The 113,999-nt window shown below is 39.8% G+C and overlaps 2 protein-coding genes across 3 annotated transcripts; both read left to right on the top strand.

Annotated features, from left to right (window-relative positions):
• Positions 1 to 19,204: 19,204 nt before the first annotated feature.
• pde4a (phosphodiesterase 4A, cAMP-specific) lies at positions 19,205 to 97,332 on the top strand. Of its 2 annotated transcripts, none has more exons than XM_041777648.1 (15): positions 19,205 to 20,357; positions 70,275 to 70,460; positions 70,843 to 70,879; positions 71,014 to 71,084; positions 71,849 to 71,898; positions 72,694 to 72,806; positions 77,998 to 78,091; positions 78,224 to 78,387; positions 78,559 to 78,657; positions 79,360 to 79,524; positions 79,648 to 79,747; positions 80,002 to 80,156; positions 80,245 to 80,367; positions 92,980 to 93,162; positions 93,373 to 97,332. In XM_041777648.1, exons 1-15 carry the CDS (start codon positions 20,062 to 20,064, stop codon positions 93,880 to 93,882), a joined length of 2,346 nt encoding a protein of 781 aa, XP_041633582.1. In that variant the 5' UTR covers positions 19,205 to 20,061; the 3' UTR covers positions 93,883 to 97,332. The 2 variants fall into 2 exon arrangements, with proteins under 2 accessions (XP_041633582.1, XP_041633583.1); XM_041777649.1 differs by lacking the exon at positions 19,205 to 20,357 and adding an exon at positions 67,188 to 68,160.
• A 1,436-nt stretch (positions 97,333 to 98,768) lies between these two features.
• prkcsh (protein kinase C substrate 80K-H) lies at positions 98,769 to 109,171 on the top strand. Its single transcript, XM_041816721.1, has 18 exons — positions 98,769 to 98,909; positions 99,168 to 99,295; positions 99,394 to 99,510; positions 99,673 to 99,768; positions 101,360 to 101,417; positions 101,556 to 101,673; positions 102,066 to 102,195; positions 102,432 to 102,516; positions 105,570 to 105,648; positions 105,773 to 105,856; positions 105,931 to 106,098; positions 106,186 to 106,279; positions 106,618 to 106,687; positions 106,814 to 106,903; positions 107,006 to 107,080; positions 107,176 to 107,275; positions 107,400 to 107,556; positions 108,967 to 109,171. The coding sequence occupies exons 2-17, from the start codon at positions 99,208 to 99,210 to the stop codon at positions 107,541 to 107,543; spliced, it is 1,596 nt and encodes a 531-aa protein (XP_041672655.1). The 5' UTR covers positions 98,769 to 98,909; positions 99,168 to 99,207; the 3' UTR covers positions 107,544 to 107,556; positions 108,967 to 109,171.
• The last annotated feature ends 4,828 nt before the right edge of the window (positions 109,172 to 113,999 follow it).

Here is a 113,999-nt window from a genome sequence, read left to right as displayed (position 1 = left end):
TATTGTTTGCTTTTTAAACTAGAGTGTAAAGGAGAGCCCTGGCTACACTCCTTCCTTGTAACTCCTACCTGTCCGACATAGGTTTTTCTGATATTGCTTCATCCAAGACAAAATACAGATCAATGATCAACATAAAAAAAAAATGAACTGAGAGTGTCGGTCTCAGGGAATTGTTCATCTTTGGACAGTCAGATTTTTAAAGCTCTGTTTAAACTGTTGGTTGTTGTTATTCCTACAAATTTGAGGTTTTAGGTAAATTCTTAAAGAAATCGGAGCTTGTTCACAAAAATCGTGACTGACATCCTGTTTGTCATATATTAACATACAATTAAATGCCAGTGTGTACGGTGAGGGGTAGGGGGGCCTGAAAATATTTTCATCTCTTCCAAAAGGTGTCCTGGCAAAAAAAAAAAAAAAAAAAGATTTGGGACCCACTACTCTACAGTGATATCAGCAAAAGATGAAGAGAATCTGGAAAAATCCCTGCATATAAGGGGCAAGCCTGAGAACAGACTATGAATTCTTGTGACCTTAAAACCCCTAAGGTGGTCCTGCATTAAAAACTGGCATCATTCTGTTGTGGGCATATGGGCTTGGACCACTTCAGACAACAGTTTTCAGTTTAGACTCCACCAAGCAAAGTGAAATCCATACATCAACAACATCCAGGTGCCCTGCCAACTTCTCTGGGTCTAAACTGCTTTGAAAAAAAGTGACCCAAAGGGGAAAAGTGTGCATTTTCAACCTATTTTTGAAAATCATGGCCATTGAGTCCTCCACCCAGGCTGTTATCAACACAAAGCTGAAAAACATGTTATAGTGTTGGGGTGTCATTAGTGCCCATGGCACTGGTAACTTGCACATCTGTGGAAGCACCATTTACTCTGAGAGACAGATGTTTTGGAGCAAAACGTGCCTCAATCCAGATGATGAGTGTGGATACCAGACTGGCCTAACCTGACACGCCAGATGGATTTATGTCACGCATCCATCTGGAAAACCTCCCATAGACAGCGTTTTGGAAACGGCAGAGCCTTTGAAAAAAAACTCAGAGGGTGATTGGATGAACATTCTGTCTGTCACATCTTTACGGGCCAATCAGAGCAACAAAACACTACCGAAGAGTATACTCTAGAGACAACTGCATAACATGAACCATGGTGACTGTAGACATGTCAGTACACGACCTTTATCGTTTTTGAAAGAAAACAACTCAATGCTGTTCTTTGTTCTTCTTTTAATGAAGAAATGTTGTAAAATTCTGATAAAACTGACACTATAACAGCATCCACGCTAATATCTTCCACCATAACATCATGACTCCGCCGCGCCTAAAAGTACTGCCTCTTGCTCCTGATTGGTGCTGTCACTTTCTTACAGGGCCCAGTCTCTTCAGATGGGAGCTTTGTAAGATGGATTTGCCAGTGAGAAACACAGAAATGGGTGAATCCATCTGCTTTGCAAGGTTTAGACCTGCCTGCATGCTGTCTAAACCTGTCTACTATTGAAGATGCAATGCACATTCCAAAGTGAAGAATTGGATAACGGGAAACCTGCACTTTTAAGCAATTTAAGGTGTACATCAAAACAAAATTGGGAAAGTGTGTCTTCAGTCCAGGGGTGCTTACAGAGTACTGTTAGTAGAAAAAACAGTTCTGTGGTCATCATACTCCAAACAATGAAGTACATGAGTCTGAACATTGCATATTTTGTCTTCATGCTGTATTTAATCCAATATAAGGTCATTTGGATTTGCAAATCACAGTTTTTATTCACATTTAAACAACATCCCAATACAATTAGGGCTTATGTTTTGTTATAAAAGGTGCTGGTTGGTCCTTTTGAGCTTTAGTTTAAATAGTTATTCCTGTAAGTTAACTTTAACTGTGCATCTTATTTTATCATAATATAATTCACTGCAGATCTAATGCATTGCAGGAGAACTGAGGGAACAGCCTTGCGGTCATTTTGACACTTGATTCCCATCTCCAGTTACCATTAGAGCTGGCAGTCATCATTAGCTGAAGTTTTTAAAGCCCTGAAATCTACTTATCCCATCATTTGAGGTCTCACTGGTCCTCAGCTTGTCCCTAAAGTGAAACCATGCCTTCCTGATGCAGCATTACATCCTTTCCCATCTAACTCCTCCTCCACGTCTGCACAAACACACATGTCAGCAAGTTCTGATTGGTTTTGAGCAAAAACACTTCGGTGAAAATGAGTTGAAAAGTGTTTGCTTGCTCTGCTGCTTGTGAGCACGCTCCCCGAGTCTCTCCTGAATGATCGTGTTGTTCAGTGTGGAGGATTTCTGCAGCTCCAGACTCCAGCATTAATCAGAGTGTGAGTGTTTTTACGCTGATGCACACACAGTGTGGACAGAAGGACAGTCCACCCCCACAGCTGCACCTCCACACAGAGATAAAAGACAATCAGAAGTTATTTTAGGAAGCCTTCATGTTTATAACCTGATACCCTAAGAAGCAGTGTTTCACACATTTACTCAGACACGTGTGAACATGCCTGTATCTCAAACCCACATTCTAGCATGTTCCATTAAATTCTCATTGTCTTCTGAGTACACACAAGCTTGGGCACACTCATGCCAGGACACACGGGCCCAATGGCTGCCAGACTATTGCTCACTGTCAGGAAAGAGCAGTGGATTACTATTTCATGGCAGAAAGTGGATCTGTTTCCCAGCATCCCTGATGCCCGATGTGTTGCCTCAGTGTGGGCCAGAGGCAGCCTGTCTGGCCTCGGCTGCTCTTTCTGCTTGGCATGCACACTTTGATGCCTTCAGTGATTGGCTGTTAGCTGTAATCCAGCTCATTTTGAGCTATGCATTTCTTCAGCTTCTACACACTCCATCAAACCAACTCTCAAATCTAAACGTCCAGAAAGCAGCACATATTTTCATTTTCCACGCCCGGCACGGCTCTCTGATCCACACACAGTGAGTAAGTACAACTGCATGGCATTTCAATTATTCCTCACAATATGAATGTATAACGTACAGAGCCATTTGGCGAGGTTGGCCAGAATAAATCAGATGCTCATGAAATGAAGTGTGCAGCTGACTGAGGAGAGAGGAACAATTTTTTCCCCCCACACCACAAAGGAGCACTCTGGTCCGCCTGGTGGCCAGTGCTCATTTCATCTTCTACCACTTTCCCTCCATCCATTACTTTTCTATTCAGGGAACATTAAAATAAATTAAAATACATAATAAATCATGAATGCATGAGGATCTGTTAGTGTCATTTTCTCTGTCATTAAGGCCTACTTTAGACAGAAAAAGAACATATTAACATTCATTTCCCTTCCAGTGTCATTTTGTGTTCAATTATTGGTGCTGGTGTAAATTGCATGGATCTTACTGGAAGAATTAAAATACTGTGCATAAGTAATAGAATAAAATTTGCTTCCACAGTAAAAAAGACCCATGTTACATTCTTAGGTCTACTTTCTTGTTTTTCGGTCAAGGTTTTAGGCAGATAAGGCTGTGTTGACGAAAGCCGGGGTAATTAATAAAAGTGTGTGTGGGCATACTTTCCTTTGGATTTGGTCAAGGGTTTTTAAGATGATATGAAAGCAGAAATTCTTTTGTTGGTGTGCAAGAAGTAAGAAAATAACTGCTGCTGGAGAATATGAGTATTTAGTCACAGTCTACTGATGCTGCTATATCAAATGTTTAATTGTGTTGAAAATCTTTTAAAGAGGAATTCCATGTAGGACAATTGAACTCAACTGAAGAGTCATATTTTCAATCTAAAGGTTTTTTGTTTCCATAGAATCAATACTCCAATCTTTGCTTTGTACACAGCTCAGAGTTGCTTTTGAAGGGTGTTTCTGTTCTCACTCTGGACTCAAATTAGCTTTTTTAATAAAACCCAATTGTTTCATTGGCTTCAAATGGAAAAATACTGTTATTTCCACATATTCTTTCTGCATCCAGTATCAGAAGGATTCTTCATTTCTATCCTTTTCATTTTCTAAGGCTGTGTACTACAACTGACAATTTTCTCTCAAGGAGAAAGCACTGAATGTGCTTTAGTACAGCTGCCCTGAGAGAAAATAATCATTTGAAGTTGAATTTGGTGGCAGATTTATTGTGTGTGGTAGCAGACCAAGTAAAAAAGGAAAGAGAATAACATAAGAACTCATATGAAGATTTTCTGTATATTAACCATAGATAAAACTTGGACGAGTGCTCCAAAAAATGTGTCCAAAACAAGGGATATGAGCAATTTGATCCAATTTTCAAGATCAATAAATAATATTGGGCATCAGACAGAATCATTAGACTTTTGGGAAACCAAAAACCAAAAAGGAATAAGACTTGAAGTGATGCTATATTCAAAGTTTGAGAAGTAGGACCAGATCTTTACCTTGCCTCTTCCTACAGTCACACAAACCCTGACCTTCTCCTCCACTTTCGTTCCTGCATCCCTCCTGTTTTTATCTATTTTCATCCTTCCTCCTTTCCCCTGGGCCCTAAGGGATCTACAGCAGACCCTCTTAAAAGCTTCCCTAAATTTATTTAACAAGATGTTGAACATAATCTAACTCTGAATTACCATTCAAATATGGTAAATGGACTAAACAGCAGTGGACTTGAGTTTGTTTAGGGCTTTTTCTAGTGATCTGACTATTGCAAAGCAGATGGAGACTGTCATCAAGCAAATTCCTCTTGAAGAGCTCCAATCCACAATATCTTTGCGGAACCAAAAGTTCTGACCAATCAGCATCATTTGAGGAGATTGAGAAAGTAGCTACGGGCGGGGATCAGTTGTACTGTGAGCTGTTGGCAATGGATGCCTCCAGTGTAGCGGTTAGCTCAGATGTAGCCATATAGCAGCAGTTTTATCAGAGCTGAAACTCATTTCTTGATCAAATAAATAGCAAAGACCCCACTGAAAGCTTTTATAAGGATGTTTTTACTCTTCTGCTGCCCTGTTGTGGCATGAGTTTGCAGTTATTTTGGGTGGGGTAAAGCAGTACTGTGAGCTGGTGTATACAATGGCTACCACCACGGTAGTGATCAGCTTGGATGTAGCTGCTGTGCATGTTTACTACCTTGTTTTGTCCTGTCATGAATGTAACAGATTGAAAGCTCATCCAATCACCTTCCAAGAGTTTTTTTTTACAGTCCTGCCCTTCCCAAAATCTTTGTATAGGAGGTTTGAATTTGAAATAAATCATGCAATGGATATGTAAGACAGTCTATCTGGCATGTGAGGTTAGTCTGACTGATCATAGTGCTTTAACACTGCAGGTCAAACTTATTCATTCACACCCACTGATTCCACATTCACACACTGATTTGTTGCACAAAAAGGCATAAGATCTTTCCAAACACCTGCAAAGGCAACAAAATAACACCAGAGGCTAAAGACTTCCTGGAGTCCAAGTGAGGCCTGAGGTAACTATATGATGCTGACACCTACCAAGCAGCCAAAGCTCGTTTTTTTTTTTTTTTTTTTAAACAGCAGTAACAGATAACCACAAAAGCTGTATTCAGAAAGTATTCAGAGCCCTTTCACTTTTTCCAATATTGTTTTGTTGCAGCCTGAGGCTACAATTGTTTAAAATCATTTTTTCACTCATTTTTCTACACATAATACCCCATAATGACAAAGTGAAAAAGTTTTAGAAATTTTGCTAGTTATTCAAAAGAATAAAACCAAAATATCACATTGACGTAACTGTTCACCTTTTGCAACAGCACTTGAAATGCAGCTCAGGTTCCTCCCATTTCTCATGATTTTTGCTGAGATGTTTCTACACCTTGTTTCTGTACCTTCTACACCTTGCGGTCAACCTGTGGTAAATGAATTTAATCGGACATGATTTGGAAAGGCACACACCTCTCTATAGAAGGCCTCACAGCTGACAATACAAACCAGAGAAAAAACACAAGGCATGAGGTCAAAGGAACTGCCAGCAGAGCTCTGAGACAGGATTGTTCCAAGGCACAGATCTGGGGAAGGCTAAAAAATATGAATCACTGAAGGTTCCAGAGAGCACAATGGCCTCCATAATTCTCAAATGGAAGATGTTTGGCACAACCAGAACTCTTTCAAGAGCTGTTCGAATGATGAAACTGAGCAACTGTGGTAGAAGGGCCTTAGTAAGAGAGATGACTGAGAACCTGATGGCCCTCTGATTGAGCTCCTGAAACCCTGTGTGGAGATGGAACAAAGTTCCAGAAGGACAACCATCACTGCAGCCCTCCACTGATCTGGGCTTTATGGCAGAGTGGCTTGACAGAAGCCTTGCTTCAGTGCAAAACACATGAAAGTCCACTTGGAGTTTGCAAAAAAGCACCTGAGGGACACTCAGACAGTGAGAAACAAGATTCTCTGGTCTGATAAAAACAAGATGGAAATGTTTGGCCTCAATTCTAAAAGGGCACCGCTCATCACCTGCAGTTTCCCAGACAGATCCCTGATGTGAACCCTGTTGTACATCTGTGGAGAGACCTGGAAATGGCTGTCCACCAACATCCAGACTAAGCTTGAGAGGATTTGCAAAGGAGGATAGCCAAAAATTCCCCAATCCAGGTGAGCAAAGATTAATGCGACATATTCAAAAAGACTCACGACTGTAATTGCTGCTTACAGTGCTTCAAAAGAACAGATTAATGGATTGGATACTTATATCTATGTGGGAATTAAGTTTTTTCTTTCAAATACATTTTTAAACTAGAAATGCACTCAGAGAGCGCAGACCTCTGCCATTAGCCCTATCCCCCAATAGTAAAGACTCCTGTAAAAAATTCCTGGCTCCAGACAGTGATCCGGATCACTCCCAAAATCTAGTCAGTTCTTCCTTATGCCAATCTGACATTTCCAGAAAATTTCATTCGTCCATAAGTTTTTGAGTTATGCTGCTAACAAACAAACTAACAAACGAACTAACAAACAAACCCTCCTGATCACATAACCTCCTTGGTGGAGGTAAAAATTCTAAAATTTAGTTTTCACTTTGTCATTATGGTTTAGAGGGCGGATTAATGAAATGAAAAAATGAAATTAAGCAATTGTAGCAACAGGCTGCAAGATAAAACTAAAACGTGAAGGGGGTCTGAGTACTGAATGCACTGTAAATAGGCTTGTGGTAGCACATATCATGGAGGAAATATTACCTGTGGTCTTGTTCTGGACACAATGTTCTATGAGGTGTTGTTTTTTGTAGGATTCTCACAACTTTGCTGTCAACTCTTTTGTATTAAGAGCAGAAAGAAGAGATTTTTTTTGTACACCCTCCTTATTATTAGAAGGATTTGAGATAACTGTAGTTTAATGTAGAATTATCAGGAGGCAGGGACTATCTTTTGTTGAATTTATTAACACAGATGAACATAATGCATGACAGACATACTCTACTGCAGATGAACTGCATGTGGAGTACATACACTTCCCTCCAAAAGTATTGAAACAGTGAGGCCAGTTCCTTTATTTTTGCTGTAGACTGAAAACATTTGTGTTTCACATTAAAAGATGAATTTGAGACGAGAGATCAACATTTCAGCTTCTATTTCCAGCATGCAACTGCAGGAGCTGAGAATCAAACCCCCAACCAACCCTACCTACTGAACCACAGTAGAGGTTTCTGTTTGTGCTCTACCAGCATTTCTCCTATATGCCTCTAAGCTGTCAACCATAGTAAATGTGCCAGATGTTTCACCATAAACACACTGGCTCTCACATTAAAAAAGCAGAAAGTAATAATCCTCATAATGTTTTCTTCTTGACATATTCCATCAATTTTTAATGCAACAGGCAAAAAAGCAAGTTAAATGTGTTTTATTTCATTCGGCTGAGAAAACACTGAAGCCTGCCCTGGCTTTTAAAAAAGCAGACAACATAATTAATGCTTTTCTGTTGTGCCTGGACTCCTACAATGTTTCTGTACGTGCTGGCGCCAAGCCTCTGCAACTCAGACCAAGTTTTAATGCTGCTGCTGCTTTTCTCTAAAGCCTGCCGTCCAAAAGGAGAAAAGAACTACACTCTCTAAGGTAGTGTGTAAATATCATAGGTTCGTAGGGTCAAGACAATTTTTTTTTTTTTTTGGCTATTACCAGTTTGAGTAGGTAGCTGAATTTATGATCACGCATCACTATCTACTAAAATAAGGACTAGGTTATTTTGACCAGAGTTGTGGTATATTTTGTTTGCAGTGCACCCTGGTTGTTTCATTTGTTTCCAACAATGTTTAGACACAGAAGTTAGAGTGATTTTAATTTTACATTTGACTCATTTCATCTAAACTTCAGTTTCGAATCAGTGACAATCCTTAACTACAGATAGTAAGTAAATAGGTAAGTGTGGATCTGTTAAGAAGACAAAAACATGACAAAAATGTCAAAATGGAATGAATCAGATGAACAGAATGGAATGTTCTGGTCAGACAAAATGATATGATTCAGATGTACAGAATCGGATGAGTTAGAAGGGATGGAATGTGTCAGTCACACAGAATGGAATGTGTCAGTCAGAAAGAGAGGAATATGTCGGTCACACAGTGGAATGCATCAGAGAGAGTGAAATGTGTCAGTCAGACAATGGAATGAGTCAGTCAGACAGAAGGTAATGTGTCAGTCACAAAGAATGGAATGTGAGAGAAAAAATGGAATTTAGTCCGTCAGAAAGAATAGAATGAGTCAGTCAGACAGAAGGTAATGTGTCAGTCACAAAGGATGGAATGTGACAGAAAAAAAAGGAATTTAGCCAGTCAGAAAGAATAGAATGGGTCAGTCAGACAGAATTGAATGTGTCAGTCAATAAGAATGGAATGAGTGAGTCAGACAGTGGAATGTGTAAGACAGAATGGAATATGTCATTCAGACAGAATGGAATGTGTCAGTCAGACAGAATGGAATGAGTCAGTCAGACAGAACTGAATGTGTCAGTCAGAAAGAGAGGAATGTGCCAGTCACATAGGTGAATGTGTAAGACAGAATGAAATAAGTCAGTCAGACAGATTGAGGTGAGTCTATCAGACAGAATGGATTGTATCAATTAGACACTGAAATATGTCAGTCAAACAGAATGGGATTAGTCAGTCAGATGGAATGGAATGTGTCAGCCATGCAGAGGAATGTGTCAACCATGCAGTGGAATGTGTCAGCCATGTAGAATGGAATGTGTCATCTAGACAGAATGGAATGTGTCAGTCAGACGGAATAGAATGTGACAGTCAGATAGTGGTATGTGTCAATCAGATGGAATGGAATGTGTCAGTCAGACAGAGAGGAATATGTCAGTCACACAGTGGAATGCATCAGAGAGAGTGGAACATGTTAGTCAGACAAGAGTGTGTCAGCCAGACAAGGGAATGAGTCAGCCAGACAGAATGGAATGTGTCAGTCAGACAGAATGGAATGAGACAAATAGAATGGAATGTGTCAGTCAGACAAAATGGAATAGGTCATTCAGAAAGAATGGAATTAGTCAGTCAGACAGAGGGGAATGTGTCAGTCAGACAGAATTGAATGTGCCAGTCACACATTGGAATGTGTAAGACAGAATGGAATACATCATTCAGACAGAATGGACTGTTTTAGCCTGACAGAATGGATTATATCAGCTAGGCGGTGAAATGTGTCAGTCAGATAGAATTAAATGAGTCAGTCAGACAGAATAGAATGAGTCAGTCAGACAGAATGGAATATGTCAGCCAGACAGAATTGAATGTGGCAGTCACACAGGTGAATGTGTAAAGCCTAATTTATGCTCCTGTGCCATGTTGACGGCGTACCTACACCGTCAACGCGACGCTGTCATTGACCATTCGAAGTTCTGTGTCGAAGGAATGCGTCGCTCTGTAAATCACTGCCATGTCGCTAGGGGGTGTGGCTGTGTGTGTGTGTGTGGTTTCACATCCAAATCCTTGTTTATCTTCCGGTCATGGTGACCAAGGTGTAGCTGGTGGGTTTGGAGTTGGAGCTCATCGATATCTACAGACACATTCTTTTGTTACAAAAGTTGAAGCTCAGGAGACAGGGAAGACGTTTGCGGAGGTGGTCTGTACAACCACTAATAGAGTCAAGGCTGAGAACAAGTGAACTTACCACACTGGGTGAAGAAATGACATTTTGAGCGGACCAATCACAGCCCTTGCTGTCCGTGTTGCTGTGACTTGTAGTTAACATTTTTTGGAGGTGTGTGTCAGGCTACAGCATAGGGGTTCACGTCGATGCAGAGGGCTACGTGTAGCTACGCCGTCAACGCAACGCAGAAGCAAAAATCAGGCTTAAGGCAGAATGCAATGTATCAGTCAGACAGAGTGAGATGAGTCAATCGGAGAGAATGGATTGTATCAATCAGACACTGTAAAATGTCAGTAAGACAGAATGGGATAAGTCAGCAAGACTTAATGGAATATGCAAGCCAGACAGACTGGAATATGTTAGCCAGACAGTGGAATGTGTCAGCCAGACAGAATGGAATATGTTAGCCAGACAGTGGAATGTGTCAGCCAGGCAGTGGAATATGTTAGCCAGACAGAATGAAATATGGCAGCAAGACAGAATGGAATGAGTCAGTCAGACAGAATGGAATATGTCAGCCAGACAGTGGAATGTGTCAGCCAGACAGAAGGGAATATGTCAGCCAGACAGTGGAATGTGTCAGCCAGACAGAAGGGAATATGTTAGCCAGACAATGGAATGTATCAGCCAGACAGAAGGGAATATGTCAGCCAGACAGTGGAATGTGTCAGCCAGACAGAAGGGAATATGTTAGCCAGACAATGGAATGTATCAGCCAGACAGAATGGAATATGTCAGCCAGCCAGAATGGAATACGCTAGCCAGACTGAATGGAATATGTCAGCCAGACCAAATGGAATGTGTCAGCCAGACAGAATGAAATGTCTCAGTCAGACGGAATGTGTCAGCCAGATGAGCAGCATTTAGCCAGACAGAATGGAATGAGTTAAATTGAGTGAAATGTGCCAGTTAGATGCTGAAATCAATCAAACAGACAGAATGGAATATGTTAGCCATACAGTGGAATGTGTCAGCCAGGCATTGGAATATGTCAGCCAGACAGTGGAATGTGTCAGCCAGGCAGTGGAATATGTTAGCCAGACAGTGGAATGTGTTGGCCAGACAGAAAGGAATGTGTCAGCCAGACAGTGGAACGTGTCAGCCAGACAGTGGAAAGATTCAGCCAGACAGTGGAATATGTCAGCCAGACAGAAAGGAATGTGTCAGCCAGACAGTGGAATGTGTCAGCCAGACAGAATGGACTGCGTCAGCCAGACAGTGGAATGTGTCAGCCAGACAGTGGAATGTGTCAGCCAGCTGGAATGGAATATTTCAGCCAGACAGAATGGAATGTGACAGTCTGATGGTGGAATGAGTCAGTCAGATAGAATGGAATGTGACAGTCATATAGTAGAATGTGTCGGCCAGATGAATCAAACAGACAGAATGGAATGAGTCAGGCAAACAGAATGGAATTATTTAGACAGACAGAATTGGATGAGTTAAACTGAGTGAAATGTGTCAGTTAGATGATGGAATCAATCAAACAGACAGAATGGAATGAGTCAGTCACACAGAATGGAAAGTGTCAGTCAGACAGAATGGAATGAGTCAGTCAGACATTGGAGTGTGTAGCCTGACAGAATGGAATGAGTTAGACAGCCACCTCTCACACTGATGATATCCTAGCTATTAACTGAACTTGCGATTTTTATTGCACTGAACATGGTGTAAAACTACATAATTATCAAAATGTCAGTAATTTAACTTCAAACATTTGCAACATACATTTTTCACTAAAAATGAAATCCCATGAGCCTTTGTTCTGACCTAACCACCCAAACCTTTTGGGTAATGTTTGGGGGACCTTTAATTTTTATTGACACAATTTTCCTATGACCTGACTCAATTTTTCCTGAGACTTGACAACTTTTAACTTAGATCTGACAGCTGAATCTAAGATGTCCTTAAATGGAAACCCAGTCCTCTTCTCTCTTCCTGCTTCTTCCCCAAACCTCAAGTCTCTTCCTCCTGCACCTTTCCAACTCCAGTGCAGCTTTGGCAAATGGCTGTCAACATGAGTCAAGGTTCCTTGCCTTTATAGGGAGGTGTTTCTTTGCCATTGTAATGATGCTAAATATTGCTAGTGCTGAGCTCAAGGTGATTGCATTGGTCTTATAATATATCAAAGATTTCAGTCTAGACCTGCCCCCTTTGTAAAGTGTCTGTAAATATAAAAATGAAGAAAGATAAAGAAGATCAAATCTGATACAGACTACAAACAATCTATGTCCATACTCAAGATACAAAAAGGGCTAAACTGCACTTTTCCTACAGGATGCTACAAGTACTATCACTTCACCACTGATACCATCCAGATTATAGAGCTTAATGGCAGCAGGGACAGTTGCCAATAACTGTAGCTACAGGTGCTGCTAGTGCTAAGTAGCAGTGCAACAGTTTAGACAGAGCTTTGGCCTGGAGGCTGGCCTGAACTGAATATAATAATAACAATGATATTGCTAAAAAAAAATATAGAGAATAAGTGTAACCAACTGATATTTATGATGTCAACTGCTGAGGGATCCTATGTTTCAATGTTTAGTAGGGTAATGGTGCACATCACTAATAATTCTAAATTTAAATAAAGTTAAGTAGAAATTATTATTTGGAAAGAAATTTTCTATAATTGAAATTAAGTTGTGTATACCTGTAAGTCAATGCCATGGCCCCAACAGGTAAAAAAGTTTGAAATGCTCCTGCTGGGAGGGTGATGTACTGAGGGGAAAAGCTAGACTGGTATACTTCTGTTGAAGGGCTTACAGAAATAAAATTCTCAACAGTTGTCAATGCAGGGAGGGGCCAATTGCAAAAAATGATGAATGGGGCCCAGAATTGATTTCAATGCCTCTGGAAAGCATAGAAACACTTTGCACTCACAGATTGTAATGCCAGTGTAATGCTCCTCCCTGATCCACCATCAGAGGTAGCAACAGGGGCTGAACAGGGGGAAGAGGGTGGCAAGGTGAGTTGGTAGACCGTAACAGCACTCTGTGTGTGAATGTCTGAGTGTGCATGTATATGGAGCTTCTGCTGTGTGTTTACACCCCATGTGCGTCCACACAACATACATGATTTTTGAATCACAGCCTGGGATGCCAGTAGTACTCAGCTGCAGATGTAACGCAAACATGAAACTTCATTAAAACACTGCTGTAGAATCATAATCTTTAAGGGGATTCAGAAACATTAGGAAATAAAGACTGAAGATTTTTAACTTTAACTTACTACACCTCTACTAGTGAATAAATTAGAATCGAACTACATAATCTAAGTAGGATTTTTCATACATTCTTCATTTAAAATTATTCTTATACCTCACACAATTGTGTCTGCTCTGACTAAAGGATCAGTCTGTTTAGATTGTGGATGTCAAGGCATACCACCACTAAGTCATTTTAGTCTACTGTGCATTCAGGACGCATCCAGACCCCCTTCACTTTTTTACAATTATGATATGTTGCAGTCTGATGCTACAGTTGGAAAAAAAAAATGTATTCACATAAATCTTCACCCAGTACTCGTGATGACGAAGAGAAAAGGATATTTTTTGGAAAAGTATTCAGACTCTTTGTAAATGGGCTTTGATGTGTTTTGACATGAGACTCCCATCTAGCCCCTTTGCCATAAACCAGATCGATGGAGGATGCCGTGATGGTTGTCCTTCTCTAACCTTGCCCAGTCTCCACACAGGATCTCTGGAGCTCAGTCAGAGTGACCATTGGGTTCTTGGACATCTCTCTTACTAAGGCCCTTCTACTCTGATTGAACATGAACTCTTGGAAGAGTCCTGGTTGTGCCAAACTCCTTTCACTTGAGAATTATGGAGGCCACTGTGCTCTTGGGAATCTTTAGTGCAGCAGAACTTTTTTGTAGCCTTCCCAAGATCTGTGCCTTGCAAAAAATCCTGTCTCTGAGCTCTGGAAGCACTTCTTTTGACCTCATGGCTCGGTTTTTGCTCTGATGCATTGTCAGCTGTGACCATGTAAGTGTGTGACTTTCTAAATCATATCAACTTAATTTACCAAAGGTGGACTCAATTAAAGGTGTAGCTTCTTAGAGTCTGAGTGTGAGGAGTATGCAATTTTACTGACTGTGCCCACTTTCTTGTTTTTCTTTTTCACCTTGTCATTGTACTCTAAAATCAGAGCTCACATCTATATCAAACAGCAAGAGCATCAAAAGGGTGCTATTTTTCCTCCTATGAAACTGAGAGAGCTGGACACAATCAAAGAATACAATAGTTACTTGATTTAATTGGAGGCAGAAAAGAAGGAACTGAAAAAAGCATGGGCACAACAGGAAATAACAGCGTGGATGTCATTCGATATCTTCAGTCACTAATTACAGCACAGATAAAAACCAGCTCAGTGAAGCTGGGCTGCTCACTGCAAACCAGGAAACATAGCTCTGGGTTTAGTCAATGTCTTTGCACTTGTTTATCCATAAAACAATAAGATATGTGAGGGTGTATATGATAGATAAGATAGCAGATTTATTCCCAGGACACGGCTTATGTTTGGACTTTTTTTAAGCATCATTGCTCAGAGGATTCTCCTGAAATGCCCCGCATTTCTTTCTGGTCACGTCCTTCTCATCTGTTGCAATCTATCAGTGCAGAGAAACTACCACCGGGGAGAAATGAGGGAAAGCTTTAAGAGGACCCCGAGGAAATAGTGGACTTTTAGTTAATTCTTAGTGGCACCACTGCTTCACCAACACAGTTTTACTTCTTCTGCTGTTTGCAGCACACACAGGGGGTGCAGCTGTGCATGCTGGTGGCCTCCAGCTAATAGGCTTGACCTGCCTGGGCTTGGCTGTGTGTGACACATTCAACAGTGAATGAAGGAGGATCTTGGCTGACCTCCATCAAGGATCTCTGGAGCCCCTCCTGTCAAAGTCATTACTGTCTATTGTGACATCTTTGTTGATCCAGCTTACATAATTTGACATGCTCCTTGGTGTCATAATTTCTTATGTAATCCCACAGGAGATCCAACACTTACAGTTTAACTTTTTCATCCAAAATTGTTTTAAAATCCCTTCAGCACCAAAATGTTCCAGTCAGCAATTTTTAGCTGTCAGACCAACCACTCAAACGATTGAGAGCATCCCTCCTGAGAACATTCAGACTGAGTTGGCAGGAAAAGAAGCAACAGCATTTCTTCAGTTTACATCCAAACATCCGTCTGTCTTTTTATCAGTGTCAGGGTCACCACTGGAAACGAGCAGAGCAGCCCAGATGTCCTGTCCCTGGAAATCTGAAGACGCTTAAAGACGGCAAAGGCTCAGGCCGTAATGAGACCAGCCAGTGCAGTACTTCCTGGTGGGCTGTATTAATAGGACATGTCTGGTAGAGATCTTTTCTCACAGCCTCACATAACCTTGGCAGCAGTATCTCAACTTAGGGAAAAACCAACTCTAAGAGCTGACACTTTTCATCCTAAATTGGGTCAATGATTTGGGGAAAGATCGCTCACATCATCACAAGCTTGTGTTCAGTTGCATTTGCAGACGCACCTAAATGTCACAGAGTAAAACAGCTTCTGGATCCCAGCTGCAGCCAGAACACAGTTGATTCAGGTGTTTAATGTCTATAAAAAGAACAAAAGGAACAGATTTCAGTTTGGAAACAAAAACAGCTACAAATATGAGTGGGGGGTTTAAAGCTATCAAAGCACTTACATTTAACTAAATGGAGGATTATTTGGAAAAAGAAAAACACATTAAAATCTTTGAAAGACTAAGAGATTTTAATGGTCCTTAATTCTTGCCCTTATTTGAATTTCAGCTTCCTTATTTAAGAGAACTCCGCTGATTCTTCCTTGCAGTTTCCATCATGTTCACCACTGCTCAAAGTTTAGTTTCTGTGCATCTCTTTTAGAAACATCTATTTTCACCATGTAGAGTTTGCAGTCCTGCTAGCTTATTAGTTAGTAGTTGAGCTCTCAGCCTATTGTGATGGTTGTGAAGTGCTGACCTGCAGCCTGTGAATCTTGCTGCCCACCTCTCCTGGCCACTTCTCATCTTTAAATGCACAGTATTCATAATTTTTGCTGAAAGGGGGCTCTCAATCAGGCCAACACTGCTTGGCTCCGCCTACTTAAAGCATGCAGGGATCATTTGCAGCATGAACACTTTGCCTTGTTTAATCATTTTTGCTGCAACTGTAATGCATGCCAGGACAGAGAGCTGAGGATATCAATAGTCATCCATATTTATTTTTATTCCAAGGTCACATTTAATCACGTGAGATTCTTTAAAACCACGTGTGTAGGGGACCTTCAACTTGTTGGCAGGTGTTGTTGCAAGTGGTCTGAGGTCTGGCTGAGTCATCTAGTGTACACGCTCAGAGGAATTAAAATGAAAAATTGTTTGAATTGTCTTTATGTCTGTGGTCTCTCATGTTTTTGAAATCATTTAAGATCTATACATTTTCTAGTGTGTGGCCAGCCTTATGAGGGAAAAAGCTGTTAAAGTGGTGCCACCCACAGACTGGACTCCTCTGTGACGTCTCTTTGGCTCATCTTTGGGTATTGTTAGCAAGACTGTGTGTCTAATGCTTACGTGCTAAAGAGAGTGGGATGGGAAGGGTCAGCTGGCTGATACGGAAATGGCAGCTGCATTTTTTAGGGCACCTGTCATGCTTTACTGGTCCTGATCCAGCCCATTGCATACTGGGTGCCAAGGACTCGGTGGGCTGGTCCAAATGCCGGGGGCAACCATGTGCTGTTGAGGGGGCAGCTGGGAGGCAATTGCAACTTTTATTCAGTAGAAGAATAATTTGGTCTGAATTTGAAGTCGTCATCATATCAGAATTTCACCTCCTGATCATTGTGGAAAAGAACGATAATTTTTTCAACATAGGAAGCTTGACAAAAAAACATATTCAGAAAAATTAATCTTAAACTTTGTTCGAACATAGGGAGGTGGAGAGAGAGTCTGTAACCATAAATCTATACAACTTGAGTGTCTACAAACATTCTGTCTTTTTACAAAATCCAAGAACCTCTCAAACTAAGGAAGCTTCAATCTGTCATTTTCTGACATGAACTGTGCTGCAGTAGTTACGCAGTGTGAAAAAGGCAGGCTGGTGGGTTTCCAAGTCTTCCTCTGTTTCTTCTTCATCTTTCTTCCATTTTCTGGTGGGTGGTAACCGGACACACCAGATTGCCTGTTTCATATCTCCACCCCACTCATATTCATCTAAGAAAGCTCCCACAAAAAGGGTTTGTGAAGGGCATGACTTTTCAAAAAAATTTATGAATGCTGATTGGATAAATGTTCTGTCTGTTACATTCATGACCGGCCAATCAGAGCGACAAGACGTAATGACGTATGTACGCGCTTCTCTTGAGCTGACAGGTTACCGCTGCTTCTACCGCTGAGCTTCTTGGTGAATAAAATTGTTGTCAAGGCAAACCCCACCAGTAACAATCGCAACCAATGCCAAAGTAATAACGGGAGAGGGGTGAAAACATCTTTTCTGTCACGAGAAGATGTAACCCTCGCAAAATTATGCCAAAGCAGGTCAGCAAAAGAGGAAAACATCTTTCACATCATGAAAAGCTTTGAGTGTTGTTTTTGTTCTTTATTTCATATGGAAACATTATCAAGCTCTAGTAAAACTGGCACCATGCTTAAGTTATGTCTGAATGAACCGTCGCACTGGAGGCAGCAAACAGCAAGCTTTGACTACAACTAAGCCACGCCCACAACTACTGCCTTGTTCTCCTTAATTGACAATGATTGGTCCAAACAGCGTTCGGTTCGGCACAAATGTTGTAGACTGGATTTTTCTAGATGGATATGCCTGATAACATAGATGGAGCCTGGCTAATCCATCTGCTTCGCATGGTTAGGTGGAAACCAACACAAAGAACAACCATCACCCCCATGCTACAGCTATTGTCAATACCAGTACATTGTTACAGCTCTAGTACGACTTCACTTCCCATCTCTCACTAGGCAGAAGGACTATCATAGATTATGACTGGGAGTTGATGACAGCCCACTCAGATTTCAGGAGGCTGGGGGGGCTTGCATTGCGGTCTCTGGCCAATCTCAGACATGCACCATTGACCAAAGAAGGCTACGAACTGCATGTTGAATCAGAGCCCAAATTGCTTTTAGCATTAATCCCACCTTTGACAAGCAAATAGCCAGTCATGGTTTAGGATTTCAGGGGGGGCCAAGGCTACCTCACAAAAGACTTAACACCACACAAGTGCTGCTGCTGCTGAACCAATCCTTGCAGGGTTATTGTTATCTTCTGTGACACATCACATTAACATGAAAAGGCACTGAGATAGCTGACAGTAACTTCATGTGCACTAATTACAGCAGATGAGATGTGTTGACGATGACAGGTGTGATCTTTTGAATTGTGCATAATAACAGCAGCATATTGATCTCAACCTCATTATCAAATTACACTTATTGAGAGTGACATTTCATTTCCCATCAATGAAAATGCAGACTTTTTGAAACATTTAAAACACTGAAGTAAACATTTGCAGAGGTCAGCATTTTGTCACCAAAGTCACACATCAGGTGCTTTCATCCAAAGTGTTTCACTGTACCATTAGCTGTGGTGGCCCTGATGGGAATAACGCCTTTTACCGTGCAATGTTCCTTCTCCCAGAGTAACCAGATAGTTTTTACTTCTGCACCTGGTCTAAAAATACAGGCAGCAGGAACACCTGGGGGAGGATAGAGGGGACCTGGAGTTGTCTCTGACAGATGAGCATATCTTCCTCAAGCTTGGGCCACTTAAAGTCAAAGTGGCAATTTTCAGCTGAGTCCAAACAGATAAACAGCAGCGTTTTAGATGCCATGCCTGATTTTATAACCCCTCCTCCCATCTGACATCATTTGAGCAATTTCTTGTGTTTGTTCTCTGTCAAAGAAATGCAGCAGTGGACCAGGCGTGGGGCAAAACATAATGGATGAGTGCATAAAAGGTTCAAAAACCCTCCAGTGCTGACAAATCACGGAGGAGAACAACAACCAGCCAACCAACATAGACTGGACTTGAGAGGGAGAGAGAGATAGAGAGAGAGAGAGGGAGAGAGAGAGAGAGAGAAAGAGAGAGAGGTGGTGAAGCCAATGTTTGTCGTCGAACTCCAGCAAATATGAGGATGGGAAGATAATGGTCCACACTGAGCAGGATGACTGAATTATGATTTTATGTCCTTTTATGATGCATTCTGGGAAAACAAAACCCGACGAGGAGACCCTGGACAGCAAAGAACAAAGGATCGCATGTGGTATTAGGACATGTCCAACATGTTCTCACAGCTCTCTGATTTACTGAGAAGGAATGCTTACTGAGTCTTTTCTAATAATTGACGTAAATCACTGGATCAAACATCTCCATGGAGGAATTACAGGAGACTTCTAATGTGTGTGCGCGCGCAGAGGGATGCCCTAGCTCCACATGAGCCGTGATAGATTGGAGTACTTTTATGGAAATTGCTTGGAAATTTCAGCTCAGCTGAAAGAAATCCGGGCAGCAATAATCCCACAGCACCACACACACACACACATAGAAGCCACCGCTGGCGATCTGTGTGTCTCTGCAATAAGTGGCTGATAAAAGCAATAAATTGTCTAAAATAAATACAGTCATCCGGCTGTGCGCTATGGGCGACGAGGCGTCAAACTTCAGGGGCAGCAGCAGGACCGGTGTTTCATCACCTAAAGCCAGGACTGGTGAGGATCAAGGCAGATAGGAGATTCTTGGCTAAACTAACCCTGATCTCGACAGCAGACAATGAGATTAAAGATCTGTGGATAACTTATTAGATGATCACTGTGACAGTTTTTGATGTTATTCAGAAAACAGGAGTCAGATCTGTGCTGTGCTGGACTTGGACACTTTGATTTGTTCGCTCGGAGATCAGAGAGGGACATGAGACGTTTTGTGCTTGAAATAAACGAATACAGCCATAGCATTTAATCAATAAGTTCACAGAGGGATCTTTATTTTTGATTATTTTTGCACTATGATGGAACCACCACCATGCTCAAAGAAAAGCCTGTCCCTATCGCTCCCGGTTCCCCGGGAAGGACAGGCGACTCTGAAGCCTCCGCAGCATCTTTGGAGGCAACCCCGAACCCCGATCAAAATTAAACACCGGGGCTACTCTGACACCGACCGGCATCACCACCGGCACATGGAGCGCTCCGACGCCGTGGATACGAGCGACCGACCAGGGCTGAAAAAGTCTCGGATGTCTTGGCCGTCCTCCTTTCACGGGACCACAAACACATCCATTGGAAACTGTGTCGGGAATAAACGGTAGGCTAGAGAGCCGTATACAATCCAAACATCCCAATAATAGCCCATGACAGCCCACAAGGCATATGCGTAAACGGGGAGGGAGGAGGGGGTGCATTTTAATGAGTGCGTAATAACGCAGTATGCCTGAAGGGTTAACTGAAATGAAGCGCTTTTCTGCCGGGAGGCGGGACGCGTGGGTTTTCGGTGCGTTATGCGTCTTTGGATAGACTGTGTCAGATGGGTATGAAGCGCAAACCAGTCCGCCCACTCGAAACGCAGGAGCAGCATCTGCAAATACCAGTAACATTTTACAGAGCGTCCACATGTTCACCATAGTTGATAAGAGACATGAGGCAGGGGTTTTAATGGCACCAAAGGTCTATTGGGTGCGTTCGAGCGTGCAGCAATGAAATATTGCCATCATGCGCACTCCTCTCCAGGCTTTTATCAGCTTGTTTGCAGAGGGAGGCTGGGGCCCACTGGGCTGAGCACCAAATGTTCAAACCCCTGTTTACTAGTTTTCACCCATCTTACAGGCAGCTGTGCTGACATCTGACCCCTAGGTGTGCTGGGAAAGTGTATGTCTGCTTGAAAATACACCCTCTGTGACAGTTCTAAAGTGTTTCAGGACTGTCACACAGATGGTCAGAGACAGCTTCTAACTGGCACCATGGCTGCTCTCCAATCAGACATGACAGTTAAAAAAAAACTGCTTTAGGAAGAGGGCACTGAAAACCAACACAGCCAAATATATGACGCTTAAACTCCACCAGCTAACAACTCTTACAGCACTTTAATTAAATTACAGCATGCATGTTAATCAAGCAGATTAGATTAAAGGCATTTCATTAAATAAGTCATGGAACGATACAATTTTGATACGATTACGTTGTCCTTACACAACAATGGCTCCATTTATCCTCTGAAGGAGACCCTGTGAATGCCACACCTGGCTGTTTTACTTTTAATCAAAACAGGAGATCTTATAAAGAACACCATGAAACTCAAAGAAAGGAGTCAGGTTGGCTGATGTTAAAAATGTCAAGGCAATAAATGCTTGTTCTTCAAGAGACTCCCTCTCCCCCTCTTGCACTCTGTCCTTTGTGTAACCCAGAACCCCCCTCATGTTCCTGAAAGCAAAAGAGTTAGTTTACATTCTGGTCGGCTTCCTTCTTCCTATTATGCCCCTCACCACCTTCCATTCACACATACAGCCCAAATGTGCTTCTTCCTCAAGAGCAGCACATTAAGCTGGGTGATTATTACACTATTAACATTGCTGAAAGTGTACCAGGTCTCGCGGGAACATGGTGGGATCAGTTTTTTTTTTCTTACTCCTGTTATTATTTGTTCTCTTTCTTAGATGTTTCAAAATGCCACAGACGGCCTTCCCGGCAGGCCCCTGGGAGAGGGGCCAACTCCAGCTGACTGGAGGAAGGGCTGATTTGTATTTGAGTCCTCCGGACACGCTCTGAGGCAGTCCAATCTTTAGTGCATTGGGACTGACTCTGCCTGCCCTTCTCCTTCTGTGGGCGGTAAACCATGAGAGGGCAGAGAGAGAGAGAAAGATAATTTGATTCAGACAAGCGCAGTTCTGAGAGCAAACCAAGCTGGCTCAAACTCATGCGTGTAACTGTTTGTGTGTTTGTGGCGTTTCCACTCGCACTGGTCAAGAAGGAAGGTCTTAGGAAGAATGGAGGAGAAATCTGTGTCATGTGTAACAGTGAGATGGGGTGTGCATGTTGTGTGGAGTGTTTGTGTGGAGGTATTTATGAGTGGGCTGGATACAGGTTATTGTCTGACCTGTAGCTCATATGTATTTCAGTAGGCTTTGCTTTATCGGTCTTCATATCAGCAGTGAGTGAGAGGAATTTCTGTTGAGTTGATATTGTTTCATTCTTGTGTTTCGCCTCATTTGTTACATCCTGAGGAAAGAAGTTTAGACCCTTCCCTGGATTTATCAATTAGCCCCATGTCTTTAACTTAAGGCTAACTAGCATTAGCTTTCTACAGAAATCAGACACACATATCCTCTCACTAGTTATCTAAAGGCTCTAACTCACATTCACTGACTGTTTTAGAACCCCAAGAAATGGTAAAGGACAGACATTAACTAGCACTCGGCATAGACCTTGACAATGTTCCAACCAGCAAAAACTGTGCCTGACACCACTTTGCTGATGTATTCTGAAATTGGTTGAGACTTCCCAGTGAATTTTTTATTTCTACGGAGCGTCATTGACAGGAAAAGACCAAAGTATCCTCTGAGACAGCTGGATAAACATAAAGCCAATCAGGACAATAACATATGACAACATGGTAGACTGCTAAGCTAGGTAGTCATCCCAGCATCCAAATGTGCTTTACTTGAATGCTTTCTGACATATGGATATCTATTTCTGAGACCAAGCGTGTTTGAGAGGAATGAATAAGAACATTTCAAAAACAACAACTAAACTTTGACAGTATTCAGGGGGTTGCAGAAATTGTCAAATTAAAAACAATATATTGTTATAATGGGTGCCTAGAACTTATATTTTTCTTTCCATTGTATCAAAACAGGTGTAATCATGTCAAAATTTAAAATCCAGGTATCATGACAACCCTTTCATGCAAATTCCAACATGTATGTTATTAATAGTTAACCTTCAGCACTTTCTTAAATGCTCACACATTAAATACATGAACTACCCCGATATGCACAGCCTTTTACCACATCACTGACAATATAATGGTGGACAATGCATCTCCACCTCTCTTGGTTGTACAAAATGAAGCCAAAATACTGCTGGGATAGAAAATTAAGCCCATGTGGAGGTACAAAAATACTGCAGTTTCCTGGGTTCCCACTTTAGGCTGGCTCCAAAAGTCCAAAAACTAAAATGTTAAAAACCATGTTAGGTCCAGTTTGACAGCAGAAATAAACATGTTTACAGCCATGCGCAAAAATAGATTTTGGTCTGAGTAGTTCATATCTTTATGGGCATTCGCCGTATAATAAAATATATTTTTATTGGGACTTCAAGCAGGAACACTGCATGTACAGTGCCTATAAATGTATTCATTGGATGTTTTACCCTTTTTTATTTTATAAATCAATCATGATCAATATAATTTGGCTTTTTTCGACCAAAAAAAATTGCAAATGTCAAAGTGAAAACAGATTTTTACTAAGTAATATCATCTAAAAAAAAGTTGTGGCAAATAAGGGACTGCATAAATATTCATTGCCTTTAAAGTGACTGACCTATTTCAACAGAGGTCCAGCCAATTGGTGCTAGTCATATCACAGTTAGTGAAATGGGAATCGCATGAGTGCAGTGAATGTGTCTGAAGTTATCGTAGTATAAAGACATCTGTATCTGGAAGGTCCAGTCATTTGTTAATCAGTATTCCTGGCTGCCATTACACCATGAAAACATGAGAACACTCCAAGCCACTCAGAAAAGGTCATTGAAAAGTATAAGTCAGGGGATGGATACAAAAAATACCAAATAAAGTTCCCTATAGTTCAGATAAATCAAAAAATGGAAGGAATATGGCACATGTGTAAATCTGCCTAGATCAGGCCGTCCCCACAAACTGAGTGACCGTGCCGTGCAAGAAGGAAACTAGTGAGAGAGGCCACCAAGGTTCAGGTTCTTCATCAAAGAGAAAACAAAGAGAAAGCCACTGTGGAGGAAACTTCTTTTAAATCTTGACAAAGAGTTTGCCACAAGGTATGTGTGGACTCTATGGTCAGGTAGAAGAAAGTTCTTTGGTCTGATGAGCCAAAACAGTGCTTTAGGCCATCAGACAAAATGCTATGTTTGTTGGACACCAAGCACTGCAAATCATCACAAACAACATCCCCATTTTGAAACACAGTGATGGCAGCATCACGCTGTGGGGATGCTTCTCAGCAGCCAGCCCTGGAAGGCTTGTAAAAGTGAAGGGGGAAATGAATGCAGCAAAATATAATAAAATCCTGGAGGACAGTCTTATTCAGTCTGCAAGAGAACTACAGCTTGGGAGAAGACTTATTCTCCAGCAAAAAAATGACCTGAAGCATACAGCTAAAGCTACACAGAAATGGTTTAAAGACAACAAGGTGAATGTTCTTGAGTGGGTGAGTCAAAGCCCAGACCTCAATCCAATAGAGAATTTGTGGCTGGACTTGAAAAGGGCTGTTCATACTGGATCCCTACACAATATGGCAGAGCTTGAGCAGTTTTGCAAATTGACTGAGACCAATCGACGCAGACTCATTGCAGTGGTTGTAGCCAAGGGTGCATCTACTAAATACTGACTTGAAGGGGTGACTATTTATGCAGTTACTTATTTTACATCATATATTTTTTATTTACTTGACATTACTTTGCAGAAATCTGTATCACTTTGACATTGAAGACTGTTTGTTGTCAAAAAAGCCAAATTGTATTGACCATCCAAGGGGTTTCATTCTTTATATAGGCACTGTATTTTCCAGAAAACTTAAGGTCTTGCTTGATTCTATTTATCTTTAACAAATGTGGTGACTAAACAACCACGACTGGTCTTCAGTATTCCATTCTGAGTTAGCTTAAAGCCTCATCTGCAGTCCCTCACTGCAGGTGATGCCTCTGAGACTTAGTCCATACTTTCTACACAGTCTATGACTGACTTATTGGTAATTTGGAGAAAGGGTCTGCAGAGAGGAGCTCAGCTGCAGTATTGATGTGACACTACTTCTACCAGCCAAAAAATAGATTAACCTACCACTAAAACATCAATGATCACACATCAGTACAGCCAACAGTGGCTTTATCAGTTTGATAGACTCTTGTGGGTGTAGGAAATTCAGTGATTCTTGTGTCAGGTGTTTATTTTGTGTAGCATTTGTGCAAAGATTGTCAACTCAGCATTATAGCATTTTGTGAAAATTTTATGGAATTAAGTTTCCACTTAAAAATTATACTTTTTTTAGACAAAGGTGGAGTTAAAATCAAATTGGAGTGACAATAACTAGATTCATATGAAAGAAAACAGGTTTGGAAGGATTTTAAATTTGTGTATTTAAAATTTAAAGTTTGCCCAAAGTCCAATCTGCCAACATGGAGAAGGCCCAGCTTGTAAGTTTAATTGCAGTCAGTCAGAAGGAGCTCTATATCTTGTGGCTTCACTTTGAGAAATGTGTCATCTTGTCTGTCTTCTTAAACGGTGTGCACTGAATTCAGTTAAGCCTATGGTTTTGGTTCCTTTTGTGATGAGTTGTGATGAGTCTAAGCCGGACCAAGTAGGCTGAAAATCTATCTGAAAAGGACAGAGCCTGATGTATCTGCCAGAGCAAATAAAACATTAGCTGGCTGATTCATGTGGCTCTCAGGCTAACAGTCAAAACTTAACTGCTGACATTTCTTAATATAGGCTATAGGAGTGAACTGAGGCTACTTCTTTGGATTTAAGGCTTTTTTATGATCATAGTAGCAATTATTTTGATTAAATTCAGTGGGGGGATATAAAATGACTTTTTTTTTGTTGGACAGCTGAAAAATGATTGGTCTTTGATTTGTTGGGTACTGTGATGAGCAGATGACCCTCAAAAAAGCAAAGCATTCAATCACTAAAGACTCAACCAAGACCTCATCTCAAGGTTGGAAAGATCAATCAGCTCAAAGCTGCTGGTAAGATTGTTTCAGAGCAGATTCAGGAGAGAAGCAGCGTTACTGTTACTGTAATTGATTCCCTTGCTTTTTGAAAATGAAGCTCTCCCAGTCTCCAGTCGAGGGATGGATAGCATACAAGAGGGATTCTGGGTGTTGTTTCTCATAATTGTTTGAAGAATCATTGTCTGTGACTATCTATTTTAGTCTCTATGTCTTATCCTACAAAATGGCAGTCTTAGTGGCAATCAGCTTCCCCCAAAGAGTGTCAGTCTGCCTCTTCTTCCCGCCCCTGGTGTCTTTTGTCAGAGGATGCTAATATGAGCATATCAGTCATCAGGTCCCATGCTCAATGCGCTCTGGGAAGTTCCAACACGAAAATGAATGACTGACACTGAACAAGTAACAGCTCTTCCTGCAACTCTGTTGCTATGGTTACTTGTTTTGTACATTTGTAGAATAGATTTCATTTACCAAAAAAAAAAAAAAAAAAAAAAAAAGGCAGAGCCCACAGGCACTTGATGGGCTTGACTTTATAATGTGTCAGTATGAAGCAGATCCCGGTGGATATGCATCATGACTTGTATGTTTATAAGGGGAAAAAGTGAATATTAATATAGCTCTGCTGAAGACATGCCGATAGTTTAATCACAGCCCTCTGCAACAATTTCAAACCAAAGCCTTCCTCCCTCCCTTTCTCACCTACTGCTTCATGCATTCTTTACACCTTTTTCCCCAAGCTGGGATCCAGGGCTGATTTGTAAGCTGCTGCTGCTCTTTTGCCTGCCTGACTGGCCGGCTGCCATAATAATTTAGCTCCTAATGAGGTACAGCTCCAGTTAATTACAACAACAGCTGTATTTTGTTGTTGATCATACATTTCTAAACTCTGGATGTAAAAAAAAAAAAATAATAATAATAATAACATCATGCAGAGCACATTGAGAAATTATCCTAACAAATGTGTTTTAATAGCATTAAGTAATAGACCTCTTATCTCATCTGTGTAGTGGAACCATCTGTTTAAGCTAGAGATTGCGCTCTTTTGTGAATACATTTCGCTTTCTCTCCACTCTCGGCACTAATTAGTATCTGGAGGCAGTTCATGTGCTGGAACAGTGCTCGCTGCTGGTTGGCTCTGGCAGATCGCAGAGACCCCAGGTAAAACCCCTGCGAGATTTTTTAGCAATGACACCAAATAGTTTGTGTGTTCATAGGGAATCCATACACCGCTAATCCAAGGTCCCTCTCTGTGTTTGTTCTCTTCTCATCACTTTGTCTCTTTGGGGGGCTTAGCAGACTCTAACGGGCTCCTGATGCTCTCACACCACTGGTAACCACATTTGGCTCAGTCAGTTTACTTTGTGAATCGACTGGAAAACTTGGCTCCTTTGCATCTTAATTAGTTTCACACTGAATCCTCTTAAAGTGGTGATACACCAGTCATTTGCTTTTTTGTTTTCTGAAAAGTGTGGATGGGCAGGGATCCCAGCTGGAGGAAACAAAATGAGATGTGGCTTCAAAAAATGAAAACTGCCCAACAGGTCCACCTGTTGCCCAAAACTATCTCCTAGGTTGGTGCAAATCGTCTTTTTACATTTCCACCATTAGGGCCTTTTAAAACCATGCTCATCCATGTTAAATCCCTTTTATGGGACTCTCAGTCACAGTTTATTATGCATCAGTTACACTGCCCCTTTCAAGATGTCCAGTGTGATTGCAACAGGCGTCATGCAGGCCATTTTCTATCTCCTCTTATCTAATTATATTGCTTGAATCCCTCTTTTGTCCATAAAAATTACAGTCTCTGATAACAGCATTTATCCCTTTTTAATCCTCTACCCTCTCAGGGGTTCATTTCACCCTGTTGTGAATGGGAAGCATTGATTCCATCTCCATTTCTGCTCTCTGTTTTGTCTCTCTATTGTGTTGCCCATCTCGCAGACCCCCTGTAGTTTCTGAGAATCTCTCTGATAGCCTTGTTCTTGCTTACAGCGGCATTAAGCACACAGTTTCTCCATCATAAATCTATCATATCATCCCACTCTCTCTCCTGTTCGCTGAGATCATCAGCTGCTTGCAGAATCTCTCCCCCCTCTAAGCCATATCTGATTCTCAAACCCTCACATCCCCAGTGATGGAACCGACTGCCCACCGCTGACTGTGTGCAGTGCCTCATCCTATATTCTTCCCCTTAAAGGTATCTTACAATGATGTAATTTCTCATCTTTCATGCTGTAGCCTTTTCTTGAAAGAAGCTCACAGACATGAAGGGCAGAGCAGACACAAACATCGTCATCACAAGGCTGGAAAAACTGCCACAGAAGAAGAGAGAGAGGAAGGAAGAAGTAGAGGTCTATAAGAAGGGAAAAAACTGTGAATTATTGTATTGCAAGATTGAATTACACAATTACAAGTATTCTGCATAAAATCAGAATAACTTTTTACTGGAGTTTGTTTTCCTTCAGACATAAAAGTGAAATGTTAAGCAGTAGTGAGAGTAATTTATTCTCCAAACCCATAGGAAAACTAAAAGCAAAACCTTTTAAGTGTGATCAAGTCACCCACTCTAAACCAAAAAAAGTCTTAACAGCTGAGTCTCAGGAGAATCTGAATGTCAAAATGTGCTGTGTATTCAATTTCCAAATAAGTGGTAGTCTTTCACCTCTCAGCAAACAGCTCTGCTTGACAGGAAACATTAATCTGATTCTTCTTCTCTGGGGGAAAAAACACATGAAGATGGATTATGTGTCCATTTTGTGCTCAAATAGGTGAGATGGACCTTGATGATTCACAATCTGTGAGTGATGTTATGGCACATATCAGCACCATTCAGAGTAAAAAGTGGCTAAAAGGTGCTTTAGGCTGCTGTCATAGGGCAGATGTGTCTGAATGACTGAGACTGACAAACCCTGCGTCAGCTGTGTGTCACAGCCCCACACACAGACACACTTATAGGCACTCAGTGGAGCAGAAAGAACACATAGCATACACCTGTCAGACTGAGGGACCTCTCAGACAAATGTGAGGTACATCAGGTGACAGAGTTCATATCAGGAGCTCACAACAATTCAGAGCTGTTGAAGAGAATGAACGAGTGCAGCGTGACACCACGATGAAGACTGTGCTTTTTCAAATGTCTGCTGATACCTACAACTCATGTGAAGTATCACTCCCACCTCCTGCCCTGGGACACTTCTCGGCCTAAAAGTATTGGCAGACTGTCAGCGTCACTGGATGCATATGAGAGAATCAGTTCTGACGTTAGAGTGGAGGAACAGATGGAGTTAACAGTGGCTTACCTTGTCACAGACTTCTTCACTGTAAACTCTGGATCATTCTCAGTGAATCCTGCATACACTTCATTGTTATTCCATTCACAATAAAACCTTCCTTGAGTTCTGCCAGTGTATCATTTTAGGATAAAAAAGTGTTGACAGCTGGAGTATGCTTCAGACAGAAATATAGTGGGGAGTATTTCTTGTTTTGCCCATTCTTGGTCTGACTCAGCTGTTGTGTGAGCTTGATTGGAGGAAAACTGCAAGCAACAGCAGATGAAATGTAATTGGCATCAAAAACAACAGCAGCATAAAGACTTGCCATTAAGTACTGTATGTCATAGCGGGCTTATTAGGAAGCACAAACCACAGCAGCAGGCCTGTAAAAATGCAGTGTCACTGAGCTGTTGGATGGGTGCCTGATGCAGGGACTGTCTTCACACTTTTAACCCAGGTTGAACCAGCCATGAGCGTAGCACAGGGGGGAAAGGATACTGATTACCCGGGCCCACAGTAGGGAGGGGCCCTTGAAAAATCTGCAATGCAAAGTGTTTTTATTTCTTTTTAATTTTTTCTTTGTGTCATTAGTGTCATTACCGAATCAACAGCAACTACATGAATTGGTCAGCAGACTAAAATTTATATAAAAAAGAGTAAAATGCAGCATTGGGGGTGCCCTGCTCCTCCCTTAAAAATGTCCAAATGAACAGCACTGCAAAGTAATGCAAGTCAATTTGATTTAATGATAGTAAAATTATTTCTAATAAAATGGGAGAAACTATGGTTCAAACATTCAAATGCAGAGAAATTTGTAAAAATGACACAACATTTGTTCCTTGATTAGCCAGTTAAGGGGGGCCCTGTGTAATATTCTTTCTGGGTGCCCAAATCCCTAGCTACACCCTTGGAACCAACAACACCTCAAAGTAGAAATACTGGAAATACACTGACTGTAAGCAGCGGCCCCCTAAACACTTGGTCACAGACCGGTACTGGTCTGTGGGTCATTTGGTACCAGGCAGCACAGAAATAATAAATTACTTAATTCATTTCCATTTTATTGAATATCAGACTCTGAAAGATGTTTTATTATAAAAAAATGACAGGATGCTCTACCCTAACGCCATCTGTCTGTGCCTTTTGACCTCTTTACACATTTCGAGATGCTTGTCTCAGCCACATGATACCCCAAAATTAAGCCCCCCAGCTCAGCTAAAACGAGCAAAAAACAAACGTTGTTAGAAAACTTTTAGCTCAGTGAGGAGAGAAGTAGAGCCTACAACTGTCAAGAAAAAGAAAGCTGCATTGGAAAGACAATACCAGGAGTCCTGCTTAGAATATGGGCTTATTGTGACGGGTGATTCTTAGCACCCACTGATTCAGCACTATGGTGAGTTTTGCTTTTTCTGCTCTTTGAGAGTTTTTAGCCGTTTGTAACATTTTATCTTGGCATATTTATCCCAAACACATGAACGGCAGATGATTTGTTGATTTCTGATACTTATCCAAATGTGATACTTTGCCTTTGTGTACAAAGGTAGATAGTTAGGGTGAGGGCTAGACTTTACTATTGTTTTGTGCTGTGGTAGAATGTGCAACAAAGCAGCAGAAGAGGTCAGAACACCGGTCCATGAAAATGTTGATTTTCATGGACCTGTCCATGGGGACAAAAAGGTTGGGGACAACTGGTATAGAGTAAGTAAGTACGAAACGAAGAAAATAAATGAATGAATGAATAGGTTTGAAGTTTTAATGTGAGTAAACTGAAAGGTATATTTTCCCATCATTTTTACTGTTATCTGTATGTTACTGGGTGCCGTACCACTGTACAATGGCTGTAGAGCATCTGAAAGCTGTTTTCTAACGAACCTTAAATTACAGCAGAAGAAGAAAGCAGAAGTGTCAGGTGAAACAAATGACGTAGACATTGTGCTATACTATATAGAATGAAGTATTTGGCCACGTTGTTAATTGTTGTTTTTCAGGCCTCCTTAACTCCAGTTAAAGGAAATCTTAATGCTTCTGCATACCAAGACATACTGGACAATGCTATGCTTCCAACTTTGTGGCAACAGTTTGACAAAGGCCTTTTTCTGACTGTGCCCTGGAGCAAAAAGCAAGGACTACAAAGACATGGTTTGATGAGTTCAGTGTGGAAGAACTTGACTGGCCAGCACAGAGCCCTGACCTCAGTCCCATCAAGCACCTTTGGGGTGAACTGGAACAGAGATTGTGAGCCAGGTCTTCTTGTCCAATCTTCAGTACCTGACCTCATAAATGCAGAATAAATGGGTTCAAATTCCCATGGGGAAGCCTTCCAAGAAAAGTGGAGGCTGCATGTATTTGAATACAAGGTCATTATAGTCCTCATTGGTGTAATGGTCTGGCAGCCAAATACTTTTGTCCATATAGTTAATCTGTTAGACCATTATTCGGCAGTTCCCATTATATGGAAGCATGAAGCTTACACAGTCGAGTCTACATCCTTGGCTATCTTAGAGAAAATTCAGTTTTCTTCAAATAACTCTGTGACTGTTGAATAGTAATATCCATTAAAATGCACACCCATATTTATAAGAAATTTATACCAGTATGCATTCTATTGCAAAGCTTAGGCAGGCCAGAAGTGGCATTTGAGGTTTCTCATCCATGACAGAAGGATGAGAGGAGCCGGGCAAGGATGAATACAGAACACAGAAACACAAAATAGCTCATTTCTGGTGACATTTGTACTACAGTGAAATATAGAAGTTGTACCAACAGTGCACATCTGCAGGTGTCATTAACAGAGCCTTCACTTAAACAACACGTTTTGGGGCTTTTTCCTTTATCCACTAAGACAGCTGATGAGAGAGAGAGAGGAAATGTGAGGAGAGAGAGTGGGGGATGACATGACAGCGTCAGGTCCAGGAGTCGTGAGCAGCAGCTAGTGTGACGAAAAGCTGTATAGCCTCTCTACAAGGGAAGCCTGCTCAATGAGCTAGAACACCCATGTTGATCTTTTTTGAGTCACATCTGAATATGAAAGCTCGAGTGTGGAATTTACACATTTGACACCTTCTGTGGACAATGTATGGATCTCATCTCTTTTCTGATTTCTTCCTGGACTTGTTTTGTGATTAAAAACTCTTTCCTTATTTGAAAAATCTAATATGATCACAAAATGAATGTATTAAGTTAAAGAAGGTTTGTTACATTTAATACATAACAGAATGCTGCGTTATTAAACACAAGGAGATTTTTAGAAAGAAAAATCACTAAGTGTAAATCTTGAAAAAATGAAGCAATAATCTCTGGTTGGGATGCTGTGAAAAATATCTTGTGCCAAACCACACTCCTCCTATCCTGACAAAGATTTATCTGGATCTTATCTGAGCTTTGATTTTGGCATCCAGTGAGTATGCAATACAGAATAAAAGTATAGTTAGCCAGCAAAACAGCAAGCTGCAATGTTGAAACTGGCAATAACTCGTAATTGAGAGGGAGAATTGAAGTCAAAGCACTCAGTCCCTGTATGCGGGATTAAACCAAAAGAACTCTTGTGTCTCATCAAGCCCCCCATTGAGATTTTACCTAAAATCCTGTACAGATCAGTGATGAAATTTTCAATGCTCTAAATACATACCACTAATCAGTTCAAGCAGGGAGACTTTAATTCTGGTAAACAGATATTTATTTGACACATTTTGTTGATTAGACTCCTTTGTGATGATGTCATGTTCTTGTTTGGATAGTGAGGTCAACAGCAGGAATAAGATACCGTCTTCCTCCAGAGTCTATACCCTGGTGGTGTCAGTGAGGGATGCAGAATCAGATGATGAGTAGACTTCTGAGAAGCTGGACTGGGACACCAATGAGGCAGCTGACTAAGGTATAGAGGATGAAATGAGCAGAAGACCTATGAGGATCTGGACTAGATGAAGATGAAGTGAATGGAGGTAGCTGAGGTGGAGGGGGGTAGAAGCGTCCACACAGCAGGCTGATTGCAGGTGCATGATGATTGGTAAAAAACAAGGTTGTGGCAGAGTCTGATTAGCTTTGTACTTAAGAGACTGAACCTCATAATCAGCTGATTAACAGAACAGAAAGAGAGAAAGAATGGAAGAGGGGGAATTTGTGATTAATGAATCAGTCTTCCTGCATGATCTTTCCCTGAGCTCCATTTAGATAAAATTCTCAGTTTTCTCATTTTTAAAGTTGCCTTTTCCAGCTTAGTTTGTTTGATACCAATCTTTTGTTTTTGTTTTTCTCAGATGTTAAACATAAGGCTGTTTCTTCAGTGTTCTGTTGATCTGACTCCTACCTTATGGGAGGGATGACAGGCAAACAACATAGCTAGATGGAAATGATCAGTCTATGGCTGCTGATCCTTTTAAAAATCATAAAGAGGCATCATTTTTTTCATTATAGGCAAATATCTCCTTGCTGTAGCTTTAAGTAACTCAAATAAATACATTTAAAAAATAAAACAGAGTATCATAGATGAGCTAACAGAAACTGAAATCAATGTAATCGCATGTGTAAATGCACCTCTGCATTCTGCCACTGCCTGTGTGTGTGCAGGAACTAACTAAAAGGCTTTTCTACTTTATGACAAAGCTGCTTTAAATAATTCATAAGATTCTGTTGTTTAGGAAATATAATCAGCCTGTAGAGTAGGATGTAATCCGTCACCTTCTTGGGTTGAAATGTTTTCATGTTACTGACATGATTCAGTTTTCTAAAATATGAAAGGCTTAGTGTTTTTTCAAGGTGAAAGAGATGAATGTGCTGTGCATTGACGTTTAAGCACACTACATTCTATTTTTGTTGTGCGTTGCTGTTGGTATGTTGATGCCAGTAGCATGTGTTAAAGAATCTCTTCAAGTCAGGGTAAGAAAATTCATTTTTACTGCAGGTGGAACAGAAAGATTCAGAAATGCCAGGAAAATGTGTATATAAATATAAAATAACAGACGCAATCTGTGCAGCTACAACGAGGTCTGCGGGAACACTTGAGAACTTTACATAATTCATGAAGCATCCAAAGATTTATATCCAACCGAGGTGTTGTGTACAGGCTGATGCACACCTCTGTTTCCTCTATTAGCAACAGATCTGCTGTTCTTACTGCTGACCTCTGCTGCATCAAATCTGTGAGCATAACCTGTCTTGTCAGACCACTGGGCCCATTTCTTGCAGGTCATGTTCATGTTCACACATTAAAAATCAACATTCAGGCTGTTGAGGGCAGAAAGGGGAATAAAGGATGGCTCGAGGGTCTTGGGTGGTATTTCTATTTGATGCTCTCCTTTTCAGGATCTTCATGTTTTTGAAGATTGGATGTTTTTTCATGCCTCTGTGCACACAGTATCCACGGCCCGGAGGCTTTCTGTTTCTGGGTTGTCCGTCCCATTGAACATGAAATCTCAGGAATGCCTTGGGGAACTTTCCTCAAATATGGCACGGATGTCTGCTCGGTCTGAGGGACAGACTGTTTGACTTTGCCGATCAAAGGTCAAGGTGACTGTGACCTAACTAAGCATGTTTTTATAGCCATGCATGGAGAATGCAGTAGTTTTTAATGTGAAAACCATACACAAACATCAAACAAGATAAAAATCATGACACATCTTTATAAAAATGTTTACCATGAAGATATTTCATGCTGTTGAATTTAGTAGGTGTTTCTTATTTGCATCTCTGTTTGAATCAGTCCTTACTGTCATCACATAAAACTTTATGTTCTTGCAAAAAAATACATTATCTAAGTATGTTAAGATGTATCTGACTGTTCTTTGCTTTACACAGTGAATTTACACACCACCGACATTCAGCAAAACAAGTGAGTTAAAATGTTACAGTCAAGTCACATCAATTTTATTTGTACATTCCAATATAACAAATAAAAATTACCCTCAGGGGTCTTTAGTGTATACAGAAAATGACATCCTCTATTCTTAGAGGCTCAGACAAGGAACAACAACAATTCAACCATTTCTACAAAGATAAATGAAATAAAGAGATCCCACTCCCAGGTCAGACACATATGCAATTAATTTCAGTGGTATGCTTCAGTTAGAAGAGGAGGGGCGTGGCCAGGGCCAGTTCTAGCCATTTTGGCGCCCTAGGCGAGATTCCAGTTTTGTGTCCCCGCCTTCCAGCACTTCATCTTCACCTCGGAGAAAGTTAATAAAGTTTACTCACTAGTATGAGCACATTTTTGTTTTGTTTTACTTTTGATAAGAAAAATTTGTCATATAAAGCGTTATGAAATGTAAGACATGATTTCAGATTCAACATTACATTATGAGTCGAAGTAATTACAATGTGCAAAAGTATGAGCACATCACTGGGCCTATTAAGATCTCAGTTGGGGGTCATGAGTTTTCTCCCCCAGGGTTTTTAAATAAAGAGCTCTATTTGATACTATTTTAGCACGCTGGGTACTTTATCATGATCAAATTAAGCACTGAAAATGTCTTTTTTCCTAATTATCATTTAACTTTGTGCATTTTTATCATTAGTAAAATGTAATGCATTATTATTATTATTATTATTATTATTATTATTATTATTATTATGTCTTTCTGTATTATTCACAGGAATTGACAATACTCATTGAAAGTCACAGTTACGTTGAACTGTTTAACCTCTATTTATTTTCTCTCTCTGTAATAGTCTGCCCCCTCTCTCTCTCTCCTTTATCCTGTGGTCTAGTCTAAATATTGTAACATATCTTTAGTTTAATTGTAGGTCATATTAATTTAAAAAAAAAGTTATTTTTTTGTTGAAGTATCAGTTTCACTACAAGAAAACTAATTTCTACTTTCATTGCCTACAGTAATCCAACATCTAGTATTTTAAAGTCCCTGTAAAGTGAAATCTAAACTTTGTGTTTTAACTCACTAGATAAGTTAGAATAAGATTGCTATAAACATGTAAAAACACTAAGATCTACGCAGGACTGAATTTTGTATTTCGACTGTTAGAAAGTTGTTCACCTCTTTCTTGGCTTGGTTTTATTTAAGCGGGGCAAATATATGAGCCCATGACATTGCTGGTCTTGATGGGGAAATAAACCAACCCCTAAAAACTACAATGCTATAAAATCACTGGGCAGTTCATCTCAGTACAGTCTGTTGTTAGCTGGTGTAACATTAACAGCCAACTTCATGCTGTGTTTTTGTTCATTGTGAAGTTAATTTCCTAAATCTATCAGCCATGGTGGCCTACAGGTCATTATAAAGTATCTTAACAGAGATTTGTACCAGAAAACAGTAAATCCCTGACTTCTGTCCCTCTGCTCATGCAGAGCCAGGCAGCTGTGCTTTGATCAGAAACATTTTTTAAAATTTGAGAGGATCATATTTCTCACGAGTGGGCATGGCTTCAGCTCATTCAACCAACATGCCCACAACCTAGATCAGATTCTACTGCCTCATTTTTCATGGTGTTGAGGTTTAATTTTCTAAATTTTTAGATGTATTCCATGACCGAAATTTGGTTGTGACACAAAAGTCTGTCATACAACAAACTTAAAATAAAGATTTTTTTTTATCACTTTACAGGAATGTTACAGTTACAGGGAAGATGTTAGAGAAAACTGACTTCATACCAGGGACATTATAGGACTTAATTGCATTTCTCAAATGTTGGACATGTGCCCTCTCAGGTCTCAGACTTTGAAAGGACATCCTACCCACTGGAAGGAAACACTGGAAGACATTTTATTATGTATTGTCTATTTAAAAGGCATCCTTGAAGATACTTTGTCAAATTTTGTCCACTTAAAGGGCACTAAACAGGGCACTTTGTCAAATTTGTCCACTCAGAGGGCACTTAAGAGGGCAATTTATTATTTTTTTATCTACATAGGACAGCAGAGAAGGCACTTTCGTGGTGATTTTTCAAACATTAACATCTGAATTCACCAGGAGAAGCAAATATGTCTGCATTATTATATACAGTCAAAGGTCTGGACTGACATGGATGTAACTTGACTGGTTGACTAAGGCTTTTAGCCCTTTTTCCCTTTAAACTTATGACAAGTTCATAGCACTAGCTTTAAGAAACATTATCTGTAACACACTCTGCCTGGACTGGATTCACAGAGAAGCTGAAGCAGACAGGGAGTTGTATTTTACATCAAATAAAGGCAGAGTAATTACCACCAATGAGGCCTCAGATGAGTTTTCTCTCGCAGAATGAATTAATACCTGTGTAATTTTTATTTTTCAGGGATTTACTCATGTGGATTGAGTTTTCTTAAAGAGATTTGAGTGTTCTTTCTGCTTGTAGCCTTTTCTTTCATGCTTCACCACCTTCATGGTAATGCCTTTTTTTAGAAACCTAAAAGGTTGCTGGTAAGCCACACAGCTGACAGTGTAAAGGTTGTAAAAGTTTCAGTCCTTTATCTTCCTGCGTTATTGCCACAGTTTTTTCTTAAAGCTCACAAAGAGTGGCTTCTAAATTCATCCTTCATCCATACCAGTGCAGCATTGTGGTTTAATCTCAGCAGTAGAAGAAGAAAAAGCAGCGGGCGCTTTCCAGCACATCATAGCTGCCTGCTTTAATCAAACAACAAACTCAGAGCCAATTTCTTTGCACCAAACAGGTGGGACAAGGGAAGCCGACACCAGGGAGAAGGTGTGAAGATAAGGCGAACAGAGAAGAGCAGAAGGTAAACGTGACAAACGAGGAAGCACGCATGTGTCAGGAGAAAAAGAAAGATGGCGGTTGTCTTCACAGATTTCTGGCAATTGTGTAATTTGTCACATCAAATTTGATGCGAGACCTGTCTGTGATTGGTTGTGTCCCTTGCCATTCGGGCCGTAGTTCCACAAGCCGGTGATGTTGTGCACATAGAGGCCAGCCCTCCTCCCTCTCAGGCTGCTATAAATAGGGGGAGAGAAGCCTGGGGCTCTCAATGTAATGAGATTAAACCCAACCAGCCTCAGCTCCCAGTGTTTTATTGAGCTTTATTTCAGTTCTTATTCAGTATTTTCAATATGTATAAGGAAGATATTGAGAGCGGCTGCTGCTGTGTGCTTCACTGAGTCCATGTAGGAACATTATGTGATCATAATGTGAAAGACTTGTGTGAGTATATGTGTAATGCCCTCGTTTTGCCCCCCGTAGGGCATGACACATCTCCTAAAGATGTTTTCAACATGATGGTAAAGCGTTTGTCACCACAGTTCAGTGCTGTCACGAAGCTCCAACCACTGGCTCAAAGTTGTCTTGGATTCCATCGCTTTGCTTGCTGACTTTTCCAGCAGTTTCCGAATTATAGATGTGAGGCCAGTCTGCTGCTGCTGCCAGTGGAAAAGTGAGAGTTAACCGCAGTGCACAGGGCTTGTGTGACACTATTGTTGAATCAGGACCTGAGAGAGGCAGACAGAGAGCAGTAGTAGCAAGGCTTTTGTGGCTCAACTTGTGCGTCTGAGCATGTGCTTGTTTTTTTTCCTGCGAGACGGAAAGTGTGTGGGGGAAATACAGAGTGGGAGACGTGCATTCTGTTTGGACATACTGCTGATTCTCACAGCCCATATTCCTAGACTGTGACGTTTTTAAACGGTCTGTTAGACTCTGACTGCCTTTCCAAGCACGCTGCTCAGGCATCATTTCCCGATCATTGCTTCTTCTCCCATCATTCTGCCATCAGCCAGGGCTCCCTAGGTTGCCTCGACTCTTGACTGATAAAAGTATGTTATTTATTTCCTACATTTTTTACCCTTTTGCCCTCATAGGCAACACGACATTAGAAAGCACCATCTGCACCCTTTAGTTTCATACGTGCCATGGTCAAGAATGGATGGCTACTGAAAAACAGACAACCACTAAGAATATATCACTGTTTTGGGGTTGAACTTTCGAACCATTATTTTGGGAAGTTTGTAAAGCAACTAGCCTACTGATGATGCCTTTTACAGGACTTGGTAGAAAACACACATGTGTGGTCTACACAGAAAGAGAGGAAAAATTCAAGCTGCTGGCGTGATGTGACAAGGGACAAATAAGTGGAGACAGGAAGGCTGCATTTGAATGGAGGGAACATTATTGCAGTCCAACATTGAAGTGCTTATGCTTGAAAAAGAGGGAGAATATGAGGGACGAGAGGGCACTGAATGACATACGAAGAAGAATGACACACAGATTGACTCACCAGACGAGCATGTCGACGAGCATTCACTGCCCTGCTGCAAGGCGACGGCCCTGAGGCAGCTTCAGGACAAATGAATCCACAGATAATCCAGCAGTTTCCTCGCTAATGATATCTAAATGTTATCTGCGATGATTACACTGATTTTCTTATTGTTCTCCTACTAACATGACTCTCCTGCTAAGAGTAATATAATTAGCTGCTAATTGTCCTTTTTATCACCATGGATGTAATTTACTCTATTTAACTTGAATGAAAGAGACATTATTAATCTTTTTTTTTTTAAAAACTCTGAAGAGGAGTAATGTGTTCCTCGTTCTTGTTTCTCAACTTTTTCTTTTGTTTTGTTTATTTTTATTATTAAATTATGTTTTTCAATTTATATGCAATCCCAGTGTATTTTGACCTGCAAAGCACTTTGGTTAAACTATTGTTTCTTTAAATGTGCTCTATCAATTAAGATGGATTGGGTTTGATTTTTAAGGTTAAATCATTATAGTATAAAACTAATTAAAATAAATATTGTAATAAGGGTAAATAAGAAATAAGTGATATTTCTATTTTTACATGTAAGAGGGTGTTTGGAATCTGGTTGTAGAGTTTGTTTAAGCTCTGAGACACTCGATGGCATCTGTACACAGCAAAAATTTAAACCTCAGCAAGTACAATCATCTAAAAAATTAAATACACATTTCTAGATTTTGAAAACACTGGGTGTGAAGCATCTCTTTCTGTTACATTTATAAACAATGCTATTTCATCACAGGGATTAATTCTATCGCAAGAAATAATCTGAAAACATGGAATTGTGAACATATGAATTTGGGGGTTGGAACTCAATACTCTATTTTGGAACCTTTTATGCAATCAAGATTTTGCACAGTCCTGTTCAGATGTTAGATTTAAAACATGGAAAAATGCTAGTATTTCTCAAACTCATGATCTCTTTGCAAGTGGACACCTAAAATCTTTCTCTCAACAATTCTTACTCAAACTAATTTCTTCTGATATCTACGATGACGTTATATCCAGTCCATACTAACATACACTCAAACTCATGCACTCATATTCCAGTAGATCAGCAGTTTCTGAAATACCCAGACCAGCCTGTCTGGCACCAACAACCAGGCCACGTTCAAAGACACTTAAATGACTTGTCCTAGTATTACATGTTTCTGGCAATCAGTGCAAAGTGAGCTAAAGACAATATTTGAGGTTGATGACCTGTTAAATCCTTATGCTTTTGTCACAGGATTGGATTTTGTGAATGACATACAAGCAAGGCTGCCCATATGGGGGGTTAGAGGGGAGAGCTTTCTGGGGTCGTACCAAACTGTGGGTCCATGGAGGACAGCAAAATCCTGGTCCATTGTAAAGTTAAGCTCTGATAAACATATTTTATTTTTGACCTGAATAATTAATAACCACTCTTGTTATAGCAACAAAAGAACCATTCTGCAGTATTATACAGCCTCTTTAAAACTGTGAACTTCTGTCCTTGAAAAATCAAATTTTTTTAAATGGTAATGCTAATAATGTGTTTGGGCACACTGATCTAAATGATAAGGAAAGTAATGTCAGACTTAGAGGTAAGCTATGATGTGCACAAACATCAGGATGCCAGAAGTTAAAGGAAGAATGAGACAACTTTAATGGAAAAGAATTGAATAATTGTAAAAAGAACAAAAAATGGACAAAAGTGGCAAAATTGATCGAAAAGTCGCAAAAATTGTTTAAAATTGGCAAATAAGGGACAAAAGTGGAAGAAATTAGTTAAAATGGCATAATGAAGTGTGAAACTAGGCAACAAATGGCAGAAAGAAGTGGCAAAAATGGGCCACATGAAGCAAAAAAGTGGCAAAAATTGTCAAATTTGGCAATGAAGCTGCAGAAATTGGTGGGAAAAGTGGTGAAATGGGTTAAAAAGTAGCACAAATAAATACTTTAATATCAGAACTCAATAATAGGTTGATGCACTTTTCAGCTCCAAAATGAGGGAAGTGTTAGGGCTCCTATTTAGCAATATGCCTGAAAGAAAAATGATAGAGTGTGTATTGGGATATTAAATGTTTCTGAAAATGAACCTACACGGACAATTTTTTATTTTCAGTCGGTGATGTCTACCAGGCCTGGCCACAGAATTGGGTGGGCCCCCAAAAGCCCATTGAAGGGCCCTCCCGAGTTTGGATTTAATGATGATACCAATGTGTTTGATCAGTCACACTGGTGCTACTGTCCTGGCTAAAGGTAACTGCATTTCAGTGCTGAAAAATGTGTCAAGCTATTAATGGGTTCTGATGTTATTAAACATTTATTCGTGCCACCTTTTAGCCATATACATTGCACCTATTTTTGCCACTTTAAAGCAAAGTTGACACTTCGAACCCATTTTTGCCAAATTTCAGCTGCTTTTCACCATTTTTAAACCCATTTTTTTGCCCCTACTTCTTCTGCATTACCCATTTTGCATCTTTATCCCATTTTTGCCACATTTAAATCATTTTTACCACTCTTCAACCACTTTCACTGCTAGTTTCTTTAAATCTTTTTCAGTTTTAGCCTTTATTTTGCAATTATTTAATTATTTCACCTCTGAATTTATTTAATTTCCTTCTACTTCATTCTCTGGTATCCTGACATCCGTGGGCATCATAGCTTTGCTATGAAGTCTGACATTTCATTCCTGATAGTTTAGTTCAATGTGCCCATCCACATTGTTAATATCACCAAAGACAAAGAATTCTGTTTTAAGAAAAGGGGGTACATTTTGAAAATGCTACTAGAATATAAATAAATAAAATTCCTTTTTTGTTGCTTTGGTAATAGTGGTTAATATTCAGGTTTAATTTAAAATATGGTTTTCCCAGACACACCCACACACCCACTTGGCCAGGCCCTATAAATTTTTCCACTTTATCCCCCCTTAAGGGTGACTTTGGTGTTGAGTGATATTCTTTTGTGTTGTTTTGATGTGTGTTTTCCTGTCTGGTGTTTTTATTATGTCTTTCATTCATTTGTGGCTTTTGGTTTTATGCTATCATGATTTAAACAAACAAAATACTAATTATACTTGAAGCCACATTCATCTCAGATGTCTACACTAAGATTTATATGAGCATATTTTAATTTTATAGCGATGTAATTGCTACTTTCACTTGGGTGTCTTTAAATAAGTATATCTTATAAGACATGTAATTCAATTGCTTGCCCCACTGGCAGATATGTTTCACTTACCTTGTTTTTATATATGAAATAAGATATTTTTTTCCAAACCTGTCAGGGGAATGTATCTTAAAATGAGCTTAATTTCATGTTTTGAACACAAATTAGGCAAAGTCACTCGCTTAGGTTTGAGTTTTTGCAGTCTAGCTCCTTGTTATGAGGTTTCAGTTTGAAAATTGATTGTTTTCACTGCCTCTTCAACTTCAGCTTTGACATAAAAAATGTATTTTCAACCTGAACAGATGCACTAGAGCATTCAAGATGCAGAACTTTTTTAAATCATCGGTGTCTTGAATGCTGCTGCCATGGCTGTGAATATGATGGACAGTCCACTAAAATGAAGAAGAGGGAAGCAATTCTCCTGTGCGCTCACTTTTATTCAGGCGCTCTATGAATGCATAAAACAGGACGATTCAGAGCATCGAGCTAAATGGACCATTACACTGTGTGTTCAAATCAACCTTGTACACTTTCTCACTCTGCTGCACCCTGCCCAGCGTTTGTTTTTGCACCACATTATAGCCGTAATTATCCATCATTCTAGGGTAATACACAGCCAACCGGCTTTGTGCCGGGCAATATGTATGACAAATCAGATGCCAAGACTGCTTATTAGTCGGCATTTCACTCCTTGATTGGATTAAATATGACAGAAAGTGAAATTACACAGAGGATGTGGAGCTTTTCAGTCCATGAAACCCACAATAATAGATAGATAGATAGATAGATAGATAGATAGATAGATAGATAGATAGATAGACTCTTACATTTGTCTAAAGGGGTAGATTGAGTGAATAACTACAGGGAAAGATGGAGAGAAAGATAGTGAGATAGTGAGGAGGAACAGAGCCACAGTGACACAAAGGTAGCTCTGGATGACTCACACTTCTCTCTCTCTCTTCATCTCACTCTAGTCTGGATTAAAATAAAAGAGGCCCAGCAGCCCCAGCCTGCAGAGGGGGAGTTAGGCGCTCCATCTCAGAGATAGGGTGGGCGCTAAAAATACCACTCCCAGTATGGGCTTGCTGGGGAGGGAGGTTAATGTATTTGGAGGTACAGTATAGACAGTACTATCGCTTCTTTCCATGGCTCTTCATCCTGCTTTGTTTCGCTTCTTCTTTTGTCATTATCTCCGCTCAACAGTGTGCACTAATTGGGTTTGTAAAAGTGTTCTTCCTCCGTCTAGGAATGCTGGTCAGTGCTATTAAAATTCACTTCATTAAGTGGAATTCACGAAGATACTGCTTTCATCTTTGACCCCCATTTCTTTATACTATTACTCCCTGCTCCTCTTGCATCTCCTTTCTTACAAAAGTCCATTAAACAAAAGAAAATCGATATCACCATATTGCTCCTGTGGCTGCAGAGCAGTTTTTCACCAGTGCAGAGGTCTCCCTCTTCCAGCTCCTAATATATCAGGATGCGAGTGGCAGGAAACTAAACAAAGCACCAATTGAACATGTCTCCCCATCTGTCATCTCTCAGGATGCATCTGTCTGTCAGCTGATCTATCTGTTTAGCCCAGTGTCAGTCTTCACTGCAGCAGAGGGGAGGAGAAACATAGTGGAGCTCCCGCAACGCAAACCTACAAGGTGTCTTCTGAGAGGAACAATGCTCATTAGACAAACAGTGCAAATGATTCTCCCTCTGATGTTTTAGGAAGCAGAACGGTGATTACAAAGAGGGATGGATGTGGAGAGTCACAATTCTTCAGTACTTACCTTTCACACTAAACAGCCCCAAGGGTCACAGGGGGGATTTACATATAAAATGTTGAGGGAGCTCCAAGGAGGCTGAAGGGTGATGAGAGAAGGGGAGGCAGGAGAAAGATTTTCTGCTCTTGTCAATCTTAGTTTCACTGATTTTTTTGCATGTAGACAGAGTCAGAAAAAAGAGAGTGAAAGACACTCTGACAGGCAAAGGGGCTGATGGATGAAAGACAAAAACAGAGAGAGGAAAGAAGATAACACGAGATGTGCTGATCCTGTTGCCCTCTGTTTCTGATGCTGCAAAAGTGCAGAAGAAAACAGTAAACACTGTGCAGAAATACAGTGATGGTGGAAAAGGTTTTTCATTTCTCTGGCTTTCCTCCAAGACGGAGACTGAAAGGTTAGTGTGGCCGTTTTCAGCTTTAAGGTTTGCTTTTTGGATAAAGTAGGACCCCGACTTAAGGCCACTTCAGTAATGGACAACCCTAAACATACAGACAAGGCAATCAATTGTGTGTCCAATTAGTGAAAGATTCTGACAGTCCAGGTCAGACTTCTAAGGTCAGCCCAGCCGAGTGTGCTCCTGGGTTCCCAGAGAAGACCGAAGGCAAAAAGGCCTGGAAACTGCCGAACAGGTCTGGATGAGCCTTACCAAGAAAGACAGCAAGAAATACTCTTCCAAATATCAGCTATTATTAGTCTGTACTTTGACTTTATGTACTTCTTATAGGGGGCTTTTATGCAGTGTTAATTTCAATGACTAAAACCTCTAAAAACAACCTTTTTCCATGTGAAGGACTGGGCGATCATGAGCTGAAAATAGCTGAAACTGCTTGTGAGATATAAAAGAATTCACAATCTTAAACTGATCTTGAATGATTTTCCTTGTTGTTGATGATTATAATCAACATAAATCATTATCAGATATACACTAAATGGACAAAAGTATTTGACCACCTGACCATTACACCAACAGGGACTGTAATGACGTTGTATTCAAATACATGTATTTAAATATGGAGTTGGCCCCCTTTAGTGCAGCTATGACAGCCTCCACTCTTCTTGGAAGGCTTTCCACAAAGTTTTGGAGTGTCTCCGTGGGAGTTTGTGTCCATTTATTCTGTAAAGCATTTATGAAGTCAGGCACTGATGTTGGACAAGAATGCCTGGCCAAACTCCTTTCCAGTTCATCCTAAAGGTGCTTGATGGGGTTGAGATAAGATAAGATATTCCTTTATTAGTCCCGCGAGGGGAAATTCCAAGGTCGGAGTTCTGTGCATGCCAGTCAAGTTCTCCCACACCTAACTCATTGAACCATGTCTTTATAGTCCTTGTTTTGTGTACTGGGGTACAGTCATGTTGGAATAGAAAAGGGCCTTCCCCAAACTGCCGCCACAAAGTTGGAAGCATAGCGTTGTCCAAAATGTCTTGGTATGCTGAACTATTAAGACAACCCTTCATGGAGATAAGGGACTAGACCAAATTCTGAAAAACAGCCCATACCATTATCCCTCCTTCACCAAACTTCACAGTTGACACAATGTAGTCAAGCAGGTAATGTTGTCCTGGCATTTCCCAAACCCAGACTCAGCCAAAGACAGAAGCATACACCATCCAATGCTTGGCACTGTACTTGGTGATGAGGCTTGCATGCAGTTGCTCGGCCGTGGAAACCCATTTCATGAAGCTTAGTTTCTGTGCTGAGATTAATGCCAGTGGAAGTTCGGATTCCTTAAGGTATTGAATCAGCAGTGTTGACAAATTTAACACATAATGCAGCTAGGGAGAGTAGCACCCTAGAATGTAATAATTCCTGATAATGTAATAACGCCTGATAATGTAATAAAATTTGCCCTTAACTCAATCAAAAATGTAATAAAACCCAATAATATAGTAACTTCACAGATAATGTAATAAAATATCCTGACTGATATTGTAATAACATTTTTACTGATAATGTAATACCTTTATTTTTCAAACCTGATAATGTAATACTTGACAGATAATGTAATAAATATTTTCAGTCAGAGTTCTGGACTTCTTTGAAGAGGGTGTGCATAAGCATTCATAACACCTACACATACATCACATGACACCTGACATAAACATAGGCCTATATATCCACTCATAAATGCTTATTATATCACTTTCAATGTCAAATCGGCATCTTACTCTATGTCAAGTGACATAGTGGTCAGCTGACATACTGTCATACTATATAGTATATTATGAGGTTTACCTGTATAAATAAAGGTTAAATAAAAATGTCAGAATTAAAATGACAGAACTTGATAACAACTGACATGGTCCTTTTTCAAACTCCTTTTTTGGGGTTTATACAGGGTTTCTGAAGTTGTATTTGTTTCTATGAAAGCATACCATTTTTTAGTGGTGAAAGTAATTGTCTTAAGGTCTTATGTCCATTTAAATCCTGTTTTATTGACATGACTTCATTTCTGCAAAGCTATCTGCTACCTTGCATATGTTACTTTTGAAACTGTTGGACTAACTGGTTATGTTATTAATTGTTTTTGGTGAGATGTCCAACCTCTAGAATTTATATTTGGTTTACAGTAAATTAAATAAACCACTGTTAACTAGTCTGATGCTTCCAAAGACATTCATACTACTAGTCTACGTATTTTAGCTCACTTAATACCCTCTTAATGTTCATGAGCAGTTCTGTTTCAATTTGGAAGCTACTCATCATAATGTTGTTTACCAGTATGTAGTATCGTAATAAACAGTTGTCACAGCGTTGACCACATAGAAGCTGAACTAAAGAGCTGACTATGCTTATGTATACCCTCTTCAAATAAAGTGTTACTGAAAGTTGTTTTGTAATGAATATATTTATTACATTATCTGTCAAGTATTACATTATCAGGTTTGAGAAAAAAAGGTATTACATTATCAGTAAAAATGTTATTACAATATCAGTCAGGATATTTAATTACATTATTGATGAAGTTATTACATTATTGGGTTTTATTACATTTTCATTGAGTTAAGTGCAAATTTTTATTACATTATCAAGTGTTATTACATTATCAGAAAATTATTACATTATAGGGTGCTACAGGGAGTTATTGTTGACTTTGTTGACTTAAAGTGGTTTTCCACTTTGTGGCTGAGTTGCTGTTGTTCCTAAACACTTTTGCTTTCTAATAACGTCACTAACAGCTGACTATGGAAGATGCAGCAGGGATGAAATTTCACCAAGTGTCTTATTGCAAAGGTGACATCCATCACGGTACCACACCTGAAGTCACTGATCTCTTCAGAGTGGCCCATTTTGTATCATAAATGTTTGCAGTTGGAGACTGCATGACTAGGTGCTTGATTTTTTTTACACCTGTGGCAAAAGGTCTGGTAAGACACCTGAATTCAATAAGTCGCATGTATGGCCGAATACTTTTTTCCATATAGTGTATGTAGTGTCATACGCTTCAGACATTTTTGGATACATATGAAGTGAGCACATTGATTGTCGGGCTCACCTCTGTAATCCAGTGACCTGTCTTTTGTGCCTATTTATATGCATGTATTGTTGATCTTCTTAGGAGGTCCTGTTTTGGGGGATTATTTGTGGAGATTTTTTCATGGATAGGATGATAAACTGGCATCATTCATTTCTCCATTTTTGATCTATTGTAGTGTTTCCGTTTTGCTGCTTTAGATTGTTATTTTACATTTCTGGGGACTTTGGGCCTCTTATCCAATACTATGAGTTGTAGATTGGTTTAGAAATGCCGGTAGTCTGTCATTATATTTACTCTTTCAGTCAAGAAGATGATGTTTATTGTTTATTAATTCGCCCGTTTAGATCTGATTTCATGGTGATTTGTTGGTTGCAGGTGTGTAGCCACTTCCTTGTCTGTTGCCATTTTTTTTATAGATTTATTTTTGGCCTTTATTCAATAGGACAGTGGATAGATTCAGAAACAGCAAAGAGACATGCAGGAAATATTGCCACGGGCCGGATTCGAACCCGGGTTGTCTGCATATATGGCGTGCACCTTTACCACTTGACCACCGGCGTGCCGTCTGTTGCCATTTTAAGTTAGAGGTAGCTGATTCACATTTATTTTGGTACCAGCACAAGACCAGAGACTCGACTGTAGACTGATAACCATGCATGTAATGAAATAGCTTCATTATGTATTCTGGTAGCCAGTTTGTCTATGTTTGAATGTAAACTAAATGTATAGTTTTAGTATGGCTAATGAAACAGACAATATTTTTCACCATTCTGACTGTAGAGGCAAGCCCCAGGTTATTCAAGCAAGGTGTCGAGGTATTAAATACATAATATTAGAACTAGCACAATAATACTTTCACATTTCACTGTGCTTTTGCATTTTTATGCTAAACACATTCATTGTGTGTTTAACAGCAGGCTATGCTACAAAGCTGCAACCAACAGAGTTGAGGTCCTGTGAAGCAAACACGGTACTGACAGAATGAGTCAGTCTACACCTGAGGAGAGGCTGTTGTGAGTTTTCAGGAGTACAAAGATGGACTGACAGTGATGTAGAGTGACAGGTGCCTCTGGTGGTTTTCGAAGAATACACAGTGTAAGACAATCCACACACTGGCTGATCCTGAACTCGGATGGGAGAAAAGAAAGGGCTATTAGCGCCACGTGTTGACTGTGAACAATCACTTCAGGTGGAAATTATTTTCATCGGTGCATTAACAGATTAAGAGGGCTGCTTTCACTACGTGGATGACCTGTTGCATCGAATAGAGGGTGATTTTTCTCACTAGTGTAGCCCATAAACTAAATCTCCTTCCTGTGGCATTTGCCAGGTGTGGGGTTTACACAAATACCTCTGGGTTCTTCCTGAAAGGCATACGATATGAACTCTCAGAAGCCTTCTGTGCTTGGCCGCCCAGAGAGGGGTTGGTGATCCTGTGGGCAGGATAATCTGCTGTAATCCTCGGCTCTGTGATCTGACCACAGCGTAGCAGAGATGGAGGGGTGTGAGAGCAGACAGTTGGGGGGCAAAAGCCTGGGACTGGACCCAGGGGAGGTCAAGGTCCATAAAATGTAACATAAAAAATAACATACCACTTTAGTATATTACAATATGGACATGTGTATTCTATCAGTAGATTTTATGCAAAAGTCTTGAATGAAAGGTAAACTTAGCTGGCATAAGAAGCTGTGCGGTAGTGGTACTCCTAGTGTTTGCTTTCCAGTTGCATCAGTCTGCTCAGTAATGTTGGATTTACTGCATGCACAGTAATGAGCCACATTCAGGCCAGTATTAATACCGACATAGACTTCACTGCAGCTGTTGTGACTTATAAATTGAGAGTTAGGGAGTTGTGTTTGGAGTTAATTTAAATTTTCATCAGGGTTAACATTGTTTTCATTTGTGATGCATGCAGGAAAAGACTCATAACAAGCCTCCACCATCTGAGAGTATTTACAAGGCATAGAGGGAGGATTTCTGCATAATTTTAGCAACACGACACAGTGCATGCTGCAAAGTATGTCAGTAAGATAACAATGCTTCAGAGCTCACGATATTTGATAGGTTTAGAGTTCATAAAGCCTCAAATCATAGCCAAAAGTGCTTAAATTGTTTAAAGAGTGACACATTTAATCTTATTACATTGGATGGTTGTTAAAGATGAATTGTTTTCATTAAAGAACAGATTTTACAGTGTTACTACCGTCCAAGCGGTCACTGTCACATTGGCAGCCTTTTCACATCCTTTTCCAAATATCTCCTCCTGCTCCAGAGTCCTGCTTTGAATTTCATCCTCCACCATGTATGTCACTGCATTATTCTCAGTCCAGCTCTGTGAAGCTCCAGTGGCCAGATGCTCTCTTGTTGCCCACGTGGCGTGGCGCCAGCCCTTTCTCTTCAGGGCTCCAGCTCCTTGTGCATCCTACTGTAAATGTCCACATTAAAATGGAAGCAGGCCCGAGCGTGCCTCTCTTTCCCTAGATCTTGTCATTGCATGAGAAGAGCAAAGGGCAAGGCGAAGCAAGTGGAGATGGCAAACTCACTCTGGACATGTCATTTGAGATGTGTCAGTTTCAGGCATGATGCCCTTTGGGCATGCCCCATCCTGAGACTGCCTCATGTAAAACTGTGATTGATGCTTGCTGATGACTCAAACACAGAGAACAAGAACAGCTGTGATTATATGGTCAACCTATAAAAGTAACACCCCCCTCCAATTTAAGTCCCCACTTTTCTTCCCTTCAACTCCCCTCACTGCCACCCCCACAGTGGTAGCAATCAGCCAGGTGCTAAATGCCTGGGTGAGGCGCAGCTCATGGGTGGGTGGGGGATGTAGTGGGGGGGGGGGGGGGGGGGGTGTTTAAATTGCACGTGGAAATAAGCATCTGTGCTTGCTTGGCAGAGGAGGAAGCGGGGGCAGGAAATAAGTGTCATTCTCCACTGAGCCTGAGAGTACGGACTGTGTGTGTGTGTCATGGGGAGAGAGAGGGTGATGGACTCAGGCAGGTTAATCATTAACTTACTGAACTGAGGAGAATGAACAAAAAGGGGTGGGGGGATGAATAGACTGAAGCTTTTTCTCTTGTTATTTTTGAAGTAGATTAAATGAATGAGGGTTGGTTCATCCCCTCAGAGAGGTCTGATTAACAGCAGCACACAGTGTGATGGAAGGAGAGAACTGACACCATGCAGACTGGGAAAACGCTGATATTGCAGCAGCTTTTCCCAGCTCGGGGCTTCGTGGTGATGATTGTTAGTGAATAATCGATGGTAAGAGAGGGTCAAAGCAGGGATGTATGTAAATCTCCTCTACAGTGTCATACAGACTTATAGGTTTAATTAAACTAATCGCTGTATTGACTTGGGGCTCCACAGCTCTTTGAAGCCAGCTGTACTAATGACATAATATCTAGCTCCTCTTTTTGTTAAAGAAATGTGTGAGAAAATAAAGAGCTGCAGCAGAAAAACCCAATTTTCCCAGCTTCTTCTTCACACAAGGACTTTGTGTGAGAAGATGCATAGTGTTTATTTAATAACTACACTATCACAACAGTAATAACTTTGTATATGAGTACTCTGCTGAAATACACTTCAGCATGATGTCACTGCACATAATGAGCTCCAGGTCAGTGACCACACCTGTCATGCAAAATGAATTGTTGTATATCCTAAGGTATGGTCCAGCATGCCAAGATGGCCTGCTGTTGTTTTTTATTTATTTCACAAGTATTCTGTTAAGGCAATGTCATTATAGATACTTACTCAGTAAAGACTAGTGATTATAATTTAAAGAGAAAAAGGCGGTAGAGCTTTTATTTCAAACATGCATGGCTGTAAAGAAAATGCCTGCTTTACAGACCACTTCTTTCAGACATCATCACTGTCAGGACTGAAATACATGCAAAACCTTTCAAAATAAAATGGATTAAAGTCCTGGTTACTGTTAAAGGGATATTTGGGTATTTTTTAAGTTAATACCTTGAGATAGCAGTGCCATAAGCCCACAGAGAATGTGAGCATTTTATTTTATTTTATTTACGTTATTACATGCATACCTTAAGTTCTATCTGAAGGAGAGCCAGTCCATATTGTCCTCCTCTTGAGACATCCATGCGTATTATCCAAAATCCAATCCATAATTGTGTCTTATTTTCCAAAAAAAGTAGTGTAGTAGTGAGAAGCTAGACTATACAGGGCTACAGAAGAGTATAGTTGCTGTGTAATTTAGCTAGTCAAAGGTAAAAATCGGTCAAAACACAATGCTGGTTGAGGTCAGTTTTTCTTTCTTCAGAAAGCTGAATAAGGTTGGTAAAACACTGGTAAAACACATCAGTAATGCAAGGAACTCTGGATGGGGAGTGATGTAGGCTGCAGGCATCTTTCTCAATCAGTCATGTCCTGAAGAAAGGTTGTGAAGTCCCCCTCATGACCACATTAGTTCTCATGCACATCGGCTCAGTTTCCACACATACACCACCAGATAACTTGGGATTTCTCCTGCTAACCAGTCTTCACTAAAGTTTCTCTCCTCTCTTTCTTCACACTGAGTCTCCATCCATTTAAGTTGTTCCTCTGTGTACTCCAGCTCACAAAAGTATCCTCTCATTATCCACAGAAAATAGCAAATCATCTTTACTTGAGTTTAAATCACACATTTAAGTGTTGCAAAGCTTGCATTGCAAAATAATGCCAAACACAGGCTTTCTAGGTGAAAAATAAAATGTTTCAAAAGTTTTCGATGTATCGTACAATGGAGCCAATATGATGCTGCATAGCCTATCGTCTCCAAGCGCATCCTGTATGAAAGGGAAACGCTCACTGAAATCTCTGGATGCTAATAGCACTACTATTGACAAGTACCTTGTACAACCTATCTTAAAAAATACTGAAATATCCCTTTAATGTATGGGTTGGGGTGAAGGTTAGGACACCAAAATTTCACCGAAAGTAAAAACCATATCTGCAAAACCTAACTACAAAACATTTTATATAGTGACTAAACAGTCTCATAAACATCCTATATGAAAACACTCATGCATCTTACATAGCTAAAGCTAAAAAACTACATTTGCTAAAGCTTCGTTTGCTAAAGCTAACACAGCAACATTTGCTTAGGTAGCTAAAGCTAACATATAAAAATAATGCAGCTACATTACCTATAAAGCTAATGTAGCTATGATGGCTTCAAAAGTATCATTTACTAGCTAGTGTAGCCGTGTAACAGGAAATACATTGTACCAGCAAATTACGTCACTTTGTCCTGACAGAGGCATCTCAATAGTAGCAGTCTGCTAGAGGGGTGTCTAATGGTCCATCTGGCAAGCCGTCAGAACATTATGCCTGCTCACCTCCATTGCCTACTGTCTCCCTTTTTTTTGAAGTTGTCTTGTCTTTTCTTGTTATAAGAGAAATGAAATTTATAAGACCAACTAACGATTCATTTAGATGTCATATATTCAGAGAGTAAAGGGGATTCTAAAGCGCTGGCTTGAGCTACTTGCAAAGCATTTTGGGAACCCATTGCAGTGTGATGCTGGAAGGCGTCGTCACTTTGAAACAGCTTCTCTCTCTCTAATGTGAAATTCATCCACAAAACTGAAACACTGGTTTACTGTATAGTACCATAGCCATATAGAGTTCAGTTTCTATTGAAATGGAACCTCAATTCAAAAAAGATAGTGGGCGACAGGGGTGGGTGGAGCATAATGCTCCATTGCCTCACTGGGTAGATGCTGGGATTGTCTGTTTGCATACACACATGCAGCTCAACATGAATATTGTATTAGTTGTGCTTTCTCAGCAATATTTTGATCTTAAAGCTGTCACTTAATCTCTAAAGCAGGGTCCACACTGCAAGATAATCAAGCTGGTTTTTGGCCCAATTCCCCCATCTGACCAGTGACAAGTGTGCAAAGGCCTCATTATCTCATGGCTGTTTAGATTAGCTTGCCACGTTTTGCTGTGGTGTGTTAAGGATGATCCAACCCTCCACGATCTGCTCAGAAGAAAATCTGTACCGGTCTAATTTAAAATGTTAAATATTAAGCATGTTAATATTTAGGATCAGAAATCATGTTGTGTGGGGGAAACATAGAAGACAGTTGAGCATGAAAGTTGGACCCAAATTGCTACTGCAAGGGATGGACCAGGTAATACAAATGATTATTTTCATTCTCATGTTTGACCATATGAGAGGTTTAAGTGGAGACAAGTGGTAAATGAATCCGTAAGTGTGTGCTGGCCTCATGTTTCATAGCACACACTATAAGAACAAAACGGTTAATCTGTCATTATTTGTCATATGTGAGGTCTGTCACATTTTCCAAACCGATTAATATTTTACAAATCTTTCCGTGGGTGCCAGGCTTAAGGTTATGACACCGTCATAAATGGTGCCATCAGAAACTTACCTTGAGACAGTTGTGACAAAGATGAGGAAATAGATGCTTGTCAGGTAAAGAAAAGGAGAGAAACTTCACCACTTTGGTGGCCTTAGAGAATCAGAGGATGCTTTCATTTCTAAAAGAGCAGCTTCACAAAATGGAAACTCGGGCACATTAAGGCAGCTAAGGCTGATGACAGGCAAATTGCAGCTCTTACAGACACACTGAAGAGAGGAAAGGACAATCTTACTGACATCTAGGTGGAAATTAAGAGATCACCTCTCCATCCACAGAGACAAGATGTCTTATTGATGCCTGTGGGGCAGCGACAAAGGACACCGTTTAAATTACTTATCAAAGAAAAGCTGGCATTAAAGAAGATTTGACAGGAAAGTGATTGTGGGATTTGCTTGACAAAGAGGATCATCTACATCTTTGAATCGACATGCGAGTAGAGAACTCCAGTCAGTACTTGAATATTGCAGCAGTGTTACCTGAAAAGAAGCAGTAAACAATGTTACTGATGGATGAGAAAGAAAGAAAGAAAAATAATCTTAGCTTGAAAAACGTTAGAGGGATCTCTTCATTTAGATGTAATGATGGGAAGAAGGACACATGGGGTGTGTTAGAGCCAAACTGATGGGCTCCAATCAGTAAATAAAGAGCCCACTAATAATCCAAGGGCAGCATCACCTCCACTGACAGATGGGACTTATCTTGCTTGAGTTGTCATAGACGGTCTAGCTCTGAGCAGGATCCAGTCCAGTCCAGTCAAATGAGTTGAATCTCACCTATGGTGCTTTCACACACACGCATGAAATCCTTAAAAAAACCCCTCATTTTCTGGGTGAGCTGCATGTATGAAGGCAAAGGGACACATTTTTTTCACCCTGACTATACACAGACTTTTCCTTCCTTGATAAGTCTTCCACACTTGAACTCTGAGGGAGCTGATATGAGATCAGAACAGGTAGGATTCAGAAAAATTCCTAAGGGCAAACAAGCTTGGGAATGACTTCCACATCAGTTGTAACCACCTTCATGAACATAATGAAGCAGATTCATACTCTTTCCTGATCACATGTATGCTGCTGTGAATACATACAATTAAATGTAGGCTGGTAGGCAAAAGCTTTCATGGTAGTATCAGATTTTTTTTGCTTTGTCTTCCATTTCCACACCATTATTTTTTGTCACTTCCTGCCTCCCAGATCCCACTCTCCTGTCTTGACAGTGGCAGTCTCCTGCTGTGAACTACAAGTGTGAACAGGCAAGTCAGGCAGATTTTAAGCACAGGCACTGGAAGAACAACAATTCATTTCAGATTTCATGTGTACAATTCTGGGTCAAAACATAAAGTAAGAAAAAAAATTCAGATTGAAATAAATTATGTGATATGTTAGGTTTCACACCCCTAATTTAAAGCAGAATATCCTAATAAAAAACTTGCAGGATTAGATTTATGCCAAAAAAAAAAAAAAATAATAAAATAAAAACTAAAAAACACAGACTGGACTGAATCTCTGTCACACTATGACAACAGTTCAGTACTAACATAGACAGGAACTTCCCACTTTTGACTGGAGATCAGACCAGCTGTCTCCTTTCTTGCCATGCTCACTCTTAGTAATGACAGGAAAACTCAATCTCTAAGGAAGGAAGAATAAATTCTCTATTTCCTCTGAGTTATAGAGAATTAAACCTGAGTTGTAAAGACGTTTCTAAAACTGGCATGAATGTTCTATGAGGACAGTGAAAATGCACCATCCTGATTTCCACAGGAAGTATTTAGAAGGGCAAGCAAGTCAGGGTTAATCTGACAGCGACTCTGTAATTTTGCCTCTACAAGTTTCTCCTGCCAGCAATTCAGGCATTATAGAGTGTGTTTATTCCTTGCTTCACATCCAAATACAGTCTTTGTTAGAAGAAAGCAACAAAATACTGAAGTATGTCTGCTGTGATTGCAAAGGATGCATGATTGCATAATTAAGACTCTCAGGTACTAGAGTGTGACATTTAAAACTGACAGTCCTATCACACTCACTTACCAGTGAAGTGAACACATTCCTACCTGTGAGGAGGCAAGGTGCTGGAAACATGTCAGCACAATAAGAGATGTTATCCAACCACTGAGGGAATTTGGTCTTTTGATATGCTGCAACTGCTTCAGGGCTCTGGCACTGTAGCAAGTAATCTTGGAAGAAGATAGTGAACCTCATCACTTCATCTTGATCTAAGGTGGAGTACTGTGGGTGGTTCATCACCTCAAAAAGACTCGCCAAGCATCATGAACACGTGCCACGTCGTTTTTATCAGTTACTCTTTCTCTTTCAGAGTCTATCATGGTGATTGAGTCTGATTTCATCATGGGACTCAGGATGACATCTTAATTCAAATGTTAACAGATGTATGCTGAGGTTTCACCCAACAGTACCTGTTTACACTTATCTTCTCTTCATTAGGAGGGCTTTTTATGTTGATGGTGGTGCCACAAGCACGAAGTAGATGGAACTTTTCAGCCTGCAAATGAAGCCGAAAAGCCTTTCGTGGTATTAGACAGAACAATTTGGTGTTAAGTAAAAGGTCGATGCTAAAGAGGAAGCCTATTTGGGATTGGGACCTTGTTTTCAAGCCCAATTTTACTCCATTCATCTTTGCTAAACTGATCAAACTCAGTGAGGTTACATGGGGATCAAGTGTGGACAGCCGTTTTCAAGTCAAGCCACAAATTTTCTCCTGGATTGAGGACTGGGCTTTGACTAGGCCACTCTAGAACATTCACCCTCCTCTCAAACCATTTCTGTGTAGCTTTTGCTGTATGCTTCAGGTCATTGTCTTGCTGGATAAGATCATCTCCCAAGGATTTTCCTTTATATTCCCAAATTAATTTTACCTTCTACCTTTACAAGCCTCCCAAGGCTGGCTACAGAGAAGCATCCCCACAGCATGATACCGCCACCACCATGCTTCACGGTAGGGATAGTGTGTCTGTGGTGGTGTGCAGTGTGTGACATAGCATCATTTCTAGTTGCCAAAAAGCAGCCTTTTGGCCTCATCAGACCAAAAAACTTTTTCCTACTTCCACATACCTTATGGTAAACTCTAGTTGAAATTTCATACGCTTTCTTTAACAGTAGCTTTCTCTTTGCCACTCTCTCATAAAGCTTTGACTGGTGAAGAATTTGAGCTACAGCAGAATCTCAGTTCATGGTCACTCAGTTTGTGTCGATGGCTTGATCTAGGCAGATTTACACATGTGCCATATTTCTTTCAGGTATTGATGATGTATTTAACTGATCTCCAGTGGACTTTCCTTGGTATTTTTTGTATCCATCCCCTCACTTAAACTTTTCAATGACCTTTTCTGAGTTGTTTGGATTGTTCTTATGTCTTCATGGTGTAACGGGCAGTAGTAGCTCAGTTTGCAGCAAGGCCATCACTCTGACATATCTACATTAGTGCATGTCCATGGGGATCCTGTTTGTGCATGTGTATTTGCATGTAATTCAGCCTATGTTTGTGTAGCATGTATAATAATGGAGTGTAAACTGTGAATTTCCCTTCATACCTTACATAACCTTACATATTTTTTATTTGTTTAACATTCTTTTGCAGAAATCTGTTTTCATTTTGACATTAAAGAGGTTTATTTGCACTTTTTTTCTGAAAAACCAAATCATATTGACCATGATTGATTTATAAATCAGTTTCTATCAGCACTGTAGAGATTTTTTTTAAACATGTTATATTTATTTTATTAACGTGAACAAATACATCAGTTAAACATGGTTAACCTTTATTTCAAACATATAATGCTTGATCTGAAAGACAAAATATTAAATTATGACTATAAATAACTTTAGTGAGAATATTTTCATAAGACATTATTTAAACCAATCAAATCTTTACACAAATTCAAATGTTTAACATTTGTTTGACAGGTATTTTTTCCTCCAGATTTCGTCTCTGATGACAGATCTCTCAAAACAAGTAAAAAATCAGATGTATCTTCTTGTACTGTATATTTAGTATACACTTATACTGACGCTACTAAATTTCATCATTAAATCAGTCTGTTTGGGTTTAATTATATGCTAAATAGGAATAATATGCAGGGGCTTCCATCTTAAAAGCACATGGCATTCACCAATTTAAGAACACAGGTAAAAACAATTCAGCAGTTTAAGAAATCATCATGAACCTTATGTTGATTTTCTCTAAGGAACATTCTGGAGAACAAATAATATAAAAGATCATCTAAAGATATCTGTGATTGAGGCCTTTTCCAGTTGCAATTTCAGGGACCAGGAAGTTCTCAGAGAGATGCATTTGTCTGAAATCCTCACACATGAAGCTACTTAAGCTATCAAAATCCTTCACTCAGACCAGCAATGATGGGTGTGTGGTAATATTGAAACACGTGGAGGAGGCACCAGAAACACAGTGGGAGAAAAGATGTGAGTCAGGGAAAAGGAGGCATGGTTAGCTCTCAACAAGAACAAAAAGACGACCATGAAAAAAACAGCTTTTAATCAAGAGTGAATGGACTCATGGTCATTCTTCAACACTTTAAAACTAGTATATCGAATATGTTTCAATACATTTGCAGTCATTAAATCTGGTTATGTCAATACTATCATGAGACAAGGCTTGCCTTTCAAGCAATCCTACCAACCAATCTGATGACACAGAAAATAAATGGACAAAGGCTCCATGAAGATCAATCCTCCATAATTCTGACAAAATCAGTCACTGCCCAACAACATGCCAAAGATGCTTTGGTTCTGGATCAGCATAAAAATCTTATTTTGACACAGAGGTTGTCTGACAACATTTCAGCTCAGATTTAAAATCTGAACAGAGTCCTGGAGCTCTTTCTCTTGCCAATGATGAGAAAGAGTTAGACTGAGATACATAACAGAAAAAGGAAGCTAGTTTTGAAAGTGTTCAGTTTTCATGTGTTGAGAAAGTTAACTATAAGATAGCTTTCAGAATGAAAGCTTGTGGAGCCATTAGCTTGGATGCAGCTTTAGTGTTGGGCAGAACTGGGACACATTTCTCCATTTAAACAAGAACAAAGAGCAACAATGGAAACCTGTATCAGAAAGATGTTTTGGCTATTCTGCTGATTTGCTTTGGTTTGAGTTTGGGATCGTGTCAGGGAATGTAAAGCCGGTAAAGCCAGTAGGGATTAGCTCGGATGTAGCTGTAGAAAAGCGACAGTTTAATCAGACTTTGACCGTTATTCTATATTTAAAACAAGAGCAAAGAGCCACACTAGATGTTTTGCTCTTTGCTCACGCACATCACGCTTCACTGTTAATTGATACGGCAGTGTTTATCTGTCCAGCTGACTGTATTTGTGGAGCTGCACAAGTGTACTACCTCATTTTGTCTTGTTGCTCTGATTGGCCTGTCATGAATGTGACGGACAGATCATTTGTCCAATAACCTTCGGAGAATTTTTTCAAGTCTTACTCTTCCCAAATGCTTTGTATGGGAGCTTTCCCAGATGAATGAGAAATATATCCATGCCATGGAAACATGAAACAGTTTGATCTGGCATGTCAGGTTATCTTCTACCTGTTCGTTTGAAAAACTCACCAGGAAATATAAAGAAAATTCCCTGTGACCAAGTAGGAGGGGGTGATGACATCAATATCCTACTACTGATGTGCCATTGGTGTGAGCTCAGTGTACGTAATGAAACTGCGTCATCATGTTTTCTGTTCTACAGCATGCTCTTATCTGCTTATACGGTGAATTTGTCAAAGGTACTAAAGCAACGATATAAAGGCAAAAATTATCATCATCTGACAGGGGTACTCTCCTGCTGTGAGGTGGATGTGTGAACAATCATCTCAGGATGATTTAAGACACAAACCTGCCCAGAAGTAAAAAAGAAAAACTCTGGAATGCATATGTGGAAACATCTGATTCTAGTATCTATGGCTGAGGCAAGTGTTAGTATCTGAAACATTGCATTAAGATGATGTGACCACAATGCTCTGGTTATAGGAAAGGTCAGAGTAGCTTCTTTTAAGGTCACATCTATCCTCAGGATATAGTTGCCTAAGAAAATACATCTCAGCACAACTCCTTAGCAGTGGAGATGTTACCCTACTAAACACTGTAGTGCTGCCTCAAGAGGTTCAAGTGCAACAGAGCTTCTCATATCAAATTGGTTTACAAGAACCAGTGCTTATGGGGCAAAAGGATGCAAAAAATGTAGATTTCATCACAGAAAGATTAACTGGAGGCCCTGGATGGGAGGGGTTCAGACAATAACTACACTGATGTTCACTCATTGCAATAATCTGTTTCATAGCATCTCTGCCATGCCAACAGTAATAAGTCAAGAGGCACCATACAGAAGCAAAAGGATTTATTCTCATAAAATACTCACAGGAGCAAAATTTTCTCTTTAAGGGAACTTCTCTTCAATCTCAAAGTAAACAGGATCGGACAGATGCTTTTGTGTCCAGTTGGGAATCCTGAAGCTGTGAGGAAATATGTAAATTATTCCTTTCCACAAACATAAATCTAAAAAATATAAGAGTTTTTCTTTTTTTTTTTTTTTTTTGAAAAGTGGATAACAAAGTCATCCTGATTCAGGTTTGTGGAACATCTATTTGGTCAGTTTTGCGCTAATCTCAACAAATACATTTTAAATACATAGAAAAAAGGGGACTAGATTTCTGGCTTATAAAATATTCTGGCTTCCATTTTACAGCCAGAGGCGTGTTGTCCACTAGCATGAACAAGCACATGGAAAAGGAAATCTTGGCCTGAAATTTCTTATGGCTTGTCTGAATAATCATCAAATAAGCCTTTTCTCTCAGTGGTTCAACATCTTAAATTAAAAAACAGAGTTCAGTGTTTGGTTTCCACACTTTCTGTTTCAAACTTGCCTTTGCTGTCAAACTACTCACCCTGCAAAGTTAGATCACATTTCAAAAGATATATCCTTTATTTACCAGTATCTTTTATTTCCATGAGAGGATGTGTGTCAGAGAGGTGTGAAAATAATTTGTTTAATTGAACCAGCTTTAGAATATATGATGATAGATATATGCTCATGTGCTTGCACTGAATTCCAGCTCAGCATTGAAACTCAGATTTACCAGAGAGGACAAGAGTATGTTTATAATTCATGGCATTATTTTCAGTTCCCCAGGGCAGTTTTTGGGGTTATTGGAAGAAAAGGCACCTCTGGCATGTTACAGCAGACAATACTTAAACACTCCAAATAAGGTTAACCATAAGTCTAAGAGGGTAGAAGACACAAAAGGCAGGACTTTATGGTTTTATTAGCCTTTAATAGTTTACAGGCCTTTATTTGAATAACAAAATAATTTGTATTTGCATGAAAAAGATGTGATTTGTTAAAGTACAGATGACATTTAATGCCATCCTGTGTAGTGCATTGTTGTTTTTATACGTATTCTTTTACTATCAGTAAAGTAGAAGTGAATAAAGGATGTATGCATGTACTTTGATTTGTTCCAGACTTTAAAAAGCAAAACAGTTTTTCCATATGACAAACACATCTGGTAATCAGGAAGTTAAAAGGTGATTGCTTGTTGGTGCTGTAAGGTTGTCAAAATATTCAATACTCTAATAAAGGGGTTCAAGTCACAGCAGGGACCGGATTCTGAATTTTGGTCTAACCTGAGGGCCTAACAGGGTCAACATTTAACCATAAACTGTCAACCTCATTTTCAGCAGTTATGAAATATGGGGAAAAGCCACAATCATTGGTGATAAATAATTCTGAGAATAAAAAAGCCACAATGGGGGAGCAGGTGGCCTAGTGGTTAAAGGCGCCCCCCATGTGCACGGGCGGCCCGGGTTCGAACCCAGCCTGAGGCCCTTCGCCACATGCTTCTCCCCCACTCTTGACCCTCCCTCCAACTCTGTCCACTGTCTTCCTCCATCTAATAAAGGCCCAAAAATAAATCTTTAAAAAAAAAAAGCCAAAATGTTGATTTTAAAGGCTCAAAATCGGAGATTAAATGTTAAACTTATCAGTTCACAAGGTCAAAACATAAAGTTAGAAGCCAAAATAATGTTTTTAAAAGGCAACCATATGAGATATAACTTGAAGTCATGAGTTTTAAAGTTTTCAAAATATGAGATAAAATTCAAAATCACTGGTTTTACAGGTCAAAATATGACATAAAATTTAAAATCATGAATTTAAAAAGTCAAAATGTGAGTTTAAATCTTAATTATAAGTTAAAAAGGTCAAAAAAAGGTATTAAAAGTCAAAGTTTGGAGTTGACATTGTAAAAAAAAAATGACTTTAAATTTTAAACAAGATCAAAATATTAAATAAAAATACAAAATCATAATCATAAGTTATAATTGTAAGATGCAAAATTAAGAATATGAAGGGAAAACACAAATTAATTTCTCTTCCCACAATCCTGACTTTTTAACAAAATAGTTAATTTTTCAAGTTTTTATAATGTGTAAAGGGTATTTTAAGTCATTAAGGTAAGATTTAAATCTTTATACTGTAGGAAATCTGCAGACCTCATACCACTGGGCCAGTTATTATAAAAATATGGCATGATTTTGTGGGCAGGGTATAACTGTACCAGGGGCCGAATTTGGCCCCTGGGCCTTGAGTTTTACACCCCTGCTCTAATACTTTCAATATCACATTGTAAAACAGTACAATCTATGTAATTTCACTGAAGCAGCTAATGAAGCTTTAAATCAAACCACATCTGTTTTGGATGATAAGAGAGGAAAACAATGAGTACTGAAAACATCAGGAAATCTCCAGCACACAGTCTAAATCACTTGAATACATTAAGTGCACTAAATGTTGTATTTGTACCTATTAGAGTTTGCCTGCAGGTTTGATCGTTAAAATGCACCAAATTTGGCTGTCTACAACCTCTATTGTCTTGTCCCATTAATGAAAAAAGGTTTTGATGTTTGAATTAAAATAATAAATCAAAGTTTAAAATGCCTGTATCATGATAGCTCTTTTGTATTATCATTAACAAATGTGGGGATACCTAAGCATCAGATGGCAAACTCAGTTCCAGTATGCTGGATTAGTTTGCACCATTTCAAAATGCTCAGTTTATAGTAGCTAAAAGAGAATGATCTTGTTTTAGCTAAATATGCCAACCTTAAGCTCCTTTATTAGTGGTTTTTAAAGTTAAATTAAAGAATATAAACTTGGTATGTTATTATGCTGTATAGAAGCTGACTCATTTCACTCTCAGCTTGCTGATGCACAAACTCAGAGTTTTGACTGGTGCTCTGTTTTTGTAGCTAGACAATCACGAGTGATCAATAAAGCTATGAGTTCAAGAGCAGACCCTCATTCAACTGAAGATGCGTTAGTTGTTAACATATCCATGAACACAGGTTTGTCAGTGGCGTGCGTCATCGAGCCCTGGTGAGTTAACAGAGTGCGGCAGTTCAGGTAGCGAGGCTACATGAGAGACAGCGGCTTTAATGTGCTCCACTCCATCCTGACAGAGACGGTTTGTTATCTTCTGTAAGAACGAGTCACTCAGCTGGCACAAATCCCCGTCCCTCTGAAACCTCTGATCATCATGTCATTGTCCGCAGTGATACACTCCAGGGGACTCTGCTTTCACATAATGAAACCAAGAGAGCTGCCCACAGCCTGGCTTATAATCACTCCATGCACTGTGTGTCTGTGTGCATGCATCTAGTTTGTCTTTTTATAGTGTTTGAGTGAAAACAAAAGAGCTTCGGCGTTAATGCTCATCCGTATGTGCACTTAAGTGCAACATGGGGGTGTGTTTCTGCTTGTGTGTGTGTGTGTGTGCATGTATGCATCCACGTGTGTGCATGAGTCACTTTGAGAGGTTTCAGCAGCTCTTATTGAGCTGGGACTGTATTTAATAGGAGATAGAATAATTGTCTCTTCATCAGCTCTCCAGTGTTTCAGCAGTGACTGTCATGTGAATTAGAATTCTTGACATTTTTCCAAATCTGTCTTTGAAAGGCGCTGTATGTGAGTTCTTTTCACTAGTCAGTTAGCAAGAAGAGCTGCACCATCAGTCCTCCGTGTGTCATAAACAAACAATAGATACTCTCTAACAGGGAAGAGGAGAGGGAAAGGAGAACCTCAGAAGAAAAGGTAAACTCCTGAATGTGGAAGACGGGAAGCGAGTTGGAAACAGCTTGACAAGACATCTTATCTTTGCTGTGTTCTTCCCCCTGCTCAGGCTTTAAGCTGCTTGCTGAGAGGTGGAACATTGAATTCATGCAGCAGGTTTTTGCTTGCTTTTTTTCAAGAGCTGCTCTTGCAGAGAGAAAAACAAACTCTGTTCACAAGCCGTCTCATTTGTGCTCTCATTTAGTATGTGCAGAGTGTGTATTCAAACTCTGACACAAAGTCAGAATATACCTCTCCTCTTCGTGTCTCAGGATGGGAGTGGATAAACATAAAAAGGCAGCTTTTCACAGGGATGTTATGTACATCTCTCTCTCTCACGCCCCTATTTCCTTCTCTCTCATTCACATATGCAGACTATTTCAATAGTCCAATCTGTACTCCAAACACTTGACAAAAGGTTAGCAAAGCCACCATCAACAACAAGGGTTTGGAGTGAATTTCCATGCAGACGAGCAGAAATTAATAGTTAGATTAAGTCAAGGATCTATGAAAGCATATTGTAATAACATATTTTCAAATTTCTCTGTTTTAATAAGTTACCTTTTTTGCGGTTTTCCAATTTTTTTCCTGTTTTTCATGTTTACATTTTTCTGTTTAATGAGATTGTGACATCACCATCCCAAGCAAGTGATGCCACAAGGTAAAAAACAAACAAAAAAAAAAGTCTAACTCAGAACACCAGCAAAAAAAAACTTATTTTTTCTTGCAATTTTGAGATAATGATGTCAATAGCTCAGAAAAACTGAGAAAAATTCAATTTGCTTGAGTGAATTACATGCCTCCTCAAGTATTAGTGATGCTGTAAAGCAGTGATCATCAACAGGAGGCCCCTTCAGGCCCCTGAAGCTCCTCATCTGGCCCCTAAAACACCATAACATGCAGAAATGTGAGGACGAAAATACATTTCGTGTTTTTTTAGGGTATATTATGTCTTCTTAATTCCTACAGCTATTAAATCAGCCCCAAAATGATCAAGATTGCAACAGTTTTCATCAGGAATAGCAATATATTTGATACATTTTTTACTCGTCACTCATTATTGGCATAATGATGTATGATAAACATATTTATCAACGCAATCCTGATTTAATCTGCAATTTTCTGTGTCAACCTTCCACTTACGGCTGGAGAGTGCAATTTTCCTGCCACAGAACTTAAAAAATGTTTCAACCGCCCCCTGGTGGCTGGCTTCAGTACAGGTGATAGGGACTGATACCACAGTTACTACCTAAAAATTACTTGCATTTTGAAAGAAAATACATAAGCCATTAAAATAATATGTTTACATACATTAATTTGAAAGTCTAGCCTGTAGTGTCTGCCAAGACAAAATCTTGCCCCTGTACAAATGTAGTTGATGACCCCTGTTGTAAAGTATGATTTGCTATAATTTAATTTTAATTGTATGCATGGGAATTTTTTATAACCATAACAATGTTTTCATTGTACAAAGTCACCTATGTTTTAGTTCTCCAGCTGTTAAAAAAAAAACTCAATACAAATGTATAAATTAATGTCTCATTGATGAACAGCTACTACTGCTACTACCACTACGACTTATAGTTAGAACAATAATAATTAAAATGACAACAACGACCCTTTAATTTTACAGCATTTTTAGTCAAAGTGCCATTTATAGGTTAAAAGATAATAAAGAAACAAATGACAAAACATCTAAAAATGTAGAAACAATTAAAAAGCCCTAGAACTCTGTAACAGGACATCGGGGACATAAACAACTCGTGACTCATATGCAGTTACAAACAAGTGTAGCTTTGCTTTAAACACCTCAACTAAACATGTCTGCCTGTCTGGAGGTAGACTGTTTCATAACAGTGAGCACAGAATGAAAAAGCCACAACCACTAACCATGTTCTCTTTAACCTGTTTCAAAGGTTAGAAGCAGTATTAGGTCGGCTCTAACCTGCACAGGAAGCCAATAAAGAGAAGCCAGTAGCAGAGTAATGCTCATATTAACATGAGCTACTTCATTTTGTACCATCTACAGACATCTTTGGACATTCTATAATCCTACTGAGATTACTAAAAGGGAATGAATAAGAACCAAAGCATCCTTAAATGACAGGATTTCAAAGTTATAAATGTTATCTTTTAATTAGACAGCACCACATGAATGCAACATTATTTCTGGGAAATAGTGATGTATTACTTTTATAACTTCCAAACCACTTCTCTCATTCTTTCTTCACAGAGAAGTTCCCACATTTACAACAGAGTTATTTGCACATGCAGTTTCAGTAATTCAGGGGTTAATGAGGTGGTTAGAATGCTATTAATCAATATCCTGTCTTATGAAAGTAACAAATGACTCAGTAAACTATGCTGAAAGCAAACCTCAGAACTCAAACACAGTTTTACAAACACTGCAGTCAAATATTTCTGCATTTTGAGATGCAGCCTGTTAAAAAAAAAAAAAAACATGTGACTGCATAAGTGTAAAAAAAAAATCCTGCTTGAGGCTGTCTAACATTGCTATCTCCGATGTCATCACTGAATTAGTTATGGCTGACCTAATGCTCCTTGTTTGAAAGCTATTTCATGGTCTAATTGTTGCTCATGTAGGATTTTAAGGTAGCAGTGGGTTTGCTCACATCTAAAGGCCAAAGAAAGTGATGTTTAGAGCAAGGCTGTTGATGTCAAAATACAAAAATGTTTTGGGCGCAAACCTTACACGCTCTTTAGTGGAACGTGTAAACATTTACACAGGGGTATGAGTCAACCCCTTTTACCCTGCCTTCCTCCTCTCTTTCAGCTCCTCTTTCTGGGTTGTTTTCTATCTTCCCTTAAAATCCTCATTACACAGGCTCAGTGTGCTTCTTCTCCAGTGACTGTTGTCTGTTACTCTTTCTGATCAGCCTTCCTGTTGCTGCAGAGGAACTGTGTACTGTGAGATAAGGATAGTGAGAACACATGCTTTCACGAGGAGGCGGGGGTACGACAGAAGAAGTAACAGATACAACGTGAAGGGCGAAGAGCTGACTAATTAGGAAATTAACAGAGATCATCGCAAGTCTTGTGGTTGTTTTCCAACCGGGTGTCTGGCAGTTTGGGGATGTGAGCCAGCAGCAACATTAACCTGGAAACCAGATGATGACATCGGCCCAGTTTGGGCCAGCTGGTCCCAGCAGCGCTGTGGGACTGAAACAGAGCTGAGGCAGTGAAATATCAGAAGAGGTCTCCTCTTGGAGGCTGTCACAGAACCTGACTGAGAAACAGGCAAACCTGCACAGGCAAGGATTAAGGAAACCTGCTCAAATCCAGGAAACAAATTGAGGATGTGAGAAAGGGTGAAGTGGAGTTTAAGCACCCTGGGTCTGAGGATAACAGAATACAGGATATGCATGTCGATGCACTTTGACTCCTCTGGCATGAGACACATAGGGGAGCAGAGCTAAAGGCCTTGTTATTAGATCTGGCTCTGGATTGAGGACAGTTCAGGCCACGTACGGCAGGTGCTGTCTGCCTGAGACGTGAGACGGCGTATTAAAAAGTCTGCAAGAGGGGCTGCGTGGGAAGGAGACAGCCAGTTTGAAGTGGAGGCTGGGGGAGTTTTCTTTAACTGGTTGGCTCCACCAGGGCCAGAGCTGGCAGCGATGAGTCAGAGGAAGCTGACGCGGCAGATGAGGTTGTGGGAGAGTCCTGAGGGTCCACCTCCTGCACCCTCTCTCACCTCACCTGTGTCACCAGGCGATCAGTGTCGGGGACACTGTGGCTCAGCTCTATTTCGTCGTTTGAAACTGAACCGCAGTATTCAGGAGCGCAGACGTTCAGCACATTGCATCTGCAGGTAAAGTTTTACAGCAGACCAGTATTTGAATCTGACCCAGTCCTTAGCTTCGTATTTAAAAATAAGCTTCAGTAATCTGTGAGGATTCAGCTTTCTTTTACAAAGGTGAAAGCATAACAAACATTTGTGCAAATATTTACTATGTAACTCCCCTAAGAAGCTTTCAAGGTTAAATAGTCCATGCAAACTTGTAACTTTAGTCAGGTAGAGGTAGTGAAAAACTAAGGATTCTTAAGTATTAAAATTACACTCAGTCTGGAGGGAAAAAAAGGGGGACTAGCACATGCAGCTATCAGAAGGTCCCCTCTGGTGCACATTTTTGATGTCTTTTTAATTTTGGGGGGGCAACTTGTGTAAAGATATCTTGATCTGCAGCCAAATTTATACAGCCTTCAGGAGAGAGGAGGGGCTCCTAATTGGCCAACTTAGACCTGATTTCTAAAAATATCCCACTTTACATTTCCTGTTAGACGTCAAACTGAAAACCAAACTGCAGGATTTACAAGTTTAGTTTGAGAAGCTTTAAAGACAAAGTGAAATGTTGTGGAGATAAATCATAAAATGTTAAAAATAGATGCTTCAGGGACACTGAAATCTGCTTCTCTAGCTGTCCTTGTCATCCCAACATTTGACAGCAGCCTGAAAGTCATTAGTGTGGTGCAGGGCATACACAGGTGTGTAGGTGTAACTACTTATTTCTTACACTGCATAGAGGATACCACCTCTAAAAAACCCCAAAGGAAAATCATTTGGTAAAATGGCGTTATTCTTCCTGGGATGGCAAAGGCGTGATCCACCCTTACTTTGCCTCTGTTTTGGTCTTTGTTGCCTTCATTGGTTGGTTTGGTGTGAAAAGCAGGGTAAGCCAATCAGAGGCAGAGCAGAGTGGATCATTCTTTGTGGTTCTCAGAATATCAAGCAATAAAAAAATAGAGTTGGCTTTGCTACTTTCTTATCAGTTTTCTTCGTTCATCATAATTTCATACTGATTCTTACCACCTGAAGTGAAGCTGCAAGTCCTGTGTCAATGTGAAAACAGAAAAGGCCTATTTTAGGTTTACTAAACATACTAGAACAGTTTATAACACAGGTAGTTAATAGTTGGCTGCATTGGTCCCAAAAAACTGAAAGTAAGAGTATAGTCACTTCTGCAAGCCCCGATACCACTGCTGAAAGTGTCAAATATCATTTGTATATCAGTGTGCATAGGAGTAATGGCATCCATCTGACTACCTGATTCATTAATGTCCCCTAATTATTGATATCTGCTGCTAATCTCCAGCGCCTGATTCAATAAATACTGACTTAATTTCTTAGCTGCAAAGTTGATCTTGTATTATCCTGGATAAAGTGTGTTTAGTTATTTGTGTTGAGGCATAAATACTTAAGAGCTTTAGGTGTTGCAACCTGAGAAGTGTGCTGCTGTGTCTCTTTCGGCCAATCTTGAATCAAAATAGTTGTGACGGAGTAATTTCATTATTGTGTTTTGGATTCAATGTTAATCAGCGATGTGATGACCTGATGCTGTGTTCACATCCAAACAAAATGAGACATCAGAGATTGATCTGACATGGCTGTAAAGGTCAACGAGATGTTGCTCAGTCACTGCCACAGCTTTAAAAACTTTGTTCAGTATGTTTTTTTTTGCTCATTGTATCACATTATGTTTACTGGTAACAAGTTTAAGCAGTTTTAACATGAGTGGGTGTTTTTTTAATACTGTTGGGTATTTTTACTCAAAGAGATCTGAATCGAAGTCAAAAATCTCCAGTCGTCAGGCAGACAGCTTTGGCCCAGGGACATGCTGTTAAAGATTGTTGATGTGGCTCATTTTGTTCACTTTAACATGACATGAAATTTGACTTGTCAGTTAAGTGTAATTTCTGAGGGCATTGTGGCACCACAGAGACACCGCTGCATCTGTCACATCCGTCATTCTTCAACTCCCTCTCTAAGACAATAAAAACGCTGACGGAAGATGAACTTCCTTGCTTGTGTTTGGGCTTATTTTGCTTCTGTTTGTGGTCACTGTGAGATAGAGGAAGTGGCAGGCAAACACTTCAATTAACAGGCATTAAAAAAACTGTTCTCTTTTGTCCTCTCTGACCCTTCAGCTTCGATTCAGAAAATGGTCCCTCGCCAGGCCGAAGTCCCATGGACTCGCAGGCGAGTCCTGGGTTGGTGCTCCACCCTTCTTTCCCTCAGAGCCAGCGCAGAGAGTCCTTCCTCTACCGTTCCGACTCCGACTATGACACGTCGCCCAAAACCATGTCACGCAACTCCTCCATCAACAGTGAGGGGTGAGCATGAAGCCATCATCCTCAATCTGTCACACAGTGTGCTAAATTTAAACAACATTTTTTAAAAACATGTAGTTTCCCCTTACAAACACACCACAGTAACTTTACATTATCCCAATCAACAAAGCAACTGTAGTTCTTGTAACAACGCAATCACTGGGCTAATGAAATCATGGTGAATCTCTTCACATTTACTGCTGCTCTGTCTGCTGGCTTGTTTAAATCACCTTCTGTATTGATTTCAAGACTGCTTCACTGTTAATATCCAGACAGTGCTATGTAAACATGCGGCTTACAGTCACAGTCTCTCACATAAACACTTATACCTCAGCCACCCTTAATGCTCTGATTAATCTTTCCGTTTTTGTCTACTGTCAAAAAGGCACGCCGAAGACATGATTGTCACCCCTTTTGCTCAGGTATGTGCACCTTGTCTGACATGTTAAAATGCCGTAAATGCCAAAAGATGTTGCTAATTAGTGCACTTTGTCCCCTCCTTTTCTCTTCCTTACTCCTTCTTCTGTACCTCCTACGCTGTCCCTCCATCCCCCAGGTGTTGGCCAGCCTACGAACCGTAAGAAGCAACTTCACCATCCTCGCCAATGTCACAACACCCACTAACAAGTCAGTACCATGCTGTCAAACACCCTTTCCACCCCACTGACACTCATCACGACTGCCTGCTTAGTTTGCAATGTGTGTTTGCTAATGTCTGCCTCTCCTTGCTCCCGGGAAACACTTTTGCCATCATGATTAAACAGTTTATGGTTATCAAACTATGCTCAAGGAAAATAAGATCTGCATTGCTTGGCATCTCTCCAGCTTGCTGGCTAAGGACAGAGAGCAGAGAACATCATAGCTCGAATGTGTGTCCCTGACTCTGTACCCAGACGATGGAGACGGTCAATAACACTAAAATTATTCTCCTTTGTAATGCAGCAGAAGTAAGGAGCTTGACTTGGCAGGCTTTTAGCTCTACATCAATGTGATATATAAAGCTGCGTAGCACAAAATTATCAGCATCAATAATCATGCTGTGTTTGCTCTGTAAACATCTCAGTTACTGCACATGATGAACCATGAGGTTTACTTTGCATTTAAGCAGAGCTCCTTCTTCTGTTTTTCACTTGTAAAGATCCTTGAATATTTGAATGAAACAGGAGAATTTCTATTCACACATTGCAGTGTCTGTAATATTAAAGACTTTTAGAAAAGACATGCCTTTTTTAGGGGCATATAAATGAATAACACAGAGAGAAAAATTAAAACCTCCTCTGTGAACCTGGTCTTTTGTTGCCTCTTAGTGTAGTGCTGAATGCTTGCTGAACCCCAGCAGGGGGCAGCAATGTGTCCTTCTACCTTTAATGTAATGCTGTGTTTTTCCACAGGAGGTCACCAGTGACAAGCCAACCCACTGTTCCCCAAGCTACACTCTCTGGTATGCTGTCAGCTAATTAAAACTCCTGGTCCAAAGAGACCCACACTCGCTTCACACAGCCTTAAGGACACACTAGGCTCCCACACTCGCCGACTGCATCTTCAGTAATGAAAATGACTACAGCACAGACCATCATGTGATTTCTATTAAAGGCCCTCCAATTTACTCAATACATTTTATGAGACTGGATCTGTCACGTGTGATGCAGATGCTACAAAAGATATGATATCAGGAATGCAGATAGATGATTAAATCTATAAAAGAATATAACTCCCGACTGTTAACTTCAAACAACTGCACCTAAACAATGCTAAATTTTTAGCTAATTTTGCAGTTGTCTGATATAAATACTGATACATATTTAGAGCAGTAAATCAACTATGGGGAAATAGCTTTGTGTTTAAAATTTAAACATAGATGCCTCAGTGGATTGTAATGTAAACATTAAATTGCTCTGGTAGTACTAACATGACCCTTATAAGACATACTGCTATCTCTTAAAAAACCTTGAGCTCACTCACTGTTAGTAATATATTCAATTAAGTACTGTATGTTATTATTATTATATACTTTAATATTTAAAACATGTATCTGGAGACTTGTCAATCAGTCTAGGACCATTGTCACTTTCAACTTCAATGTTCAAACTTTCCCCAAAGCAGTTTTATAGATGCAGACACGGTCAAAGACAGACATTAAGTGTAGTGTATATTTAATATACACCTTAAGTATTTTTTTGCACCATCTTTTCTGCTCTAGATTCATTGCTGTTCTGCCTTTCTGTGTCTTTCCCAGAGGAGACATACCAGCAGATGGCTCGGGAGACTCTGGAGGAACTGGACTGGTGTCTGGACCAGCTGGAGACCATTCAGACCCACCGCTCAGTCAGCGAGATGGCCTCTAACAAGGTGGGCACACCTGTCAACACACAAACATTTCTCAGTGTGATGTCTTGACATCAAACCAGTGCAATGCTGCACAACACACAGACTCTTAGAGAACAAAATATGTCTAATAAAACTTTGTGTTTAAGCCTGATCTCTAGAAAGGTGTACAAGCTATGGACTTTTAGTAAGTCTTCTTAATGAAATTAATTTCCAAAATCCCCTGCAGAAGCATTAGTAAAACCTGTTCCTTAAAAAAGCTAAAGGACTTGGCATTTTCTTCCTAAAACCCTCATCTTGTACTGTCTTCTATACCTGTCTCTTCAAACTTTCACCCACTAATTTCTAAAGATGTTTTTTGGGGCATTTTGACTTCATTTGATAGGACTACTGAAAAGAGACAGAAACAAAGGGCAAGAGAATGGGGGGAAGACATGCACGAAACATGTGCAGAGACTGGGAATCAATCTCGACTACTATAGCCTTTGCCTGCTTTACCCACTGAGTTACACTGGTGCCCAAATTTCACCCATTTTAACAAAATATTGAAGAGAAGTTGACATATTGGCCATTGAAGTAACCAGCTTTGGCAGCATTATGGGTTAAGATCTGTTTATAAAATGTAGACGTTTTGAGAACATCTGTTTCTCATTTTTGATGTGTGCCTATTTAAGACAAAATTATTGTAGAATTTGACAACCATCTCTGGGTTTTTGTGGTGTTTGTCCTGAACAGCTATTATTTCTGCATTTGTTTGTAAATAAATGAGATGCGGTCTGGCTGTATTGAGATTTGATTAGCGGTTATATTACTACATCTATGCACATGGATGTTTCTTCAGGATGCACACGTTTGTATTTGTGGGAGAGAGAAGGAAGGAAGAGTGACACTGTGTGGTTATGGGGGACATGAGAGGGAGGGGGCCCTGATGCTGATGTCTCTGCTGTAACCTTGGTTGCTATCGAACAGCAGCAGGGTCTGCCCTTCCCTTTTAGCCATTGGCTTGCAACTCTGACCACAAGCCATGTGGTTTGGGCAACATCCAATGAAATGGAGGCGATGCTCCTTTAATAGTGTTCTGTCTTAAAGAGACAGTACCTTGTTTGTTTTATTCTATCAATTCCACCCATGTAACGATCAATTTTAATTAATGACAAGGTTCTTTGGTTTGATTATCAGTCAGGCTCATGATGAACGGGGAGATAACAGTTTGAAGGATGTCATTTTTATGCATGTGTGTATTAATATGTGGGCACAAATGTGTGAAGAAAAGTCTCCTGGGATAAATTGAGTCTGTTCATATGTTATTGCCTTTATGCAGCCACTACAAAGCTAAAGGAATCCTCTGTACTGTGCCAACATGGAGGTACACATGAATATTCCCACTCAGTCTCTCACTCTTACTCACACCCTCACTCACACACATATTCTCAACAGACGTACATGCTGTCTTTTTGCACATGCGCACTCAGGCAGCCAGCAGAAGCAAGCACAGACACACACACATACACATGCATGCGCCTGCAGCCACACTGCCTGATTAGCTTGCGAGAGCTGTCTACAGCATCCAGGGAAATGGCGCAAGAAGGAGAGCACTGGAGTAGGAACGGCAGCAGAAAGCAGCAGGATTAGACCTCTGGCATTTTGGACAGCTGAGGCATGGATTGACTTGGAGCAGGGGACAGGGCAGCGGAGGTAGCCTGACTGATTGTGGACTGACTGTTGGTTGCTGGAATTGGTGTGAAACAACACTGGCGGACTGATGCACCGGTAGGACTGGGTCGGGCCTGTGGATCCGTTCTGTGGGGGAGGGGCAGCCGACGCAAGGAGAGGGAACCTGTTTTTCCAGACCACGGGTCTGGTTTGATTCTTCAGCCTGATCGTCTGCTACAGGCCTGCTTGCATCCCACTCTCTCCCCCTCCTTCTCTTATCCTCTACATCTCGGTTTTCTCTCGCTACCATCATCCGTTTATCCCATCCTCCTTCCCAATGTTCCAGCTGCCATCCAAGCTCCCCTTTTGTGCATCATTTGATTCCATGGCCATCTTACTGTTCTGTCGTCACCATCACTACATCCTTCTCACCTTCACTGACTAATTTTTTTTATCACTGTTTGTCAAGCAGCCAAGTGCTCAGCATTTTCCCCTTTACACATCTCTCATATTCCCCACTCATCCTCTCCATTGGGTCTTTTCTGTGCCCTTCAGACGGTCCCTCAATCTCTCTCTGTTTCCCTCCATCTTCCTTGTTTCGGCTTCCGTCCACCCCTACCCTGCAGTGACACATTTGGGTCGGTCTGCTCAGCAAATGGGATAAGATGTAGTCTCCACAGCAGCCGGATCCAGAGGGCTCCTGGTCTGCCCATCAGGGGGACCCTCATCTTTGGACCACATTTAGGCTGGAGCCTAACTCTGGACTGATAGGGTGGCTTGCTTCGGGGTGCTGCATGTAGGCAAGGACAGTCTTCACCAGCAGCCCCTACCCTCACCCCCTTCCCCTGTTCCTCCATCCCCTCTCGGGGCTGCCGTCACTCTGGAGTGTCCCGGCTTCACTGGTTGTGGCCTCTCCCCACACGCCCTGACGACGCCCTCATGCCACTGGGGCACCTGCAGTGGGCCCACCCCGTTCCACTACCGCACCTCTTGCCTGTGCCATCGGCCCAAACCCCCTGTGGCCCTCAACATGGGTGTGGTGGAGGCCATTGACCCTGCGCCATCCCCCTGCCCCTCGCCCGTACCAGGAGGCTACAGGCTGCCCCGCTCCTCCAGCTACAGCCCCCTGCAGGGGAGGGCAGGGGCAGAGCTGGACCTCGGTGCGGCTGCTGGAGGGGTTCTTGAGGGGGGTGGAACAACGGCAGAGCGCAGGACACCCTTAGTTGACCTGTTCTGTGAGACCTGCTCCAGGCCCTGGCTCATTGGTTGGTGGGACCAGGTAGGGCTGGGAGGGTCATCAGAGGGCAATAAGGCCTGGCAGTGGCCATCTTGGATGTTGACTCTTTTGTAATTGCAGAATTTATGCATGAATAAGAATTCATCTGTTTCTTCTTGGTTGCTTGTTTTACTTCAGTAATATTCACATTAGTTTGGGAATTAATTGTGTGTATGGTGGTGGTGGTGGTGGTGGTGGGGTGGGGGGGGCATTAAACAATGTTTCATCAGGATTCATTTCTAACTTATATTACTTTACACGTACTTCTGTGATAAATTTAAGTTTTTGGGGTCTGGCAGTAGCTTTATGAAAAATAGTCAGTACTATTCATAAGGGGTATAGTTATAAGACAGAGTTTATTAACTCCTCTCAGTGTTTCCATATTGCTGCAGCACTGTAAACAAAAAATGATATCATTCTCATACTTTGTCTATCCATACCCGCTCTACATTTTTCTCCTGAGAATTCACAAAGATGCATAAAATACAAGGCATAGCTTTTTCAATATCTGAGGACAAATCTCACTGTCTTCATTGCAGGTATGTTGCAGTGTCACATAATGTCCATTTCTAGCCTCTACACCTGCGTCCCACATCCCACTGCCTTTCTCTCCTGCTACCCTGAGGCTGGCCTCAATACAGACACAAGGAAGCCAAGTACATTGTTGAAGGACAATGCTTATTGTCCCAGGATTGAGTAGATGTTCCTTTTAGTATCTGTATTCCTCAGGTTTGCCATAAAACATTCATAAAAATGTATTAGGTTAAACAATGTCTGAAGTCAATTTCGGAGTTTCTGCTTGAATGGTATAGTTGACATGAGGATACACAAACTGCTTCAGTATTCATGTTTTGCTTTCAGACTTGAATATACAGGTTACATTTCAGAGGAGTGTAACATTAGGATGTACATTATTCAGTTTCAAATACATTTTCATAGCTGATAAGTTACATGGTTATTTCTTATAAGCACACACAGGAAAAATAAAGCTCCCTTGGTCTCTTATTTGTGCTGTTAGAAGTTAGCAAGTTTCATCATAGTCATGTCTATGCAATGTTTGCAAGTTTGCCTCATTACTCAGTGTCAGGGAAACAGTGTTTGTCCTGCTACTTGGACTGGCACTGTGGAAGTGTTGGTTGGCAGCTATGACTCAGCTTTACATTATTAGGGATGAGAAGGACAAGAGAACGAGAGACAAATAGAGAGAGGGAGAGAGAAGGTTTGGGATGAGCTTGCTGTCTAATTGTGCCACTGGGCTTGACTTGATTGCTTGACTCCTGATTCTGCCTGACTGATTCAAAAACTAAAGTCAGAAGACCAATTTGATTGTTCTATCTTAAGAAGAGCGCTAGGCTGGATGAAATGGGTCAAAATAAGAGGGTTAATGGAGTATATGTGGATAAAAGATGGCGGGAATGGCAGTAAGGGAAGGTAATGATTGAAAGGGGAAGATTTTGGGGCTCAAGGGCTGCAGTGGAGAGTGTTGTTTACCTCCTAGGAGAGGGAGGAGCAGATGTAAGAAACAGAGAGATGTAGAGAGGGAAGGAAGCACAGGAAGGGAGGGTTGACCTTGGTAAAGGTCAGAGACACCTACCTACTCCCTCAGATTGTCACCCAAGCAGCCACCGCTCTCACATCAAGCTGAAGGACTGACTATGAGGAGGCAGTTGCCACGGCAACCGCTCTGGTTGCCATGGAGATTGTTATGTGTGAAAGATCAGTCAGTAGGACACAGACTGAGGGGTCTCGTCCAAATCGCATTGTACCTTTGCATGACTGGTGCGACAGATGGCTTCTGTGCCTCCAAACACCTTTACTAAAAAAAAAAAATCATACAAACGCTGAGAGAACATTCAAGAACAGTGTTTTCTGTCTGCAGGGATAATGTATTCACTTAATCACATTTGTGCTTGTACTGCAAGGACCTGCAGACTGCTTGTTCATGACTACCACTGTTGATTTAAGGGGAACTATGAACAATTCACATTACTGCGGCATTCAAATAAATGCTTATAAATGAAAGCACAGTAAATCGTTCTTTAGAACTGTATGTTTTCAAAAAGAGGAGGCATGATTCATTATTGATTCATAATTGATTTTCTCATCCTTTAGTGAATAAAGCCCACTTGAGGGGGATAATTCATCTTATAACATTTGACTAATACAAATGTTGCATTTTTCAGAACATGTGGAATCTGGAGAATAATGGTCATGAGTCTGCAGATGTATTTCTATTCTTTTACTTGGTATTGATAACACACCTGTCTCTGTTTCCACTCCCATCAGTTTAAGAGAATGCTGAACCGGGAGCTGTCCCATTTGTCAGAGATGAGTCGCTCAGGGAACCAGGTGTCAGAATACATCTCCACTACTTTTCTAGGTAAAGCAAAGCTGCAATGCTTTTGTGACCAACAGCTATAGCAACACCTATATAGCTCAGGTGCTTTGAGCCTGTGTCAAGACCAACAGAAGCCTCTATTCTCATTGACCTCTGACTCTCCTCTACCCCAAGACAAGCAGAATGAGGTGGAGATCCCATCCCCAACTTTGAGAGAGCGGGAGAAGCCCATGTGTCACATCAGCGGTGTGAAGAAGCTCACGCACAGTTCCAGCCTTTCCAACTCCACCATGCCTCGCTTCGGCGTTAAGACTGAACATGAGGATTCATTAGCCAGGGTAAATAGAGCATCACGCATACATGAAGATGTCAAAAAATATAGCATGTTGAAATATAACAAACTGAAGTTCATTGCAATTTAAAAATGCATGGTAATGTTGACCTTTAAGAAATAATGGGGCTAGATTGTTTCAACCATGACTAAATAATCTTATCTGTCGTGCTTTCAGGAACTGAACGATTTAAACAAGTGGGGCCTTAATATCTTTCGTGTGGCTGAGTTCTCGAATAACCGACCACTCAGCTGCATAATGTTCGCCATCTTCCAGGTGAGAGACACTTCTCTTACCTAAATAATTTACTTATGCCCATGACAAGGGTGGGAAATTAACACTGTCCATCTGCCCTATGCAGGTATTTTTGAGAAGTGTCAGATGAATTTACTCAAGCTACCAGCCACTGGGGCTGGTAAATAAAAAAAAATGAGGATGATTCAGAATGAAGAATGATTTTGTGGCATAAATTAAGTCCCAGTTTTCTGCTTGTTCCCACTAAATTCATGATAGAACCCAGAAGACTCACATGCTTACTGACCAAAACCCTGCTTCCTCCTCCCCATGTCGGAGCTGCTGTCACATGTTTACTCTCAGCTGTGTGCTGGGATAGTTGGACTCAATATCATGAACCAATTTTTCACTCATCTTAAGTCCAGGATAGTTAAAAATGGCCAGATTTCCAACATGAGATTGCAGGAATCATGTGTGAAATATTTAATTTGTGCAAGTCTGATACTCATAATACAGGAGAATGCCATTGAAATATTTCACTGTTTTGAATAGCCTTTAACTTGATTACTATAAGGATTGGCTATATCATTCCTCATTACATTATACTGATGGTTTAAATTAAGTGGCGGGTATAAAAAAGTAAATGATTGGCAAATTTTTGAATCCACCGGTCACTGTGTCAGAAAGGCAAGAAAGCAAATTTCCAACTCTGCCTGTGACCCCTATGGACTGTCTCTGCCACAGGAAAGAGATCTACTGAAGACCTTTCGGATCCCTGTGGATACTTTTGTCACCTATGTGATGACCCTGGAGGACCACTACCATGCCAATGTGGCCTACCACAATAGCCTCCACGCTGCAGATGTCACTCAGTCCACTCATGTTCTTCTATCTACACCGGCTCTTGATGTAAATACCTCTTCTGGTCTAACAAACTCAACATAGACAGACCTTCACAAACATGACACCATGTTTTAAGGCTGCATCTTTACATTTAATCTTTCTTTGTTATCTTTCACTTCTCACAACAAGGCTGTGTTTACTGATCTTGAGATACTTGCTGCGTTATTTGCTGCCGCCATCCATGATGTGGACCACCCTGGAGTGTCAAACCAATTCCTCATAAACACCAGTGAGTCCAACGAGACACTGAAAAAACCCAAATATATTGATTACAAAAAGTATGGTAAAACAGGGAACACAACAAATATGTATCAAATAGGATTCAGTACTGGATATTTGTATTTCCTTGTTATAAAATGTTTTCATTCTTCTAACTGTAGTTAGGAGCTTTTGAAAATATATCAGGCAGAGTCTCATAGCACCGTCGGTAGGAGGATATTGATGTAATTGAGTTGATACCTCTTGTGTGTTGTTTTCCTTCAGACTCAGAGCTAGCCCTGATGTACAATGATGAATCTGTATTAGAGAACCATCACCTAGCTGTGGGCTTTAAGCTGCTCCATGAGGACAACTGTGACATCTTCCAGAACCTTAGCAAGAGGCAAAGACAAAGCCTGAGAAAACTTGTAATAGATATGGTGAGTAGAGTTGGTCCACTGAATTGTGAATTATTCTGATATTTATCTGTTGTGTTCTCTTATGCAGTCATATCAACTCTCTTTCCAGGTTTTGGCAACAGATATGTCTAAACACATGAGTTTGCTGGCAGACCTCAAAACTATGGTAGAAACCAAGAAAGTGACAAGTTCTGGAGTACTGCTGCTTGACCATTACACTGATCGGATACAGGTGAGATTTCATCTTTTAAATTAAGGAACTACAATTAAAATTCAGTCATTCATCAGCACGTTTTGATTTGTATATGTCAAAAGTGATGGGATACCTTATGAAGTATTGAATAAAATCATAGTGCTACAAATGTAAGCTGCTGGTTGGGTCAACATAAAGCGAAGTGGGATGTACACATTGCCTTGGTTGAGTTGATGTAGAGGTTGCAGGGCAGGGTTGAAGGCTGATTTATATCCCTGCATCACAGTGTTGTACCTTTGCAGCACGTGGCTCTCATGTGACAGATATGGCCTTGTCATAACTTGCAGTAGAGTATGCTTTAAAATGTCATGGCACGTTGCAGGGGTCACATAGTGAACGTGGATGCTGCAAGAACTGCTAGTGGTCATAGTTCTGTTTTCGTTTCTTCTATGTATGTTCTGCATGGCAAAAGCTGAATGATGAGAAAAAGCCAATTCATCATTATTATTATTTTTTTTTAATCAAATTTACATTTATATGTGAGGTGTACAAAGCGGGTTCAAAGCATTTGAAATAGTTTCATAAACTGCTTCAGCCAGCAGCTGCGATGAACTGTGATGGATACATGTAGGGATGCACGGTATTACATTTTAGATGATATCTGATATGTCAAAATTTCTAATCTCATTGTAGCCAACGATGATATGCAGAGCTTTTTTAAAAGTACTTAATCTTGTAATAGTCTATTTCTTTTAAAAAAGGCATAAAACAAGAACAGCACTTTATTCTACAATAAATCATTGGTTATTTTTCCAAATATAGCTGTTTAGTTATGAAAAACAAAGAAATTGTTTGACTACATGTGTTTTGCATGTAAATTGTATTTTTAACATTAACAGTAAAACCAAACTGCATTTGCTTTATGGAGATCTACAAATACCAGTGCAACAATGTGCTAACAGATACAGAGATCTGTAAAAGCACAAAGTACAATGTGCAACATTTTTTAGAGCTTATACTTTCAAATTAAAATTATACTTCCTAATTTAAAGCATGTTTGCAGGCTGGTTCCCTCATACAATCCTGAGAAAATATTTGTAGACACACAAAAAACCTATTCTTAAGTGAAAAAAGGAAGAAAGTAACTTGTAAATTATTGTTCAAACCTTGGATGAAAAAAAAAAAGCTGTGGTAGATCTGTTGGTTTTACTTTAAAATTCGCTGACTCTACACCTCATACAATGAAGCATTATGGTAAGTTCTTGATTCTGCTTGTAAGTATGACCATATCTTAGCTGCCGATACTGATAATCAACCTTCAAACCTTTTCTGTGCTGATACTTATGTTGTGCCTATAATATGCTGCATTGTATTTATGGAAATTAAAGAAGAGTTTGTTAGGACAAGCCTGGCTGCTGGATTTTTTTCTGGCTTCATGAAAATGATTCATGTGTTCAGCTATTAGGTGAAAGTTCAAAGAGAGCTAGATGTTACAGAACTTCTATGGAGAAAAGGCTTGTTGCAGGATGAAAATGATGAAAAAGGGAGTTAGAAAGTTTTTGAGTTTGTTACCTGTACAAAGAATTTGCTATAAATATTTCATTTACAGACAGAAAAGGAAAACAAGCTGCTGCAATGCTACAACGCTGTATTCACAAAGCCTTCCAAGTCCAAAGATTTCATAGTAATGAATTAAAAAAAAAAAAACAAAACTTAGAATGATGCCATTTTTAAGAATTTCCCAATGATATCTTGTCTAGATTCTTGTAAAGAAAAAATATTTGACATAGCATTGTAGCCCCTATGGGAGCTCCTAAAGTGAAACACTGAGGAGGTGTGAGGAGGACTTTTGTATCAAGAAGAGAGGAAAGATATAAGGAAGGAATAAGAAAAGACTAAAAATTATTTATGTAAACATTTCAGTCTAACCTTGCAAGTTGGATTAGCCAGATTCCATGGTTGTCATCAGGTAGATCCATCTTACAAAGCTTCAGTCTGAAGCGTTTGTTTCTGGTCAGGGAATAAATGGACCAATCAGTATCATTTGAGGAAAATGGGGCAGCAGCTATGGGCGTGCTTTACTTGTACTGTGAACCCGTAAACAAAGAATGTCGGTGATGATATTGGCAAAGAAGCATGGCAGTAAAAAAAGTAAAAAGATGAGCGAAGAATCGCACTGAAAGCTTTTTTGTTGGTGGATGTTTTTCTCTTCTCCCAAACATCTTCAGCGAGAGTGTTATTATCAGCTGGCTCCATTGATACTGAAAAGTGGGCTGCCTGCAGAGCTTGTGTAATGTAGTTTACTCTTTGAACAATATATGGCTGCAGAAATGTAGCAAGCTAAGATACAGCAACACCATTAAAGTAGCTTTGCCACCGTGAAGCTTTTTTCAGTTACTATCATTTTCAATTTACTTTTATTTTTACATTTTGTTTGGTCAATGCTAATTCTGTATGTTTAGTTGGGCTGCCCTGTTGAAGAACAATGAGCTTTGTGTCAATCATTAACTTCCTCAGCTTTTCCTCACTTTTAGTCTTTCATGTTTATCCCCATCCCTCAGTTTAGCATCTTTACCTAACTGATGGCACCACCATAACATTCTCCTCTGATTGGTCTGAAATGATGAAATAACAAAGGAAACAAGGCTTTATGAAAGACCTGGTACCAGTACATAAGTACATTACAAGAATACTACAATAAATTTTTGAGGCACAAATTATTTACTTGTTTATTTTCTTTTACTAGTTTACATTCTGCCCCACTACATCTGATTAGGTAACTTCACTTTTTAGATTCCATTCAGTAAAACACAACTAATATTTCATCAAGGTATACTTTAAAGTGTATACCTTGGGTGTGTTGGGTAATTTACCTACTACCAAGCAGTTTAAAATATTTAAAGTTAACCTGACTTTACACACTTTAACACTAAGAGCTGACTATGTGCCACCTATGCATCAGTTGTTTTTATATAATAGATTATTTTATTCTTTTTTCAGCCATTCTTTATAATGGGAAGTTTACATATGGTATCAATAAAGTTTTGAATGCAGGATTGCTTTTTTTCATTGTATCACTAAATTGAAGTATTATTCTTACATCATTATCGAGACACATTACATACAGTTATTTTCCCAATAATCTGCCATCAGTATTATCAGCCTCACAGTTGAAGTTTTAAATAATTGTTGATGCAGTATTTTCCTCTGCGCCATTATCTTAATCTATCACAATTAATTTAGTTTGTGCCGCTGCTTTTTTTCTTTTCTTAGTTGACAGTTAACTACTTGTTCAATAAAGGCCCTTATGATGTACACAGCACGGATATTTATTACGACTCAAAACTAACTTTAGCAAGCGAGACAGAGGATGAGACCACTCGAATGATGGATAAATTATATATTTAGCAGGTGTAAAATCATGAATAAGTCCCTTACATTTTGCCTTTCTACGTGTACACCTTTACACATCTACTTGCCATCCCCGTCTGTGTCAGAGGGCTCCAGGTAGTAGACTGATCCCATGTCGTGACTTTTAGGCTCCACTCTTCAAGAATGAAAGGACATGACGTGTCTGATGCTCAGTGACAGCTGGAAGGGGGTTATAAGTTCGGTCATTAAAATAAATGTGCACAAGGCACACGCAATTGTTAAGTTTAGGTGGTTTGTTAAGTAATTTTATCCAGGATTCACTCACCTGTGCTCCCCCGTGGGTAACTCCTCCCTGTGGCTGCAAGGGCTGAACATCCTTGAATTTTAAGGGTTAGACAGTGGTGTCAACACCGCCACGCGGAAGTAAGAAGTAACCGGAGCGTTCCGTAGAGATGCCCATGTAACGGCTGGTGTAGTTTACTCATCCTTATAAGATTGACTCTGGATATGACACGAGCTGGGCTTTGCTGCTTCCCCACTTTGCTGGGAGGAAAATGTAGCTTGGTGGAAGCTACCGTGCTACTTGATGAAAAAATCAGCTAAGCAACCGAGATATTTGATTTAGAAAATAATGGCACAACTATTGAAAATGTAATTAAGCTACTTACAACATTATTTGTAAAGACTACTGTCCAACACTGCTACTACTCATATGATTTGTCATTCTGACAGAACCTCGGCCAGTCACCCTCAAAGATGATTTAACAGGTACCACCACTCCAATGTATGAACTGTTGCCCAGATGCATGTGCGGTATAGCCCATGCAATTACTAATATGCGACTGTTATGACTATAGGCATAATAACTGTTATGATGAAACAGTCTATCTGGTGTGTCAGTTTAAGTCCACTTTGGACTTAACCTTGGACTTAACCTGACTTAACCTGTCAGATCCAGCTGGAAAACCTTCAATACTAAGTGTTTGGGAAAGGGCAGAGGCTTTGAAAAAAAGGTTACTTGCAAGGTTACTTTGGACTGTCATTGGTGAAATATGAGGCATGCATTAAATGTGGGTCAACAGGTGCAACCTTTGGTTGATTAAAGTCCCTGTAAAGTGATACAAAAATATTTATTTCAGGTTTGATGTATGACAGACTACTGTGTTATGAACCAACAGGCCAAATTTCAATCATGAAAAACATCTCTAAGTTTATAAAATTGAGCTTCAAAATTGTAAAAAATGAGTAAAATCTGCTCTAGGTTGTTGTGGGCGTGTCAGTTGAATGAGCTGAAGCCACACCCACTCATGAGAAATACAATCCCCTCAGACTAACAAAAAGTTTCTGATCAGAGTGCAGCTGCCTGGCTCTGTGCCAGAGCACAAAGACAAGTTGGGGATTAAATGTACTGTTTCCTGGGAGAAATTTATCTTGTTATGAGCCTTTTAATGACCCATACACCACTAAAAGTCTTGGAAATTTACCTCACAATCAGCAAAAACATAGCATAGCTGTTATCTTTTAATGAAGGCAGTGATGGTTTATAATAGGGATGCGTATGGTTAAACGGTTAAATTTGTTTATCAAATAGCCGGTGCCAGATTTACAAGTTGGTTAAACTAATCATTTTGTACAAACACAGGCTTGACATCCCAGTCTTTAATGATCACTGCCTTCCTGTCTGCGCTTTCTCACTGTACTTCACCGGACATAAACACGAGAAGCTCAGTGGTAGGTATGATAGTTTTTAAAGCAGTAAATGGTAAGTAAGTGGTAGTAGGCTGTCGAGGGTTGAGCTCACATATAACTACTCAACCTCAGTGAAAGAGGACACATATCAAAGGTTGGATACTTAACAGGGACTTTCATGGCTCTTCACATGTTTATACATGATTTGGAACATTTCATGGACTATAATTTTTAAGTTTAGCTTAAAATTTATCACAGAAATTGTGAATTCATAACAGGTTCCATAATCACAGAGTATTTTGCTAGATTATGTGATAAATCCAATTGATTTTGCTGTTCCTCTTGTGTCCATTATTCCTGAACGACCTTTTAAAACTCTTTTTCCCCCCCTTTATTTTGGACTTACTAACCACAGCTTATGACACAAGGTGAATGTTTGTGATTACGAGACCTGCAATCAGGTGGTTTTACTGAGTGGTAGGAGCCCACAGCATACTCACACATTTTCTGTTAACAGGAATGGGGCCTGTTGTTGATGGTTTTGACATGTCTGGGGATCAATCAATAATCAAGATGCTGAACAATGTTGTATTACTATCTTTTAGGGGAGTTAAAACAAATGAATTATACTTTGCTATCTGTAAAAAAAAAAAAAGAAAACACGACACAGTGCAGGCCAAATCTGTTCCTGCTGCAAGCTGCCTAATCTCTATGTTTTAGAACAAGATTTTCTCTTCAGCAAGAGGCTGGTGACTGTTTTAAACACTATGAGGATGCTTTCTGAACATGTAAGTTGGAAAAAAAATTGAAGTGCTCTTTGGCCAGAATTAATGTCAAAAATAGACTGTTGTTGTTCTGACTTTTGAGGTGCACAAATAATTTTTCAGCTGGGTTAAAATTAGGCTTGAACTGGAGCTGTTTGCTGTGCATTTTATGTCGTAAGAAAGAGGGCTGAGGATCACCCCAGACCAGTTGTACAACTGCATAACACATAGGCCTTTCAGACTGGCTGGGCTATATGCCAGTTCCGGATCCAGAACTTAATTTTGAACTGGCTTGTTCAAACTTAAAAAATAAATAAATAAATAAAAGGTTTGGATCCAGAAAATTATTTGATTCTTCCTCACAAACTTTGACATCATCAGCCAGCATGTCATATTCTAGTTGTGAAGACAAGCGTGGTCTGCTAAGGAGACAAAATATTTGGTTGCGATCTGGGCATTGACTGGGCATCGCCTGAGTAATGTAATGCCCTCCCACCTTGATGCAAGCTAACTGCTTCCCCGGCAGTCATTGAACACTGGCTTGCACTCAAACTAAAAAACGGAAATATCTACCACCTTCTTCTCCTCAAATGATGCTGGCTGGTCTGGTCTGTTTTCAGACCAGCACAGTTGACCTTTCCCTAAGCCCCTGCCTAAAATTGCCACTGACCAATCCATTAATCAGCAACCGTAAGTATGCACAGGAGGCCTGTCAAGCTTTCGGCAGAGTATTGCGTTACTCTGCTGTCAAGTGCAATGTACTTTGACTGAGTGTTTGTCCTGCCTGGGTCATATATTTCAGTCAGAACCTAGACCTGAGTACAAGATATAAGAAACCGAGCCCAATAACACCCATGTTGTTATTTCCCTGTTAAAGCCTGCTTGTTTACACATCACACATGATTTGTCCTTGAAAGTGACTATAAAAAGTATTTGTTTATCTGTATGTAAGTTTTTTAAACAAACATGATGAAAATTATGATCAGCTGTTTCTCACATGCATACAGCTAGTTGCTAATCTAGCAAACCTCTCATAGACAGCGTTTGGTCAAGGGCAGAGCCTTTGAAAAAATCTCGGATTGTCATTGGATGAATGTTCTGTCTGTCACATCTTTACTGGCCAATCAGAGCAACAGAACATGTGAGGTAGCCGCTATCGAGCTGCGCCCCTACCATGGACTAAACTCCATAGGGAACTGCATAACGCGAACCATGTAGACATGGCAGTACGCTTTTGTTGTTTTTGAAAAGAAAACAACTCACTGCTGTTCTTTGTTCTTCTTTTAACGAAGAATTTCGTCAAGTTCTGATAAAACTGGCGCTTTAGCAGCATCCACACTAATGTCTTCCACTATATTTGCACCGGTCTCTTGTTGCTGCTTGTTTACGTCACGATTCCACCGCACCACAAAGTACTGCCCCTCATCGCTGATTGGTCCTGTCACTTTCTAACCTGGCCCAAATGGTTCATTCATGGAGAGCTTTGCAAGATGGATTCGCCAGTGAGAAACATGGAAATGGGTGTATCCATCTGCTATTTAAGGTTAGTTAGTTGCATTATATACACAACATTTAACACATAAACAACACTTAGCTCCAGATAAGCTCTTATTTAGCTGTTAGCACATTAGCTACCACTATACAACAGCAAAATAACATCCTCCACAGAAAACACCAACAAACCCACAACAAATAGCTCAGCAGCAGTCAGATAGTATTAGACACCATGTTAAAACACAGCTGCTGTTCACTTAAAACTATAAAATCCATAACCTGGCACTCCAGGTGGATTTATTTCATACATCCATCTGGAAAACTACTCATATACAGTGTTTTGGAAAGGGCAGAGCCTTTGAAAAAAAACTCGGAGGGCGATTGGATGAACGTTCTGTCTGTCACTTCTTTACTGGCCAATCAGTATAACCATAAACCACGTGGTATAGCCGCTGCCCTGCCAAAGGAGTAAAAAGAAAGAAAAACATCCTCTAGGGATAGTTTGGTGCTGTCCTCGATGGGTCTTCTGCAGCTGAAGTTTGGCTCACGGCAGATGCTTCAAGTTTATGTTGCTAAGCTGTCTACAGTCCTCAAGGTTTAAGCTTCATTTTATCCTGCATCAGTGATTACATAAAAATCCTTCCATACCACCATTTTCCTGCATTGTCTTTTTCAAGTAGTTTTCAACTCCACCAAAGACTAGCTTTGCATCACAGCATCAGTCATGATTGTATGAATGTTCGCTGCCCGAATTAGCCATATGGTGCATTGTGTGTATGAACCATAGGTAAGCTATCACAACTGAATCTTTATTCACACTACTCTATCAAGAAATATCATGAAAGTAGCTTTCAAAAGCATTCTGTGGACATTTCTGTCTACCTCTCTGATGTTGTCAAATACTTTTTCTCTAGAAATCTGATATGGTTCCTCCAGATTACCCCAAACTTACACGGTGGAAAGGTCCATATTCAATATGGCGCACGTGAAACCTTGCCTGACATAGCATCAGTATCCAAGAGGGTGGGGCTTATCGAAGGGTCAGTTATTTCAGGGTGGTGCTAGCTCCCAAGCACACATTTTCTGAAAGGTGGGTGGGTGGGGGGGGTTCTGATTCTTGAGGGGATTGTGGACAGGCCAGGGGCACATATTTTTTATTAGAAAAGCCTTAAAAAGTGTATTTTGCATAATATGTGACCTTTAATGAGGATGGCAGTAAATTCCCACATGGGTAGTGACACTGTTACAACAAAGGAATCTTTAAAACCATTTATGATTATGGCCTGTGAGTGCTCTTACATTGCAAGTCCAGAATGTTTAGAAGCTTTGACTGAATAAAATTAATCACAACTAAAAACAACAGCTATAAAAAGAAGCAGCTTCTTTTAAACAGGCAGATTAGGGATGCATGGAGAGGTCAACTGCTTTCATTTAATTAATTTCAATAATCTGAACTGAGTTTGATGGACATGGAATACAGGGAAGCCAGTCATGCAGAAAACAATTTTGACCTGATTTGATAAGGAGCTATGCAGCCAACCTCAGTTTGTATTTGAAAACATGGAATGGGCCCCAGAGCAAACGGTGTGAAATGTTGGTTCAGTGTGTCAATTTGAAATCTGACTGATCTGAATCTGTTACCATTCAATGTCTTAAGAGTACTTCAAAAGTATTAATGATATTGCGTGGTCATCGGTTGTTCACAGCAGATTGACTAGAAGTTAGGAAAATTGGAAGACCTGCATGACATGAAAACAAAGAGCCAGAGCTTGCAGAATTTGACATTACAGAGTGCATTTTATCCCTTTAAAAGGGACCCTGCATGTTGATCTCATTGGATTGCATTTTCTATGTGTATGCCACTGATAGATGTAAATGTTGATTATCATGTACATCATTTTAGTCATTAATGGCAGGGAAAAGGCTGACTATAATGCAAAAATGTTTTATTCAGTTTGGAATACAAATAGCTAACACATGTTCAACTTAGAAACAACTTCAAAGAGACAGCCTTAGTAGTGGACAATGTGCCATGTCATCACAGAGTTTCTGCTGGAGATATGCACACATGCTGAATTTGCTGAAGGTTACCAGCCTTCCAGGACTGGGCATGAAGCATAACTTCTGCTGGCTTTAGGTCAGACCCTATTATCTATAAACAACTCCCTTTAGCTGTCCTTGTTTAACCTGTTGCCTACTGTGTCATATTACTGCCCCGGCACAACCCATAAGATGCATGCCTGGACAAAAAATAAAGGATCTAAAAGAGAGAGGTGAAGAGGTGAGTGGAGCTAATGCAAAAGTGTCAATGCCAACCGAGGAAAAGAGAAAAAAAAAGGTTTAAAACGCTTATCTGGTATTAGTTATGTGTAAGTATCACAGCTGTTTACACATGGCTGCGTCACTGTATGTCAAAAATCTGTCTGAAGAGATCATCGAGACATAGCCTACTTTTCCATTTCATTTGCAGAGCCTTTTTTTGTTTGACAGTCTTTTGTAGAAATCTGTTTTCACTTTAACATTAAACGTTTTTTTAATGCAAAATTATATTGACCATGATTGATTTATAAATCAATAAAAGGGTAAAACATCCAAGGGGATTCCTTTATTACCAAAATAGCCTTTAAATAGATGAAGATCTGTGGGCTCATTATGTAGACCTTTCTATACTTTCTTTTTTTGATATGTTAAATAAAGTCATGTTATTAAACAATGGTAACCTTATAGTGCACTGCATTATTACACAATAAGTGATGAATACTTGCAGGTAATATCTCTAAATACGATTATTCACAGCATGTGAGGAAGCTCCACTTTCACCTCTCAGATAATATTCACTTTAATTTACACATCAACTAACTTCATTATTATTGTTCTCTTCTCTAACACCATGACAAAGTTCATACAGTAAAGGCTTAACAGACAACAATCATATAAGGAAAGAATACAGGGGGAAAAAAAACAAAGCAGTCAGGTGACATGTCACTACCAAGAGTGCGCTGCAGTGTAGACACAAGTGGCAACCTCTGGTCCTGAAAAATGAAGCCAATGCAGAAGTGCAAAACATTGCAATACGGCCAGTGTCCACTTGAGGCTGGCTGCAGGAATCCCGGAATTCCTATACACAACACATGTTAAAAAGCTGTTCTTAAACAAGAAATGAACTGGTTTACAGCCTGGTTCAAAAAACGAAACAAGTCTCATTAGCTAATGTTGTCATGTCCTCGCATTGTACCAAAATCGTATTAATTATATTTAGGAAAAGCCTCACTGCTCACTGATTGGCGCGTCTCATTTGATTGACAAGGAGACGCTATTTCAAGAAGGCCGGCTTAAGGCCCCGCCCACACAGAGACGAATTCAGAAGTATACGCAAATATGTTTTGTCATATCAGCATTTCATCCACACAGAAATGGTGTCTTGGTAGACTGCAAACTCTACTTTTTGAAACCGGGTCCTGAGTGAACAAATCCCTCAACACTTACTGTTTCGTCTCCGTGTGGACAGGCATCCACATCTTTCTTGAAACTATTACGTCATACATAGCATAGACCACTTAGGCCACATACACGGGTCAAGCCAAAACAACAATGGTGGTTTACAGGGTTTTGTTCATGCTTCAGAAGCTACTGAGCTTATTATGGCTTTAACAGCAAAATCTGATGCCCCTTTACCACCACTGCGAAGTACAAATGGTTATGAGAACAGCATACACCAGATGTTCTTAGATCGACCGTGGAGAACAACCAGAGTGGCAACCAGGAGAAAATTTTGGGCAGTTTTCCATAATCTTCTTCTCTCTTTTGGTGCATTTCCGTGGCAGTGTTACAGTGCCACTTATGGGCTTGGCATATAAATACTACAGCATTTTCAGTCGTTTTCAGTGGTTCCATGTTCCTAAGCGTCTCTTTCCCCATTTGGCTAAATGCTCATTTAAATTTCAATTAACTGAATACTCTAAAGAGGAGAAATCCCTAAAAAACAGTAAAATTCCTCACAGGGTCATTGTGTTAGTGGGTGTGATCAGAGCCACCAACTCTCACGCAATTGGCGTGAGAGTCACGCAAATGACTCACGCATTTCTAGAAATTCAGCCAAGCACCCACCCTAGCTACCTCTGATTGGCTGAATTGCAGGAAGACAGCCTGTTCTTGTCAAATTAGATCCCCCCATGGGGAGAAGCTGCACATGTCAGCTAGCTTACGAGGGTGAAGTCAGAGCTGCCAACTCTCAAGCAATCAGTGTGAGAGTCACACAAACGACGGAGTCTCACTCCAAGGTTTTCTCACAAGTTGGCAGCTCTGGTGTGATGTTAGCATGGTATACTCTCTATAGCATGGCTAACATTAAAAGCTAGCACCGCCAGCCTTCGTTCCTCTTAGCAGATTAATATCATGTTTTGATATGTGGCCTCTTTTCACTGCAGGTGAGTAGTTACACGCAAACTGCTAAGCCACTGCTGAGCTTCTCATATTTACATCCGGTGAAATGCCGGACAGGAAGGCAGCGGCCATTAACTGAGGCTACAGCGGCCTCTAGTGGTGGGAGGTTCACTGCAGTTCAAAAAAAGCATTATAGACCGGGATTTCGAGCCTGTGTTTATGAAAAAAAAAAGCTAGATAATTAGTTTAAGTAACTCAAAGTCCTGCACCAGCTAATTTGATAAACATTTAATTGTTTTACAAGCACTTGGACATTTCCTAAAACGATCCAATGTTTACGAGAAACTTTTTCAAAAAGAAAGGGAAATGTATCGTTTTTGTCTCCGTGTGGACAAGGCCTTAGTGCTACTTTAGCTGACAGGAAGTCGAGCTCAGTGGGCGGGCTCTTGTCTGCTTTTGGGTTGATCCAAAGTTCAGCTGAGACAGCGACTTCAATATGGTGGCTGCCACAGATTGGCTTCAAAAGCTGTTTGAGTCTGCCTATTGTAATCAAACAGCTGACGTCACACAGGCTTTGTCCAATTCTTTCTACAGTCTATGTCTAGACACCATTGGCTACCTATTCTCAAAATGCAAATATCTTTCTAGGGAAAGATCTGATTAGGACAGCTTAGTGGTTAGAGGAAGAGGAGTGCATTTTGGAGTTTAACTTGGAAACAATCAAAAAATGAGAGAACAAAAGAATGTAATGAACTTGAAAAAAGTCATCAAATATGGGCCTGTATCCCCTACTTTACAGTTGCTATGAAATTGCTCTCTAAAAATCTTCAGATAAACAGAGGGTCAGGTGAAAATAAGGACAGAAGATCCTTGTGTACATCAGAATTCAGTGTTGATATCTTATAGAGTGTTAATACAGTGTGCTCTGTGTGGCTGTGTGTTTGTACAGGTGTTGAGGAATATGGTGCACTGTGCAGACCTGAGCAATCCAACGAAACCCCTGGCTGTGTATCGACAATGGACGGAGAGAATCATGGAGGAGTTCTTCAGGCAGGGAGATAAGGAGAGAGAGCGGGGGATGGAGATCAGTCCCATGTGTGACAAACACACTGCGTCTGTGGAAAAAAGCCAGGTAAATGAGCAGGTCTGATGTATGACTCTGTACCCAGCTGAATAATGCTGTAGGTGGGGTGCTAACGACATTGCAGAGAGTGATCTGACATCTCTGATCACAGCAGTCATCCTCATTCATTTTTAATGCTGATTATGCTGGGAGGATGAAAAGACACCCCTGTGCCTGTTCGTATGATGCTAATCATGCTCTGTTTTTTTGTGGATGCAGGTGGGCTTTATTGACTACATTGTCCACCCACTGTGGGAGACATGGGGGGACCTTGTGCACCCTGATGCCCAGGACATCTTGGACACTCTAGAGGACAACAGGGACTGGTACCAGAGCACTATTCCACAAAGCCCTTCGCCTCCTCCTGTAGGCCAAGATAAGGAGTTAATTGACAAGTTTCAGTTTGAGCTCACCCTCGAAGACAGCTCTCCGAGAGAGCAGGAAGAGGAGGGTGACAAACCAACACTAAACCATGTTGAACAAGACTGCAGTCAAGGGGAGGAAGAGGAGGGCAAAAAAGAGGAAGAGGAAGACACAATGGCAGAGGAGGAAAATGAAGACATAATAGAGGAAGAAGATGAGGTGGCAATGGAGGAAGAGGAGGTGGAGGAGGAGCAGGAGGAGGAGCTGAAAGCTCATTTGGAGGTGAGATCTGAAAAGGAGAGACTTTCTGACACAAGTCCTGTAGAGGAAGAGGAAGATTCTTCTTCACAAGCTGAAGATACATGAGTTCTGCTCCTGTATCTCCCTCATCACTTGCACACATTATCTTGTTCATCCTTTCAATGGCCAAACCAAGAACAAATAAGACTGCAAAGACGATTCAGAACTTTGAATATATTTTTCAAAAAAGGGAATAAATTAAAATCGCTCAAAGAGAAGGTAATTACACAGCAACTGTAGATTTGGAGTGTGAAAAGTCCTTGGACTTATTTCACAATGAACTTTAGACCAAGAGGAATTTAAGAGAGAATTTAAGATGGGCATCTGAAGAAAGCGTAGCACTCTGGGACTGGAATGCACACAAATAAACACACATCAAGTGACACACAATAGCATACGGTAGGGATAAATCATGCAATGTGTGTAAGCGCATGCTTCTGTCATGCTTTATAACTGGATCCCTCTTATTTGCAAATGCACAGGACACACAGACACACACCCACACACACACTTGACGTAATGTTTGTATGTGTGCATTAACATGGGGGCCATTGATCATGTAATGAATCTCTTTGGAAAAAGCCATCTCTCAATGGAGTATTAACTCGTGTTCAGTCAGTATTAGTAATTCATGTTTGTTAGAACCTCAACAGAAACTGTTCTCCTCAGAAAAGCTACATGTCAGAGTGACTTTTTTTCCATTTCTGTCGGAAAGAAAAATAAGAATATCCACAGAGGAGGATATTGAAGGAAAGAAGGATGCTGCGATGAGGGGGCCGCATGGCCCCACACCCCTTTTCCCTTTACAAGGAGTGCTACTGGTGCAAGATGGCTCTGTGCCTTTCAGAAACACCAGCTTCCTGAATGGAGCTGTCGTGAAGCAATGCATTGTGGGCTGGGAGTGTCTGGTTTGTTATCATTTTTGATTGTCTCTTGTTAAGATCTCTCTTTACTGTTCATGATGTTGTGGTGTGTATCTCATACGTACAGTTTCTGTGGTGATATGTTTTAAGCTGTAAGTCTTCCTTTGTTGCTCTTCTGGTAATATAAAACTCAGAACTCTAGATGCAGAGCAATCACTACCCGCCACCACAACCACCAGTGGACTCTTTTTCAGCTTATAGTTTTTTTCTTAGTAGAATGATTTTTTTCAGATAATAAGCCATGTGATGCTTTGAAGCATATTTTTTGCCTACTTTCTATTCGCTAAATATGTTGAAGGGATATCGATTTATTTCATAAGCGGAACAAATTATCACCTGCCATCTGACACCCTATTGCACTGTGTGTTTATGTCTCCTCAAACATAATGATTCTCACCAAAGTAAAGGATGAGATACTCTGGAAGTTTGTCAGTGGAAGTGGCAATTTGTAGAAACATGGAAAAAATTGAAAATCAGGGAGGCGGAATGTCAAGGGAAAGAAGTGCAACTTGGCCAAATGGTGGTCTGGCAGCCTCTAATCATCCCTGTTATGTTTGATGCTTTTTGCCTTAATGTGAGATGCAGGGAACATACCTGCCAGTATGTAGATTTACAAGATATAAAATAGATATCCTAGTATATTTATATCATGTCCGTATGCTTATTTCTGTGTGTATCAGTGCGTCTATACACAATGTATCCAGCATTGCATTTGGAGAGAAAAAGGAAACATCGCCAACAATAAGTTTGCTTTGCTGGGACCAACATAAAGAATGTGCTGTTTTTTTAATAATGATGGTAAATGACTATTTTATAGCTACCTGGAGGCATGCGGAGGAAATGGAAAAGGGTGTTTAGAGTATTTCAGGAGATAGAGAAGAATCAGGATGTCCTCTGTTTGAATCTGACCAGATATTAACTTACTGACACGGTCAAGTTGACGTGCATATATTTTTATTTGCTTGTTGGTTAATTGTGTTGTCATGAGCAGGGGACTGAGTAACCAAAAAAGAGAGTGCAGGATGTGTAAGATGTTGTCATAAGTGTCATTTTTCCCTCACCCTTGTGGCATCACCACATCTTGTGTTCAAGATTTGATTAGCACAGCTTAAACAGGTCACAGGTTTGTTTAGGTGTTTGTTTTTCACAGGGTACAAAATATGAAAACATATACGTATATAGGAAAAACATGGGTGTGGTTGTTGTGAAGGTAAGAGCGAGTTTCTGCAGGTCAGTAACCGAGTCTATCTGAAGACACCACAGCATTGTGCAACAGAAACCTGTGTGTTTGACCTGCTCCATCGCAGGATGGAGCAGAGCTGCGGGGCCACCACACAGGCTTTCCTATTGGTAATGGGAATTCAGGATTACTATTACGATTCGTATAGAGATTCCCATATGCATTGGCCTTTTACTTTGATGATGTTGCTTTGTTTTTGTGGCTTCTTGTTATATCATAAGCTATAAAAACATTACTAATTAATTGCCATACAAACACAATACTGTAGCAATTGTTTCTTATTAAGAAAATTATTCAACTGATTGATTGCTGCCATTCTTTTTAAATGATGAAAAGAAAACCATGGTAAGTGTTTTCTTTGAACAGTTTGTGTACAGTTTATTTTTATATCATTCTGGTAGATGGTCTGGAAAATAAATCAAGTACTGATGATATAGCTATAAGCATTACCACACTTGTATATAATGTAATATTGGATTGTAAATTATAAATTTATCCAAGTCAAAATTATTGACAAATGACCACTTAAGGTTGTTAAGTGAAGCACTGCAGGCCACAACCCAGACTTTTTACTTCTATGATCATGTTTTTGTTCACTTGTGTAAACATTTTGTCACTATTTTTAAGTGTGCACATTTATTGTTCAAATCAAATCTATTTGTACCAGCACTTTATTTCATCAGGTCTAGAGGCAGACAGTGGTTTTCAGGTAGTGTGTGGTCTCTGCTGGTGGTTTGGTCATTAGAGGTCACCTATTGATTATTTACCATTTGACCGACTCACAAACTTTCATCATGCAGTAATTGATGTTAACCTCTGCTCTAGAGGCATAAACAAACTAACAAAACATTGTCAATTAATAGTCCATGTGAGATTAAACTTATTTGACTGATAAGGTCAAATCTATGCTAAGGAAGTCACATAAAATGTGATATGTTCAAAGGAAATAAATGTGTCCTTATCCAACTTGGCCATTTCTAGTACAACACCACCTCTTTTTCTTAGTAACTTTAAATCACTAGCCTACTAGCCTAAATGTTCGTCAAATGGTGACCAAACTAGCTGGTAACCATAAAGTTACTTTGTCGCAGACTGATTCCCTCTGTGAATAATTCTCTGGGCTTTAATACATGTGTTTGTTCACAAGTAAGAAAGATTATACAAGGGAAAAAAACAACATGAAATGATTGTAATATTTGTAAATGATCTTGCTGTAATGTGTAAAATGTGTCCAAGTTATTTTTTATTATATTATTTTTATGAAACTTTTCCCTCCTAACAGAACTGAGGTGTCATTTTGTGAATAAATGCATTTAATAAGCAAACATCTATATATAAAACAATACTATAGTATATCAGTATATTTTTCTTTTATTTCACTGTTCGGTACTGTAAAGTGTGTTAAAATACAAATAAAGTAAGATTTTTATATTAAATGCATTGTCATTGTCCTATTTACTGTAATGAGAGTTTCACTGTTTGGTAACACATTGAATTTCAGTAGAGCTACATTCTTTGTTTTCATTAATACAATTCATTGATTAGTTTCAAATACTGAAGGTGTTATCCTCAAAAGGCATCCTGCATGTCACTATGTAGGCATGAAATGTAATGTGCAGCTACATGTAGTGCTGGCTAATTAAACCAAGTTTAAATTTTCAATTACTATTTTAGTTCCACAAAATAAGAAAAAAACAAGATAATCAAGACTATATGACTACTGTGCTGCAATTGTGTTTGGGGCACTTATTTAGTAATTGAAGGAACTTAAAAAGTTGTTTCACTCTTACTTGGCGTTCCTGCTAAACTTTCTTTCCCAAAATGAAACTGTCAAATGGCACTTAGTAAGCTCTGTTAATAATTCATCAACATCATGTTCCTGCAATATTTAATCTTGTGAGCTCTCTCTCCTGTTACCTACCTCCCCCTCTGACTCTTCCATGCATAGTTTTTTTTTTACCTTAATGTTAGTCAAGAACACACCTTAATCTTGAATAACATTGTTTTCTGAAAGCAAGATTCCAGGAATAACAGCTGAAATCACCTCTGTACCAGCATGATAAACAGCTGGTAAAATGAAAACGTATACAGGCTATATGTGGAATTTACTGAGAAGTAAATTAAAATTTAGTTCAACACATCAGAGGGGTCAGAGGTTCTTTGCCCTTTCTTGTTTAGAACCAGTCTTTATGTTTCTAAAACAAAGAAACCTGAGTTAATAGTTAATGACAACGGCCAACATTTATCATGATTTCTCAACAACAAACTGTGGCACATGACAATGCTGACAGGCTATATGCTTTAGAAAACCACTGGCAACAGTGGCAGGCGAGCAAAAAAACAATGGCAAACCCTTCCCTTAATCCCTGTTAACACAATACGGTTTCTGTTCGTGATATATATTTCATGTAAAATCTGGCGTGAACGTCATAACATATTTTAATATTGTCAACGCTAAAACACCATGGCGAAATTTACATGCTTACATTTTTGGTTGTGAGGGGTACAGATGCTACCTAAATGATAAATTTTGAAGACTGTGGTTTTTAAACTGTCGTTTTGTCCACTTAGTAGTAATTCACCTGTTTGTTTGTACATTTAACGACATTTTCAATTATCGCACATTAACTACAATTTTGACAGAGACATCTACGTGTACTTGTTTGTTACTGGCATGAGATGGCTGCATCCTCATATATACCCAGAATCCTCCACTCCAGAAGGATGCCCCAAGTCTTCGCCAATCACAAGGCCTGAACATAGCATTGTCCAATCAAAGATAGACAGAACAAAGATGGGTGGATATCCACGCATGCGCTCTGTCCCCCGGAACTGAGCAGTACGATAACCGGTGAACCCTGTTAGCTTGTTTTAAACTATTGTTTTATTATTTTTTTGTTATCTTTGACGCTCAGCCTTTTGCGATACAGGTACAGTGAAAATATTGCAATGACATGAACACTCTATTTCGTGTTTTCTTAATGGTTAATATTCCTTTTGCGAGTGCTTCTGCTAATTTGGCTAGTTAGCATTGATGTGCTAACTCCCGACAGGAATTCTTCGTGCTGTATGTGTTTGGTTGAATAGGTTTTATATGATATTTCTTATGTTTTAGTATGATTTCGGTAAACATGTTGTAGTTTCAGCTTTAACTGTTCAACTCTGTGTTATGTTCGTTTCATGTGCAGCTGATTCCTACCAGTGAAGGTGAGGTGAATCTTAAAAAACATGTCCTGTCAGTACCTCCTGCTGCTGCTACTTGGTGTGGTAGCCTCAGCGGTGGAAGTCCAACGCCCTCGCGGTGTCCCCATATCAAGTAAGTATTGATTATTAAACCACAGCATGCCTTTGTAAGAATCCACTCCCGTTTATTTATGCTGCACTGACTCCCATTTCTCCCGTTAACCTCGAAAGAACGGCAGTTCTACGAGGAGGGCAGACCCTTTACCTGCCTGGATGGCTCCCGCACTATTCCCTTTGACAGAGTGAATGACGATTACTGTGACTGTCAGGACGGCTCCGATGAACCAGGTGTGTATGGTTTGCTGTTGACTTCTGTACAACCATTTTATGATATTACTTTCTGAATAAAGTAGACTAACATAAATAAGATAGTTACTGACAAATATAGGGTTGTTCAATCAGCATTATTCTGGAAAAATATGTTGGATAACCTTTTGTTCTGTGTCCCAGGAACTGCTGCTTGTCCAAATGGCAGCTTCCACTGCACTAATGCAGGTTACCGACCAGCCTTCATCCCTTCATCCCGCATCAATGATGGAATCTGTGGTATGATTTCTACATTAATAACCATTTCTTTAAAGGTGGCAGCTGTGGCTCAGGGTTGGCCATGCTTCCACAGTGATTTATCTCTCAATTCAAAGGTTTTCAGTAATAATGCTCCAATTGTGAAAACCAGGGCTAGGGCTGATAACGACATTTTCAAATCAACTATCTGGCATATATGGATGATATTTCATTAACTGTTTTTACTTGTGCAATTTTTGTGATTGTTGACTTCATCTAGGACGGATACCAAAATCAACCTTTTTTTGTTGAACAGTTACTCTAGCCTTTTTTCACTTGAGAAGGACAAATCCAGTTACAGAAATCCACAGAACTTCTTTTTTTAAAAACTTACTACACAATGAAAGATAATTCAGAAAATAATAAACTCAGCATAGCCTAAATTCAGCATGACCATATTGCTATAAAAACCATGTTTAATCCTATTTCTCACCTAAAAATATTGTGATATAATGAATTTGTTATATTACCAGCCCTACCTTATAGCCTAAATCTCGGCTGCAGTTATAGTGCTAAGTCCTACCCCTGAATCTACTTCTCAGTTAGATGAATGTGTTTTCTCTATAAAGATGAGCCTGTCTGCAGCTCAGTCTGTACCTGTTCTCATCCAGGATGTGAGAAGCAGCGGTGGCTGGCCTGCCTATAAGTTGCGCATAAAGCTGCCCTTGTGTACTTTAACTTCCTCATTAAAATAGTGGTTCTTTAACCTGGATGTATTACCGTAGCGGTTCAGAAAAGTGGATCATACTGTTTGTTCAAATCCTTAGCTAACAGACTCTAATAAAGTTGTCTTAAGTAGCATAGTGTAGTTTTTACACTGTGATCAGTGTCTGCCTCCATGCATAGAAAGATGTTTCGGGGCTCTTACCAAGGTGATTACTTCAACTGCCTCATTCGCGACTGCTGGCATTGAGTCCGACAGGCTGAGTTCTCTTTCAACAAACTGCTGTGCAGTTAAAATAGACAACAGGAGAATGTTGAAAGTGTACCACTATTTCTTTTTTTTTTTTTTTTTTTTTTTTTTGGCTATTTTAAATCACATCACAGACGCCATGTGCTGCAACTCAGCTGGTCTGGACAGAGAGCTGGAGGGTGCGTGCAGCAAAAACTTGTCAGACCACTGTCAATCACTGCTCTGCATGCCCTTCAGATTTGTCTATTTTCCATGTTTTGACAAACATCTGCAACTGTTATCGGCATGAGTCAGATTTTTCTGCCATTGCACCCATGAGGGTTTGCAAGGCCCCCATTGGCCAATGTTCCACCAAAGCATTGATGCATCACTAGTTTGTGGTTAAGTTCCCCATGTTTTGGAGTCTACATGTCCAACAGTACTTTTGCAAGAGCAACACAAGTTGCTCCTAAAGTCCTTGCAACAAGGGTGTAAATGTGATTTGTACTGATCTGCAGGTGGGTATTGCTTTTGGTAGTACCATCATTACGTGAGAGGTTGAATGCAAGATGTAGTATTTTAATTTTTTGAACAGTTGGAAGACTAGAAAAGTGCTATGCAAGTGAGTTGTGTTGGCAGTATTATGTTTAGTACTTTTTAAAGCCTGTGATTCCTTTGCAGACTGCTGTGACACTACAGATGAGTATAACAGTGGTGCTGCTTGTCAGAACACTTGCAGGTTGGTATTTTCTCAAATTCTAACCTTTGTAAATATGACATTTCTGCAGAGAAACTTTAATCATGTTTAAATTCATTGTGAGCCCCCATAAAGTTCCATGCAATGTTTTTAATGTTTTCCAATAATGTGTGATTGCAGGGAACTTGGGCGTAAAGAGAAAGAGAGCCTGCAGAAGTTGGCAGAGATTGCTAAGGAGGGTTTTTTGCTTAAGCAACAGCTTATTCAGGAGGCAAAGAAGGGCCTAGAGGATAAAAAGGTATGAATGACAAAATGTCTTTTGGTGTATGCTTGTGCAACACGGGCCTGAAACAGGGTTGTTTTTGTACAGGGATATGGTATATTCTTAAATAAAGAAATTAGAGGAAGTTGAGTGCCAGAAGCTGCATTCAAGTTTAAGTCGAATAAATAAATCCAAGAAAAGGCTTTTGATGTAATTCTCCAGTTGTAGATGATTTCAGGTCTATCAAAACAATAGAGGAGTTAGTGGAAACAAATGGTTTCTTTTCATCCTTGCTTGTTTTTATTCACTACTCTACCATCCCTGCGATGTGATTGTTTACTCAGGTGATAATGTTATATGTAATGGGTTGTTCCAATATTGTGTGGGTCTAACTTCAAAAATTGTTATTTTCTAATTTGTCACTACAGGCCAAACTTGCAGAAGTTCAGGCCAGTAAGAAGGATCTAGAAGTGAGGGTGGAGGCCCTGAGAACTGTAAAGGAGACTGCAGAGCAGCCAGAGAAAGAAGCCAAAGAGCGCCATCTCAAGGCATGGGAAGGTAAATGGAAAAAAGTTAACACATATCACCATCTACTGTTTGTACAGACCATTACATGGTAGATTTAATAAATGCTTTTATTAGTAATGTTCGATTTCAATAAAGGTGTCTGACATAACTTAAATTCTCAGTGCTCAGAAAAAAGTATGATCTTTACTAACACTGTATAGAGTGAAACCTCAAATATTTTTCTTTCCCTTGTTTTCCCCTTTTTTCCATTTTTTTTCTTTTTGTAGATGAAAAAGCTGTAATTCGCATGAAAAAGGAGAAAGCTAGAATGGCTGAAGCATTTCTTGAACTGGATGATGATGGAGATAACTTGTGAGTATTCAAAATTTATGGTGCAGCATTCAATAGGTTATAGGGATCACATTTTACAACAAAATTATATAGAATAATTTAGGGTGAAATGCTGTATTGCTAAATGCCGTGTACCTAGTATAAGTTATTGATAAAAGGCTTAAAACCATTTGATGTGTAATACAGAAAAATGGTTTTGGTTTCTAAATACTAGAGGGAACTGAAACTGGTCATCAGTGGTTGATTTTCATGAAAAAAAAATCAATAGATCAGAAAGCCTTCAGTCACCAGATACAATAACTGAAATGTGATCAGCTGTAGTTAATACTCTGTTATTTGCAGCTGAGAGAAGGTCTGTGTGTGCAGTATTGTGTAAGTATACAGGCTTATTGAAATGCCAGCCTGTAAGTATCAATAACATTAGCACTGAAAATGTTTAAATGTTGAAAACAGAGTTTAAACAAACAGGATTAAAGCTAAAAAGCTAGTTTAATGAGGCGAGATGAAGTAACAACGTATTGTGTTTTGGGTCAGATCGGTAAAACGACCATTAGTCAAAGTTAAATAAAATTGGCTGATATGTGATATCATGATATGTTTAAATCTAACTTCAAGTAGAGGGATTTCTTTTAACTTGGAAAAAATGCAGTGGTTTTTTAGGTGAAATTTATTTGTTTCCTTAATAATATCAAACAATTGCATTGGTAACATAATGCAGCGAAGTTCATGTTCTGAGACGCATTTGCCATAGCTTTTTACATAGTTAAGCAAATTAATGGCCCAAATAAAAATAAATTCATATCAGTCTGTCATTATTTATGTGTATTGATACACTCAAATTAACATAGGTGATGACTAAATAATTGTGTAGATCAGCCGTCTTGTAAGGAAACATTTTGCATTTCTCCTTGGGAAGTAATTGTACTGCTCCGTTAAATAAATTACGTAAAAGAATGTTGTAAACACAATAGGACACTTCAGGTTATGCTTCCACCTATTTTGTGCCAAAACTGACTGACCGACTGCTAAACTAGTTGCTTTAAAAAAGTATTATTGGTATCAGCCAATCTCACTCACAGATGAATGGTATCCATGTTGACAGCTAAAAATATGATTGGGGCATCCCTAAACAACAGACTAAGTTCTTGTTAGTCATATCCACTGTTTTTTTTGATATCTTTAATATGACCACTTTTACTAAGTTGTAGTTGTTGACCAACTGACTATTTTTGCAAAGCAAAGATTGGCCAAATTCCATATCTGTCATTTAACAGATCCATCTTGCAAAGCTCCAATCTGAAATTTTTGTGCCTGGTCTGAGAACAGTTGGACCAATGTCGTTTGAGGAAAACCAGACAGTAGCTATGGGCGGGGTTTACCTGTACTGCAAGCCAGTAGCAATCGGTGTAGGGTTTAGTTTAGATGTACAGGTGCATCTCAATAAATTAGAATGTCAGTAAAAAGTTGATTTGTTTCAGTAATTCAATTCAAAAAGTGAAACTCATATATTATATAGATTCATTACACACAGACTGATATATTTCAAGTGTTTATTTCTTTTCATTCTGATGGTTATAGTTTGCAGCTAATGAAAACACAAAATTCAGTATCTCAGAAAATTAGAATATTACATAAAACCATTAAAAAGGATTTTTAACACAGAAATGTGGGCCTACTGAAAAGTATGATCATGTACAGCACTTAATACTTGGTCGGAACTCCTTTTGTATAAATTACTGCAGCAATGCGTTGCAGCATGGAGGTGATCAGTCTGTGGCACTGCAGAGGTGTGATGGAAGCCCAAGGCTGCTCTGATAGTGGCCTTGAGCTCTTCTGCGTTCGTGGGTCTGGTGTCTCGCATCTTCTTCTTCACACTCCCCCATAGATTCTCTATGGAGTTCATGTCAGGAGAGAGTTTGCTGGCCAATCAAGCACAGGGATACCATGGTCCTTAAACCAGGAATTGGTACTTTCGGCAGTGTGGGCAGGTGCCAGGTCCTGCTGGAAAATGAAATCAGCATCTCCATAAAGCTGTTTAGCAGAAAGAAGCATGGAGTGCTCTAAAACCTCAAGGTAGACCACTGCACAGACCGTAGACCTGATAAAACACAGTGGACCAACACCAGCAGATGACATTGCTCCACAAGCTACCACTGACTGTGGAAACTTTACCCTGGACCTCAAGCTACTTAGATTCTGTGCCTCTCCTCTCTTCCTCCAGACCCTGGGACCTTGGTTTCCAAATTAAATGCAAACTTTACTTTCATATGAACAGAGGACTCTAGACCACTGAGCAACAGTCCAGTCATTTTTCTCCTTAGTCCAGGTAAGTTGCCTCTGACATTGTCTCTGGTTCAAGAGTGGCTTGACAAAAGGAAGTCCTGGATGTGTCTGTGCGTGGTGGCTCTTGAAGCACTGACTCCAGCTGCAGTCCACTCCTTGTGAAGATCCACCAAATTCTTGGGTTTTGTTTCACAATCCTTTCAAGGGTGCGGTTATCCCTGTTGCTTGTGCACCTTTTGTTTTTTCACATTTTTTTTCTTTCCATTCAACTTTCCATGAATGTGCTTGGATACAACACTCTCTGAACAGCCAGCTTCTTTAGCAGTGATCCTTTGTGGCTTACCCTCCTTGTGCAGGGTGTCAATGATCGTCTTCAGATCAGCAGTCTGTCTTCTACATGATTGTGTAGGCTACTGAGCCAGACTGAGAGACCATTTAAAGGTTCAGGAAACCTTTGCAGGTGTTTGGAGTTAATTAGCTGATCAGGGTGTGACACCATGAGTCTCCAATATTTAAATTTTTCACAATATTCACATTTTCTGAGATACAGAAATTTTGGTTTTCATTGGCTGTAAGTGGTAATCATCAAAATTAAAAGAGGAAATAATGTTTTAATTTATTGAGATGCACCTGTAGTTCTAGGATAGCAGCAGGTTTTTTTTTATCAGGTCCTCATTTATTTATTACAAGAAGAACAAAGAATTGCGCTAAAAGCTTTTCTTGTCTGGCTGAAATGAGATGAAATCTGACTATAATTCAGTAAAAACACATTTTACTTTTGTCTATCCCAGAGTGTCAGTGAATGAGCTTCTATCCCATGCTGAGCTTGACCCAGATTCAGATGGTTCATTCACAGAGGCAGAGGCTCAGGTAAATATTTTCTTTCGCTGTCCTACCTATTAAAGAACTGCTGTTACACTATACTATCAGCAAAAGAAGTCTTTCGTCTTAAGACAAAAATCAAATTGTGAACCATTGCCTTTGGTGTGCACAGGGACTGTTGGGAGGAGTAGACAAAGCTGATGTGGAAGCATTTGAGTTGGTTTGGAGTAACTTAAAAGAAAAATACATCTCAGAGGTAAGAACCTAAATATTGCCATGAACTTCATGTTTGAAATTTCTGCTCCTCTAAATATGTCATTCTTTCATCAGGCCAGCACAGACAGCCCAGCACCAGTGGAGACTCCACCAGAGGAGCCAGGGGACTCAGTCTCTGACAATGACTCTGAGCCGTACCTTGACGATGACATCCCAGAGGAAGCAGAGGATGACGATGAAGAGGATGATGATGATGAAGACCCAGAAGAGAGAGACTATAAGGTAAAAGCCAGTGAGTTTCTTTAGCAAATTTCTGCTTGATGATCTTCAAGTTTAAGTGAGTAATTCTTTTCTGTGTTCGGCATGCAGAGTCCTCCTACAACACGGACTCAAGAAAACAAGGATCGCGATGATGAGGGGGCTATGCCACCCTACGACCAAGAAACGCAGAACCTCATTGATGGTAAGTGTGTGGATGAAAAAGAGTGACTCAGCCTGTCCTCAGCGATGAGTAAGTGAATCATGTGAATTATCAGAAAGGAGACATTCAGATGGATATTTTCTGAGTTTAATCTGAAGGTGCTATCTTCAGACTCATACTCTTGTATACCAGGGGAACAAAGTGATTTATTGAACAGCTGTGTTGTTTTTGTGTATCAGAGGTATACTGCTTTTCTCTTCTTAAAGCATTAACAGGAAGGTGTTATTTTTTTGTCTGAACTTATTGTGTGTCTCTGTATGTGAAAATATACTGTTAAAGTGTTTGGAGGTATTTTAATGAAGGTTAAATTGATCTCTCAGCTGCTCAGAAAGCCAGGGATGAGTTTGATGAGGCTGAGAAAGCTCTCCGTGAAGTGGATGATCAGTTCAGGTAAGCACACAGCCTTAATATGAATATTCTTTCAGCAAATTGGAGGATTTTGTTGAACAAACAATTTGTTATAAGTTGAGGACTGTAAAACTAAAAAGATTGTAATGTTTCATACTTTTTTTCCAGGAATTTAGAAAAGGAAATCTCCTTCGACTTTGGGCCCAGTGCTGAGTTTGCTTACCTCTATAGCCAGTGTTATGAGCTGACTACAAGCGAGTAAGAGACTGTGACTCTTTAGAAAATGTCTTGTTGATATTTATAGTTTGTCTCAAGTTTTTACATCTATCATAGAGAACTAAGTCTGTGTTTTTCTCTCAGGTACATCTATAGGCTCTGTCCATTTCATAGAGTATCCCAAAAATCCAAGTTTGGTGGATCTGAAACTAACCTGGGGTGAGACAAGGCTCTTCCCCCCCTCCCATTTTTTTTTTTTAAATGTTTTTTTTTTTTTTTTTTAATTTCCTCAACATGCGCTCTGCTTTTTGTAGAACATGGGGAAAATGGGCAGGCCCAGAGAATGACATATACTCTGTGATGAAGTATGAGCATGGCACAGGGTGCTGGCAAGGTCCAAATAGATCCACCACCGTGAGTAGCCTCTCTGTCCTGACATTTTCTTCTTTCCTCCTGAATTTTTTCTTTTTTTTTTTTTTTATTCAGGAATATCACTCAACGATAAATGCATAAACTAAGGCCAGTCTTTGTCTTTCAGGTAAAGTTATCATGTGGAAAGGAAACAGTTGTGACATCTACCTCAGAACCAAGTCGCTGTGAGTACCTGATGGAGTTCACCAGCCCTGCAATCTGCCAGGAGCCCCCAAGCCTGGATTCTGGACATGGTCATGAAGAACTCTAGAGCATCCTGTTTAGTGAGTAACTGGATCTTTAGATTAAAGATGATTAGAAGCAGCCACACTGGATGTAGCTCATACAGTACTACCTGTTAGAGGACAATCTCTTCTCCCAGTTATGATCTTAAATGTGAACCATCTTATTAAGCTAAGGATTGGTAGAATAGCAAAGGCTTTGAGCATAGAAGTGGACTGCACCTACACAGTGCAAGTGATCACTCTTTTAGAAAGTGCTGAGGCCGCGTAAAACCTGTGACAGAGTTGTCAAGATTTTGTTGTGAAGACAATTCCCTGGGCAGTCACAACATCCCTTTAGAAGAAAGGCAGGACAACAACGAGAGCAAGGTAAAGGCAATTTTGTCTGAGTTCAACATAGCTGATAAGTTCATTGACGATGTAGATACAAATTTTGTTGCATATTTGTAAGACCATTGGGCAGTTGACACATCTCATGAGTCACTATGGAGAATGTTGTGATATTGTCTTTTCCCTTTTGGTGCAGCATTGCAGCCATCATTTACTGCAGATGCCTTTACTTGGGGTTAAGATAGTTTAGCCCTTTGATATTTAGACTTTGCATTCACACTTTAGTGATGCATACTTTATCTTTATACATTCTAATATATGATATTTATATTTTACATAATTATGTGTTCTTTTGACTTTTTATAAGGTGACATTTTGCTGTATAGATAGTGCAATAACTTTCAGTCTCAAGCATTTCATTGAAAGTGCTTGTCAGGTTATGTCGTGATTATCATGGCCACTAGTAATGTATGTACACTGATATGATACTGTTTGCTTTCTTGTCAGGCTATGTTAAGTACTGTAGTGTTTCTCTTATACTGAAATAATTTGTCAGAAAAATGTTTTTTCCCCATATGCAATGGTGCAATGGGATCTTTTGAGCTGTGCAGCATGTTCTTGTCCTGTCCTTTAGTGGTGTAGTAGTTGTGATGGGATTAAATATTTATATAAGCTTGTGATATGTCGATGTAGTACTCAAGTTACCTGAGTAATTTAGTGATCTAACTAAGTACACAACAGTATGCTTTTATGCTCCTTTTTTGACGATTTTCATTAGCAGTAAGTTGTATTATGATGTTGTATGAAGGTTCATTGTTGATGAGATTGCAGCCGTCACCCAGGAGTACAGGATGATATTGGCAGCAATCAACTGCTGTAAATATACCTGGCTGGTCCACCTGAGTATCATCTGTTGGATATGACCAGGTCTTACTCAGATGTTAACACTGAACCTAAAATTATGTAGGGAGTGGGTGTGTCACATCCTGAAAAGCATAGGTGATGGAAATTTAACCTACAGGGATTAATTACAACTGAATTTTCCTTCCCTTTAACAACTAGAAAATCATGACCTAAGCAAACAAGCAAATTAAATAAATGTGTATACCATTGCTCTTGCAGGTTTTCCTTAAGGGACCACTGTCACTTCAGCAACAAGAGGTTGCTGCTCACCTCTGTGTCAGTCAACAATCAAGAATGAAGGATGGCAATTCAATGAAATTCTCACATTCAACTTCAATGTTCCCTGTTGTGTTGTTTCTTTAAAATTTGTCAAATTTAGTCATTCCATTTATCCTCAAATAAAATAATTTGGTGATAATCGAAATTGTGTCTAGTGTTAATTTCTGTTACAACTGACCTTTAGTGAGCCTTTGATGCTTCCACATACAGGTACATCTAAAAAAAAAAATAGAATATCATATAAAAGTTCAATATTTTTTGTCACTCTTTTCAGAAAATGAAACCAATGTATTATATAGACTCATTACAAATAGAGTGAAATAGTTCAAGCCTTTATTTCTTAAAATGTTGATAATTATGGCTTACAGATGATGAAAACCCAAAATTCAGTATCTCAGAAAATTAGAATATTACATAAGATCAATAAAAAAGGATGTTTTAAACAGAAATGTCAGGCTTCTGATAAGCATGTTCATTTCTATGCCTTCAATACTTGGTTGGGCCTCCTTTTGCATGAATTACTGCATCAATTAGGCATGGCATGGAGGCGATCAGCCTGTGGCACTGCTCAGGTGTAATGGAAGCCCAGGTTGTTTTTTTAGCTGCCTTCAGGTCATCTGCATTGTTGGGTCTGGTGTCTCTCATCTTCCTCTTGACAATACCCCATAGATTCTCTGTGGGGTTCAGGTCAGGCCAGTTTGCTGGCCAATCAAGCACAGGGACACCATGGTCATTGAACCAGCTTTTGGTACCTTTGGCAGTGTGGGCAGGTGCCAGGTCCTGCTGGAAAATGAAATCAGCATCTCCATAAAGCTGTTTAGCTGAAGGAAGTATGAAGTGCTGCAAATTTCCTGGTAGATGGCTGTGTTGACTGTGGACTTCAGAAAACAGTGGACCAACACCAGCAGATGCCATGGCAGCCCAAATCATGACTGTGGGAACTTCACCCTGGACTTCAAGCAACCTGGATTCTGTGCTTCTCCACTTTTCCTCCAGACTCTGGGACCTTGATTTCCAAATGACATGCAGAATTTACTTTCATCTGAAAAGAGGACTTTGGACTTCTGAGCAACAGTCCAGTTCTTTTTCTCCACAGCCCAGGTAAGATGCTTCTGATGTTGTCTCTGGTTCAGGAGTGGCTTGACACAAGGAATGCCATATTTGTAGTCCATGTCTAGGATTTGTCTGTGCGTAGTGGCACTTGATGCGCTGATTCCAGCCTCACTCCAGCCACTCCTTGTGAAACTCCCCCAAATTCTTGAATGGATTTTGCTTGACAATCCTGTCAAGGCTGCGGTTATCTCTTATGCTGGTGCACCTTTTCCTACCACACTTTTTCCTTCCACTCAACTTTCTATGAATATGCTTGGATACAGCACTTCTACAGAGCTTCTTTAGCAATAACCTTTTGTGGCTTACCCTCCTTGTGGAGGGTGTCAATGACTGTCTTCTGCACATCTGTCAAGTCTGCAGTCTTCCCTATGATTAAGTAGCCTACTGACCCAGACTGAGAGACCATTTAAAGGCTCAGGAAACCTTTGCAGGTCTTTTGAGTTCATTAGCTGATTAGGGTATGACACCATGACTTTCCAATATTGAACTTTTTCACAATATTCTAATTTTCTGTGACACTGAATTTTTGGTTTTCATTATCTGTAAGCCATAATCATCAAAATTTCAGGAAAATAAAGGCTTGAAATGTTTCACTCTATGTGTAATGAGTCTATATAATACATGGGTTTCACTTTCTGAAATGAGTGACAAAAAAAATGTAGAACTTTTTCCATTGTATTCGAATTTTTTGAGATGTACCTGTAAGGTGTGTTCAATTTAAACTTAATGTCTTGATGTAGATTTTGTTGCTTTAAATATGGCCCAACGACCCTCAGGATCTAAACTATTGTCTGTGTTTATTTGTCTAGAGTTTAATAAAATCACTATCAGTCAGAATTGGGGTGTGATGAGACGCTTATCTCATGAGACGTGCAAACTGCACGCAAACACGAATTCACGGAGACTGTGCAGGTTTCCAGCAGCAGCATTTCATCATTTCACCTCGTTGTGATGAACTTTTTATGCATTTGTGGATTGTGTACAACCCCGAGGAGGGGGCGGGGAATGGAGCATGATCTCTGAATGGGTCACGGATCAGGTCTTTTTCTTCATTAGCTGTCAAACCAACAATTTCAAAGTGTCCAGGGCATCTTTGTGATCTTTTATAACTTCCAGCTAGGTATTGTTTTTCTGTCAGGGCAATATTGGTCTTACGAGATGATTTTTGCCCTTTGCCTCCACAAGATATCTTGTGACGTTTTGATCTCGTCACACCCCTAGTCAGAATTATTCAATAATAGATTATATATCTCTAAAAATAAAAGCTGAAAGTTAAAAATGATAAACAGTTCTTTAAAGTAGTAATTTAGTTTAATGTTCTTTTATACTCCTCAACATGTAGCAGTGCATTAATTTTAAAAAGTAAAAAAATGGGTGGGCATCAAAATAAATGATCTTCTTTGTATGTGTCAGAATGTAAACATTTGCTCATAATGTTAAGCACAGTTACATGGACAGTCAATAAAAAGTGTCTCACTCAATATTTGTAACTTTTATTTTATTTTTTTCTGGCATGTAAAGTACAAATAATTAAACAATTCCATGAAAAAGTCTTCAAGCGTCTTCAGCTGAAATCCCAGTAATAAATATCCTAGACTAAACTGAAAGGTTTTATTTTTTTTCTTTGTTAAATTTTGACATTGTTCATTTGGTCATGTTTGGAAGTATGAGATTTTGTATTTCTTCTACTGACATTGATGTCAGTAACTGTTTTGATCATTTTCACCTTTGATTTGTTCTACCATTGCAGGAAAATGTAAGAAAACATCACTAAGTTACTGCGTCCCCTCTTCTAAATAAATAGACACAAAATACAGTTGGTTGAGAAACAGAAGGACCACTCACCCCTTTACTACCCTAGAGACTCCCAAGAAAACCTTCCTGCAGCTTTTTTTCAGCTCTTATATTTTGACAGAGCTCTTGGCCAGGTTCTATAAAGTATCTGGTGAATAAAGTTCTTGTTTCGGCAGGACAAATTATATTGAAATTGATCCAGAATATCTGATAATTTAGTGCTATGACAGTTAAAAGAATCATTCTTATTATTATTTTAAAGTTTTGAACTGTCAGCTTAAACAGGAAAGCATCTTGAGAGTGTTTCAAACCAAGGACAGCCCCTTTGTTCTTGGCTAATTGCTTGACCCTTGCCGAACAGGCTAAAAGAGCCGAAGCCTCACTACAGGGGCTGCCTTAAGTCTCAGGGGTTCACTGAGTGGTTGAAAAACAAGACTGTGATTAGATTAAATAATTAAAAGATATTCATTTAACAAGACAAACAGAACACAGGCAGTAAAGGCATAACATCTAGCACACAGCATGTATGTTTATACACTTCAATTAGGTAAATATAGCAGTGCATTCTTTGACTATGGAGAACGTTTCCAAATCATACTTCTAAAGCTGTTTTTCTATTTGTCCCCCTTTTTAAGAAACGAAATGGTGTAACCACAATTTTGGCAAACTTAAAATCTTTTAAACTTGCAAATATAATGAAATAAACCATAAATATACACAAAACATACTTTATACGAGGCAATAATAATAATCATAATAAATAGTTTTTAAGTTAACAATAAGTTAAAACTACAAGCTTAAAGTCGCCCAAATAATACAAGTTTGTTGGCGCTATTTTGAATTTTTTCTGTTTAAATTATTTTATGTTGCAACAAAAGCTACCACAGACTTTTACAAACACAATTGAACACAGTTTGATTGAAATAAAAAAATCTAACTAAGTCTAAAATCTGCATACACTGTAAAAACTGCAACTAATTAAATAATGGAAGGAAAAAAACTGTACCCAATCAATGCAACCGAACAAAATCTTTGACCCATGTGTGTTCTCTATGGCAACATCAACAACACAAATACGCTAATTCAACAAGTGAGTCTTGATATGTAAATGAAATCAATAAATTACAAGAAAAAATGATATTTGAAATTGACATGGGCTAAAACTGATGATATATTAGACAGTATTCCTTTCAAGGTCATTAAGAATTGCTCTTTTAAGTCAGCCAAATATGCTTTTTGTTGAGCTTGCATGGTCAGAGCACAAATTAAGGGCTGAGGAAGTGATTATGGAAATATATCAGAGCTCTCATTGATTGTTTGATTTTTCTAAATGAGTCAGTTTTGTTTTAATGTTTTTGTCTGAACTTTTGCTCCTTTCATTATTCTGCAAACCTTTCAAGTGTGACGTTTGATTTCTTTTTTAAAAAATATATATCATTTGTAATCAGTCAATATAAAAACAAAGCACATTGCACTTACTGTTCCATAGGAAAGTTTTTTTGTCTTTTTCAATGATTATTGTTGTTGCTCAAGCAGTGTAGTACTGTTTCCTGCCATGGTCCTTGGCTCTACTGTTCATCAGGTGTAGGTCTTTGTATAGGCTGTGTATGGAAGGTCATTTCAGGCTGTGGGTTTGGTTTGTGGGTTGACTGGACTACATCGGACATGGCCGGGTAAACAACTCCAGCTGCAGTTCAACGTGGCCTGTTATCTCGGTTGTTTCTAATATCTATCACTGGCCTCACCAAGTGCTCAGTCCTATGGTGCTCCCTTTTGCAAACTTCTCGACCCAAAATAGCTAGATTAGTCCTTTTAAGTGTTCAGCCCTGAACACAAAAGCAACTATCATTCAGAGTATTTTGGGAATGAAACAGTATGAGTCAGATCAAAAGATGCCAGAGTAAGGTGTGCAGTGTTAACGCTTTTAAAGAATTCAATTGATCACAAGACAAAGCAGATGATTAAATGTTGGGGGAATACCAATAATATGGATGTGTAATTTTTCCTTTGTCAAGAGGTGAACATTATAATTATTTTCTGATACGCCTTTTTGTCAGTCGGTGTCT

The sequence above is a fragment of the Cheilinus undulatus genome, linkage group 21 (assembly GCF_018320785.1).
Source record: "Cheilinus undulatus linkage group 21, ASM1832078v1, whole genome shotgun sequence".
Classification (NCBI taxonomy): Eukaryota; Metazoa; Chordata; class Actinopteri; order Labriformes; family Labridae; genus Cheilinus; species Cheilinus undulatus.
This window is presented reverse-complemented; position numbering and strand designations above follow the sequence as displayed.

Bases quoted from the DNA above. Each gene is read 5' to 3' on its own strand.
- pde4a (XM_041777648.1), top strand. From the start codon at position 20,062: ATGATGGAACCACCACCATGCTCAAAGAAAAGCCTGTCCCTATCGCTC. The intron at 79,748-80,001 runs GTGAGTCCAACG...GTTTTCCTTCAG, and splicing joins CCAATTCCTCATAAACACCA to ACTCAGAGCTAGCCCTGATG. The intron at 80,157-80,244 runs GTGAGTAGAGTT...CTCTCTTTCCAG, and splicing joins GAAAACTTGTAATAGATATG to GTTTTGGCAACAGATATGTC.
- prkcsh (XM_041816721.1), top strand. From the start codon at position 99,208: ATGTCCTGTCAGTACCTCCTGCTGCTGCTACTTGGTGTGGTAGCCTCA. The intron at 106,099-106,185 runs GTAAAAGCCAGT...TTCGGCATGCAG, and splicing joins CAGAAGAGAGAGACTATAAG to AGTCCTCCTACAACACGGAC. The intron at 106,688-106,813 runs GTAAGCACACAG...CTTTTTTTCCAG, and splicing joins GAAGTGGATGATCAGTTCAG to GAATTTAGAAAAGGAAATCT.